At 50.4% G+C, this 138,283-nt stretch overlaps 8 protein-coding genes across 12 annotated transcripts in view; 3 read left to right on the top strand and 5 right to left on the bottom strand.

The window, feature by feature from the left end:
* R3HDML (R3H domain containing like) overlaps window positions 1-326 on the bottom strand; it is a 3,908-nt gene extending 3,582 nt beyond the window's left edge. Inside the window, exon 1 of the mRNA XM_074157482.1 lies at window positions 66-326. Coding sequence (XP_074013583.1) covers window positions 66-326 — 261 coding nt within the window. The remainder of the gene's footprint in view (window positions 1-65) is intronic.
* A 19,654-nt stretch (window positions 327-19,980) lies between these two features.
* On the top strand, window positions 19,981-24,820 carry FITM2 (fat storage inducing transmembrane protein 2). Its single transcript, XM_074157219.1, has 2 exons — window positions 19,981-20,168; window positions 22,041-24,820. The coding sequence occupies exons 1-2, from the start codon at window positions 19,996-19,998 to the stop codon at window positions 22,681-22,683; spliced, it is 816 nt and encodes a 271-aa protein (XP_074013320.1). The 5' UTR covers window positions 19,981-19,995; the 3' UTR covers window positions 22,684-24,820.
* Window positions 24,821-33,279: 8,459 nt separating this feature from the next.
* GDAP1L1 (ganglioside induced differentiation associated protein 1 like 1) lies at window positions 33,280-46,915 on the bottom strand. Of its 4 annotated transcripts, none has more exons than XM_074156897.1 (6): window positions 46,736-46,915; window positions 43,758-43,950; window positions 39,958-40,131; window positions 37,807-37,904; window positions 37,531-37,645; window positions 33,280-34,675 (listed from the first exon to the last, which is right to left on the bottom strand). In XM_074156897.1, the coding sequence occupies exons 1-6, from the start codon at window positions 46,913-46,915 to the stop codon at window positions 34,332-34,334; spliced, it is 1,104 nt and encodes a 367-aa protein (XP_074012998.1). In that variant the 3' UTR covers window positions 33,280-34,331. The 4 variants fall into 4 exon arrangements, with proteins under 4 accessions (XP_074012998.1, XP_074012997.1, XP_074012999.1 ...); XM_074156896.1 differs by having other exon boundaries at window positions 34,332-34,675; window positions 43,758-43,977; XM_074156898.1 differs by lacking the exon at window positions 39,958-40,131 and having other exon boundaries at window positions 34,332-34,675.
* A 3,421-nt stretch (window positions 46,916-50,336) lies between these two features.
* LOC141470703 (oxidative stress-responsive serine-rich protein 1-like) lies at window positions 50,337-54,996 on the bottom strand. 2 transcript variants are annotated; one of them, XM_074156895.1, is made up of 4 exons: window positions 54,910-54,996; window positions 54,471-54,591; window positions 52,675-52,782; window positions 50,343-51,979 (listed from the first exon to the last, which is right to left on the bottom strand). In XM_074156895.1, exons 2-4 carry the CDS (start codon window positions 54,545-54,547, stop codon window positions 51,295-51,297), a joined length of 870 nt encoding a protein of 289 aa, XP_074012996.1. In that variant the 5' UTR covers window positions 54,548-54,591; window positions 54,910-54,996; the 3' UTR covers window positions 50,343-51,294. The 2 variants fall into 2 exon arrangements, with proteins under 2 accessions (XP_074012995.1, XP_074012996.1); XM_074156894.1 differs by lacking the exon at window positions 54,910-54,996 and having other exon boundaries at window positions 50,337-51,979; window positions 54,471-54,795.
* A 77-nt stretch (window positions 54,997-55,073) lies between these two features.
* On the top strand, window positions 55,074-62,041 carry OSER1 (oxidative stress responsive serine rich 1). The gene is made up of 4 exons (XM_074157378.1): window positions 55,074-55,122; window positions 58,482-58,598; window positions 60,385-60,498; window positions 61,233-62,041. The coding sequence occupies exons 2-4, from the start codon at window positions 58,522-58,524 to the stop codon at window positions 61,921-61,923; spliced, it is 882 nt and encodes a 293-aa protein (XP_074013479.1). The 5' UTR covers window positions 55,074-55,122; window positions 58,482-58,521; the 3' UTR covers window positions 61,924-62,041.
* Window positions 62,042-65,803: 3,762 nt separating this feature from the next.
* Window positions 65,804-98,773, top strand: JPH2 (junctophilin 2). The gene is made up of 6 exons (XM_074157092.1): window positions 65,804-66,182; window positions 73,587-74,370; window positions 89,803-89,921; window positions 93,277-94,061; window positions 95,139-95,236; window positions 96,273-98,773. Exons 1-5 carry the CDS (start codon window positions 65,804-65,806, stop codon window positions 95,217-95,219), a joined length of 2,148 nt encoding a protein of 715 aa, XP_074013193.1. The 3' UTR covers window positions 95,220-95,236; window positions 96,273-98,773.
* A 6,936-nt stretch (window positions 98,774-105,709) lies between these two features.
* LOC141471101 (thyrotropin-releasing hormone receptor-like) lies at window positions 105,710-114,431 on the bottom strand. Its single transcript, XM_074157509.1, has 2 exons — window positions 113,646-114,431; window positions 105,710-106,090 (listed from the first exon to the last, which is right to left on the bottom strand). The coding sequence occupies exons 1-2, from the start codon at window positions 114,429-114,431 to the stop codon at window positions 105,710-105,712; spliced, it is 1,167 nt and encodes a 388-aa protein (XP_074013610.1).
* A 15,436-nt stretch (window positions 114,432-129,867) lies between these two features.
* OCSTAMP (osteoclast stimulatory transmembrane protein) lies at window positions 129,868-133,204 on the bottom strand. Its single transcript, XM_074157671.1, has 3 exons — window positions 133,182-133,204; window positions 131,229-132,273; window positions 129,868-130,209 (listed from the first exon to the last, which is right to left on the bottom strand). The coding sequence occupies exons 2-3, from the start codon at window positions 132,270-132,272 to the stop codon at window positions 129,868-129,870; spliced, it is 1,386 nt and encodes a 461-aa protein (XP_074013772.1). The 5' UTR covers window position 132,273; window positions 133,182-133,204.
* Window positions 133,205-138,283: the final 5,079 nt, after the last annotated feature.

Below are 138,283 nucleotides of genomic sequence, written 5' to 3'. Positions count from 1 at the left end.
CCTTGACCCTATGGCAGCAGCCAAGAGCTGTGGATCCCCAAACACCCTGCCAGAATCCAACTCACCATATACTCCATGTTGGCAGCCGGGGGGGAAACCTGTGACCGCACTTGGTTGTGGTAGTCCAAAATGACGCTCATGTCACGGGGGGAGAGGTATCGCTTCCGACGGCTCCGGGGGACCCCCATGCCCCACAGCAGGCCCTTGGGTCTGCCCCCGGGGGGGGACAGGAGCTCGGTGGCGTTGGGCAGCAGGAAGGAGCTGGACTGCTGTGTGGTCCAGAAGCCCAATGCGGTGAGGTACAGGGGCAAGTGGAGCACGGCCATGCTCACCCAGCCGGCGGGATCGCCTGGCCGCTTCCTGCTCCCGCACGGAGTTAAGCAAGGACAAAACAGATCACCAGTCCCCACTGCCAGAGCGTGGATCTAGGAGAGAAACAACACAGGCACCGCTCAGGTTTGCGGTTCACATGCAAACACCACTTCCCAAAATAAGATGGAAATAAATTTTCCTTTTTTTGTTTTCCTTTTCAAATAATTTTTAAAATTAATCTCTTCAATAACCTCATTTATCACAGCAAATTCCCCAGGACTGGCAGAGAGGTGGCTGGGGAATTGGTTTTCGTGTTATTTCTTTAAAGAAAAACAGACCAAAATCAGTACAAAATCTCCCCCGTTTTTCCACTTATTGCACGTACCTGCCAGGCAGGGGCTAATTAGGAGCATGCTGAGATATTCACTGCAGCCGCCTACCCTGTTACTTCCCAGGCATTTGATGTGTTGAGTAAATCCCCAGCACAAATGGAAATCTCATACACATACAGAAACGCACCACAAGTTTTAAAAGCATCGACGAGAAATCCTAACGATTCTTTATCTCAGGGAAAGAAAAAGAAACCATCGCAAAAAACAGAATAATTAAAAAAAAAAGAGAGAAAAATGCCGGAATATCTCCTCATCTGTCAGCCGATGCACCTCCTAACATCCCTGCCAGCCCTTCCCCGGAGCAGCGGGGAGGATGTTCCCCCGGCTACATACCTTGAGGACTGAGCCAAGAGCAGCCGAGCCCGGTGGCGGTGGCAGCCGGTGGGATTGACCTTTGCGAACAACCTGCTGGGGCAGATGCCGGGGGGAGGTTTAGCCTAGTCCCGCCGGGCAGCCCACCGCGGCATCTGACGCAAAAGCTGCATCTTAACTCTTCCCCCGGGGAATGTCCTGAAGTTTGGAAGGAGCCCCGCTTGGAGATTTATAGGCTGGTGGATGCATCCGCGCGCAGGGGCGCGCACGCAGCACGCTGAGCCCTGCACGGTGCCGGCGGGGGGAAGCCAGCAGAGCCCCGCTCACATCTCCAGCGGGCAGAGGGGCTACTGGTTGGATGCTGCTGGGGGGGCTTCCGGCTGCCTACGGGGAGAGATTCCCAGAATCATCTCTCCCCTGTTCATCCCCCTCCCTGTCCCCAGCTGGGGTCTCGCTGGGAGTGGGGCATAGGGAAGTGAATCCAGGTTGACAAGGGGGTTTTGCCCTGGGAAGGGGCAGCAGGGCTGGCACACACCAGGAGACCCAGCACGACCTGAGCAGATGGCAGAGATGTCCCTTGCCACGGGTGGCTGGGAGGGGACTTTGCATGTCCCTGGGCTAGCAGCTCTCCCCATTAGAAGTGAAGCCACTGGCTGGGTGGGTTCCCCAAGGACTAGGGTTTGCCACAGCCCTGGGGGGGCTCTGCCCCTGTCCCCACCACTGATCTAGGCTGGTGATACCCAGCCAGGGGCATCTCATCAGGGGAAAAGAGCCCTTCCTCTGCGGGCTGTGCTCTGTCCCCAGGGAGGGGAAATGGCTGCAGAAGTCTGAAAGCTGTAGACAATCCTGCAGCATTAAGTGTGTTTCCCTATAACATCCCAGCGGTCACAGTGCCTGGGGCCAGCTGAATTATTGCAGGTCACAAAAATGCAAGCCTGGCAGGCTGGAGGGGCTGCTTACAATGCCCATCACATCTCTTCCTCCTGTCGTGTTCGGAGCCAGAGCAAGCAGCCATGTGTGAGCCGTGGCAGAGCTCACTGCCATCATTGCCCCATGCCACGATGTCCTAGATAAGCAGGGTGCTTGTCCCACACCTTGCCAGGGCACAGGTGGGTTTTGAGCCAGGATTTGTTTTTTTGGGGAGCACAGAGGCAAAACTCCCTCTCCTGAGCTGGTGGGAGGCATGGAGATGGAGGCACAGAGCTGAGACCAGAGCGTACCCAGGAGAAAGCTGGTGCTCAGACAGGGAGACGAGGAGGAGAGGAGGAGGCAGTCCCACAGGAGCAGCCCATTACTCCTTCTCAGGTCCTGTCCTGTCTTGGGACTGATGGCACATCATAGAGCCCAGCTGGCCTCACCCACAGTCCCCAGAACCTGCAGTGTAACAGAAGCCACCCAGGAGCTCAGGGGCGAGCAGACCCAAGTGTGGAGCGGGAATAACACTCAGGTGCTGAGCTGATGTGCTATGGCAATACAGCCTCACCCTGCTCTGAGCCTCTGCTGAAATAGTCCCCCATGTATATTTTTCCTGGCATCTGCTCTCCCGTAAAGCAAGTCAAGATGCTGCGGGCCCCGGGGAGCAGCTGGAGACATGTGCAGGAGAGATATTTCCATCCACTTCCCACCCAACGGGTGGGATGATGATTGTGCCAGCGAGGAGACAGGGAAATCACTGCTGAGGCATCTCCAGCCACTTGGTGTGGAGAGCAGCATCATCCCCTGTGCTGGCAGGGCTGGGCATGCTGTGGGGGCTGTGCCATGCCACGGATGCCAGCACTGGGCACACTGGGGTGTCAGGGTGGCTCCCAGAGCCCACCAGCTTTCCAGGCTGCCTGTTGTAGTGGGTCTAACCAGCTCAGCTTCACCTTCCCAGCACCAGACCACCCCAAAAAACCGGTCACTTCTCCCCAGATGCTGCGCAAAGCGCCATCCCCAGTTTGTTGACACCCTGATTTTATGTTCATCCCTATGCCGAGGCGAGTGCCAGCTCCAGGGGCTGGTGGCAGGAACGTCCTTCGTACCACACCGGGACGGCACACACCAGGGCCGTCTCCCTCCACTCAACCTCAGCCATCAAATCTCTCATTAGTGAGGCTGGTGAAGGCGGTTTCATTCCCAGCGGATTAGAAAGGCAGATGGGGACACGCAGCAGCGATCTCAACTGGGCAGACTGGGGACGTGGTCCGGGCATACTGGGAGGAGCAGCTGCACACCAAGGCAGGAAGGGCACTGGGGCTGTGTTATGGGGAGGGTATTTTTAATGATTTATTATTTCACACAAGACAGAGCCCTGAGCAGTGAATTCTCGTCCAGCCCCATGAACTGCAAGGTTTTGCATTTAAGAATTTTTTTGCATTTTTTTGTTTCCCTGGGGCTCGGGGTGAGGAAACCCCCCGCAACTCCCACTGCCACGCAGCAGCCGAGCCGCAACGAGCCTCTGCGCGGAGACAAGGCGAGGGTTTTGTCTTGGGTGCAGGTTGAAAGCACTGCTTAATCAGCACTCCGCGAGACAATCCAAATTCCAGGAACTGGAAAGGGGTTTGTGTCCTTGCCAGGCGTAATATCCTGCAGCCCAGACTGGCCCGGCTGCCAAAGCACACGGTATCTGCAGCGAGGACCTTGCTGGGAGCCAAGAAGCACACGCATTCAGCTGGATACAGCAGCAAATTCTCATTTTAATGAGCACCGGGGGGAAGAGAAAGAGATAAATCTCTGGGTTCACAGCACTCTCTTGGCAGAGATGCCCACCGATGCTTTTAAGATTGACACACGTAGCAGCTCGCGCCAGAATAAGCTACAACGGGACTTGCAGGATTCCTCTGTCATGTTTGCTTCTCCCATCTGTTGGCTTCGGGCATCCCCCATCGCCCATGTACCAAGGTGGCAGGTGGTGACATGAGCCCACATAGGGCTGAGCAGGGCTTTGCCCTTTGCTGAGGCACGGGATCTGCTGTGGCCCCTGAGCATCCCTATGGCTGGAGGAGGTTGGTGTGTCTTCCCAGGGCAGGAGCCTTCTCTTTACTGGGGTAAAATAAAACAAAACAAAAGCCCTGTTTGAACAAAACTGTTTTCCCAGGTAATGCACAAACTCTGTCACTCTGGTAAAATACCCCCCTCTTATGAACTGGCAGAAAGGCTCGTTTTCCAGCTTTTGCTGAAAGGTGTTCATTTCCCCCAGTCCTGCCCCAAAACACCACCAGCAGCTCCAGCTACCTGGTGCCCACCCTGGCAGGGAAGGAAAGTGGGGCTTTTGATGGCTATTGCATTTCTAGGGCCCTGTAGAGGTCCAACACATCCAGAGTTTGGTTCCTGCTCATGCATTATGAAAGCAGATCTTCCTTCTGACTTAGAGGTCAGAAGATTTGATCTCTGTATATTGCGATGTGAGAAAATTCAGGCACATTTATTTGTGATCTCCCTGAAGTGAAACACCCCGCTGAGCTGTAACCCATCTGAGATCATTCCTGAGGTCTGAGGACTTCGGAGTCATCCTTCTTGCTAATTAGGACCTGCTTCTTGTAAACGTTGAATCCCTTTTTGAACCAAGCTGAGCCGTGGAGGAAGGGATGTGGAAAAGTCAGATCTCATGGTGAAGAGGTGACCTCCCAGGCTGCAGGAACCAGGGGGGTGAATTCTCACCTGCCAGCAGAACTGTACCCTTCTTGGTGCAGGGACACCGTGTTGGGATGGGCTCTTCCAAAGAATTCAGCCTTTCTTCATCAAAATTAAAGAAGTTTGGTAAGTATCGAACCCCTTCTCCCTGATATCTCAGACATTGCAGGAACAGAGCAAGTTTCTCAAAGGAAATTTCACAATTTTAATGAGAAGTAATTAAAATTGTGAATTTGCATCATATGAACCGTTCTTATTATCCACTGTTAAAACCTGGGATGGAGCAGGAAGCCAGGGTGCACTGCATGTTCACCTCACCTTCCCTCGCTGTGTCCACCAGGTCATTTCCACACCCAAGACCTTGCTTTCCTCACGCCAGTGCCGTACAGCCACACCAGGAAAGAGGCAAAACTGAGCACTGGGAGGAAACCTCAGGAGCAAACCCGAAGCAAGATAGCCCAGGTGCATTTGCCAGAGCTTGCAGGATTATTTATGAAGGCTTCGGTTATTCATTTCTACCAGATTTTTTCCTGACCCCAGGCCCATGTGAACCCTGCTGTTGGAAACTCTTTCCTAACCCACTTGGGCAGCAATCCTGTCTCCTGGGCAGCATTTCTGCGGCTCATGGCCAGCTGGAAGAAGCAGCGCAGCCCAGACTGTACACTACCAGCCCTTTGCAGAACATTTCACCTCTGCCGGGGCTGTGATTGCGGGTGGGAGGGGAGGGATGGTAGGAGGGAGGAGCACCTGAGCTGGCCATGGGGAACATCTCACGCTGGGGGTAGGGTACCACGTGTGTCACCCTGAATGTGCAGCCACGGCAGCAGGGACCACAGCGGAGACATCAGCAGGACAGGTTGGAGAGGGCCAAGTCTTCTTCAACCCTTATCTCAACTATGTAAGGTGTCATGGCCTGCCTACAGCAGCAGGCTAACACAGTGGCAGCACCTGCCTTTTAAAGCCTTGCCCATAATCTGGGGTTTGGAGCATAGCCATTAATTAACATGAGATGCTTCACTATGCTCTCCTGCTCTTTCCAATCACAAAGACATTGAACACCTCTCTGATTTGCAGGACTGTTTGCAATCCATGGATGTTGCTGTAAAATCCATCCATGGGATTGTTCCTGTGCCAGGGGCAGGCTCCTCCATCGGCAGGGGCAGTCAGTTGCAATCTCTGCGGCTGAGCCCACGGTCCTGGAGATTTTCATACAATGCCCAGCACCTGCCTCTGCATTAGGTGCGATGTCCTCTCATAACCCACTGTTTCCGCTTGCATATTCGCTAGGACATGAGAAAAACTAAAAATAAAGGCGAAAAAAAAAAAAACAAACCCCTTTCTCATTTTATACATAGTGATGCTGTGGGGAGGCAGCAGTCAGGAGCACAGGAAGGAGCCTTCACGTGTGGGTCCGACCACCCAGGCTGGGCTTGACAAGGCAGCACAGAGCAGCCTTGCCCACAGCCTGACTACCCCAACCCACTAGGCAAAGGCCACCTGGGCGTTGGCCCAGCTCTATGAGTTGTGATTTGCTCCTTTTACTGGTGCAACTGGTCAGGCCCTGATAGGAGCCCGACCCTGGGAGGCTTTAGTGCCAGCAGCAACCGTGGCTGAAAATGCAGCAGGGCTAATGCCTTCGTGGTGCAAAGTAAAAACCACTTGCTTTGGAGTATTAACTAAGGTGTCCCTCAAGGTTAATGGGATCCTACATGATCTCCTTGGTCAATAGGTGGGTACCAGCCCCCCTCCCCCTCCCTCCATCCCCATGGCACCTTCGGAGCTGTGGTCCCCACCAGCTGCCCGCGACTGCCTGTGAGGAAGCTGCAAAGGCCACTGGTTCCAGCCAGCACCAAGATATAATTGGAGCCTTTGAAAGGCGAGAAATTTTTCCGCCGGCTCTGGAAATAAATGTCTCTGAAGTTGAGTGCGGCGGACGGTAGTTTCTTGCAAAGGTATTTTTTACAGTAACTGGGCTAAGTTTAGAAATCTACTTAACAAATAGCACGAAAGCTCCCCTCAGCACAATTCAGAAGATAGTTAATTTGCTGTTTGCTAACGATTTGGTTTTTAGCCCAGTGCTGTGGGTGCGTGGTGGTCTCACTGCACTATGCCAACGAGAGAAGAATCTAACAGATCAATGGAAAGACGGGTCCATCACACCATGAGTCAGCCAAGACCGAGATAGACCCAAACCTGGGAGCCAAACATCAGCTGTGACCTCCTCACCAGCCCAGGCTGGGTACCAGGACCCCCATACCCTACAGCAGCCCTGTGCCCACCACCCCACCGCCCCCATCCCCACTGCACCCCCCAGCTCACCCACAGGGGTGCAGCCTGCACCCAGCTCTGCCCACAGACACATGCCAGAGTCAACAGCCCTGGAAATATGATGATGGTGGGTGGTTTTTTTACTGTGCTTATCACCTGCTCTCCTCATGGCTGGCTTTCAGGCTCAGTGGTGGGAAAACCATCGGTCCCACCCAGGGGTCCGGTGGGAGCTCCCCATCCCATGGGGCAAAACCAGCCTGCACAAAAAACATCATCTAGGGTGAGCTGAGATCGTTTCTTTCCTCAGCATCTGACACAGTAAGTGCTACCTGTGTAATGGCTGGGAAATGCTGCAACTCCGGCAAAGGGCTGGACCAGCTGCTGGTCGGGGGCTAGCGGATCACAGCCCTGAAAGCCCAGACCCAGCAAAGTGAAGTCAGGACACCCTGGCAGCCTTACTGTGTAATTTTCTTGCTTGGACGGGTGTGTGCCGCAGCTTGACTGCAGCCCCTGTGTGTTCAGTCCGTTCTCTTTTTTTTCCAAGACCAAAATTAAGATAGAAACTGAGCACCTGGCACCGGTTCACAGGCGGGTTTGTCATGGCTGCACAGGGAGGTCTTGTTCCCGTTGCTCCTCTTCTCGGGGGTGGCCCTGGTGCTCACGTGCCCCACTGTGGCACCGGCAAACACCCCCCAACCATCCCCACCAGTGCACGGTTCACTCTCTCCAGCTGCAAAACGTTTTTTTCTGCAGAAAAATGTTGCTGCTGTTTGTTTGTTTGGCTCAGATTAAATAACATTAGGGCTAAAAGAGCTGCTGCTTTTCCTCCCCAGCTCTGAAGGAAGAGAGTGATGCTTACAGTGGTTTATCATCCCTTGGGATGTTGGGACAGGGTCTCCTGAAGGTGTTGCTTCTCCCCAGGGTCTGCCTAGGGGATGTCCAGCAGGAGGAGGACATGCCTCAGGTGGGTGGTGATCACCCAAAGCCTGGCCAGTTTTAAAAGAAGACACTGGTGAGCACAGGAAGGTGGTGCAGGGGGAAAGACAAGCTGATCACGTCTACCAGAGGGCTTTGAGGGTTGCCGATGACCAGCACCGCCTCAGAGCTGGCCCTGTCCCTCCAGGTGAGCAGGGCAGGACTACGCAGGATTTCTTCAACATCTGCCTATTTCTGCTATTGAAGCTGAAATGAGCCTCAGATATTTTTGGTCACTTTTAAAACTCTCACTGTACCTGCCCATCTTGGGGCTTCCTGGCTTCTGCCCACAGAATGGGAGCATCTTAATGGACACTTTGCATTTTCACCCCTCCACCCTCCTGTAAAGATTTATTGTGAATCTTTGCCAAATCTCCCTTTTCTTGCAGGACTTCCAAGCTTTCCCACGTTCAGATGGCTGGATCCAAGCCACCAGATTTCTGTCTGCCTAGACATGAAATTTCTCAGGTTCAACCATGGAAGCTCAGATGTTTGCAAGAGCCATTTTGCTCAAAGCTGGACAAAGTCTGGAAAAGCAGAAAATGAGAATCTTGGGATGCTCTTTTCTGCTTTATTTCCTTCGCCTTCATCCAAGGACAACCATGCTGCCCTGTAAACACAGCTTGTGCGGCCCCTGCTGTGGCACACCAGGCAGGGCTTGCAGAGGCCATAGACATACCATCACTGCTGCCTTGTGCCAGACTTACCAAGGCGTCATCTGCTCCTCCTCTGTCTTGGTCTCCACATTTATTACAGGAAAGTGTGCATGTTGGGGGCCTGCATGCACTCAACTATCCAAAAAGCAACCTCCCGAGGCTGAGCCAAGCACGTATGTGAGGTATAAAGGAACAGAAATCAAGAGCTCTGACTCCACAAGTGTTTGCCGGGTGATTTAAAGAAAGGAGCTCCCTGGGCTCAGCCTGTGCCAGACGATGAGAGAAGCAGCTGCAGTCCCCAAACTCACTTAGACACCCTGTCTGCCACAAGTGATAAATTTTGTTGTTCCAAGAACATAAAAGCCTGTGAGGAACTGTGCAGCTGGAGGTCCTGGCGAGACATGTCATGTTGGTGGCACGTCATCTCGGTGGAGCTGTGCTGTGCTGCAGAAGCTGGGAGAGGGTCAGGTTGGGAGATGGGCCATGGTTTGGGGATGCAGAAGAGCCAAAGGTGGCAAGGAGCACAGCGATGCCTCCTTCCCATGCTGGCCCATCCTGCAGGGTTTTGAAGTGGAAAACAAGCAGCAAACAGCACACCTTCATTATAGATAATCTGTGCCCAGAGAAAAAGAGAAGCCATGCTAGCAGTGCAGAGCCCGTAACAAATCTTCCATTGTTCAATTGAAAGGGACTGTCCTCTGCCATCAGCTGCCTGCCCATGACCCACCTTGCCCATGACCTGGTACAAGCGTCGGTCCTCACTGGTGCATGTGCTTGGGGGATCGTTACCCCTCTGGGTGTGAAAGCAGAGTTTGTGTTGTTTCATGCTGAGATGTATTTCCCTGCCTCCTGACAGGCTGGGTCACTGGCCACAGTGGCCACAACAAGGGTTACTTGCAGATCCTGCCCTGTGCAAGCTTAATGTCAACAAGAAGCCTGCCTGTGATGGGTGTACACGGGGGTGACCCTCCCAGCAGGACATGACTCCCTGATGTGCATGTGCTTTGATCTGCCAGGGATAAATGAGAGTATTTAAAATATACTGGGAAAAAAACCATACATATCTAGGAAGATATAGAAAGGAATCAGATTCCAATCAAAGCCTTGGAAGGTCCAAACCCGTGATCTGCAGTTTAACTGAACGAACCCAAAACGGGAGTGATTCTCTTCACATCTCTCTCAGCGTGGAGATGCGCATCCCCCCAGGGTCTTTTGTCCTCCGACCAGGGGACGTGCTGACATGTGAGTCCCTGAATACCCTGGAACTAGGACACCTCGTCTGAAGGTAACTATCTGGTCTGAGGATGCTCTGAGTGCTGGCAGCTCCGCTGAGCCCACACTCCCCAGTGCCTGCCCTTTGACGTACAGGAGGGAGCTGGAACAGGGGATTCCTGCTGCTTATCAGCAGCTCTGTCTATCTCTCAGGGACACAGAGCTCTGACAGTGGCTTGTGCTGACATATCCCTGCTAGCCTGATGATGCCCATGTGCCAGGAGCAATGGGGAGGAAACACCAGTGGAGCTGGGCACACACCAGTGCCTGGAACATATGCCCCACAGGGACCTGGCCTTGTGGTGGCTGATAAGGACCACAGCTGATAAGGTTCATGCTGTCTCATCCTCCCCGCTGCCGCTGGAGAAATTTAACTATCCTGCACGGGCAAGCCTGGCATAATCCATCCTTCATCCTGCTAGTGGTGTGCCGGTGCCAGCTCCCACAGAGGCACCTGGCAGGTCGGCGCTCGGTGCTCGGTGAAGGGAAGGAGGGAGCCCATCTGCCCCGCGGCCGGCGTCTCGCAGGACAGCAAACACTGAGCTCACCGAGACAGCTGTTGCCTTTGGCACATCCCTCTCCCCGCTCTGCTTCCCCGGCAGACACAGAGCACGGTTTCACCCCAGCGTCCCGTCTGCTGCCCATGTGTTGCTGTCGAGCCGAGCCCCCCAGGGTGATCGGGCCCCCCCGCACCAGGCTTTCCCTGCCTTGAAACCAGGGGAGGCAAGAATTGTGTGGGAGCACTGCATCCCTGGAGCCAGGATGGGGGCACCCCCGGAGCCTCCCCGAGCATCTTCCCAGGGCGCGTCCCAGAGCCAAGGGGAGAGACACCCTCAGGGGCTGCACACAGTTCCCAGATGGAACCTGTTACAGCCCCTGCGCTTCCTTTTGGGCTTGTCAACATCCAGCTGTGGGTTCCTGGCTGAGAACAAGGGAGGGTGGCATTGCCCCCGGGGCCACGTCCAAGCAGGGGGGTGCTGGGTCAGGTTGGGGCTGAGGAACAAGCCTAGCCCCTTCCTTCTGCATCCTTCTCATCTGGTGCTCAGCTGTTTCTAGTTTTTCCTTTCCCTTTTTCTTATTTAAGCTGGTATTTTCACGCTGTGCTGATAAGAGAGGGGAAGCCTGGGAGCGCTGCTGGGTGGTTTGATGGCTGGGGCAAGCTGCTGGGTGTCCCCCTCGCCCCCTCCTCTGGCTGCTGCAGCAGACACCTGGGACAGAGTGGCCCAGCAAAGCCCTCTTTCCAAAATCAACACCTTGGACACGTGTAAATGGGTTGGGGTGATGTCGGAAACTAGAACTTGATAAATTCATGGAGGTGTTATATGATATGTCTTCTGGCATGGGTGGCTCACCGTGTCCACCATTAAACCTGCAAGAGCAGGTCAGAGATACAATGAGCTCTCAGCCCCTGTGAACAGCTGATGCCCATCTGGAGTAACTGCTGATGATGATGATCTGGAGTAACTGGGATGAATGCAGTGGTTATAAAGCTAAAGTAGCAGTGCTGGGAGTGGGATTGGTCCTCTCCCTTTCTCCTCAGGCAAGAACAGGACCTTCCTCTTCTGCCTGCTCCAGTGGTGGAAAGGATGAGACGTCTCTGTGAGTTCACAGACCATGTTTAGAGGAAAACCTCCAGGTCTCCTCGCCGCAGTGTTTTGTGTCTACCCGCCTCCCAAAGTGGTTCAGTAAATCAACAAGGCTCCCCTCTGTGCCTGTCAAAACCCCTCCAGCCGTCTCGTATAGATGACCATTGAGGTGATGAAGAAGGTTAATTGACTCTGATAAATATTTACCTATTTCTCTGGGTTTACAGAAACCTCGCTCCAGCCGCAGCTTTGAAGTGGAGTTCAAAGCCCCAGGAACACCAATGTCTCGGGGAGACGGAACTCCCCCCAGCATGCAAAAACGGTTCTCTGCAAGGAGAGGGCCCGCATCCCCCATCCTCCTTGGAGAACACCCAACACAGCGATGGCATCTTCCACCATCTCACAGGGTCCTGCTCATTGCCCCACACCAGGGTAAGATCTGCTTTTGCCAATTGTTTGAAACCTACATTAAATAAACAGCCCAAAGAAAGGTCTTTTCCCAGCAAAGTGGCAGAATATGCTTCTTATGTATTTTTTTTCCCTAACCTATGAATGGTGTCAACAGAGATTGGGCTGAGTTGCACATCTGTGGTGGGCTCATATTTAAATAAATAGCTTGTTTGAACTGTACAAATAAATACTGGTGAAAAGAATCCTGTTTCTTTAAGTGAAGCTGGTAAATGCTCTGATTTAGTTCAAGCACTAGGATTTGGCTTTAATTTTATTTTTCACCAAACTTACAGCTAGGAGAAAGGGGGGGGGAAAAAAAAAAAAAAAAGCTGTTTATTCTCAGAACAGGTAGAGTCCAGGCAGCAGGAGCACAACCTTCATCACCCACCTCCTTCTCAGGCTGTTGGTGACCCATCCCACGCACTGTTGACCACCCTCCGTACCTTCCTCCCACCATGGTAAGGAGCAGACCAGACTGCTGTATTTTGGGAGATGCTCCATTCCTGGCAGACAGGGATGTGCTTCCTCTTCGAGAGCTGAGAGCAGCCAGTCTGGCCCACTTTGTGTTGGGAAACTGGGCCAGACCATAATGGACCAGTAATAGCCCTGCTAATCTCTTGTGCTTGACAGTGAACTCTCGTTAGCTGCCTTAGAAGCTCCCTAACAAACACTTCAGTCTTAATTTGCCGTTTGGGAGCATTTAATCCTAATGTCAGATCTCCTCCTACACCTGGTGGGACCACAGGTACAGACAGCAAAGCAAGTGCTCCCAAACTCCTGCAGAAGCTGAAGGGAAGAGTCCTGGGTGGGAAAAATGGTGATGATGAACCAGAGCCCAAAGCTCTGGCACCAATACAGCTCTGGGCTTCTCCTTGAGGCAAACTCATATCTTCACTGCCCTGATCCCAGGGGTGGCTGACCTGGGCGCTGCTCAGAGCTCGTCATGCTGACACGTCCCCTCACCTCGCTGTCTCTCTGCTCTTCTTGTCTTTCAGATGCCACCGATGGCTGATGACCTCACTGACAAACTCCGTGGCCTCGGGCATCCTTGTTTCTTCTGAGGAAGGCTGAGATGTGGGGCAGCCCCGCAGTGAAAGAGCGCAGCGAGGAGAGCGGGAGGCGTTCAGCTCGCTGGACACAGCAAATACATAGGTAAAAAACTGACCAAATCAATTGCAAAAGAAAAATAATTATTCTATTAATTTAAGCTTCCAAATTAAGACTGTGACCATCTTGAGTGTACACTGGCTATTCAGCATACCCTTTGAACAGCTTCTGTAATTATTATTTTTCATCTACAGAGCATTTCAATACTCATTATGGTCAAGACAAATTCCTATCACATTTCCAGTCAATACTTATAATTAACCAAGCCAGTAAAGCACAGATTAAATATTATGTATGTTTTTTTGTTTTACATTTAATATTTGTAATTCTATATTTGACTGAAATAGCCACAGCTTATGTTATGTTGCTGGTTGTACCAGTTATACAGTCAAGAAACCAGAACTATTAACTGTGGTCCCTGTAGCTAATCAGCACAAAGTCACTTCCAAATTTTACACCTGAATATATGACTCTGATTCTTTCCTGCAAACATACAAGCTAAAAATGCACCAGTACAGTTTGAAAAGTTCATATTTCTGAATGTGAATGAGTATGCACAGACCATTTCCTTCCCATATTTAATCAGTTCCAATAAACAGCAGTTTCTTCATCTAAAAAACAGGCAATATTTTTGTACAGTAGCTCAAGGGCCACCCAGCAAAGTTTTCCATGGAAATTTTTGTGAGATTTGCATGGTGTTTAATCTGTGATTGATAATCATTATAGAAAGGGAATAAATAGCACACTTTTAGCACATGGCTAACAGAAAGGTTAATTGGACTGCTGCCCACAGACCACTGCCCACTCAGCCTGCAGCGAAAAACCTACCCAGCAGCTACCCCTGAAAAGGAACACAGCAAGAATGGAATTAATTCAGATACGCAGGTGTTGGGGGGTGAGGGTTTTCTTTGGCAAACACAGAAGGCGCACATTATATGCTGTGCACAAAAAGGGGAATATTTCAGCAAGGAGCTGCAGACACAGCCACCACAGCTGCTCGAGGAAGTCAGGCAATTATAGATAAACATGACTAATTAAGACCATTTTATGCCCAAGCGCATGTATACTTAATCACATGAATTATACTTTTTCATGTGTAATCTCATCCCCACTTCATCTGTTAATGGGCTGTTTAATTTGTATTGTAGTAAGAGTAACTATTTTACATCATTGTGAATTCTGATTATTTTTAAGCTCTTCAGACCGTTATCGTATCTCTCTGCAACCTCGCAATTATCTCTGAAAGAAATTAAGGAAGGAGAACAGAATCTCTCCCATATCCCGCTCAGAGTACGGGGGTGCAGAGGTGGAGGCACTTGCCTACGGCTGGAGAGGGTGTTTGTCGGAGCCAGACATTAAACCCAGCTCCTCAGAGCCCATGCTCATCACAAGACCATCCTCTCCTGTAAATTAAAACCTGTCATTAGTCTGCTCTGCTGCAATCTGGCCGTGTGGAACAAGAAATGTAAATATTTTGTAGCAGTAGGTATTAATTTGTAGCATTAATAAAGTTTGCACCGCTGAAAACTGAATTGGTTCTTTATTACGCTTTGCCCAGTATCCCAAAATATTTTGATCTCTGGATATAACCACCAAATATGCTGAAAATTCCCTGCAGCTCAGATCATACCCTTCCTATTCATTTGAGGGGAGTTGGAGGGGAAATGTGTGACCTGCAGAGGTTTTTCAGGCCAGGCTCTGCGATGGTGCAGTCTGTACAAATTCCTCTGGGGTTAATTTCCGCATCTTTTTCTAAAACTCTTGGGGTTTCAGGACTGGGAAAGACCTTTCCCGTTGGTTTGGGCAGCCACACAGGTGGTAGTGATTTACCATCATCTCTCGACTCAGCATCTCTGCTGTAAATAACGCAGCATCCACCCACGGAAGCAAGACTTACCCTTGGTTCTGCCCAAACCCATGACCAGGGCTCATCAGAAGAGCATCCCTCCCCATCAGAGACAGGCAGCAAATGTCTAGCCCAGTCTGAAGGGAAGGCTGCATTTCAAAGGCATCTCAGACACAAAGGAACAAAGCACAGTATTGTTTCTTTCCTTATATTTTTTTCAAGCTGACAGTGAATAGAGAAGGCTGCAGAGCTGAAAGCACCGGGGTTGATGGACAGTGCCTCAGAAAAGGGCCAAAACTATCTTGAACTCCAAGCTTAAGCTTCTATTAGGCAAAGAAAATACAGCACAAATTATGCTTATGTAGCACCTCTCATGCAAACATCCCAGGACACTCCACAATCAAACTCAAACACAATCAATCATGGAGATGTGAGCAGCGTTTCCCAAGGAAAACAGAGAGCAGGGGAGGCTCAGCAAGAATGAGCGGCATGGCCACCACCAGCACCTGGCTTCCAAAGGGAAGGGCTGGGGGCTGACGAGAGCTCCCCCGGGCAGGGAATGGTGGGTAAGCAGATGCCAGCAGGTGTGGGAATGACTGTGAGGCAGGGGGACAAGCTGGGAAGAGAGGAGGTCTCAAATGGGACTCTGATGGTAGGGTGACTCGGCCCCACAAGTGTGCGGTCACAGGCTGGTGGCTCTGCTGGTCCTGCCGGGCAGTGTGCTGGGGGGGCACCCACCATCTCCTCCTCGAGCATGTAAGAACCCACCCTAGCCCAAGCTCAGGTCAGAAAAGAACCATTGCTTGTGTTTTGTTAAAAAACATGGGTAGATTTTCTCTCCTCCTCCAGGCATCCTCCCTTGGCTGCAACAGAGAGCAGCAGACCCAGAAATCTGACCAAAAAACGAAGATTCCTATTTAGCACAGCCAAGAGACTCAGTTTGACTGAGCTGAGGATTCAGTTCAAACTTCTTGGTCCTGCTCCACAGCAAACCTCCAAAGCTTTGCCATCTTATTCTTCAGTGTCAGGAGGTTCCCTTGCTGGGGCTTTAGCAAAGGGCTGAAGAACTAAACACCAGTAGCTAATTCTTCAAATGGTTTTAAAGCATAATCAACTTTCCAGTAGCGATCTTGCCTTCTTCTAACACGCAATGTTTTTGAGTGTGTTCAGCAGGAAGAACTTGTGCATAGGGTCTCATGACACACGTGAGACTGTGACACCACTGCAGCATATTCGGATACAACATCATTTTCTCAGCATCTCAGTGACAGCAGGTCATGGTGCAGCACCATGAGCCTGAGCAAAATGCTGCCGTCTTGCAAGAAGGTCTGAATTTCTCTACAGCTATTTTTAAGCACCCAAATTAGGTGCACAGTTGCCCTAGGCTCCTGGCTAGGGTTGCTAGGGTTGTCTTTCTACTGGCTGAATACTGAGGCTGGGGTGACTCTGTTTCCAGATGAGGATCCTCAGTTCTGCAGAAGGTATCACAGACACAGAATCACAGAATGGTCGGGGTTGGAAGGAACTTTCAGAGATCATCTAGCCCAACCCCCCTGCCAAAGCAGGGTCACCCAGAGCAGGCTGGACAGAAACACATCCAGGAGGGGTTTGAATATCTCCAGAGAAGGAGACTTCACCACCTCTCTGGGCAGCCTCTTCAAGTGCTCTGGCACCCTCAAAGTAAAGAAGTTTTTCCTCATGTTCAGATGGAATTTCCTGTGTTTTACTTTGTGCCCCTTGTCCTGTCGCTGGGCACCACTGCAAAGAGTCTGGCCACATCCTCTTGACACTTTATCCTTTAGATATTGACAAGCATTTATTAGGTCCCCTCTCAGTCTTCTCCAGGGTAAACAAACTCAGGCCTCCCAGACTTTCCTCATCAGAGAGGTGCTCCAGTCCCCTGATCACCTTCGTAACCACCACTGGAGGGCTATTCATACCATAGTCTCACATCAGCAAGACAGAGTTCTTTGCAATCAAAGTGATTAACAGATGATTAACAGAATCACTGCAATAAGATAAATTAATTTTCTAAGCAACTGAAATGATTCAAAATAATTAACAACTCAGAGTGTCATTGTTCTTACTTCAATGAGTAGTCAAATACCCGACACAACATGAGCTCTATGACCAGGAAAAGTTTTCCCCAATCCTGCTGCAGCTCAGGAGTGAGGATGCTCTTCCCAGGAGTGTTGGGTCTTACTTCAGACCTCAGCTCGGGCGGCTGGGATCTCCACATCGCTTGTCCAAATAAGTGCCCTAAGCTCCAGGTGACTGGGCATGCCGGGACACGGCTCACCAGCCACCCTTCAGCTCTAAAAGGGGTTCTACAGACCCCAATCAATCTATCCCTGCATACTTCACAGGCAAAATGTGATTTCCCAATGAAAGTGAAACAATTTGTTGGGGGCCTTGGTTTATATTAAACCACCAAAAAAAAAAAATAAATAAAATCCCAAACGATTTTTAAAATCAAATAGTCTGGAAGATTTCATCTTGAATCAGGCAGTGACTTGGTGAGGTTAAGGAAAAAGATATGAAGAAAGGGAAGGACCGCCACATCTGCTATACTGGACAAATTAATGAACTTTAGTGTGGTTTAGACCTGTTGCAGCTTGACCAGGTGTCTGTGAGAGCTCTTTGGGAACCTTCTGCAACCCCCTAGAAGAAATCTTATTCCCCGTTTATGAATAAAAACTTTTTCTGCAGTTTTAAAAGACCTAAATTCTGCTTCTGTGATTCTTTATAGAAGAACAGCGATCAGCTCCTCAGAAGGACTGTTGGCCTTGGCCGGTGCACATGGCAGCAAATACATGGCCCGAAAGCAGAGATTTACTCTAGATCTGCAGGACACCTGGACCCGGCTGAGCTGTGCTCACTGCCGTTGCGAGAATCCACAATTTACAGAGATAATCCTCAGACATTTCAAGCTGGGCTGAAGATAGACACATTTCCAGCCCGTGCCATCAACTCCATTCATCCGGAGCAGGTGCCAAGCTTGTGAAATCCTCCCGCCGTGTGGTAGACACCACCGCACGCTTCATTAGCCGCCAGCCCAGCCGCTGGCCACCTCCAGCTCGCCGGCACTGCAAACAGTCTGGGGCTCCCAGCCCCACACCTGGGAAGCGGAGGAGGCGAGGTTTCAAAGGCGGAGGGGTGGAGAGGGGGGAATTTAGGGAGACAATGCTGGGCTCTGTGAAACCTTCTCCCAGCCCCTCTCATCCCTACTCGTTTGAGTGAACGCAGCTGCCCGTCTTTTTTAATTCAGGGGGACAACACCGTGGCTGGGAGTGCTAGACGTGGCCGTGGCGGTCTTATTAAAACCAACATCTAATAAAACGCCAGATGCCATTTACCCCAGATAACCTCCATCGCTGACACTCTCCGTATCTACTGCAGCCACTTTGATGTATCCTTCTGCTCTTTGAGCCCAGATGCTGTCCCAGCTTCACTGGCCATGTCTGCAAACCGGCTTTGAAACACGCTCTGGCAAGAAGCACTTTCCCATCCCATCTCAGATAGGGTCTGCTCTTTTTTTTCCCTCCTCCTCTCACATGTTTCTTATGGAGGCTGTTGGGATGAATAAAGGCTCTTTGTTCATTCAGCCATTTCTCTGCTCGCTGGGGCTTTTTTTTTTATTATTTTTTTAAAAATTAAGCTGAAATGACAGTGGCAGCAGTTCAACAGATGAAATAGGTCTGAAATACCACAGTGACGGCCAGTGCTTGGACACCACTTTCAGCTATAACAGTCACAGAATCACGGAATACCAGATTGGAAGGGACCTCAGGGGTCAAACATGGACAGTGAAAAGGGGCAGAAGCATTAAGGGCACCAGAAACACTTTCTCCCTCTCTCTTGAGCTTCAGGAAAAAAATAAAAATTTCTACTGAGTGAGGAAATTCTTACATTTTCTCTTGACTTCAATGGTAAGACCCTTTCAGGGGAGCTAGCACCTTCCTCTAGAAGTTGTGGATACTCATTTATAGGAGGAGAGAAAACAGCCTCTAAGTTGCGCCAGGGGAGGTTTATGATGGACATCAGGGAATACTTGTTCACCAAAAGGGTTGTCCACTACCGGACCAGGCTGCCCAGGGTAGTGGTGGGGTCGCCATCCCTGGAGGGATTTAACAGCCATGTGGACGTGGTGCTGAGGGACGTGGCATCATGGTGACTTGGCAGTGCTGGGTTAACGGCTGGGCTCCACCATCTCAAAGGTCTTTTCCAACCCAGATTCTGTGGTGTGAACACCAAAAACCATGAGTCCCTCAAGGGTCCCTGCCCAGGCGCCGCAGGCAGCCTGCCCACCGGGTGAGGGACGCAACACGTCCCGTCGTGACAGCGGGAAAGGCAACTTCTTGAGCACACATCTTGCCCCGCTGGCACCGACACAAGACTGGGGGGGCCTTCCCAGTGCGGGACACAGGGCTCTCCTATGGATCCTATACCGTAATGGGGCTCTCTTATGGATCCCATACCACAAATGGGCTCCCCTATGGATCCCATACCATAATGCATCTCCCCCTACAGATCCCATACCGTAACAGGGCTCCCCTATGGATCCCATACTGCAATGGGGCTCTTTTATGGATCCCAACCCGCAAATGGGCTCCGCTATGGACCCCATACCGTAACAGGGCACCCCTTTGGATCCCATGCTGTAATGGGGTTCCCGCGTGGAACCCATACTGTAATGGGGCTCCTGCATGGACCCCATACCGTAACGGGGCTCCCCTATGGATCCTATACTGCAATGGGGCTCTCTTATGGATCCCATCTGGCAAATGGGCTCCCCTATGGACCCCATACCGTAACAGGGCACCCCTTTGGATCCCATGTTGTAATGGGGCTCCCGCATGGATCCCATACTGTCATGGGGCACCCCCTTAGGTCCCATACAATAACGGGGCTCCCGTCTGGATCCCATACCGTAAGGGAGCTCCCCTATGGACCCCATACCCTAACAGGGCTCCCCTACGGATCCCATACCGCAACGGGCCCCCGCATGTATCCCACACCGTCCTGCAGGGGGCGCCCTCCCTCCCGCCACCGCCGCGCGGCAGTACGCATGCGCGCACACACACCCCCGCCGCAGTTCCCAGGCTGGCGGGCGCCGCCAGGGGGCGCGCGGGCCGTGCGTGGGAGGGCGGGGCCGGCGTGTGACGCGGTACGGCGGCCGCGCGGGCGGGGCGGCGGCGGCGGCGGCGATGGAGCGGCTGGAGCGGAGCGGCCGCTGGCTGCGGGCCGGGCTGGCTGGCGGGCGAGTGAGCCGCAGGCTGCCCTGGCTGCTGCTGGCCATCGTCCTCCTCGGGTCCGCCCTTAAGTACGGCGACCTGGTGCCCGAGACGCCCATGCAGAACAAGCGCAACCCGCTCAACGTGTGAGGAGGGCCTGGGGGGCCGGGGAGGCCTGCGCCGTGGCGGGGGGGGGAGGGCGGGAAAGGCCGGCTGGGCTGCGCTGCTTAGGGGGGCGAAATGGTGGTTTCTGTTAGATTCCTGGTTTTAAGGCCTGCAATACCCTACAGGACCGTAAGCTTTCAGAACAACTGGAATTTCTTGCTCAGTTTTTATGGGGAGAGGAAAAGAAGGGGGTTTTTTCCCCCTTTAGCTCCGAGGTTATTCCTCAGGTTTGAATAAACTGATAGTTACTGCATTCATCTAAAAGCAAGCTGAAGAAAATAAGTGTTTTAGCATCTTTTCTAAAAGCAGAGTTAGTGCTGCCCTTTTCTGGTACTTAGGCAGTGATTTAACTGGTTTAGTCATTCTTCAAAGCTAGACTTGAGCATGATTTTGAATGGCAATGAGGAAGGTGATGACCTGGGCCGGTGTACGTGTGCTTTACCTGCTACAGACCAGAAAGTAAAGCTAAGATTGCTGTTTTCCCTTGTGACTTGGGGAGTTTTGTACTTTATTGATTCACGTTTGTCATTTGGTGATATGTGGCGGAGGAGCTGCTTTTAGTGTGATTGCAAAGGATTGTCAGGAGCACTGAGAGAGTAAAATTGATCTTACAGTAAAAACATACTGCAGTTCAATTCTCCCTTTTTAGATAGAGGAAGGTTATCTGTGATGACAGTTCCTGAAGCAGTTTTTCTCCCCACAAATGACTTGCCTGCTGCTTTGCCAGCAGCAATGATGTTAGCAGCTTTTTTTTGCTTTTTACTGGCTCAATAAAATGAGGATTTAATTTTCAATTACTATTCCATGGTAGCAGCTGTAGTTGCCACACAGATGCCCCTTCTACTGTAAAATGGAGAGTAAAGGAGGTACTCCTCTAAATCCTGGGCAAAGCTGTGATAGTTTTTGTTAGGGTCTTAAGATACTGAACTCTCTTCTACTTGGTTTTGTCTTAGGTGCTGAGGAGTCTTTTTTTCAAACTGGGATGTGGGTAAAGAGGGGGCTGCACAGTTCCCCTCTTCCACCAGCGGATAGGTGGTGCAAGCTGCTTTGGAAGATACTAAGGGGAGAAAGAAGATCATAGACTACGGTCTCCTTAGCTCCTTAGTAAATTCACTTGTACCTGCTCCACATTAAGATTTGAAAAGAGGACTAGTTACGCTCCTCCTAGCCATCTCCTGCTAAACAGGATATCAGCACATCATCAGGTGGTTCTCAAGATTTTACAAGCATCAGAGCAAAAATTTTCAAGGCAGAGAGTGAATTTAGAAGTGGAAGGATTTGTCTTTGCCAAAGGAAAGCTCTTATCAACTGAAGGGACATAACAGATAAGGTGATAACGGAGGAAAAGTTCCGCAGGCTGATTAGGGGAAAGAGTCAGCCCTTCTCCTGCCTGTCTTATTCAGTATTAAGAGGTTGAGGTGGTGAAGCAAAAATAATTGAGATGGAGGAGAAGAGTCAGAGAAAGGGTTACTGTGATCAGGGTGGCAAGCTAAAAATACGTTCTTTGCAGCTGCATTCTATGTAGGGCAGAGTTGAGCGGGTTTGTAGGGTAAAAGCGATTGCAAAACTGAGCTGCAAGTCTGAACAAGGGCTCTGGGTCCGAGGGAACGCTGCCTGGGAAACAGTGGAAGTACCTGGTTGAGGGAGTATTTGGGTGTTGGGCCTGAGAGAAAAAGTGGGGAGAGGTATGTAAGATTTTAGCTATGCTTTACTTTGAAGGGAGGGCACAAGTGTCTGATTTAGGCAGCTCTAAGCACTGACCTTGAAAACCTACTTCTTCAAGCACCACCACTTACCTCAGCTCCTGCGAAGTTTCACACATGGATGTTTCTCTTTTGGCTTTTCTCTGGCAGATATTTTGTCAAGGTGGCTTGGGCATGGACATTCTGGCTTCTGCTGCCCTTCATCGCAGTCACCACCTACCAGTTTGCCAAGAGCAAGTTCCTCTATGGTGCCACGAAGAGCATTTTGATGGTGCTGCAGCGTCTCAGTGCACTTGCAGTGGGCACTGCCATCTGGTATGTCTGCACTGGACTCTTCGTGTATATTGAGAATCTCACCGGCACATGCTCTACCTCGGGTAAACTCAGCGAGCCTCGCCGGCTGTATGCCACCAAGCAGGAGTGCCACCAGAACCATGGGATCTGGAATGGTTTTGATATCTCAGGGCACTGTTTTCTGCTCTCGTACTGCGCTCTCATGATTATGGAGGAGGTGGCTGTGCTGGAAGGCTTGTCCATAGACCAGAACTCTAAGCTGCATGCTGTGATCAACGGCCTGTTTGTTTCCTTGTGTTTCCTCACCATGATCTGGGTGTTCATGTTTCTCTGCACTGCCGTCTATTTCCATGACTTCAGTCAAAAGCTTCTCGGTGTGCTGATAGGTCTGTCAGCTTGGTACGGGACATACAGATTTTGGTACTTGAAACCCTTTTCTCCGGGACTACCTCTTCCAAATATACCTTTGAGTTCAAAGAAATACAGTTATAGCAGATAAAATAAGTGTTAAAATGTTTGGATTTTGCTTTCAGTACTGGAGTAGTTGACTGTAGGAATGGTTACTGCATTTCCACTGTAAAGAACAAGGTGATGGGCTGGAGGAAACCAAATCTCTACTAGCTGATGAATGGCAGGTGGTAACGAGCTGCTTCCTTGGGAGAAAAAAAAAAATTGGTATTGGAAGAGGTCTGCTCTTGTTTAGGAGCTTCTGACTGGTGTTCTCAGCAAAGAAATCAGAAGTTGGATCTGTTTCTGTTACTAATAAATGGAAGAGCAGATCCAAGGCTGACAGAGGCCTTTGCTCTTTAAGAGCTTGACTGATCTCAAATTAATTCTCTCTCTTTTTGGTTTATTTATGTCAAAATATCATCAACGATCCAAATTTCATACTACTTTATTTTTTTTAATACTCCTGTTTGTATTGCCTTACAGGAAAGCTCTAATAATATAGTGCTGCCAAGTACTGCCAAGTACCAGTACTCATTAAAGCAGTATATAACTGTTGTGAAACTGGAACATCTCATATTATCAAGTGTTAAATACATTAACTTGCCACAAATGGTTCTTAGCTGTCTGCATCTTCTGCAACAGAGAGTAAATCTGAGATTAAATGTCTTAAGGAAACTTCAAGTGACTTTAAATTCATGCTTACCTTTAAAGAGGAAACTCTTGAAAAGCAGCCTTAACTTTCTCCTTGTGTGAAGTATCTGTAATAATATTTTGTCATTTTATTCTTGACACAAAAAAACCCAAACTCGTTCCAATTTTGCTAAAAAGTCTAATATGAGAATTGGGGGTTTAATTTTTTTTTTTAAATCTTATGAGTTGCACACTTTGCAACGACGAGTACTCTGTGATCTGTTTCTTCTAGAAGAACAATGATATTCTGGTGTTATGAACAAGTTAGCTTCACCTGCTGTTTCCCAAATAGTCTGCTTGGTAATGAACGAAACACGTTGTTTATCCTAAGAGCTGCAAAGCAGTGTGCTTGAAGCAATATTTATTGCTTATCCAGCAATATCAGTAAGCTACTTAATTTTGATTGCGCATAAAGCTGTGGCCACTTTTGATGTGGCTGGAAACCCACTACTGAATAAAACACTACTGTTGTATAATGAATAGGTATGAAGTGGGATGGGTTTACTCATCATATCAATCAACCATTTAGCGTTGTTTTTATCTTGGAAAGCTTTTATTATTTCATAAAAACATATTCATGACCCAATTGCACAAAATTTGTTTGACAGTTGTAGTGGTGAGCGAGACTGCCAACAAGGTCTGTGGGCAAGGCTGTAGGTCATGTCTGCTGATCTGACCGGGCTTGATCTGGCTGTAGTGTTTGACTCCAAGGTGATTATTTTGCTGAATATACGGTATGATGCACCACGGTCTAATCTCGGCACATTTCTGTTTGCCATCTCAACAGCTCTCTTCCAGCGAGAGCGCGGTAGCATTTGCAATAAATACAGCAGTGTTAATTCCACACTTGTGGTCTGCCTCTGAGGAGAGTTGAATTCACTTGGATTTCCACTGAATTCAGCGGCAGGTGGGAGTTTTTGTGCGTCCTTAGAAAGTACAAATCTTGCAGAAAGAAGCTGTTTCTGGAGGTTATGTATTTTCTGTCAAGCTCCTCCTTTTGTTTTTGCATTGAATTGCCTTTTAAGGCAATTTAATTGCCTGGCTCTTTGGAAAATTTGCACTGATTAACTCATATTGGGTTTAACTAAATTTGTTTAAACAATGCAAATTCATTTGCAGACGTTCTTTTGATGAAATGTAAGCCTGCTCCAAATAGAGTTAAGCTAGACCGCAAGTCACTTTCACCATGAAAAAGGATTATACACCCAGAAGGTTTTCTGATTCATTTCATTAGATTTAAGTTTCTATTTTAGGTTATCTTTATGTAACTTTGCTGTATAGAAAGGGCCTTGGAACAGGAAATGCTATTTATTAAAACCAACTGACTTGCTGAAATTATCTTCAGTTTCAGAAATGTTTTGTGCAATCACTATATCGATATTTCTGTCCACTTCTAACCAATATCATACAAACTTTTTATTATGGAAATAATACGGGATATGGTTATTCTCAAAACTTTTATTTAAACAATGAAAGAAATACATTTGAAAACTTTATCGGTGTTTGTGTCTTTGAGAATCTGTTTCTGATGTCTGTAAAGATACTGCCACTGTTCTTCATTTCCCTGAATGATCCAGCCTCACGGTGTTTTTGTGACTCATAGATGGGTGATCAAACTGACATTGATAATTCTGCAGTATTTGAATGGGTTAATATAGCACAGGCTCTCAAAAGTACGGTGTGCAAAAAGGAAAAAAAAAAACCAGACCAAAAAAAGCCATGCCTGATAAAAACAAGTTTCCTAATGTGTGCCTGTTACACCAGGCAGTTCATTACATGGACAGCTGGTTATTGTAGCAAAGTGAAAGCCTAATCCATTGAAATCTGTGGAAGAATTCTGGTGGGGTGTAATACTGCTTAGGAGTTTGGAAATCTTGGCATCTAAATCTTTCTCAGTACCCAGAGCCCTTGTTCCAACTGCCGGCTTAGAAGGTTCACTTGGGCTCTGAACCTTTTCTTTGCTCTTTTTTACTCTATTTCGGAGTAAGTCTTTGCTTCCTTGTACTTTAACTGGAAATTTAAAGGTTGCAAATTTTCTGTTCACACATTTGCCTTCACCTTTATCCGATCTCCTTCCTTCTCCCAAATACACTTTTATCATTAAAATAAAAATGCAGCCTCTCTACAACAGATTTGCAGCCAAGAGAAACAGTGCTGCAAGTAGCTGGATTTGATGTCCCCTGCCAAAGGCACGGATCAGCTGTCAACAGGTAATAATTTGTTTCAAATTTTTTTTAAGAAGTGAAACATTTTAAAGACAAATTTTCACATTTTGTAGTGAATTCCAAAAGACAGCAACTGTAATAGTGATAAACACTTGGTCTCTCTTTTTTTTTTTTTTTTTTGGCTTTTCTGCATTAAAGTATTCCTCTTGTTCCTGCAGAGCTGTCCTTCCCTGTCTGTAGAACTACTTAGGGAGTTTTTTGTCTCCAACATCTTACTGGCATGTTACTTATTTCAACATAGGTTTGCTAATTTTTCCTTGCCTGTCTTTGCCCAGCCTGTTCTGCGAGCTCGGTATCACAGTACTTTCACAGAAGCAGCATTTGGCCTGACCAATGTGGGTGAGATAGTTCTTGGTGCCTTAAACATTTTCCTCTGCTGGGGCCAGCAAGGAAGAGAGTCCCAGCTAGAACACAGTGGGAAGATCAGCAGGATTAGGATTCATTTCACTCTTCGCTTACCTGGGACCCTTTCAAATGTTTGCCTCACCGGAGGCAAGATAAGGCAAACAGGAAAGTTTAGATCTTTCGTAAGAGCCAGCTGAACGCTTCAGGCCTTAAAGATTTCTGAGACCAGGGTTGGATTCTTCCTCAAAGCCTTTGTTCAAAGCAAACTTGCTCCATGAACGCTTCACTGGTGCTAAATGGTATTCTTGGTTTGCCAATTTATTTGTGTGTACTGAAACTTGGGTCACGGAACGGCTGCAAAAAATAAAATCCTGCTTTCTTGGCAAAGTGAGAAATACCCAGTTATTGCCTTATGTTGCACTTTAATGGAAAAAACTGTAGGTGCTCCTGTGATGTATTAAATGCTTTGGAAAATCAGGCTGTTGTTGTGAACACAAGTCTATGCTCACTTGCCTTAGTGAAATAGTATCTGTTTTTTCCAGGGTAGCTTAAAGCAGATCCCTGTAGCTTCTCTGCAGTCGGCCTTTTCCAGCTCTTTCCCTTTGATCAGCCGGTGTTTATCTCCGTTCACTCAGAAACCTGTTTCAGGGATTATTTCTTTTCATAGCTTCATCTGGCTTCCTGGAGCGCAGATTAATAATAAATGCTCTTTACCACTGCTAGATGCATGCTTTCTCTGGGTTTTGTCTACCCTTATTTTAAGTGTTTTGCCAAAGCTAAAGATGAAAGTAATTAATACTAGCAAAAAAGGCTGTTGTGACTCTCAACTCTTAATTAACTGTTGTTAAAAGGAGTTGGTCTGTCACTGTAATGGTGTTCACCTGGAAAAAAAGCACAGGCTTAATTCACTGGAGCAGAACTGTGCCTGATGTGCCTGAACTCGTGGGAGGAAGGAGACGGTAACGTGACAGTGCCACTCGGTGCGTTGGGAGAGTTAACGTGATGGTGCCACTTGGTGCATCGGCAGAGGCAGCTTTGCCCTTTTCTCAGGGAGCACACACTGCATTTCCATAAAGAGTACCTTCACTCAGATGTTTAGTAGGAAATTGTTAATTCATTTGAACGTGAGAAGGGTACCTTAGTGCTTAAACTATATAATGAGAACATAGAGGTTGCGAGTTGGGAAGGCAGAAATAGAAATGACTATCAGGATCGAGTGCAGTCCCTGAAATTTCAGGCAATTACAGAATCACAGAATTTTCAGAGTTGGAAGGGACCTCTAGAGATCATCTAGTCCAACTCTCCTGCTAAAGCAGGATTGCCCAGAGCACATCACTCAGGACTGCATCAAGGCGGATCTTGAAAATCTCCAGAGAAGGGGACTCCACGACCTCCCTGGGCAGCCTGTTCCAGTGCCCTGTCACCCTCACCAGAAAGTTTTGCCTCGTATTTAAATGGAGCTTCCTATGTTCCAGATTGTGCCCATTGCCCCTCGTCCTGTCACTGGGAACCACTGAAAACAGTCCAGCTCCATCATCCTTCAACCCACCCTTTAGGTACTTGTAAACATAAATAAGGTCTCCGGTCTTATTATGTAGTAATATTTCATCTGAAAGTTTGTTTATTTTTAAACTACCCTCTGTCCATCACAAAACACAGGCAACACCATGTGCCTTGTAACAAGCTGAGTAACTTCCCTGTAAAGCATTGGAATTATAATATGGCACAGCAAATAAACAGTAGGGGAAGAGCTTCACCAGCCTTTCGGGAGAGCTGAGTATCCAGGGGAAGAAGCACTGGGGAAATCATGCTTTTCCTGCCAGCAGTAGGAGATGTACAGTTGTAGTGTGTATCTCTCCAGTGGAATAAGGCTGAGGAAAAGAAAGCGTGGAACAAAAGTAAATACAAATGATGATTGGTTTTTTTGCCTCCCATCTCCGAAGCCTTTTCCCATGTCCAGTCTGCGTTCATTTTACAGTTTGAGGTCACGTATTCCCTCAGTCACGCAACTTAATGCATTTAATCTGTGGGAAGCGTTGTTGATGTCAGAGCAATAACTAGGCATATCCTCAGTGTAAATGTCAGCTCTCTTTGGAAATCTCTTCCCCGAGTCCTGTGCTGCGGAGCCTTCCCTCTCTCCTGGGGACCGGGAGCAGAGCAGTGTTGAGGGGTTACACACGGCGTGATTGTCTCAGTGACAGCTGGAACAGCGTGACTCAGGGCCGGAGACAATTCAGCTGAATAGGTTGCGGCTCAAAATAGTTGACTCTGATGGAGAAAGCCATGCAAAATTAATTGAAAATAAAGATGATGCTAAGCCCTCAGAGCCTATTAGCCTTATATCCAAATGTGTGAGTTGTTGCACCCAAGCCCAGCAGGACTGTGCCGGTTCAGAGTGGCACTGGGGGCTGCCCTCTGTGTTTTGCAGATGATGGAAGCGAGCAGAGATTTAATATGTGCTTGATAGAGTGTCATTCTAGACCACTGCTCTTCCCAGCACTGTGCGCTGTTGCTCCAGCTCTGCTGCAGCCTGACCTGCCTGAATTGGTTTTTAGAAGAATAGGAGTGATAGAGGTTTGAGTTTTTTAAGACTTTTTGGGTTTGGGTTGATTGTCATGATTTGAAAGTTAAGAGAAAAATTATGCCAGGGTGTTGTTTTGTTTTATTTTGTTTTCTGGGGATTTGTTTTTCGCTTGTGGCCAAGAATCCTCCCTGTTGCTGTTCTGTAGTGGTTGGTTCCAAGGGCACGGAATGGAAAGATAGTGCTTTTGGTAAGCAAAAATAGAAGAGTGTTCCAGGAGGCTTGCAGCAGAGTAGCATGACCTTGTGATGTAAAGAGCATGTGCAAAACAGCGCTTAACTATGCAGAGTACTTAATTCTATGTCAAGAAGTGCCTGCAGCATTATAAAGCACCCTCAAACCTGGTTACACTCTGTTCTGATTGCAAAGTAGCTTTATTTGGATAACTCTCCCGGAGCTAAAAAGGATTTAGGTCACAGGAGAGATGAAGTTCTGGTAGGAAAGGGCTGTCGAGACATGAGGCAGTAGAAGTAGGGGGTTGAAGGGTGTTATTTTTACCAAAAAGCTTCCGAAGTTGTCATTGGTCTGTGCTGTTAGGAGCTTTTTAGCAAGGCTGTGGCTCCTTCGTTTCTTAGCAGTTCTTTCTCAGCAGGTGGAAATAGGAGGTGCAGAGCTTCACAACCCCTGGGCTCCCCACAGCAGAAACCTCTATGGAAATGGTCATGTATCCCTGGCTGTGGGGCAGGAGGGTGAACTCAGGGGGGTCCAGGAGAGAGGAAAGGGGTAGGACGGTAGAGAGGGGTAAAGAAAAAAAGAAGCTGAAAGAAAAAAAGTAGATCATTGTGCAGAGGAGAAAGACCAAAAAAAAAAAAAAAAAAAGGAAAAAAACCCCCACTATTATGAGCTCCTGAGGAGTGGGTAAGGGTTGGCACTTTGCTCATCGATGCTCTTCAGCATCAAAGTTGCGTGGAAGCAGAAATAATCCGCTTTGGCAGTGGCCTCCGCCGTCTGCAGGTAGAGCCTCGGCTGGCAGCGCGCAGGGTGCTGCAGCCCTGCTCGCCTTCGCTGCAGCCGCAGCGATAGACACCCGTGTTCTGACAAAGCAATCACTCTTCTGAATTATTTATGGCGTATGTGGTATTCTTCCTTTCACTGGGAGGCGTTTAAAGCAGACTTGTTTTCTCTCTGTTTAATCCTTCAGAGGAAAGCGTGTAAAATGGAGAGTAAAAGATGATGATAGTAAATATGTCATTTGGAAATCAGCAGGAGGGGGAAAATAAGGAATTTGTTTGTCGTGAATGTGCTTTATCTGAGAATGCAAGTTCTAGTGGTTTTTTTCACTACTGTTTAAAAATCTTAGGTTCGGTATTAGAAACAGCTCGGTCTGAAACCTCTCTGACTTCTCACTGAGGCCGTGCTTTAGGGGTATGAAATCCATCCCTGTTCTCAACAGGCTTATGTGGGGGATGTTTCCATTCCCATTCACACCTGTGGGTTTGAACTTTTCTCTGGGCGCAGCCTGCTGAACATGGCCTGGGGACTTTATTCTGCTCCACCAAGGCAGAAGCGGCTTTTCTACAGACTTGTGTAGTAACAGCAGCTTTGCTGGTGTCATGAATAGATGTGAAATTACCCTCTTCTCCTCCGCTCTGCCACAGATAACTGCAGGTGTGGAGTTGGTTCTTGGGCTGTGCATTATTTCCTGGATCTGTGGTTATTTAGTTTTTAATCCCATATTATCATATTTTATATTATCCCTGGCCATCTCAAACACAATTATTGTATTATACCATATTATTTTAATCCCACATATCTGTTAGGAGCCTGAGGGTTTAGTTACTGTCATTGCCTGCATTGTGGATCCAGTTGGGATGGTTTTGGCTTTGATCTTGGTGACATCAGTAAACACCACCAAACACAACCTGATGTTAAATATTTTCACAAGCTTCAATGTTTTTTGTTTGCAGTTCTCAGGTGGGGAAGTCCTTCATTTATTTTCACAGCAGAAAGAGAGTTTTCCCTCGCTTGAAGGAGCAGCTCTTACACCATCCCCCTTTCCTCCTTAGCCATGATACTGAAATTGCAGCTGGGTGGCAAGGATGGTTTTTTCATTCAGAAACGGAGCAAGACTCGGCAATTAATTTCTGAGAGGGCCACGGGATGGTCACTAGGTGTTCTTAGACAGCCCCTTGATCTCGATTTCTTTGGCAACTTGTGACATACTGGCTCTTGTCGTGTTCCCTGTCCTCTGGCAAGCTTGATTTTGAAATCCTTTATTCTGCATGGAGAGGTCTTCTCCATCCCTTGACAAGCAAAGGAGAAGGCTGCCAGCCAGCTGCAAGACTGACATGTACAATTTCCATTTTTATAATTGAATCTTTTGAGCAAAACCTATAGGAGAAAAAATATTTCAGAAGCTGTAATTCTACAAATCTGACCATTGGGAGCCTATTAAACAGGAAGCTGGGAGGGAGGAGGGAGTGACTGCTCCTTGTGAGCTTGCTTGGTGTCATGAAGCTCCATCTCAGAGGTGCTCAGAAGAGCTTGGACTTGACAAGTAGCCCCTGATTTTCTCCCCTCTGATAATTAAAAATTCCGCATTTCAGCACAGATACAGATTTTAAGGCCCTGAGGTGCCTAAAAGTACATTTGCCTCTAAAACACAAAGATTTTGAAGGATAAAAATCTGCTGGGGTAAATTGGTACCTATAGGGTAAAGCCTAAGAAGGACCCTGACTGGGGTGGGATCGGGTACACAGAAGGATTTGGTGCAAGACATAGCAGGAGCCATTCCCTCTGTTTGGTGCGGCCAAGTCAGTGCTTCAGTGACAGCAGCTGGTACAGAACCGCTCAGCAGCAAATCCTAAGGTGTCCCAGAGCAGATGTTTGCTCCAAATAGTATCTATCTCTGGAGGTGCCTCACCTTCCAGCCTTACCCCTTGGCTGCCGCTGTCACCCCGCACCTTGCTGACAGCAAACCTTAAAGTCCTAGAGTGAGAAAACAGATTTTTGCTATCATTTTCATATAGTTCTGTGTACAGACTGTGGCTTGGGCAGCGAGCATGGGGCCAGTGCCTGGCTGATGGCAGCGTAGTGTGGTGGTCTCCCCTTTTAAATGGAACTAGAGCAGAAAAAGTGGGATTAGGCTCAGATCAGCTAGAGCAAAAGCAACTTTTTATGACAGCCTGTAATCACCACAGGGCTGCTTCTAGTAACTCGCTAATCTGGATCGATCGGGGTGGTGACATTCATCTCCCGGTTCGTTTCAGCACGCTCTTGAACATCAATCCAGCCCCTGCCTGTCACGGTAATTGTCTTTTATCGCTCTCGCAGATTGCTTTTCCCTGGAGCAAAGTCCCGGTATTTTTTCATTACCACGGCAGGGAAACAAGGCTCAGTGACAGGGAGGGGCACTGTCTTTGCTGATTTTTTTTCTTTTTTTTTTTTTTTAATTTGGTCCAAAACAAAGACATGTTAGTCCCAGCTGAGAACCTGTTCAAAACTCATCACTGCGGCATCTGTGGCTTCCCACAAAGTGACACAACTGACAGCTCTCACATGATGGTCCAAGCTGACCCACGCTTTGTTCCAGCTGCTGCCTCTGTCTGGCTTCCTTATCACAGTTGCCTTTTAACAGCGTGCTCCGAAGCAAATCAAACACCTGTTTTCTCCAGTGTTTAGAGTTCTGATTTGCTTCATGATTTTAAATTTATTCTTTGGTTTAAAAACAAAAACAAAAACAAAAAAAAACCAAAAAAAACCAACCAAGGAGCAAAGTAACCATCAGTAGCCTTGCTAAGCAGCTTCCTTCTGCCTCATTCTCGGGCTGAAATCCCAGGAACTGAGTATTCGCTCTGCTTCTCTCCGGGTTTCCTGGCTTTGTACCCCCATTAATATTCCTTTCTACAGAAAAGGAAAGGAATCATCAGCTTTTGGAGATCACCAGGGAACGTGCGTGACGACAGACAAAGGTAAAAGGATGAAATCCTGGTAGGGATTTCATGTCAGTGTATCTTTATAAGTTCTTTGGGGGAGTTTAGTATCAGCTGATGGACCAGGTGAACCATGGGTCATTGTGTGTGTTCCTACACCTTTCAGGTTCAGCGAAAGGGAGGAGCTCAGGGGATGCTCTTGCCTCCCTCTTCAAAAAGAAGCAAAATAACTGTTTCTTCCCTAAGCCATTGATACCGCGAAGCAAATATCTAACTGTATTTGGGGGAGCATGTGTCTGTAACGTTTCACTCGGCAGCTCGGCTGCACGGGCAGGTGGTGGATTTGGGTTCTCGCACACCAGTTTGGAGCGCGGCCCTAACCACTGAGGGTAACACACCGCCTGTGCAGCTACACAGGTCATTGTATTCCAGCAGTATGTCAGACCAGCCTACACAATTGTGACAAGCACAGCATAAATTTGTGCATTGTCTAATCTCTGTGCGCTCATCCCTTGTAATTCCTGCTAAACATTGACAATTCCGTGGCTGCCCGGTTGGATCAAGAACCAAAGCTCCTGGGAAATCTTGCTGCTTTCAAATACATAAAGCTAATTTTTGAGTTGGAGGCAAATGCAATTCGTATAGCTTCAGCCACGCTTGGCATACATTCCCGAAATGCATCCGGAGCCTAGAAATGGAGCACAACTCACTAGGGAGCACCGGAGCACCTGGAAAACCAGCCAGAGGAGGTCCTAGGAGGCTGAGCACTTACAGAAATGAGTACCTTGGAAGAGGAATACATATTGTTTCCATGCAAGTTTTATACCAACACAATACATGAGAAAAACCACCTGCCCATCCCTCTGCCCATGGGCATGCTTTGCAATAAGCCTAGAAGGGTGTTGAACACATTTAGAAATGTGAAGCCGTTTCTCCTCCCATATGGTTTATTGAGGATCTCAGTTTTCAAAGCATGAGTAGCAGTGAGGCCCGTTATTCTTTCCAACATGCAAAAGGCACAAGAAAGTCATCAACGTGATTCTGTGCAAAGTGTCTCTAAGAAAACACACAGCGAGGAAATGATGGAAAAGAGCCCCCGATGGAAGAGAAAGCCAAAGTGCCTTCAGGAAGGTGCTGAAAAGTTCTGAAAATGGTCGTACTTTTTCAGAGTCCAGATATGCTCAGTCGGTGAAAGAGGCTTTGCAAATCCATGAAAGAAAACTCAGAGAGACAGAGCCAAGAGGCTTAAAACAATAATCTCCTTCATGTGCCAAAATTCAGGATGGAAGTCAAAATGATTTATCTCAGGCAAAAAGTGCGGCAGTTAAAGACAGACATTAAATTCTTAAAAAAAAAAGCCCACCAAAACTCGACGTAGAAAGTGGATACATTCTAAGAGCAGCTCAATAAAAAATATTCCTTTTAATGAAAATAATTTAAAAAATGGATACTTGAAGAACACAAATCCACCTTGACTGTGACCAGCTACTGCACCCTGCTCCCAGGAAAGCCTCCCAGCGCGACACAATGCCTTCCAGGAGAAGGAAGTCCGCGCTACCTGCATGTGTGAAATGCGGCCGGTGAACAATTTGGAAACACAAACGTACAGGACCGAGTATCCGAGTCCCATTAGTTAACCTGGGCGTCGGGAAACTTCCCGGGGTTCCTGTCTCTCCCCACTGGAGCTGACTGGTGCCGGAGGCGGCGTCACTTCCCGGTGGGCACGGCTGAGCCCATGAACCCCTGAGCCTCTCGCTGGAGTTGAATACTTAAACCTAAAAAAGGCATTTACAAGTTGACGCTTTTTTGTTGTTGTTGTTGTCTTATTTCCTTGCAGTATACGTTTCTACTTCTAGACTATGGAATGTTACATTAAACAATATAATTATTCATTACCTTGCTTCAAATTTCATTACAGTTACTGAGGCTTCATCATAATTTCACACAGCACAGAGACACCGAACTAAACACCAAGCAGCCAGCACTAGATGTATTTTTTCTTTAAGTACCAATAAGCAAAATATCCCATTCCTCCCAGAGATCCCATCAGGAAGGAGGCTCCAAGGAAGGAGGGAGGTTTCCGCTTGACCAGCCTGAAGGCATTGGGCACCACTGCGGAGAGGAGCGTGGTGTGTATATCTCCCAAAACTTTCCTGAAGGCGAAGCGTTTTTGTATCCTGTCGAAGAAGGACTGTAGGTTAGGTCTGCTGCCATCTTCCCAGTATTTCTTAGAGAGTCCCAGAAACTTGAGGCGGTGCAGGGTCGCTCCTAGCAAGACATCGGCCAAAGTAAAGACGCATCCGCAGAGCCAGAGTTCACACTTCTGCCCTGGAGAGAGAGAAGCGAGAGAAGAGGTTGGGTAAGAAGAAACCCTTGGGTGGGCACCTAAAGACTTGATCAAAAGATCCACGAAGGCTGGAGCATTTGCATTAGACCTGGGGTGATTTTTCTCAGCTCTCTGATGTCCCAAGAGATCAGACCCCATCTACCAGGCTACATGATGGGGGATATGTGGGGCCACCAAGGTGGGAGTATGAAGTGATCTTTTATAGCCCACATGAAGATACAAGTCACTGTCTGCAAAATGGCTCTCTTGCCTCTCTTCCAAGTCAAGAGCAGCAGGAGATGGCATCCACCTGTAGCCAGGAAGTCCCTGGAAAAGGGCCCTTGGCCTCCCTTGAAGGAAGATGTGGTGTGGTGACCCCTTATGCTGTGTCAGTGCTTGGCCTTGGCTGCACGGGGAGCTTTTTCAGGAGTGTCATGTTAACTTGTCCTATTTTAGGGATATGACAAATCCTCAGGAATCAAAACCATTTGCTGGCCTGGCCTGGCCGCTTTCCCTGTGGTCTATTGGGGAGGTCCTGCCTCTGTCCCCTCTCCTGGAGCTCTGGGACACCAAAACCGGCAGCACATTTGTGCCAAGAGCCAGGTTTTTGGGAGAGGCAGAGCTCAGTACGAATGCTGGGTGTGAGGACAGGCACCAAAGTGTTGATGGCCCCTGCTAAGGGGTGACCCAGGAAATGACCTCACCAGAGAGATGTGTATGAATAAACCAAGCTGCTGTTAGGCTAGAAGAAGCAGACTCAGCCCAGGATAGTGTTAAATGCTCCCCGGATGCCCTTTCAATGCTAAGGAGAAGGGCTGAGGTTGACCTAAGATAGATGAAGGGAGGTGCAGGTAAGGAAGAACAGCAGAAGGGGCACAAAACCTGGCCCCAACCAGCCTGAGCCCCTGGCTTCGTGCCAAATCCTTAATTTTGGGGCTCTTCCACTGTCCTGTGGCTGTTATATCTGGGAGGGAGAGAGCGGCATTGCTATTGCACCCCCATGCAGGCACTGGTGCTCCCTGCAGGGCAGGCCAGGGGAATCACTGGTAATTAGCAGCCCTCATTTGTAGCCGCTTGGCAGCCTGCCTGATCCTGCTAGAGGCACAGCCCAAGTGGACAGATTGCCTGTGCCTAATTAGTCAATAAATGTTTTCGGTGGCTAATGAATTGTGGGGGTGCTGCAGCTAGAGCCTCCTGGGTGCTGTGGCGACCCTGAGGATGCTCAAGCTCAGATGTAAGGGAAGCGGGGCCAAAGTCACTGCCTCGCTCCAGGGCACTGCTGTAGGTGAAGGAGAAAGTACAGGTGAGGATGGCGACTTCGGGAGAGAGCTGTGATCCAGCCCTACTCCTCCTGGCTCTGGGCTTGTGCCTGCTGCTGAGGTCTGGACCCGGCTGTGGGCTACCCCAGGGCAGAAGCATGAGCGAGGGCAACTCATCCCCTTTGCATCCACAGCGGCCCCAGCTCGGATCAGCCTTTCCCTAGCCCTGTGTGCCTGTGTCCAGGGGGTCTCCCTGTGCTCCTGCAGCATCTCCCACCCTCCTCCTGCCCGCCCTGCCCTGCCTGCATTGCTGCGCTTCGGGCCGGCAGCCGGGGCTGCGTGGGAGGAGAGCTGCTGCACTGCGGCTCCTGGGAGGCTGCCAAAGGGCTGGTGCTTGTGCCCACTGCTGAGATCCTGGCCTGGCCACGGCCACGGCAGGGTGACTTCAGGGTCCCAGAGTAGAGGGCAGGAGCAGCACGCAAGGACCGAAAGCAGCGGAGCGCCTGGGTGCCCGCAGCAGCCACCCCTCTGCTCCAGGCACCTGGGATGTCCTCTGAGGGCACCTCATTAGGCTGAGTTCTGCTGAGCTACCCCAGCTCCCAGATCAGTTAATGAAGGTGTTCGTTGGAAGCAATTAGGGTCATGCAGGATGCCGCTGTGAATCCATCAGGGCTCTCAGAAAATCCCCAACCCTACTGACCTTGGCACCTCCAAGGGTGGCCCTAAGCGTGACGCACGGCTCCCCGCGGCCGAGGCCGGCCCCGAAGGCAGGGGCAGCTGTGGGGCCATCCCCTAATTAACTGTGTCTGAGCTCTGCTCTGGACCTGGCACCGTGGCTCTGGCGGCTACCAGCCGTCTTGGGGCTGGGGTTATGAACCCTGCCGGCAGCGGGGATGGGAGGATGACGGCGTCATCCTAGGGTGATGGCAGGACAAGCAATGCCCAGCTGTGCCCATGCATCCCTGTCTGCCAGGGAGCCGGGGTGGCTCTGGGCAGGCACCCAGCAGCGTGTATTTGATGTCAGGGATGGCTGGTGTTGCACCCTCCCACCCGCTGGTGTTTGACGCAGGTCCTGCAAAGGCTCCCACCCCTCCAGGGCCCCTGAAGTTCCCATCAGATTTCCCTGTCCACGCTCCGCAGGGATGTGCCGCAGCCCCGGGAATGGGAGGGTTGGCTGTGGGACACGTCCCCAGCCCTGCGCTTTTGTCAATTGGTGCTTCTCATGGTGCATGACCCTGGGGCCAGTCTGCTCCTTTCTGACCCAACTACTGGTAGCCCCTCACTGGGGCAGAGGGGACCGGCCACTACCCTGTGATGGCTTTGGAGCTCTCACAGAGCAGCCGTGAAGACAGGAGTCCTGCTGTCCCCTGTGACAAGGGCTGCGGGGGCTCCCTCGAGCCGGGGTGGCTTGCCAGAGGTTAGTAAGACCATGGCTGCAACAACATTGGTGCCCCCAAAAACAGGAGGCCGGCAGCCCCAACCCCCTCAGTGGTTGCCCAACGGGGGATGTTCATCAGGTGCAAAGCCATCGGCTGTTTCTGGTGTTGCACCTCAGTCTCATGTGGAAAAATACCCCATAAACCCAGCCCAGTGCCTACCTTGGTACTCCAGTTTCCTCTTCTCCAGCTCGGCCTCGATCTGGTCTAGCACCATCGCTAGTTCACCGAGGATCTTCTTCAGGTAGTTCACGTTGTCGTGCTCCAGGATCTTGGCCTGGTGGAGAGCAGGGTTAGGAGCGGGGATGGATGGGCACATGGATGGACAGACACGTGCCCCTGCAACCATGCAGGGACATGAGACACCAGGTGCCCATGGCAGATCCATGGCTCATGACTACCCGCCGCGAAAGATGTGTGTGGCTTTGACCCACTTACCATGAGCTTCTTCTGCTTGGAGAGGTAGGGCTCTGATAGCTGTGGCTCCTCTTCATGGTCCAGCTTCATCAGGTCCATGCTGGCATTAGCTAAATGTCCTGGGGGGAGACAGACGGAGAGGATGGGGGGGCTGTGTTTGGCAAGGATAGGGATGACCTTGTGTCTGGTAGCAAAGCACCTTGTCCTGCATGCAAAATAGTGTTGTGGCACCAAGAAAAACGACCCAGAGAACTAAAATGGGCCAAATCCATGGATTGCTGCCACCGTGCCGCCATAGGGGCTGGTGACCGGGGCATCACACACCCTCCTTTTCAGCCCTCCCATCCGCTCATGGCAGGGCAGCGCTGGCTGCGGGGTACAGCAGATCCCCCTCCCTGGCCTTGGTGAGTCCCAGCTCTGTGGGTTTCAAGGGGGGTCTGAGCTCTTCATTTCTTCTGCTGGATTAGTATTAGACCTGCCAGCAGGTCTCTGTCTCTACCTGTCTCTTACTCTTTTAAGAACATCCCTGTTCCCTAAGAACATCCAGCCCCAGCAGGTCAATCCCGTGGGATGTCTGAGCCGGTTGTGGGTGTGTGTACGGAGCAGCCTGGCAGGGAGCAGCACAGGACAGGATGCTCCCTCCACAATGAAGATATCCCACCCCAGCTCGGTGTCTAGGGATGCAATCCATCAGTGTGGAGCCCACTGCAAGCACAGGAGAGATGCCCAGCTTCCTCCCTCCCAGGGCACAGGGAGCATGCAAAGGGCTTTGTGCAAGGGAGCTGATGGAGGGAAAGGCGCAGAATAAACGGAAGAAGAGAATATGAGATGCAGAGTAACACCTTAGGGACGACATAAATCACCCGAAGCTGGGCTAATCTCTGCCTGCCGGGGACCATCTGTCTCTCTCTCCTTGTTCCCTCCAACAAGGGCTTGGCTCTGCCGATGTGCGGGAGGTGCCAGGGCTGGCCGGGGCTATATGCTGCTACAAAATGGTGAAACTCCCTCTTTTCTACCGTGAACCTCAAAGCTTGTGCTCACTAAGGCTCCCAGCTAAGGCTCTCCTGGGGCTGCAACTTGGAGGGAAGCCTGGATTTCACCCCGGTTTCATTCTCCTATTCCCCTTGGGAAAGCCTGGCCCTTGGTTCACCCTCTCCTTGGGACACAACTAGGTGGATTTGTCTTGGCACCCACTGCAACAGGGCAGCCTTTTTAGGTGTAGGTCATGTGCTGGGCAGGAAGGGCATGGCTGGCACTGGGGCACCCCACGGACCTGACCACTGCCCCTCCTTTGCTGCCATTGGGGAAAAATGCCACCAGTGAGGAGGTTTGGACTGTGAGATATTTTTAAGGACCTCGGCAGAACGCTGGGGCAATGATGCGAGGCAGGCAGCTCTGAAGGCATCACAGCAGCACCCTTTGGGGAGGGCACGGGCTCTGGGGGTAGAGGTGATGCTTGGTGACATGGGGAAAGCCGCCTGTGCAGTGTGCCAGCACAGGTAGGGCAGACCATGAGGTATAGCTCAACAACAACCTATTTCTCTTTGTGCGTGAGAGTACCCTGTTTTGGAGAGACCATCTGTGACACAGAGAGCTGAAGGGACGGGGGGAATCGTGTTTGCTACAGGTGCTGCTTGGGGTCAGAGCCTAAGGGAGGGGAGAGATGTGGGGCATGCTTGTGCCCTCCTAACAAGGTCACGTTTCTGGTGAGGGACTCTCTCCAGGAGCGATCCTTGCCATTGAGTTATATTAAGCATCGTCAATGTTTCATGAGCACTTGAAGGTCAGGTACAGAGTCTTATGCCGATTCATCCACTGCCTGCAACTCCATCTGGCTGTAGTCACCCACCTTTGCCCTTAAAGCTATGGGAGAGAGAGGGGATGTGTGAGACAGGGAGCAAATTCATGTGCCCTAGAAAAAGCTGGATGAGAAGCCCATGGGAGCTCAGACACCTCCAGGGCTAGGAAGCCTCTATAGGGTGCCTGCAGCCCCCAAATTAGCTGTGCTTTGCTGTTTCCCAGCTCTGTCTCTGCATGTGTTGGTGGAAAGGGGAGACGAGCAAGTGCAGCATGGCCGGCCGGGCTGAGGAGCCCAACTGAGTCTAAAGGAAGGTCGGGGGAGCCATCCCACCGGCACCGGCCCTGGCCAGCGCTGCTGGAGAGGCAACTTACTGCGGATCTCAGCGGTCGCGTACTTTGGGATCATGGAGTCGGTGGTGAGCTCGGGGTGCAGGATGCAGCCGTGGGTGTAGGCGTCCATGGGGAGTGAGTCCAGCAGCTCCCGGTACTGCAGCACCCGGGCGTGCAGCAGGCTGCCTGGCTCGGGGATCAGCTGCGTGACGTTTTCTGCCAGGGCAAAGGGGATGGCTGTTAGTGGGACACTCATTAGTGGCTCGTCAGCCAGTGTGCAGTCCTGGATTGAGCTACCTCTGAGCAGGGACTCAAAATCGTACTCCCCGCTCGGCTCTGGCCCCTCCCCACTGCCCAACCCATCCCAGAACGTGGCCAACCCATGTCCGGAGATGGGCAAACCTGCAGGAACACTGGGACGTGTACGTGTGTCATTACCCAGCCCTGCAGCCCCCATGTCCCCAGGAGCTCGGGAGAGCAAGCCCTTTGCCTCTGCAGCCTCTGGATTTGTATGCTGTGGTTTCACAGGGCAATAAAATCTTCCCATTCTACAGAAAAAAGCTAAAACACAGGGATTTGAGTTTGGGATGTCCCCAGTTATGCACTCATTACACCAGTGGCAACAAGGTACCAAATTTTCTTGGGCTTCCTTGAAAATCCCATTCAAAATGGGTAATCAGGGAGCTGGTGACCAAAGGAGCCCAGCACATGTTCCCTCTGCCCTCAGCCGGTGCCTCAGCTGCAGGAGCATCCCGTGCCCTGGCCAGCTCAGCACCTCCCGCACCTTGTTGGGTTTTATTCCCCTTTTGCGGGTGGCAGTTTGTACCCTGCTCTTTTTATTACGCTTTCAGCTCGAAATACACAACAGATGACACCACAAGGAGTGAAATGTTGCTCTTGTCTCCCCCAAGAATATTAGGTCCGCTTTTTTTTATGGGATCATAAATGTTTATGGCGTTTGCAGATAGCAGTTAATCGGCAGTGAGTAAATTTACCACCAGGACTCAGTACACTCGCTTGCCCACACTGTCCTCAGTGCAGGGCTCACTGTGTGCTGGTGTCTCGGGCTGAGTTAAGGCACATCGGCAGAAGGACTTTGGCAGACATGGCCCTTAATGGCCCGAAATGACAGTTCTGCCCAGCCCTGATGCCAGTGGCAGGAGCAAGGCTGTGGGCACAGCCCAGCGATGCCCACCCAGCAGAGGCACAGCTTGCCCTGCCCTGGACCAAGCAGCATCGCTCCTGCTGGCACTTGCGGCTGGACAGGAGCCAGGGAGATTTTGGCAGCTCTGGTGTTGCAAACCATCCAGCAGCTCCGATTCAGGGCTGTCTCTGCTCGTAGGCTCCATAAAGTTGTTCTGACCGACGGGCATCAGTGTTGCTGTCCCCTGAGCGAGGGGAGGTGTTGGTAGCTCCTCCCTTCCCATGGGCTGTTAGCTGCCTGCCCTGCCTGGGTTCCAGCTCTCCAAGCGGGGATTTTCCATCCGAGAAAAGCAACTGGCTGAATGAAATTAGAATAACCGACCTATAGCCTGCATCCTCCTTCCACAGGGCTCCCAGCCAGGAGCTGACAGGCTGGTGCCGAGGTGGGAAACCAGCACATCCAGAGCGACTGCCCCATCCAGCAGCGAGATGGAGCGACCACAATGAAATAGTGGTGTGCTGGCTGCCAGCCTGCGTCCTTCAGAGCATCCCAGGGAGGTTTTCTGGTGGGACAGCACTCACTTTGCCTTTGCACACCACAGTAGACCTGTATGTATGGGCTGCTGTTGCATATCATAGAATCATAGAATGGTTTGGGTTGGAAGGGACCTTAAAGATCATCTAGTTCCAGCCCCCCTGCCATAGGTAGGGACATCTCCCACTAGACCAGGTTGCTCAAAGCCCTGTCTAACCTGGCCTTGAACACCTGCAGGGATGGGATATCCACAACTTCTCTGGGCAACCTGTTCCAGTGTCTCAGACTAATGAATTTCTTCCTACTATCTAATCTATATCTACCCTCTTTCAGTTTAAAACCTTTACCCCTTATCCTATCACTACACTCCCTGATCAAGAGTCCCCCCCATATAGTCAGCCACTGATGGGCTGTGCAAAAGTGGCCCAAGGGGAGGCTCAGAAGGATGGGGCTGGGGGTGCAGCCCTTGGAGGATCCTCTTGCCCAGGCTCTGAGATGCATTGCCACCAGCCAACCCATCATGGTTTCTTGCCATTGCTGGGCCATGCCCCAGTGAGACGCACCCCCAAAGGTGGCTTATGGGCACTGTTCACTGCTTTTTTGGGGGAGGAAAGGAAAACATTGCTCATCACACCACCTTTTACTGATAGCAGTCCCTCAGGGCGTGTGTAGGCAACTGAGGAAAACATAATTCAGTGAAAACACCTTCTTATAAATGCATTTTCAAGCTCTGCACATTTCTGCAAGGTGGGCGATTCCCCTTCGGACCAACACCACAGCATCCTGGTAAGGCTTTTGTCAGCTGGCGTTGGTGGGTGATGGTTCGGGGCAGAGCACGCAGCAGAGAGTGATGCTCCGGGCCCTCTCCATTTCTCAGTGACAAGGTAAGAAATTGTACCTGGCTGGAAAATCTCAATGACAGGAGTTTCCCAGCGCACAGGCAGCACTGTGTCCCCCTCCCGCCAGGACAGCCTGTTGTCACATATGCCGGACCACCTGCCCTTCGCAGAGACCGGGTGAAGCTGCTGCACGGTGTGAGGACCACGGAGCGATGCTCCCCATTGCCTCTTGGTCCTGGGGCTGCCACCGGGCGGGAGAATGGCTGCTGTTCCCTGGGACCTGCTGCCGGCATGGGCTCCTCCTGCCTGGTCCCATCCCTGCTGCCCCACCAGCGAGCGAGCTTCGTCCCTCTGCTAAATAGCACCACCGCGGCGGGGCCGGGAGAGGACAGCAGCTGAGCTGGCAAGATGCCCTTGCTTCGGGAGCTATTTTGAGATGTTTTTGATGTCTCTGTTGCAAGGGGAATGGATGCTGGGGCGAGCGTCGTGACGGCACAGCCTGAGCTCCCTGCCTCAGCTTTGAAGCCTCCCCGGCGGAGCGTCCCAGCCTGACAGCCCGCAGGGCTGGGGAAATGAGGGCAAAGGGACGCGAGATGCTTGGGAGAGGCTGCTTGCCGCAGTGGCCCTGCAAATAGCCACTTTTGACCACCATCTCAGCAATCAGGTGTGCCGGGCTCAGCCAGCCGCTGACCCCAGCCCTGCTCCAAGGGGAATGTGAGCTTCCACCTCCTGGCTGTCCCTTCCTCTAGGCTTGTGTCACATCATCCTCCCAAGGTCCCCAGCACTGCTGGCTTTGTTTGACTTTAAAGAGGCAGTTTTCTCAGAGGCACAATGGCACCGGGCATGGCAGGGTCCCCTGCCCATGGCTGGTGACACAGGGCTCATGCAGCAGCACCCGGCTCAAACCCACCTTCTCTCAGTGGGATCACTGGTGAGGAGTTACTGTGGTTTTTATACTGTTACCTGAGGCTAAAGTACAAAGGTGGCCAAACCCAGAAGCATTCCCATGGGCTGTGCCCCAGCCACAGCTCTGGTGAGATGCCACCACACACTACGGGGACAGGGGGAAACAGTCCGGTTTGGGAGTGTGGTCTCCAAGGCAGAAAAATGGGGAACTCGGCTACACCCCCGTCCTCCTGAGTGCTCCAGCAGCACTTCCAAGGGACATATGGAGATTTCTGCTGTGAAAGTTTGGGGAGGGCTGGTGGCTCGCAGCTCTTCCGGGGTAAAGATTAAACTTTCTAGGCAAAAGGGGATGCATTTGGCAAACGGCATCCGGATTAGACCCCAGTTCCCCCCCGAGATGCAGCCCACCCTCTCCTTACCTCCCGTGAAGTTCTTCTCCATGTAGTCAATGATCTGGTTGTAATCACTGATGATGTTATCTCTGTGGATGATGACAGGGACCTCTTCCCCCAGGTTAAGCCGCATGAACCAGGGCTCCTTGTGCTCCATCAGGGGCATGCTGACATCCCGCTCCTCACAGGGCAGCCCCTTCTCCGCGATGACCAGCCGTACCTGGGGCAAGAGGACAGGGAGAAAGGGCTCAGCCCCATGCACCGAGCTAGTCCTGAGACCCCTTGAAGCACCCTGAGAGCCCCATCACACTTCCCCAGCCACATAAGCACAGTGATGTGCCAGGAGACACCTTGTCCTGCAAGAAGCCAAGCAGCCCTTAGCATGGGGCAGCTGCAGAAGCCAGGCAGCCAAGCGAGGATTTCCCTTCCCAGCAAACGGGAGAGACCCAAACCCATCCAAACTTTGTGGGATCATGGACCATCCTCCCTCTGGTCGCTGGTGGCCCATGTGACAGGCAGAGGGGGTGGTGGGCTGAGAGCCCACCCCTCAGCAGCAGGTGGAGGGAGGTAGCGGCTCCTCAGCTGGGGGGGATCAGTGATGCTGCTGTGGGTCCCAGCATAGCCCAGCACGCACCTGAGGAGGAAGAGAAGGAGGAAGAGGCTGAAGACATACCAGTGGCACCCAGTGGGTGCTACTGCCCAGCTGAAGGAGGCCTGGATGCTAACTCAGGTATGTCCTGTGCTCAGGAGTGGGCTCTGGCTTTACCAGGCATGTTTTGAGCAGAAGGCTCTGTTTCATGGAGACAGCCCCTGCAGCCTGCAGGGCATCCCTCCTGCCCCATGCTGCAGCTGGCTCAGGGGCATCGCCTGCCACCGTCACACCTCTTGTGCCTGCCCTGCCACTGCCCTCCTCGGCCCTGGGCCAGTGAGTGGCATTGCTGGGGTGGCCGAGTCCAGCCAAGGGGCAGGAGGAGGCAGGAGAAGGGCTGGATGTGGGGCACTGTCCCCATCCACATCACCCACAGCCAGCCCTCGGGGCTGATCCTGCCGCTTTGCTCAGTGCTTGAGATGGTGCTGAATATGCACTCAGGGATGGCATTTTAGGCTTCTGGGTTATAAAAAACTGACCATTATGAACTAAGTATGTCAATCAGGAAAAAAAAAACAACCTCAGGGGACATGAGACAGCCACCATTTACAGAACCACTGAATGAGGGAAAATCACTTGTTTTCTCCCAACTAGCAGCAGCTAAAAATACAGCTTAACAAATATAAGCATTTCTATGAGTACTTCAGAGTTCCTGGGGAATTAGTCATTAATTATTTATAGGGCTGGCAAATTAATTTTTTCTTTTGAAGTCAAACAAGGAAAAGCCCGAGTCCTTCAATTGCAACTTGCTCTCAGCCTTTTCCTCCCAGCTGATGGATAAACCCCGGGCAGGACCACCTGGCGCATCTGTCCCCAAACTCCCTGTGCTTCCCCATTCTGCCATCAAGAGCTGAGCCCAAAGGCCTGGCAGGAGGCAGCACGGGCAGGAGGGCTCAGCTCCTGGGGTGACCCTGGTGCCTGCGGGCAAGAGGACCCCCTGCCAGTGCCCTGAGGATGGGTCCCAGCTTGGGGGGGATGAAACGTTCCCAGACCGCCCAGCCAGTCCCTGCAGCACCGACACAGCTGCGATGAGGCATCTTGAGTAAAAACCCAACACTGGCTGTAAAACTCCAAAAATCCCTTTGCAGGGAGGACCAGATGCTGGTGGGGGGCTCAGGATCCCCCTCAGATGCAGCCCCAGCACTGTGAGGGTGGTTCCAAGCAGCTCCCGGGGCAGAGCAGGAAAAGCTTCACCCGCAGCCAGCTCTGAGCAAAACTCCTCTGCAGGGGGGTCCCGTCCAGCCCCCGCCGCTCCTGACCCTGTGACATCCATCACATCAGCTCAGACTCGGCCACCTTCCAGCAAATGCTCCTTCCTTCCAAGTGACCTCAAAAGCGAAGGTGGAGGCAGTGCCAGCGGGTGCTGTGGCTCGCGGTGTGTGCCCAGCCCTGTCCCCAGCGTCCCCAGCCCCGCAGAGGGGAGGCCGGTTGTAGGAAACCCCGTATAAGAAGTGCCTTCTCCGCTGCCTCCCTGCTGCTGGTGGCCAAACAAGCAAGACAAAAAAATAAGTGTAAGCCCAGCGTGAGGCAGGGGAGCTGGGGATGAGCATCCCTCGCTGGTGTGGATCAGAAGCCCATTAGTCACCCGCTGCCACCGGCGGCGAATCCGACCATGTGCAGCCGCCCTGCTGCATTGGGCATCCTCCCCTTTCTTTGTGCCCGCCAGCAGGAGCATGCGGCTCTGCCCCCAGCCTCCTCGTGCGGCTCGAGGGGGCCTTGCCACTGGGGTTCCCCCCACCTCTCTGAGTAGCCCGTTTCCCATATGACATTAATGGCATGGGAATGACGGGAGGGTTGGGGCCGGGAGGAGAAGGTCAGGTGTGCTACACAGCTGCTCTGCTGCAAAATGAGCATTTACTCTTGCCTGGAAAATGTGATTTCTCACTGGGACACCCCGGGAACAGGATTTCCAGGGCGCTGCTGCAATGTCAGGTGTAAATCGTTGCTGCGTGTGGGGATCTTCTCCCTGGAAGGAGCCCAGCATGGGAGCTGCCTCCCCCTCTCCCAGTGGCAGGGTGGTCCAGGGGCCAGGCTCAGCCTTTGTCTGTGCTCCTGGCCACGCCGGAGCAGGACTGTGAGCTAGCACAAAGCCAAGGCGGTTCCTGGTGCAAGCCACGATCCCAAAGCAAAAGCAGGATTTGGCTGAGCCCCCCCCCCATCCCCGTCCCCTCCCCAGGCAGATGCTATTAAAATGCAGAACCGCAGGTGCCGGCCACACGCTGCTGCCCTCGCCAGCCCTGGGGACCAGCCCCTTGTTCTCCCCATGAGTGCATCCGTCCTCCCCAGGCAAAGGGATACCCTGGGGACCGGAGGTGATTCTTCCCCAGGAACCCGGCCGAGCGATTATATTTTTTACCTTTTGTGAGCTGAAGGACTGGGTCCAGTGGTACAAAACCAGTCTGTCCTGGGATTTGAGAGCGGGGTCTGTCGGGTCCTGGTTTTCCTCCCCCTCCGTGGATTTCCCTGCGTCGTTCTCCAGCGCCGAGATGGGCCACCAGCTGCAGTTGGTGGGAGTAACATTATTGGGAGTCGCCATGACAGCCTGTGAGCGAGCGGGGAGAGGGACGAGGGAGCGAGCAGCGCTAGCCCAGCATCACATGGGCTCCTGCCAGCAGCATCACTCCCGGGGCAGCTCCATCTCCCCGGCTGGGGTGGGCAGAGCGGGGCAGTGGGTGCCGGGGGGGGGGTCACGGGAGAGGATGGTGGCGGCGGTGGCGGGGGTGAAATCGCAGCCCGTCCCTGTGCGTGGTGGGGCTCCCACGGAAACGTGCAGGCATCACTTCAATAGGCGAGTCAGCAGTGGAGGCTCCTGCTGCCTGCCAGCTCGGCAATCCGGGGCAGCTCCACTCCAACCCCTGCCGCTCCTTAGCAATATTTTGCAGCAGAGATTAAGATTTCTTTTTTTTTTTTGACTGGTTTAGATGTGGCAGATATGTAATAAATAGCTACATTGGCGGATACTGGCTATAAATGCCTAGTGGATGTCTTGCCTGCCTTGCAGCCTTCATGGAAAGAAGCAGCAATGGCTCTTTAAAGGTATTTGGTGATTTTTGGAAAGCACAGATTATTTACTGCCTAATGGGTGTTATGTAGCCTGTTCCGGGGTAGAGCCCAGGAGCCCTTGCTGTGTACTGGAGCCCCAGAGTGCCCAGCCAAATGGGACAGCCATCCTGCACCAAACTAGGCACAGTTGGGGGTCATTTCCAGAACTGCAATTGCAAACCGGCCAGGTTTCCTCTGCTTGGAGAGTGCTGGTACTTCTGGAGCTGCTGCTCTCCGGGCACTACGAGCATCACCCAGAGGTTTGCAGGCAAACATGTGTGGGCAGCTGACACCTTTCTGGGCATTGACAACCTGAACATCTGGGCCTGTGCTTTATGACACTTGGCTTTGTCATGCTCCATCTCCTGCAATCTGGCAGCCTGGAGATAATTTCCCACACATGGGACTAGCTGACAATGCCGGGGGGGTAAAACCATCCCAGTTATGTGGGTTGTAGGGCAGGTTCTGGAGAGGATGGAGGAGAGGGCTCTGGAGGTGCAGGGAGCAAGCCTGTGTCCCAGGGCTGTGCGAGGGCTCTGGGTGCGAGTGTGGCTCCTCCATGTGTTGCTCCCATCTCCACCCACGCTGGAGCTGGTGAGGTTGCCCCAGGTGTGGAGGGAAACAGGGGAGGGTTTGGGAGTGCTGGTTCAAGTGGGGAAACTGAGGCACAATTCCCTGAAGAGCACTGGGAGGGAGCGGAGCCAGACTGGCAGCCAGCACCATAAGCAGAGTGAAGCAAGCAATTTTCTGGGGACTGGGAGGTAAAAATGAACCCGTTGATGTCGTGATGCCCTGGGGGTGTGTGGGAGGGTGATGCGGAGGGGTGAGGCTGGGAAGCACTACGCCCTGCCCTGCCTCCTCCCTACCTTCTTCCCCATAAGCAACAGCTCCCAAAACTATCCTCACTACCCAGCCCAGGGCTTCCCAAGTGCTGCAAGAGACCTCGTGCTGGCTGTGGGGACACCTGCAGGGAAAGGCTTTTGCTTGGCCTCTGCTTTGGGGCTGCAAAGTCAGGGCAGTGACCTGCGCTGCTGAAAACTCACGAGAAAACTGAGCTTTAACGAGCTGTCCCCATGGTGCAGCACCACCCTGCCCTGTGCTCTGCAGCCTCCCCTCCTGCCGGCCGGGAGGAGGGAGAGGGAGCTGCCCAAGGAGCACCTTTGGGGGCTCCTTTGGCTGGAAGGGGGCACCTTTTGGATTTAGAGAAGGAAAGGATCAGCTTGGCCAAGCAGAAGCAGTTCTCTCCTGTGGATCGCCGTCCAGAAAGCCCCATCTAGTGGCATATTTTGTGAGGAATTAATGCTGTGCCATTGGGTATAAAAAAAATGACAAGTCGCTTCATCCCTCTGGGTCCTGCAGGTACGCGGTGCCTCTGGAGGCTCTCATTTATTTACCTGGGGTTTGGCTTCCTGAAGTGAGCAAGGCTTGAGAGGCAGGATTGGTGCCAGCCCCCTTTAGGGGTGCCCTGACCTTGTGTGACCTTGAGATCGTCCCTAGCCTCCCTGCCTGCGGAAGGGGACGATGCTGTGCCCCACGGGATGCTGTGTGGTCGGACCCGCTGGCATCAGCAGAGCCCTGTCAGAAGGTGCCATCGGGGCAGGATTGTGGGGACTGGCGGTTTGGGAATATACAATCCGGGGTGTCTTCTCTCAAGAGCTGACGCAAACATTCCAGAGGGGAGAGAGCAGGTGGATGGAGTCGGTCACGGGACTTTGCAGGCACAGAAGCACCTTCCTCGTTTTAGAAGGAGGGGGTGGAAATCGGGCTGTAGAATCCGCTTCATTGATTTTTACTTTTTTTTTTTTTTTCTCCCGGTGGCCTGATTCAGCATCTGCCAATGTAAAGCTTAGCTGGGACTGGGTTTGGCTTCTGTAAGGCGAGAAATAAATTTCATTGATCCAGGGTGCCCTTCTGCATCCCGCTTTGGTCGAACTCGTCCTGAAACTAGACAGGCAAGTAACTTGTGCAACGCTGGGGCGGGGGGAAGTCAGTGAAGAAGAAAAACCCAGCCTGGGTTTTTTTGCTGAGGTAGGAGGCAGAGAGGTGGGATCCGATCTGAGGAAAGTCCTGGGAGCGCTGCAAGCCCACCAGTGCTTTCTCAGAGCACGTCCTTTTGTAGATGGATTTGGGACACATCCTAGCGCATTCCTGGACAGAGAATAACTCCCGGGGGCTCGTTGGGGCAGGCAGAGCAGCAGCCTGGGAGCAGTATGGCTGGCAGGGCCATGCTCAGCCATGCTTGTACCGGGGCACACCAGAGGCCAAGAGCTGATGCTCGTCAATTAAGCTAATTGTGCTGTGCAGGTATTCCCAGAGAAGATGCCATTTTTTGGTAACGCTTGAGGTTTCAGTCAGGCAGCAAGCAGGAGTCACCGAGTTATCGGAGTGAAGTGGGTAAGCTGAACTGGGAAGGCGTTGAAGGAAATGGTAAATTTGGGATTGGGTCCTCTCTTAGAGCTCATGATTTCACTAAAATTAGATGGTTTGAGCAGTGCAAATGCCAGCAGCAATGTTTCAGTACATTTGCTACAAGCCTGATTGTTGCAACGAAGAACCCAAACCAGCTGCCATTCCTCTCCTGCAGGAGCACTGGACATGCTTAAACACCCGCACAAACAGTTATTCCAGGCAGAATACCAAACTGCTGAGCTTTTGTCTCTTTCCCCTTTCCTTCCCTCCTCACTACCAGTTACCTCTAGCGCAGAATACAAGGCCAACTGTCTACATCTGCTACAATCTATTTTTATACAACTGCTTGTGACTCCTTGGCTTGCTGACCACTCATTTGTAAGCATGTTAGTAAAAATCGCAGTATTCTACTCAAAGGCGGTTGTTCAGCACGTGTGTGCAGCTGACACTGAAAGCAGACTTTTGGGTTTGGGTTTTTTTAGAAATGGTCTCAAGAGGAGACGAGTGTAAGTCAAATTATTCAGTCTTTAATTTGCTGGGTTTTGACAAACATTTATTAATGCGAGTCTCAGCAACAAAATTTTTTATTTCAGTATTTTCGACCAGAAGGAATGTTATAGCTCTACACCACATAGCCTGTACGATACACAATGCTCGTTTACCCTATTTCCACGCTGCTTTGTGTATCAAACACACTCTCAAACAACCCGTATAGATGGCTCCACAACCTCCGCTTCTGAGACAGCATGGCCCAAAACAACCTGCTGGCCTGCTTCACTCCCCCCTAAATTATTCCATCTGTAAAGCACAAATAACAAAATATATTTTTGCTTCTAAGAGCTTCACTTATCTGCAGAAAAATAGAACTGCTTAAGAGTGAGCTAGTTAGATTATGAAAGGGTCCAAGCACACACCCGCACGTTCAGCACCTCCCAACAAATCCATGAGGAGGAAGCATTCAAAATTAGATCCAACTAAAAAGGAGCCAGATAGTGTTCAAGGAAAAGGGATCCATCCTACCCATACTGAATACCTTCTCATTCTCCTCTCTGGAGCAGGATGAGGAGGATAGAGCTGTAGCTATGAAACACTTCTCTAAGTACTGGGACACATTAAGAATGAACCTTCCAAACACTGCAAAATTTCAGAACAAAACCTAAAAGGCTTTTTTTTTTTTTTCCCAAAACAGCACACAGAGCTTGAATATCCACAGCACAAACCGAAAAACTATGGGAGTTCATTTGATCTACAGTGCTTTTGTTAAGGTATTCAGAGACTTTAGTGCATTCTTTTCAGAACTAAGCTCGGAAAACTATATTCCGTTTTTTATTTTATTAGAAAACTAAACTGTATGAGGCAAGGAAACATTTGATCAAACACGCAACAGTGAAAACATGGCACTGACAAGGCATTTAACCCAACCATTATCAGAAACCCTGACTCGGGATTCTCTATTGCTTTCAGTCAGGTGTACATCATTTCTGCCATGTGAGACATTTTCTTGGGAATATATAAGTAGTATTCCATGTATCCCGAAAGATCTTCAATAGTCACGTCGTCCACAAAGGCTCGAGCTTGCTCAGAGCAGGATCTGGGAGAACCTGAGGAGGCTGTTCCGCAAGGGGATCTATTCTGAAGCGACTGGGCGTGGACTCCCAGCACTGCCTTTTCGCACTCTGACAGGACGCTCCGCAGGCCCGAGAAAGAGTACACTTCCATGGTTCGCCACTGTTTGCACCGGCATTTCTTGTCCGTACAAGAGCACTGCTTGCCGTTGCCAAGCATGGATAAAGACTGGAAATCTGAGGTTTGGCTAGAATGCAAGCTAGTTTCAAAGGATGAAGAGACAGCAGGGTAACTCTCTCTTGGCTTCTCCAAAGGCTCTTCAGCGGTGAAAGCTTCCAAAGGTTCAGTTCTGTCATCACTGGCCTCAAAGTGAGAATCGTGCCTGTCCTTCGTACCGTGTTCTGCTGTAACAAAAATGTCTGAACTGATATTGCCCTTTGATGTTTCTGCCTGGGTTTTGTGTTTCAGCTGGTTGTTGGCTTTCATATTGCAATACGTAAACTTGGGAGGATGCAGGACGGGAGACTTGGAGCGTCTGCGACGTGGGACTCTTGTAGATCCCCTGGAAGGCTTTCTCACACACCTGCAGGGTTTTAACAGGTGAGCAAGTAGGTAACACCAGAATCTACCTCACAGCTCAACAAGCTCTAAAATCTGGCTAAAAACATTTTAGGTGGTTTTCTTTTGTTTGGGTTTTTTTTTTTCCTGCTTAGAAAAATCAGGTGACTGGTCACTTGAAATTTCTGACAGGAGCAGTGAGGGAGTCTGAAGAAAGTGGGGCTCCCCCAAAGAAAAGACACATACAAACATCCCTTAGTTATAGGTACTTCCCCCCCTAAATCTTCTGTGCTAAGCAAAGGATACTTTGTCATCCCAAACTGAACTGTAGTGCAGAATCTGGGTATCAACTGGAGTTGCTGGCAGAATCGCACTAAATATCCAGGTATTTCAATACAGAAATAAAATAGCCCAAGGAAAAAGGTGAGAGAGGGTTGCAAAGGTGTAAGACTTGAAGAAAAGGACTTCTGAGGAAATCAGTGGAAAACAAAGTTTTAGGTACCCTCTCTAAGAGAAGAGGCAATATGTTCTTTTAAAGTCTTTGATAGAAGCCCCTTAAAAAACATCATATCAAACAGTTGTGGTCAAGTGTTGTAATAGTAAAGAGAGAAAAGATATGTTGAAGCAACTAATTAACAACAACTTTCACTGGAAACAGTATGCACTGGAAATGTCTCAAATCAGAAACACATGCACGGTGCAGTGAAGAGTGTGCTTTACCCATGCCACGCTTCCTTCGGGCAGCCGGGCTGTTGCTTCGCTCCGTCCATGGCTGCCCTTGGTGTTCTGAGAATCGTCCCGTCACCCACGGACAGAGCTGCAATACATCTGAGTAAAAGGGAAAATGCCACGTTAGAGTAGCGCCAGCACGTACCACTTCAGAGATCGAGATTCAGCCTAGTTAGATGCTTAACTAAGACTTTCAGTTAGACGCTTAACTAAGACATTTAAGTTTGCAGCCTTGACTTCCTCTACAGTCAGTGGGTAGAAACAGGATATTACAGAGATTTAGCTAACCACTCTTACTATATTGACCTCAGTCAAGTGTCTAAAGATAGGTAAGATGAAATGAAAGGAGGCCAAAATGCCCAGAGGCTGATGTCATGCCCTATTTGCACCAAAATGACACGTTAAAGGAATGTAAGTTCAGGTTCCAAATGTTCCTGTCAGACAATAGCTGTTAAAGATAGACTGCTACTCATCTAAAATGCCAAGTCAGGGACCCATAGCAGCAGGCTGAGTCGTCGTCAGTGGAGAAGTGGCTGAAGTACAATAGACAAGGAGAGATCACTGATTTATTTTTCACTAAATTTCCCAGATAAACATGGAATGAAAAAACATCTGGCCCTGGAGGTCCAGACAACAAGCATAAATGCCTCAGCATGCAAATCCGTACTTAGGATGGCTGTATGTGTGATCTGGAACACAGGACAGGAAATCATAAGAGATGAGGCTGAAATTCTAACAGAAGAGCCCAAGTACTCTGCCCAAAGTCAGTCTTAAGGGATCAGTCACAAGACTTGGACTGTTCAAAACACACGCCTGCAAAACATGATCTTTTCACGCCTAAGATATCATCAGGAATCAACCAGAATTCCACACAGACTGTCAGTGGTAATACATCAAAAGGGGTATGCTTAATAAGCGTAGTTCCTTGTTAGAGAACAGCTGTTTCTTTCCACATTTAACAGAAGACCTCCCAAAGTAGAGGAAATGAGTAGCAAAGCAAAATATATTTTAACATGCAGGGGAAGTAATGAGTTCACAGTATTGATAGCTACAGAGATGAACTCACAGGTAACATTAATTATCAGTACAAAGTTTTCTCATGTGTCTGTGAATTCCCAAAGGGCTTCAAGTGAACTACCTCACAAAGTGTCAGACTGCATAATTTTATTAACTCCTAATTTAAGGAAGATGCTTATACTACATATTACCAGTATACCCAGTGTGTTATGGAATAAGTTTTTATATAAGAATATCCGCAGACATTTTACTCTACAAAATCCCCTGGAATCAAAAATAGTCAGCACTCATTTTTAACCTGAGATTTCCTGTGAGACCGGGCTCTCCAGCACACTATGAAGTGATGGTGCTGTCCTTCAGACATTTCCCAAGTAAATCTTCATGCACTACAGTACAGGCTGATAACCTGGCTGAAGGTACCAGCATTTACATGAACAGACAGACAAGTTCTGTATCGCACAAGGTGACTACGGCTACCACAACAGTTAAGAGTGGGTTCACGCTTTGGGCCAGTCGTTTCATGTTTTCATACAGTCACTGTGTAATTTCAGTTGGATATTGTGGCAAAATTAGTCAGTAATAAAGTCCTGCTTTGCTTATTAGACAGTTATAATGGCTACATTTCACATGAAGCGATGCAGTTTTCTCCTCTTGGAGAGTAAAGAACCTTTCACCAACTTGTGACGTTTGTTTTGAGACTCAAAACAGCAGAAAACAAATATGTAATAAGCAACCGACAGATTACACGGTCCTTTTTGTTGCTCGCTTACCCTGCCGCGTCCACTCTCAGCTTTTTGAAGGCCGTCTGCAGACTCTCCTCCTCTTCATCTTTAGCCTCCAAGTCCATCGGTGGGCCCTCAGCGCGCAACCCGCTGTGCCATGCAGAAGAAACTGAAACAGAAATGGGGGTCTGACGCCGCACTCTCAACACACGTACTCTCCGGCAGGCCCCGGAGCCCCCGCCAGGCGGTTTCCCTCACACCAGTGTGTATGTGTGTGTATCCCCCGCGGCCTCCCCGCACCGCCTGGGCGGGAAAGGCCCCGGACCGCCCCTCCGCCGCCCGCCCGGCCGTTGAGCGGCTCCCCCAGCGGGGCAGGGGGGCCCGGGCTCTCCCGGTAAGGAAGGGAGGGGAGGATCTGGGCTCTCCCGGTGTCGGGGAGGGCGGGGAGGGGCGTCCGGTCTCCCTGGGGAGGGGGGGTGTCACTCACCGCCGCCTCACGCTCGGGGGGGGTGAGGGGTGGCGCGCGGAGCACAACAGGAAGTGAGGTCACCGCCCTGCGGCGCCGCTCATGCCCGCCGAGCGCCTGCGCGAGGCGCTGGTCCCGCCCCTTCCGGTGGAGGCGGGGGTCATATCCGGTCGGCCGTGCCCGGCGGGAGGCGGCGGGAGGCGGCGGGGGCCGGGCGGGCCCGCAGGGTGTGCGGTGAGTGCGGGGTGTCGGGGCGGCCTTCCCATTCCCCAGTCCCTTCTACGGGGCTGGTGAGGTCGCCGCGTCCCCGTGGTGGAGCCCTCCCTGGCGGGTATCTGGGTCGCTGCCGGTCCCGTGGCGGGCCCTGGGGAAGGCCCCGGCGGGGCGCGGGGGGTTGTGCTGAGTCACCCCGCGCTGGCTGGGCCTCCCCCCCACCTCTCCCGGGCTCGGGACTGAGCGGCGGTGCCATGGCTCGCCCGGGGCTGCGGGACCAAGGTGTCTGTTGGGCACCCCTCAGGGCTAAGGGGTACCGCTGGTGCTCCCCGGGGCCGAGGGCGGACGAGTTGGGGAGGAGAGGGGAAAGCCGGTAAAGCGTCCGGGAGGGCAGTTTGGTTCGGGCAACGGGAGGGTGGTTTGGTTCGTCTACGGGCGGGCGGAGAAGCGCTGCGGGCTGTGTCCCGGCGCCGGGGCTGCTCCTGGGCAGAGGGCCTGGGCCGGGAGCGGCTTGGAGCGTTTGGAGCCCGTATGTGCCCCTCCGTAACACCAGCTGCACGAGTTTGTGCGTGGCATCGTCGTGAGTAGTGGTGCACCGAGCTGGGATCGTAGCCCTGTACTGCTGGGAAACAGCTGGAAATAAAATGGGAAAGGATGTATGTATGGTTTCCTAGGAGATAAAGAACACAGATTTCCCTGTGATTTTTTGACACAACGTTAAATTTTGGTTGGTTTTCACAGTAATTATTTTTTTTCTTGATGTCAGTGCTAGTTGACTGGTGCATCTAAAATGCTTAAGCTTGTGCTTAGTTACCACAGAGTGAGTGGGTCTTTTATCTGAATAAATTCTGCATCTTTTTGAGGGCTTACTGTGTCAGCGATGAAGGCCAGCATGATAAAATATTTAGTCTAAGACTCGTATGTTTTGGATATTGTACAGTGATTTAAAAATGTTTTGCTGCCATTGTCTCAGTAAGGTTATATAGTACAGAGGTTTGGTATTTAAAAAAAAAAGGCTGTAGACTGAATTTTTAATTTTAAAGGACTTTCCATTTGGGTCAAGGAAAAAAACTTTCTGAAGTAGGGACCGTATGTTTCACCAGATCAATAGTATTTAACTAAGAGAGTATCTAAAATAACAACTTGCTCAGATGAGCATCGCGTTGTCAGTCTGTGTGTTAGCTTCCTCCTCTCGTGTTTACTTGCTGACTCACCGGACAACGTGTGCCTTGAAGTTGTTGGGATACATTATCCTTCTCCGTGTGTCATAATAGCTGTCTGCAACACAGGGTGTCCGGATGAAATCATAGCCAAGCGAGCAGCCGGAACAACAGCAGGGAGAGCTGCCACCTCCAGCTGGAATGAGGTTGTGAGGGAACAGAAATTACCGCTCTGTATCTGCATAAGTAACTGAGCTGCAGAGGTTCTGATTACTCCTCTCTCTTCACCAAGATCTTTTCTTTTCCATGCTACAAAAAAGCTGGTGCTTAGTTGGTAAAAGTAGTGCTAACGTAGGCATTATTGCTGTATTATTAGGTGGAGTTAGTGCTCTGTCTAAGTGAGTTCTTGTTACAGGAGCTGTTACCATTTGCTGTGTTGGGATGGTCACCTTCTTAGTGGTTTTTTAAAGCTTGAGGAAGATACAGAATCACAGAACAATTGAGGTTGGCAGGGATCCCTGGAGGTTCAACCTCCCTGCTCAAGGAGGACCACCCCAAACCAGTCCAGTTGCTCAAGACCATGTCCAGACAGCTTTTGAATACCTTGGTGTCTACCAGGACCCCCAGGGCCTTTTTTCTGCAAAGCTGCTTTCCAGCTGGTTGTCCCCGGTGTGTCCTGGCACATGGGCAGGACATTTCCCCTTGTTGAAGTCCATGAGGTTCCTGTTGGCCCCTTTCAAGGGGGTTCCTGTTGAGGTCCCTCTGGATGGCAGCATGATGCTCTGGCCTATCAGTCACTCCCAGTTTGGTGTCATCAGCAAATTTGTTGAAGGTATACTCTGCCCCATCATCCGGATCATTAATGAAGACGTTAAACAGGGCTGGACCCAGTATTGGATACACCACTAGTTACTGACCTCCAGCTTGAGTTTCTGGCACTGATCACAACCTTCTGGATGCAGCGGTTCAGCGAGTTTTCAGTCCACCTCGCCGTCTGCTCATCCTGTCCATGCTTCATCAGCTTCTCTATGAGCATCTTAGGGGAGACAGTGTCAAAATATCCAGTGCTCTCCCCTTGTCTACCAAAGCAGTCATTTCATTGTAGAAGGTTCTCAAATATGAAAACCTTCTAATTTAAAAATAAAGACTGAGAAGATAGTCTTGTCACAACCCACACAGTGTAATGGAAGGCTCTCTCAGTAATAGCACCCACACCAAATATCCCTGTTTTTTCCAAAGGAGAAAAGTCAAAAGCACTAAATGGGGCAGGGTAATCAGCCAGGTCAACTTCAACAAATACTGAGCTTGAAGTACTCTGGTGTAGAACTGAGACTTGGTACTGTTGGTGGCTGCTGCTCAGCAAAAGCAAAGCCCATGCTAGGGAAAAAAACCTTTATGAAGTACTTTTTAGCGGAAGCCTGGCTGGTGTAGGATGTGCAAGTGATTGCAGAAGGTACAGTACTGAAGAGCATCAAATTTAGAAAGATTTGAGATTCCTTCATAGCTAGATTAAACAATGGCCAGGGTAGATTCTAAAGAATTAGATCAGCCAGTTTTTATCAATCCCTTTTTTATTTAAAACAAGGCTTATTGTTTGCTGTTCATACTGATATTTGCATTTGTACTTGTGCAGAGCTTCTTGTGGTGTCACAAAATTTTAATAGCTATTTGCAATCAAAATATGTTCTGATAGGAGTGTATTACTCTTACTGGGATCTAGACGTAAGATCAAAAAGTGTTGTTTAACTTAAAACTTTATCTTGTTCTCAGAAAAATCTGTTGTTTTGTTTGGGTTTGGTTTTGTTTTTTTTTTAATATATATGTAACATCAAGTGCCAAGGTCAGAAATAGTAGTAGAAAGTTGACTGCTTCTGATGGTGGTGCTCCTTCTTGCTTTTCAACTCTTCTGAAGTTATTCTGGTAATACTCTTAAAACAAACAGGAGAGTCTGTCTAAGCTCTAATGGATGTGCAAGACACTGTTAACCCCAAATTTCACTTTAAATTGCTAATTCACCTATGCAGTTGTACAAGAGACTGTTCCATTCTTGGGTATCATAAAGCTTCTTCTGAATCAACTTTCAAAAATGTTCTACTGGAGTGACCTCAGCTTTGTGTGCTCAGTGTGCTATTTTGAGTTTATTTTCGTGTATTATGATGCTGCTGGGCAACTAATGTTTTTAACAAGGTTCTTACAGTCATGTCTCTTTCCTGCTTGTAGCGGTACATGGTAACTCTGGCGGCTTCTGGCCATCCCAATAATGAAAACAGAAGCTAAGGATGCAGAAGAGGAAAGCCTGCAGACAGCATTCAAAAAGCTAAGAGTTGACACAGCTGGGTAAGTATCACCACAGGGAGGTACGGAGTTAACACATTACAAACAGACTCAAAGGGAACACCCTTGTGGCTAAATTTGAAGGAATGAAGTAATTCCAAAAGGTTAGGCACTGAAAGCCTTCATTCTAGTTGAACAAACTGAAATAAATTCTGCACTTGTGAAGGAATTGTAATTTGTTTGATCCTTGTTAGCTCCCAACAGGCTTGAAACAAACCTAAGCTTAGTCAGCAGTTGATAACATGCTTGAAATGAATTTTGGTGTGAATCTGGCTGCCAGAGGTTATGTCTGTAGCACTACAACTCTGCTATTGAAATTAGCATATTGTTGGGGCTCTGAAGGCCTGTCATGAGAATAAACTCCTATCTTTTCCCAGGAGGGGAACGTTCTTTCCATGTCAGTAAAGGAGAGTGTTAGATTCACTGCATGGTTCCCACACAAACTATTTTTATTGATGTCACTTACAAATTTCCTATTTATAACCAAAATCACTAAATGGGAAAGAATCCTTTTTTGTTGTTGTTGTCTTGTTTTGTGGGAGATCTGACATGTGGCACTTATCCTCCCTGTCCCAAGTAGCAGAACACAAGCAGCGTGTCTTCTGTCGGTGACAATCATTTTTGTCTGAAATGGAGGGGAAAAAAAAAAAAGGCTTCTATATAATGTTTTTTCTGCTGACAAATGTGCACCATTACATATCACTTACGACATATTACATATGACTGAACTGAAAGTGTAGGTAAGGCAGTATGTAAATATCAAAATAGTAACTAGAATTAAGTTAATAATAAAAGTTAGGTAAAATGGGCTTCTAAAGTTATCTTTCCTTTAAGTAATTAAACTTGTTAGAAATGTATCACCACCCAAGTGCCTCTCACTTCGTCAATATCACTAGTCCCACCCCCAAGTCAGGCATACTTAATTACTTTGGAGTTTTTACTGTTGACCTTCAATTTTACTGCTCTGTGTTCATTGTTCTTTAAATGGAAAACAGCAGGTGTTTGACTAATAGTTTAACCTTTATTAATTACCAGTTAAAGCTATCCTAGAACAGTGTGTGGAGACTTATTTTCACTTCTCAGGGAATCAGCCTGGCTTACAAACCAATTTCGTATAGGATTTGGAAAATAATTTCCTTGTGAATTTCAGTGTAATATGTGAAGTCACAGCTTGGAAAAAAAATGTTCTTGGGGTTATCACAGATCCTCAAAAATGGGAGTTTGGGATGCATTTATAGCAGCAGAAAAATTAGTAAATCTTCTAAGGTCCTGGCTTGAATAGAAGTTGAAGAACTGACACAACTCTGTTTCTCAAGTAATTGAGCTTGCAATAGTATGAGGACTTTTAGCTTATGTTGTCCCAGACAGAGACTTATGTGTTCTTCAGTTAAACAAAGTCTGTTTGTCTCCAAAGAACATTTATTTTTAGGAAAGAATGGCTTATTTGTCTCTGGAAAAAGAGACGTGTTTCTTCAGTGATGGTGTTTTTCCCCTCCCCTCTCCCGGGAAACTGCAGTTTAGCCATCGTGCGTGCTTCGTCATTGGCGTGTGGGGTTTGGATTGGCAGTCAAGTTGCTGAATGGCATCACATTGGTGAAAGAGTCTGTTACACAAACTTTTGAGATAGGAACGTGTAAACACTATCTGATTTGAGTCATCTTTGCGGACATGTTTTTAAGATATATTGTAAGTGATTTGTGGCAATCTCTTCTGGGAAAGAAGATTAATAAACTTTTTCATATTCATAATGCTAATCAGTATAGGCTGATAAACTTTTTCTCTTTCACAGATCTACTGCTTCTCTCTCTGTGGGTGAAGGGACAAGTCCAAGAACACTAGTTAGAACAGCAGCAGATGAAACCAAATCTAAGAGCGGGTGTACTTCAAAGGAAACCTGGCATGGGTAAGAGAAGCTTGGGATTATCAGGCTATTTAAATGATACTGTATTGACAGGGAATTTTAAATAGACAAGTTTTCTAGTAACTACACCCCTACACAAGGGAAAAAAGTTTTCTGTATTAGAGACTGTTTAAAATACTCTACACCCCATTTTTCTGTTCATAGGTGACTACTATTCTTATTTACAATAATAGGAAGTGAAAATGCTGTTCAACTATAGGTTTCGAAACACTATAGATATTTCTTAATATAAATGTGAACTGCTGTTTTTGAATCGGACAATCACGAATACATCTCTTTCAATAACTGTTTAATGTTGCAGAAGCTGTCAGTATGCCTTGGGAACTAGATTAAAATAAAGAATTGTTTCTGAAGTGTCTATGCAGAAATTCACGCTCATCTCCTACTGAAACAAAACTACCCTTTGGACTTGATTCATTAGTTTTGTGCTGTCATCTTGTGCTTTGTCCTTCTCTTGGAGCTTATTTTGTCATGTCTCACATGCTTTACTCACTTTCTAACCTTAAAAGCACACACTTTTGGTTTCATTTCTCAGGTGTTCCTTTTATACAGCTGCTTGACTAGAACAAGGTAGCAGAATACCCTGAGCAAATACTCTGAGCTTAAAGCTCTTGCATGCAATATAAATGCAGTAGAGATTTTGCCCAATGTTATCTGTAATCCAGCAATAAGTCTTTTAGGGAATCTTCACTCCCTTTTGTATCTTTCCCTGGTAGGTCTATGAAGAAGCCTTCAAGAGGAGTTGTGAGAACCCAGCGTCGCAGGCGTTCCAAGTCTCCAATTCTTCATCCTCCAAAATTTATCCACTGCAGCACAAAACCACATTCCACATGCAACCAGCTAGTGCACAAGAGCCAGATCGATGCCCCAGATGACAGCAGTGGGTTTGGGATGCCAGTCCCAAAGGAAACCTGTGCACATGAACGATGCAGTATTGCTCCCAACGGTGCCCAGAAGGGAGCTGATGTTGAGTCTTTGGGAGCTTCTGTTACACAGTCAGCGCTGGAGAACAAACAGGAGAACTCTGCAGCTGCTCTTTCTCTAGTATCCAAAGCAAGCCTAGAAACTACGGAGCTTTCTGACTTCCAATCCATGTGCAAGCTGAACACGAACAAGCCCTGTGCGTGTCCAGATAAAGCCTGTCAGTGTAAACGATGGCACGATATGGAAGTGTACAAATTCTCTGGCTTGCAGAACACCCTCCAGCTGGCACCCGATAGAACAGTTTCTGAGGATCACTCCCAGTCTTTGCCATCAAGAACTCCCTCAAGTTCTCCACGCTCCTGCTCTGAGCAAGCCAGGGCCTTTGTGGATGATGTGACTATTGAAGATCTTTCGGGATACATGGAATATTACTTGTATATTCCAAAGAAGATGTCTCACATGGCAGAAATGATGTACACCTGAGAGCAATGAGCACTAAACAGAAGGGTGATGGCTTAAATCTGCCCTCAGTCACGTTCATGTGAGATACAACCCGCTCCCTGCTCACTGTGCTTGCAATAAAAACACTTCTTTGCATCTTAGCTAATGTTCATTATTTAAGCTGGCCAAACAGTTTAGCCATCTCCTGTTATCTCCTTGGTACTATTACTTCTCTAGGCAGATTCAGGAGACAGAGTTGTCTTCTCTCGGGTTGGAGGCATTATTCGTTCTTTCTGCCTAAAGAGGTTTCATTTCTGATGGGCTGAACAGGCGTCCTCCTGCCCCATCTTTGACATTAAAGTAGTCAGATGCTGGTAGGTTAACATAATATTTGCTTGCTAGGCTGCCTCGTCAGACAAGAAACTTGGACAATCAAAGCAAGATTGTTTCAAGAAGTTATTATAATCTCTGTTGTGGTGTTTAGTGGAAAATGTAAAGCAAGCGTAAATTCTTGGTGAGCGTCCAACAGGCCTTAGAGACTTTTCTGCAGCAGCAGAAATACCCTGCTTTCTTCAGGGGGGCTGCTTCCAGTTAACAAAAGGAGGAATGAGGTGATGGACCCTGTTCAGTTTATATTTTATGAAGGCCAAAATAGCCTTCAGTGGTCCTAATTCCTGTGCTGTGTTTTCAGCTTTGTTCAGCCCGCTCTATAACACCAAGTATAACCCTTCAAGTGTTAAGATCCATAGACTTGAGCAAACAGTTGTCAGCTGTGCAGCAGGGAAATCTTGAGCACTGTATTTTCTTTCCCCTTCAGTCTTTTTACTAAACCATTGTCACTGTAGGTTCTTCGTCCAGGTCCAAAATACAGGTGGAACTTTACATTCTTCCTGATATTTACTTCTCCAGAACCAGCCAGTTTGCCACACTTAGTGTGCATCAGCACAATCTGTCTTTTATACATATGTGTATAGCAAAGCAGCATCCCAGAAAATCATATGATTTGTTGGGGGGGAGATGAGTTGTGTTAAATTTGTCTTTACTATTTGCAGTACCTGAACTTTTCTCGGCTGTAAAGTCCAGAGTAGAAATTGAGACAAACATTTTCCTGTTGAAATCCTGGGTTTACTCTCAGGGCTTTTTTTCCCCTCACCTCTGTGGCAGTACCTAGTACCTTAGAACTGAGTGGCCACGCAAATTTACCTGTTTTGTCAGTACTGAAGTATCATCTACCCCTTGCAGAGTGTACTTGGGTCCCACATCTCCCTCCCATTTCCCTGCTCTTAAATAGCTGTATTTCTGCAGTCTGAAGTCAAGGCAATTGCTTGGTGACTGTTGTCTGCAGTACTGGGCTGCGAAGTGCAAAATGGCCTTCTCAAGTATTTCTTTAATTTAATTATTCTTTACCATTTCCAAACGCTTGCAGGCAGCAGCCACCACACGGTTGTGGGGCTCAGAACACCTTTTGATACGGTGCTGCTTTTTACCATTGATTTCATTAGCCACCACAGAGCCGTACCTGCAGGGTTGTGCACTGCAACGTCGAGTGCTCAGTACCACGTTACAGAATGCAGATGGAAATCCAGGAGGTAATGTAAAAATACAAAATAGAGTAGAAAGATATGAACTGGTGCCGACTGGGGAGGGAGGCAAGCAGTGCTGGGCCACTAGAGGTCCCCCCCAGGCAGGCTGCAGGCTGGCTGGGTGCAGCGGGCTCCTCTGCACCTCCTCAGCCTTTGGGGGAGAATGGGGCTTTTTCTGCCAAAATGTAGAATTAAGAGGAGCTCCGGGTAGTGCCTGGGTGCACCAGTGTTAGTGCTTTCTGAAGGCTCACTGTGTGGGTATGTTAGTGGTCAACAAAGGCTCTTTAAAAATCCAACATCTGCAGAAGTTATTAACATTTAAACAAAGTGCGCTATCGGTTCACAACTGTGCTATGGGATGAGGAAGAGTTGCTAAGTAAATAATTACGTGGTCCTGAACTTGGCACCCTCTTAGGGCAGTTATAACATTTTTGGGCTGGTAAATACTGGAACACCATGAAATAGAAGACCATGGGCAGCTGCCACTGCTGCTTTAACACTTTCCCTTCTGCTACTGTGGGGCATTTTAGGATGTTTTGGTCTACCCAGAAACCACAAAACAAAAACCTCTGGTTCTGCTTTGAGAAAATGTGAATTTCCAACCCTTAATCGTGCAGAGAGAACCTTGAAAGCGTGACTGAGTAGTCTAAGAGCTTAGCTTTTTAAAAAAATATATGTAACTTCAGCCAATTTAAAAATCTGACCTTTTTTTTTTAAAAAAAAAAAAAAAACCCAAAGCTTTAGAGGGCTAGTTCTGCCAAGCAGCGCTTGTCTGTCATGTCGGAGCCCCTGACTGAATAAAAGTGAAACCTTTTGTAATTAGCTTTATAGTGGGCAGTTGGTCCTTCTCACCTGTGCCTGCGGGTGTTTTGGAGTTTGTGCTGTATATACATACTTAGCTATTCTTGCAGGTATATATTGTTGGGTTTTTTTTCTATACCTCTTTCTTGTAGTGACACCGGTGGGGGGGTTGTCCAAGGTGTAAGGGTGTGCTACCTGAGTCTGGAACTCGCTGTTGCCTGTGGCAGCTTTGCCTCAGAGCTCAGCATGGGCTTTGGGAGCTCCTCTCGAAGGGCCGACACAACCCGCTGATGGCACCGTCTCGCCCCACAGCTCTTGCAGCTTCTCAGCAGCGTGTGGTCGGCGAGGGGAAGGTCATCTCTTCACGGTCCTGCTGTGACAGTGTCTTTAGGAGATGGGGCAGGGGCGGCTGGAAGATGGGGGGGCTTGGGTTAGCCTGTTACCCTGGTGTGTCATTCCTTGTCATGAAATGCAGATGGTGGAGAGGACACGGAGTCTTTCAAGCAAGGTGGCTGTCACTGCTCTGTATGTCTGCAGCTGCCCCAAGGGTAGGGTCTCACCTTTCTTTTCCAACCAGACCGAATTACGCTGTCAGCTGTTAAACAGAAGGAGATTTCGGTAAGCTGCTTGTTGTTTGGGAGAGGGAGGAATGACTATTTGTGGATCCTTTTCACTACCTTAAAGCAGCTCTGGAAATTCACGTTAAAAGTGACTTAGGAGCCAGGGTGAGATGTTCACTGTAACCTGGGGGAGGGCTGTGCTTTTACACCTTGCTATAATTCTGCCCCTTTCCCCCCCGGTGGGAGCAGCCCTGCCTCAAGATGTTCCCTGAAGAGTTCCCTGCCCCGGGCATCCCTCGGGGGTCTGGCGGAGCAGAGTGGGGCTCGGCTCCCTCCTCTCCCGGTGTGGTGCCGGTGCGCTCGGGCGGGCAGCGTGGAGGGAGCGACGCGGCCCCTTCCCAGGCTCTATTTTAAGCAGACATTTACTTTCCCAGCCTCTTCTCCGCCTGGATCCCTGCCCGGGGCGGGCGATGGGGGGGGTGGGGGGGATGTGCCTCTTCCCTCCTTCATAAAAGGGCCCCGAGGCGGAGGCCGGGCTCCGGGGGGTTATTTTTGGGAGCAGCTCCTGGGATCCGATGGCCTTGTTAGGGCAGCGCTGACCTTTCTCCCGGCGGGGGAGGAGAGCGGAGCGGGACGGGACGGGGCGGACGGCGGTGGACGGGGCGGGGGACCGCTGGGGACCCCCTTCCTCCGCCCGGGGCTGGGCTCGGCTCCCCGGCCGCGGGGCTCGGTTGCCCGGGGGCGGCCACATGCCCGCGGCGGGGACGCGGCGGCGGGGCAGGTAGCGGGGCGGCTCGGCTGCCCCTCTCTCCTCCTTCCAATTTCTCCTTCATCCCGTTCCCCGGCCCCTCGGCCGGGCGAGGCGAGGAGGGGGCGGCCGCTCCCGGTGCCCAGCCCGGCTCCTTCGGGGATGCTGCAGCCGCCCCGGAGCTCTGCCCCTGGGAAAGCTGCCCGGCTGAGGGGGCACCGGAGGGTACCATGAGCGGCGGCAGGTTTGATTTTGATGATGGAGGCGCCTACTGCGGGGGGTGGGAAGGGGGCAAAGCTCACGGGCATGGCATCTGCACCGGCCCCAAGGGGCAGGGCGAGTACTCGGGCTCCTGGAACTACGGCTTCGAAGTGGTGGGCATATACACGTGGCCCAGTGGCAACACCTACGAAGGCTACTGGTCCCAAGGCAAGAGGCATGGCCTAGGAATCGAGACCAAAGGACGGTGGGTTTACAGAGGCGAGTGGACCCATGGCTTTAAGGGACGGTACGGCGCGAGGCAGAGCATGAGCAGCGGAGCCAAGTATGAAGGCACCTGGAATAATGGCCTGCAGGATGGCTATGGCACTGAGACATACGCTGACGGAGGTAAGGGGGATGCTGGGAGGGTGATGAACAGCATTATACCCAGGCTGCAGTGGCAGAGGCTGCGTGTTGTCCCTGCTGAAGGGTTGACCTGCCTCCACCAGTGAGATCCAAACAGGCACAGTGGTCTGCAACGAGCCATTGGAGTGCTTCACTCAAGAGGCAGAGCTTGGGATGCAGCCGCTTCATAAGTGTCTGTGTTTTCCCCCTGATCCCCACCGCCGGGTGCAGCGTGTGCTGCTCGCCATCTGCAGACACAGGGGAGGAGCAGCCGGAGCATTGCCCCTGCCATCCCTCCCTCGGGAGCCGCTCTCGAGTGTCCGTATCAATAGTTAACACCAACCAACTTGATTTGTGTAGTCTGTGACTCCCGGTTGCCCGGGGGCTGGTTATTGCGGTCCATCACAGAACCAAACCAGAAACTCCTCACTGGTGTGCGGTGAGCCGGTCACTCGCTTGCAGGGCACCCAGTTGTGAATGTTTTCTCATCGGCACGTGGGGCCCACGGCATCGTAGGGCGCTATGCCTATGCATTAAACACTGCTTGCGTGCCTCTGCCGGGCTGCCTGGACATCTGCTTTGCCGAACCGTTTTGGTTGAGTTCATCTAAGCTGTTTTGAATACGTAGTCACATGCCTTTCCCTAAAATAAATCCCTTCAGTTACTTGGAAGTTCTCAACCCCTGCTAGTACACAAATGCACCGTGTAGTCAGATATTTGTTGTGCTCTGTAAATGCTCAGTCTAATTGTGTTCTTGCATTAGTGGCAATTTTGGGGTTAGAAACATTGCAAGAATCTTTGTGCAAGTAATTTTGTAGCTCTTCAGTACTGTAATGTTCCAGGCTGCCGTATTTAGGATAGCTAAATAGAGAGGGTGATTTGAAAGAAATACCCTTCAAAATATGGATCAGAATTGCATCTATATTTATCTAGGACAGGCAATGGGGTTAGTTTGTAGAGAAAAATAACAGTAATGGTATAAATCTTCAGAATGAAAAAACATTGGATTTACAGAGATTAGAAAAATGAATTAATTCAAGACTGGCTGTCAAGGTTAGGCCTTACATAGATATTTCTTGATGAGCTGCCTAGGTACGTGCTAACTTTAAGCCTGGGAATATAGTCTTGAAGTTGACTGATTTTGTTTGTGCCCTTTGAGGTTGTAGGTGTAGACATGAACTGATGCGTCCTTCCAGCTCCTTAAATTTTCTCCCCCCTCCTCCTGTGGCTGTGGAATGGTTAAACACTGGGCTGTGCAGGTTGCACGGCAGTAGTGAGAGTTCAGGCTAAGGCACCCGTGTGCACTCGTGCATTGCAGAACCTTCATGCGTGCTGTAAGACGTGTAGGTTACGTGTAAGGTGTGCTCTGATGAGCAACGAGCAGCGATCAGATAACTGTCAGCAATGGCTGCCGTAGGGACTTTCATTCTGGAGATGTCAAGGTCTCCTGTGAATTTCCATGGCTGCTTCCTCGCTGCTTCCTAAAATGCATCGTCTTCTAAGGGTGCAGGGCTACTGAAGTTCAAGTTGCGGAGGAGGATTTTGAGAGGCGAAATTTGATGTAGAAGTTTGAATTTGATTAGATCTTGGACTGAAAGGTTGGGACAGAAGAGGGAGTAAGATGAATCAAGATTTTCTCCTGTAAGAATATATAATATATTGCTTCTGTCAGCATAGTACTCCCCGGGGCGTTGTGCTGCACCCAAGAATGTGCTGTCTGTGTGATCCCTGGTGCTGCCCGAGGTTGGCAGTTTAGCCCTGATCTGTGAAGATGTCCCCTGCCAAAGCCACCCTGGGCAGCGCTGAGCTGAGCCCCCCGAGACCCAGCCAGACCCGGCTCATGGGGCTGGTGCCCAGCAGCCCTCCTTGTGTTGGGCCATCGCGTCCTGCCTGCTCCGAGCCATTCATTCAACACATGAGTTTCTCTGGTGGTATGGGGACGCTTGGAAAGCTGCATCTGAAGCCAAAGTGGGGATCACCAGCCAATGTCACATCTGTAGGACTTGCAGGACCCACTCCTGTTTTGTCTCCTCACCTGGACTCAGTAACCATCTCCAAGATCCAGGTATGACCAGGCTGCTAATTAGGCCTGTTAATATTTGAATTTGAGGTTGCCAAGATAAACATCTGGAAAGGCTTTGGAAATCTGCCATCCCTCAAGTAGGGGACGTGATTCCCAAGCCCCCTGGAAGCCAGCCACACAAGGAAGAGAGCTCTGGGAACGTGCAGCTCTTGCCAGGTTGTTAGAAGCTTTAGGTCATGGTTAGGCTGCCTGCAGGTTTCAGGGGGATGTAGCTGATTCTGATGTTTTAAAATAAACTTTAAATTAACTTTATATATATATATATGCACACATGCATAAAAACTTTAAAATACACTTACAAATGATAGACAACCCTGTAAGTATATTTTATCTTGTGGCTGGTTGAGGTTGGTGGTTAAATAAAGCCCAAATCTGCAGTGAAGCTTTTGGAAATCATGTATAGATTTTTGGTGTCTGATAAGAAGCGGACTCATGGTATGGTTTAGCCCAGGCACTATGTGGGTGGTTTGCTCTTTCTCTCAGCTACCAAGTGCCCGTTTTTGTGAAATCTCTGGGAGACTGACGGCTTAAATACCTTGGCTTCTGTAACATTGATTGAAATCAGCCAAGGGGTTCAGAACTGCTGGTGTGGCCAGGCAGAGACAATAATGCTATGATATATTTCCTGTGGTGTCCAAGCTGAATATACCCGTATGTCTGCTGCTGTCACCAGCAAAGAGCTCAGAGCCCTTTATGGGGGAAGGATGCGCTAAAGCAGACGGTGATTGGGGTTGTGGAAGGCACAGCATGAAGGAACTCATCATTTTGCAACCTAAGCTATGAGTAAGCACCTAGTTTTTTGGCTTCTACCTGTAAGCTTCGCCTCCACTGCAAGGAAGGCCTCGGGTTTTTTTGGATACTTTTGTGCTTTTGACTCCGAGTGCTTGACCCGGTCAAGTCTCACTGCAAAAAAAATAATGTCACTGCTAATGCAGAATCATACTGCATATCCAGGATCTGGCCCAAAGTAAGGCTTTGCTATGCAAATAACTGTTCAAATATCTATATGAGGGGAAAAACCCTCACTTGCAATAGAAGCAGCCTAAAACCAACTTGTTTTTGACACGGTGATTTGGTCTCTAGGGCGCTAAGAGAAAACGGTGTCATTAACTGCGTGCGGAAACAATTAGACCACTCAGTGATCACCAGACCACGAGAAAGGGGAAAAGAAACGCAGAAGCATGCTTTACTGGGAGAGATGAAATGGGGTGATGTGGAGCAGTGCCGGCTTCTCGGGCACCCAGGGCAGGGAAAGCCCAGTGGGAAGGGGCCTGGGCTGGGGAAGAAGGAGCAGCATCTGTGGGACTGTGGCCGGGGAAGCAGGAACGGGCTCTGGGCAAGCCGAGATGGTGCTGGCTTGTGTCTGCTGCCTCTGTAGCAAAGCCCCTGCGTGACTGAATTTGACTGATGAATTAACGCTGTTAATTTTTTTCCCCCTCTCTTTGGCTCTGTCCCCGCCCCCACCCCCTCCCCCTTTCTTTTCCAACAGAAACCACCAGATAATATTGTTGGCACCAAAAAGAAACGCTAGGTTTTCACTAGCTTGTCTCGCACGTGGTGCTGTGCATTGATTTAACATCCCTGGCGCCTTTTACACCGAGTTCTTCTGACACGTCTGTCATCACAGTATCTGGGTAACAGCAGAGGATTGTAGGGCAGTGATATGAGTTGTTTGCTTTATTTACCTGGTTGTTTGTATTATTTACATTCATCACTAATTATCACTTCCAGGCGGGCTGGGAAGGGGAGATGTGACGCTGCTGGCAGCGGGCTCTTGCTGCGGGGCTGGATGCGCACCAGGAGCCGAAGCTTTCGCCTTTGATGCAGCTGGGCACTGACCTGTCCTGCTGCTGGGCGAAATGGAGGGTGCTGCCACCCTGGCACTGTGTTTGGAGGTGAAGCCTCCAGGATTACCATTTTTATCAATCTCACAATTTAATTCTTCCCATCCTATGCAGATACCTAGGCAGGGCTAGCCCCCTGCTTTGGTCAGGGATGGGCAGAGGTGATGAACTGCATACTTGAGGGTCGCAGAGAAACCAGTGGTTTTTGTCATCATGACAAGAAAAAAATGCAGGCAATAAAAATTATAGGGGTTCTGTCCCCCACTAATCACACCTTGATGGGGTTAGGTGGCTCTGTCCCACCACCCTGGTGAATCAGGCAGGGCTGGGGAGGCAGGAAAGTGGAGCTCTGTCTCATTTTCCTCCTAAGTAGAGATAATTTTTTTTTTTCCACATCTACTGCCTTTGTAGTTATTTTTTCCAGAACCACAGACATGTGTGAGCGCATGGCTGTCCTGCCTGTCCCTTTTGGCCAGGCTGCTTTGATATTCAGGGGGCAGCAGTGGCTCAGGGACATGCAGCCCTGCTGAGCAGCGCAGGGGGCGGTTGCACAGCCCCTTTTCTCTCTTGCACTGGCCGCACTGGGACCTGCTGGTGAGACAGGGCTTGGCTCGGCTCAAACCTCGCGTGCCCCGACGCACGACCACCGGCACCTCCAGCCGCTCTCAGCAGCCTCTGGCTCCTCTCCAGGGGTAGTTTATGGCTCTGCCCTGGCACGGAGCCTCAGCCGGGCACTGAATGGCAGTGTGGCAGGGACATGGCAGTGCCTGCTCACCTACGCCACGGTCCTTGGGCAACATGGGGTGTGGGTGCCCTCTGTTAAGACAGATGTGGTTGGCAGGTTTGGTGACACCATGCGCCAGAGGGATGACGTTGCTTGTGCCTTACAGGCTGAAATCAAGCAGCCGAGACCAGCCTGAAGAGCTGGTGTGAAATCTCACCTTGAAGGTAGGCACCTGAGAAGCAGCACTCCAATATCTGCTCCCTGAAGACCCACTGTGCCACGTGGCTTTTCCCACCCAGGTGGCCCTGGTGCTGCCCATGGTGGGCAGAGGGGGCCAGGGACTTGCTGGAGGGCAATGGCTGCTCTGACCTGGCCCCCAAGGAGCAGCTGAGCCCCCCTAAACCTGTGAGATTTTTCCAGAGTTCCTCTCCCAAGGGGTTAACACGGTGGCACTATCAGCTGCACCCTGCTATGTGCAAGGTTGTCCCGTTGGAGGAGGAGGTCTCCAATGTCACCCCGATCGTGTGTCAGCCCTTCTCGCTGGCTGGGCAGGCGGGGATGGAGCACCAACTTCACTGGCTCTTAGTGGTGAGGGACGTGGGGGCACTACAGGGGTCTCCATAACTTCAGTTTGTGCTAGGAAGACTCATCACTATTTTTTGGGAGTGCAGCAGGGTGAGGAGCTCACCCAGATGCCTGGACATCTCCAACAATGGTCCTTGGCCCCCAGCTCATGCCCTAACCCATGCTGCCCCCCTTATTTTTCCTAATGGAGCTTCAGGCTCTGCCAAGAAGCTGGGCAATGTCCCCATGCCCTGGCAGACTGCTCCTCATGCCTGGCCACAGCCCACAGATGCTCTGCACTACCTGGACCCTAATTTTTTTTCAGTAAGGGAGGCCAACTGCTGCAGGGAGCCCCAAATCCCATGTGCTGTGGGGTGGGCAGGGGCTGGTGGGGGGCAGCTCACCCTGGGGCAGCAGCTGCTGCCCGCTCGGGCACTTCTTGTCTTTCCTGGCCCCCGGCACTGTAAGTTAACACCCCACAGGCGGGTCCAAAGAGGATTTCAATGAAACCTGAAGCTTGGGAGGAGAGATTATGCTGCAGAAGTGGCCTGGGAGACTGTAAAATATGCACTCCCACAATCACCAAAGAAGGAACTGGATTTGCTCCCTGGGGAGCAGGGTCATCCCTGGTCTCAGTGACAGTGTCTGAGGGGGTAGATGAATGCCTCAAAGACAGGTCACCCTCTTCTGTCTCAACCTGACCCTGCTGAGTCTGCCCGGGACCCTGGGAGTGCTTGTTCTCCCAAAGTTTGGTGTCTCATGGTAGGTGATTGTTTAATGAAAACTAGGTTTAGGACAGATGCCCATGAAAATGCCCCCAGCACAGCTGGCCCTTTGCCTGCATGAAGCACCACCCATGAGAGTAGAGGAGTGGGGTGGCCTTTCCCAGGGCGTTCGCGCTCCCCCAGAATCCTCTGCCTATGCCCCGGGATGGGGGTGCTGCCGGCAGCCTCTACTCCACAGGATGCTGGTTTGGGATGAGGTGGCCTCTTCCAGGTCCTGTGATGCCAGGAGCAGAGCTGAACGCTGCTTTCATTTTGGGTGGTTTGCTGGTTTCTGAGGCAATTGTATCTACAGGGAGGGGAGAGCCGGGCTGGGGAGATGGCTCATCCCATCCCATCCACTCCTCAGGGCTCAGCAGGGATGCGCTGACCCTCGCAGCTCTCCGTGCTGGCATGTAAGTGCAGGTGCTGTAGGCAAAGGCTGCCCAACCATCCATCCCACCCTTCCTAGGACCTCCTCTTGCAGGGGGCTTTGATCCTATTACTTTAAGTCTCTTGATGTCTTGGTGAGAAAAATCAGAGCAGTGGTCTCCAGTTCACTCTTTGGGAGCCTGCAAAGTTGCAGACCTTGAAGGAGCCTGGAGAGGAGCAATGTGCTTTTCCCAGTTCTTCAAGGTGTCACTGCCATGGTCCTGCTGGCTCTTAGCAGGGTCTTGTACCCAAGGTGCAGCCCTGCCGTGATAAGCACAGTCCTCTCTGCCTCCCCATCATGTGGCACCCTGTGCCCTCTTGAGCTGGGTCTGGAGGAGCATGGTAGGGTGGTGGGTTTTGGGGCAGAGTTGGAGGAACTCCACACAGAGCTGCTCTTCTCTCCTCCCTTTTTCACCCATGTCTTGCTTGATGCAGTGTGGTCTTGGGACCATGGAGAAGCTGTATGTCAGGGCCAAGCAGATGCAGCTGCAGGGACAGGGCAGCCTGTGCTATGACCAGGTGCCTGTCTCGGGGATCTAGAGCTGGTCCTGGCAGCCTGTGAGTGACAAACTGCAGAATGGGCTGAAAGGGATTGTCACTGTGCCAAGGAGAGCTGTGCCACCGCAGCTTGCATGTCGCTGAGGCTGCTGCCCTTGGCACAGCTCAAACTCCAACACTGGGGGGCTGCCTCCTGCTCCCTGCTCCAGATGCAAATCCAGACCCAGTCCGTTAAGTGGCTTTGGGTTTGCACCAGTGTCCCCTGGTGCCCCAGCCCCTTTCCAGTGAGCTATCACCTGCCAGAGGTGGCTCTTGGGCTTGTCCCCTCTGCCCTCCGCTCCCTGGGGGCAGATGCTTTTGCATGCGAGTGAGCAGTAACAGGGTTGGGGTTCCTCTCTTCGAGGGAAGGTGGGTATGGCTGCTCTAGGGCAGCGCTACCCCACAGCCCACCTTGCCCAGGGGCAAGCTGCCATTTCACCCCCTCCCTCTTCTCTCCCGCAGGCACGTACCAGGGCCAGTTCACCAACGGCATGCGGCACGGCTATGGGGTGCGGCAGAGCGTGCCCTACGGCATGGCCTCGGTGGTCCGCTCCCCGCTGCGCACCTCCCTCTCCTCCCTGCGGAGCGAGCACAGCAACGGCACCCTGCCCCAGCAGGACTCCCCCGCTGCCAACCCCGAGACCCTGCCCCTCTCACCCACTATCACTCGGGGGGGCTTCGCCCTCAGCCTCTACGCGGAGGCAGAGGCCGGCAAGCCCAAGAAGGGGGGGCTCTTCCGCAGGGGCTCCTTGCTGGGCAAGCTGAAGAAGTCCGAGTCCAAGTCGTCCCTGGCCAGCCAGAAGAGCCGCGTCAGCTTCCTCAAGAGCGAGAGCGGGATCAGCTCAGCCGCCAGTGATGCCACCTCCACCGTCAGCCTGGGCGAGGGCGCCGAGGGTGAGGAGTACCCCCCCTTCGAGTCTGACATCGACGCCACCACCACAGAGACCTACATGGGCGAGTGGAAGAATGACAAGCGTGCCGGCTTTGGGGTCAGCGAGCGCTCCAGTGGGCTGAAGTATGAGGGCGAGTGGCTGGACAACCTGCGGCACGGCTACGGCTGCACCACGCTGCCCGACGGCAAGAAGGAGGAGGGCAAGTACCGCCACAACGTCCTCGTCAAGGGCATGAAGAAGCGCGTGATACCCCTCAAGAGCGCCAAGATCCGGCAGAAGGTGGACAGGAGCGTGGAGGGGGCTCAGAGGGCTGCGGCCATAGCCCGGCAGAAGTCAGAGATCGCGGCATCCAGGTAGGCACTCAGGAGTCCAACGCACAGGACCCCATGGTACTGGTGGTCCCCATCCCACATGTCCCTCTGAAGCCGTTCTGCATGCCTCCTTGCCGTGCACCAGCAGTGGGGTCAAACATGGCTGCTCACAATTTCTATTTATTTCTTTGTAGTAAACGCTGGCAGAGCGGGGCTGAGGGCTCTCGTGGTAGCTTGGGGTTGTTCAGGACCTCTTCTCTTTCTTGCCTGCTCTCCTGTCCCCCTGCAGCCCTGATCCAGGGGGGAGCAGGGACTGGCTCTGGCCCTGATGCTCAGTAGGATGGGGTGCGTGAGCCAGTGGGATGGGGAGCACCCTGGTGCTGTGCCAGGCCTGGACCCGGTGGGTGTCCTGAACAGGACGGGATGAGAAATGGTGGGATTTGGCTATGGTAAATCCAACAAACTTGTGAGCAGCCAGCGGGACATGTCCCAGATGAATTGGGACATTGAGCAGAGTATGGCTTGCCCCTGGAGATCCCAGTGTGGCTCCATGGGGAGTTTATGGGATGCATTAGGGTTGTCAGTTTTAACAGCTCAGTGTAATGGGCTCTCTGGGACAGACGCTGCTGTGCGGGGATGCTGCAGACTCAGAGGCAGTGGGTTCCAAACTGAGGAAGGGGCTGCCTTGGGGAGCCCCATCTCCCCACCCCAGAACCCAGCTGCCCTTGGCCGGGTTTTGAGTGAGCGTTTCTGCCACGAGGGAGGTGGCAGCTGAAGCCAGGGTGGGTGGCTCAGTCCGATTGCTGAGCCCAATTCCATGGCACACAGCCACATCCTGCAGCCTGCAATGCTTTAGGAGGCTGGGAAAGGAGGAACTGGGGAGGGCTCAGCTGGGTTTGCCCCTTTTGGTCCTCCCAGTTCTGTCCTGGGCAGGTCCCAGAGTGGGTCCAGGAAGGGCAAGGGAAAACCTCCTTCTGCTTGTGTCCCTGCCTGCTCCTGAGCTGTCCCGGCAGCATGCTCCTCCTTCCACAGCATCCCTGCCAGCTTTGCAACTGGCCTGGCAGAGACCAGAGATCCTCAGGCAGGGGTGGAGCCTTCGTTCCTCTCCTCTTCCTTGGGGAAAATGTGGTTATGACAGACCTCGAGGTTTCACCTTGCCTCTCCATTGAACCCTTGCCCTGCATGAGGTTGGGGCAGCCTCAGCTGCTTGCCAGTGGCTGGGGCTCCAGGGCTGTCCTGCCTTGCTCCTTTTTAGTGTGATTTAATTATCAAAGTTACTTCATTACCAAGCAGAGATGGGAAATCATGGCAGCAGGGAGGGCACCTCTTTCCATACCCCATCCCTCCCCTCTGAGAAACTCCAGCTTTACTCTCCCAGCGGCCGTTTCTGCTCCAAAGTTTTGCGGGGAATGCAATTGTTTTTTAGCAAAACCCAGTTGCCTGGGAGACTGATGGAGAAAACCGGTGGGATTGCAAGAGAAATGCCGTGCAGGGCCAGCTGGGATAAAAATAACAGGCTGGGGTGGCATGGGGCCCGCTGGAGCCTCCTGGCAGGGCAGGCTCAGCCTGACACCGGCTTCGCCATGCCTGGGGAAAGCGTGTGGCCGCTGCGCTGGGCGGCCGTAAATAAGGAGACTGGAGCTGCAAAAGCTGCTCCCTGAGAGCTTGGCCGGTTTACACAAGCCTCTTTTTATTATACACTATTTACACGTTGGATCAAAAAGTGGCTCTGCAGTGTTTTCCATCAGGGGCTGGAATGCGCCCGCTGCCCTGACGGGGGACTGCATCCCTCCCCAGCGCGGCCGGGGAATCATTTCCTATTAAGGAAACCTCAGAGCTGGAGGAAATAAGACATTAAAGCCAGTTTCCTCCAGGGAGTCCTCCCCTCGCAGACCCCGGCGTGGTGCAGGGGGTTGAGGCAGGGGAGGAGAATGCTGTGGTGCCCTGGCCCCATCCCTGCGGTGCTGCCGGCGGCTGAGCTGGACCCGCTGCAAGGAGGAGAATTCAGGCTCCTCCGTCCTGTAAACTATAACTCACCGTTTCCATCAGCCATTTATTCCTGTCATACATTGCTCTGGGCGGAGCCACTCTCTACCTGCTGCCGCCTTAAAATCTGACTCACGCTCTTCTTCCTCCTCCTCTCAGCTCAGCTTTGGGCTCAAGGGTAAATATAGGGGTTTTTTTTGCCTTGAGAGGGTCCTTAAGTTAAATCCCAGCTCTGCCACTGACTTTCTCTTTGGCCTTGAACCTTGCCTCGGTTTCCACACCCAGGACAGAGAGTAATTCCAGACAGATTGTGAAAATCGATTCTTTTAGTTTATAAAAGGGCTGCACTATTGTTAGCATTGTCGTAACTGCAAGGTGGAGTTTTCTAGATGGAGCATTTATATTTCTCCTCGGATGGCAGTGTGTACCTTACCCAAAGAAATGTCTTTGAAGCTACACAAATCCTTTTTTGGGGGGAAGATGTGATATATCTGTATGTAAGATTATCGCTAGGAACTAATTAGCAGGACACAGCAGCCGGACTGTGCAGATGCCCGACCACTGCCGAATACCTGCGCTGTTGTATATGGATGTTTGAGTTTCATTTGCTTCTGGTGCTCGGGGCAGCCCCTCGCAGAGCCAAACCACTGTCACATCCAGCCTTCCGCTGCCTGGGGGGCAAAATGTCAGGAGAAGACCAGATTTCCCTCTTTTGCACCATAAAAGGCTATTTAGGGATAGAAATCCTGACAAAAACAAACCCAGACACTGGAAGCTGCCTCGAACAGTTGCACTGCAGGAATCCCAGGCACGTGCTGGAGCTCTGCGGGTGCGTGGGCAGGAGGCTGCCTGCGGCGTGGCGGTGCCGGTGGGTGCGGGCAGGAGGCTGCCGGCGGCGTGGCGGTGCGGGCAGGAGGCTGCCGGTGGTGTGGCGGTGCCGGTGGGTGCCCTTCCTGTTATCTGCCCTGCCAAGATGGGAGGGAGAGCGGTGACAGTTGGGGATGATGGTCAGCAAACCTTCCTTGTCCCGCACACTGCTCCGAGGGCATCTGAGGCACCGGGCTGCTTTGCAGCTCCTGCCCTGCCTGCCTGCTCGGTTTGGGTGTTCCAGCCAGCGCTGCGGGCAATGCCAGCTATGGCCTGCCCTGCTGCCTGTCCTGCCCATCACCGCTGCCCTGGCCTCCTCAGCTCCCTCTCGAATCCTCCCAGGTCAGGAATCCAGCTGCTTTCCCGATTGTGCAAGAGGCTGAGGACAGAGCTGGCATTGCCTTGCTGCCGGCTAGAGAACAGCGGGTTTTTTTCATTCTGTTTTTCCATTATTTTAGTGAAAATCATTTGGCGTGGGGTCACACTGTCCTGAACAGTCCATCCCAGCTCAGCCAGCTGTCCCCTTGCCCCAGGCAAAGCCCCATGGTGCTGCTCAGAGGTCAGGCAGAAACCCAGGGCACGTCTCTTAGCAGTGCTGGGGGTCAGCTGATAGGATGGAGCTAATGGAAGTTCAAGGTTGATGAATCCTCATCCAGACTGCTGTCACTCGGGAGAAAAGTCATCCTGAAGCACAGCCTCTGTGGCAGCCAGTGGAGATGGCTTTACTCCTGCTGGGGGTAACCACAGATGGACATGAGGGTTAACACGGACTGTATGACATTCACTAGCCATGTCCCCTACTGCTGGTAGCCTGGGACTTGCCTTGCTGTGATCCCAAGGGATTCCCATCAGAGCTAGAACGTGACTGTTGCCACATGAAGGCACCCACCACATCCCTCCAGCCTTCCCCTTTCTCACCCTCTGGCCCCTCTGGGGGGTCCTTCAAAAAATATTGGGGTGGGTAGCAAACGTCCTGGGATCGCAGCCAGGATGTCATCTCCCTGGTGTTTAAGTAGAGAAGCGAGCTGTCCCTACTGTAGGTCTGTCCCCTGCCAGCCCTGGCCAAGCCACGAGCGAGTGAGTTAAAAGCCATCCCAAGGTGTGTAATGGCTGCTTTGGAATTTTCTGGGCGTGTGGGTTGGTTCTCTGCACCCCTGGGTGCTCGGGGAGCAGCAGCACCCAGAGGTGCTGCCTGTGCATATGAGCTTGCCTGTCATGTAAGTAGAGTGATCCTACTGAACACAGGGAGGAGGAGCATGGAAGTGGTCAGCTTTCATCTCTTCAGAATAGATCAAAATAAAATAAAAAGCAAGAGGAAGGGCAGGACTGGCTGCAGGGGGAACTGATTGTTTTGAAAGCTGTGTACTCAGTAGCTGGGCAGCTTGTACAGGGGATTTCCTTCTCACTGGTGTTTTCGGGGGACAAAATGAGTGTAAATACTGTAAATCCCATCTCTGTCCCAGTGCAACGGTGTCTGCAGTGGAGTGTCTCTGCACGTGGTTGTGCTTCCCAGTGACTTGGACAAAAATCAATGGAGGGACTTGGCCACACATCCTGCAAGGCACGGGTCTGGCCATGCTCGGAGATTGTTTGACCTCAGACATATCTGCCAGATGTTCTGGGATCAATAGGAACCCAAGGCACATGGGGCAATAATGGCTACTGTGCTTCACCCTTTTATCGCTGGCCTTGAAGCCTCTGAGCAGCTGGGTGTTTTATGCCTGGAGAGTACAACTAAAAAGGAATACATTTTGGATTTAATTTTATTTTTAATGTTATAGCTGTAGGGGTCCTGCAATACTGCTGCTTGGATAGATATCTGTAAGAGTTTCTAAACTGCATTCTGAAATGTTAGGCATTAATACCTGTTAAAGTAGCGTTTATCATCACGGTGAGCCCGGGCTGTGCTAAAGCCCCACAGAGCTGCGGTGAGTGCTTGAAGTCACAAATCACATCGGTGCGGCTTCCCCGGCAGCGACACGTGGGCATCGTTCACAGTGTGCGCTGTTGCCTGGTTTTGCAGCCTAAGTTGTTCTTCTGTCCGTACCCGTGTCTTGGGGGGCACGTCTTAGCTCTGCCTTCAAATAACAAGAGTGCGTGACGGCTCCCGTATCGCTTTCCGAGCCTCCCCTGCTCGGCCGCCTTCCCGGCAGCGCTGTCTCCTTGCACTCAGCGTTTCCAGCTTGCCTGGCCGGGCGGCAGCCAGCATCTCCTTGGGGAACGCGGGTGTGTGGTGCAAATGACGTCCCGAAATCGCTGGAGTCAGCAGAGCCTCCTGACTAAATAAGGGCAGGCAGAGCAGGGCTTTATCACCGCTGCCCGAGCGCGACAGCTGAGCTCCGAGGCTGCCCACGCCGATGGAGCTCGGCCGCACGCTGACACTGATAACGCGCTTTATTTGGCACGGCGCTGCCCCGGAGAGCTGCCCTGCCCTCCCTCCTCTCGGGGGTTTATGCTGCTGGAGGGGAAGGTGGGCAACCAAAGGAATGTCTTCCTCTTTGGTGAGGCACAGCACATGTCCAGGGCAGAGCTGGGCTGGCCCGATGGCCACGGTGGACTCCCCGGGGCTGGTGGTGCAGCTCAGCTTCCCTGAAGCCAGAGAGTTTGGACCTGGGATTTTCAGGTCTGTCAAATCATACTCAGGGTTGGCTCTGAAAGAGCTTTAGGATTTTTTTTCTTTTTTACATATCCTTTGCTTTCTGCTCTCCTCAGGCTTTTAGCCAAAAGCACAGGCGTTAGACACATCAGGAGACCAGAGCATTCCCAGACCCTTAGGTCTGAGGCCGGAGGACAGGATGCTCGTGGCCACCCCATGAGAGCAGGCAGCAGCGGTGGGTGGTTCAAGTCCCCCAGGCAGGCTCCCCTCTTGGGAGAGCAGCAGATTCTCCTTTGCTGTCCCAGCTTCACAATCTCTTTGCTGCAGGTCTGTACACACCGTGTGATGGATGGGTGTGTAACGAGGAGGCAGCAATGGGTGGAAGATGGGCAGAGCTTGTCCTGGCCCTGGATGGGATATTGGCTGTGATTTGCCTCTGAGCGGGAGCTGCCAGGGAGAAAAATGGGAGTTGGGAGCAGCGTTTCTGTAGCTGTACGATCAGGCACTGAAGATGTTGCAGCCTGACCTCTCAGGAGGCTTAAAAGATAGGTGGGTGCAGATGAAAGAGGGGACAGGACTGTCCTGGCTTCATTAAAATCCCCCCCCAGACTCCCCATGGAGTGCAGGGGGAGGCTCATGCCGAGCAAGGTGCAGCCACACCTGGAGGTGATCAAGCAGGGGGAACTGAGGACAGGTCCTTGATGGCCGGGTATTCTGGCTGCCCTGCATCCCCCATACTGGGAATGAGCATCTCCCTGCTTCCGCAGGCGGGGCTCGGAGAGAGCCAGCACCCACGTGGGTGGGAGGAATGAGGGCAGCCCTGTGGATCCTGCCACAGCTGGATACCAGGACACGGGTGCCAGGACACAGCGGTGAGGGGATGCTCCTTGGTCCTGCTCTCCCAGCAAAGATGTTTCTCACAGAGCTTGGTGTGTTTATAAGATGGATAATCTTGTTTAATTCACTCTTGGTTAATAGAAACCCAGTCACTGGCATCTGTTTCCACACCAGACGAATCCCGGGGCTGGGACTCTCTGTGCAGCACTAGTGCCAGCAGCGCTTGCTCCTTCCCGTGACACCAGTCCAATAAAGACCTTTTACCCTTGCAGCTCCTGAGCAGGCGTGATCTCCTCCATGTGGCTTATCAGCACAAATTGAGGTCAGTGTCCAGAATAACCATCTGTGGGGACTGCGAAGGGAAACCCGCCACCATGGCCAGGACCACTTCAGCTTGGGTTTCCCTCAAAGCTCTTGGAGCCAGAAAGCCCCCAGCTGCCTTGTGCCATGGCATTGTGTTGTCACCACGCATGGTTTGGTTTGGAGGAATACTTCCACCCGAGCCTCCCCACACCCTGGATCAGGAACTTGGGGACTTTGTGTTACTTGTGTCTTGGAGATGGGGACACCAGCTCCTGTCCCAGAGCCAGGGCTTGGTCTTTACAGCCTTGTGACTGGGACTGAGCAGGGCTGGTTTGGGCTTGGTTGGACTGGATGTTTGTGGTTTTGCGGCCCCACAGCAGCGATCTCCAGCTCTGTAGAAGTATTGCCTGTTTCAAACCTCCTTCCACCCCAAAAGGCCCTTGGGCTCACCTCTCCTTCTAGCTCACCCTTGCTGTCCGGGCAGGGAGCAGGCTGTGGGGTTTGGGTGAGCCCCTCTCCGTTCCTGGCCTCGTGCAGCCGTGGGGACAGCGAGCCCGGATCAGACACCTGCCCCAGCTGCGGGACCCTCACGATGTGTCCCCCCATGTGTGGGGCTCTGCGGGCTGGAGGGGTTGTGTGCCATGGAACGAGTGATGGTGTGATGCCATCACCCCTTTCCCGGAACAGCCTCATCCCCAGCCCGCGCTGGCTGCGGCTCCAGCACTGACACATTTTTGGCCCCCCGTGCTGGTTACGCTGAGACGCGTTTTTGACTCCAGAGGAGGGTGCGCACGGCTTTATCTGTTTTCCACCCGCCTTGCATGATTTTCCTTAGGCACTTTCATGCCCTATTAGGGTAAGAAGGGAGCGTGCACTTTCAGGAGCTCCAAGGAGAAAACATCTCTTGGGCAGCTGACTGCTTTCTCCAGGGCTTCCCAGGTCTTCGGGGTTGAAGCCAGCGGGGCTGTGGTTTGCAGGGATCCCCTTGAGAGGAGGAGAGTTGGGACGGCAGGACGTCAGTCCCAGAGATGGGTACGACTCAGATAGCTGGCCAGGCAGGGAAAGTGGAATTAGTGGGCTATTCAGTCTGACCTTGAGGGAAGTCCTTATTCAACAGCGTACAAACACAGAAAGAGAAAAATGAAGTGTGACTTTAATCTGCAAAACAACTGTGGAAAATAGTGGCTTCTCGTTCAATTGATCTGCTGCCGCATGGAGCAGGAAGGCTTTGACTCCCATCCAAATGCCTGAAATCAGCCGGCAGGGAGCTGGGCTTTAAAATCATCTGATTCCATCAGGCTTTGCTCAGAAGTTATCGTCATTTCAGTGGAATGTGAAATAGGCTTATCTTGAAAACTCAAAAATATTTAAGTAAAAAGTCCAATTTAAATATAAAGCCTGAGATACAGAAACCCTCGCTTCTTGCATTTTTTTCAGCTTACCCTGGTGCCGAGCCAGAGCCTGTTGGCTTTGTGAGTCCAAGGCTTTGTTGTTTTGCTCCTATGAGGCCGGCTGAGCCTTCAGCGAGCGCTGGGAGGGACCTGGTGTCCCATCCACCCGGGTGCCCTCAGCAGCCTTGGTTGCAGGCAGGGGACACGGGTGCTGCACCCGGCAGCAGGCTGGCAGCTCCCTGCTCCCTCCCTTCTTTATCCTGCACCTCAGAATGTCAACTCAAGAGACCTAGAGGGCTGGGAGAAAAAGGCTTCTGCCTTAATTTTTGATGAATAATTGGGCCTCTGACCAAATGCAATATTTTAAGAAATCTGCCTGCTTTCATTTCCTTAAAAAAACCATAAATCCTGCTTCTCTTTTTTGACTAGGGGAAAAAAATGTCACGAAACAGACACTGCAGTTCCTCACTCTTTCAGTTTGGATTGCTGAAATCTGAAAAACATTCAAGTCAGGGTTGCTAAAATTTTTAGTTGAAAAAAACAACAATCTTAGAGAGAAAACACGTACTTTCTGACCAATTTTAATGCTGGTGGGGCTGGCAATTGAGTAAAATGCACCGGATTGTGAACGCTGTCCATTTGGCAGAGCTTGGTGCTGGAGCTCCTGGGTCAGGCTTGGCTCCCTCAAAACAAATGGCTGCTGGAGCCCTGGGGTTTTCTTGGAAGTGGGAATTCATTCCCCTAGGGAGGCCAGGGAGCAGCCCCTGCCACTCAGTGCAGGTACAGGCAGGGAGGCAGGAGCACAAGGGGGGCAAAAGGCTGGAAGACCCTGATTGCGTGTGTGCTCTAAAGAAATTTTGATGCACTTATCAGTGGGATAACCCGGCTGCTTTGATCTTGCAGCAGTAGCTAATTAAATAAAGATCCCCAGAGTATTAGCTGAGCCCCTTTGGTCATGGTGTGGTGGAAGCAGGAATAAATTGGTGGCATTTGTGCACAGTCCCAAGGTGGTGCTGCTCTGGGGGTCTCAGTCCTCCGGGCTCTGCTTGATCCATGCCCAGGACACCATGGAGCAGAGGGGACCTGAAAACCAGGGGAGGAGGAGGGACTCCAGTGGCCAGCAGCAAATCCCTCCTTTTTTTCCCCAAAGATATCTCAGTGGATGCTCTCATGAACTGCTCCCAGACTGGCTGTGCTGGCAGGACGGGCTCTGGCAGGATGAGGAGCTGCCTGTCCTACCCACCTGGGGCCAGAGCAGTGGCCACAGGGCCATGCTGCTGGACTGGTGGCCAGCAGCCCTTTGAGCCGGCAGGCTCTGGCTTGCACTGCTCCATTTAGAGCCGGCTCTGGGCAGCTGCCGGCTGGCATCCGAGGGCTGCGGGGGAAACGGAGAGCAGCTGTGGTCTGTGCCAGCCCCAACGGCTCATCGCAGCCCACAGGCTTCCGTGCAGGCTGGCATGGCCACGCCATGCCAGCTAGCTGCCCACCCAGTCCTGCTCAGCTCGCAGGGCAATCAGGGCAGCGGAGATTAATTGAGCAAATCTCCCGTACGCAGGGCCGGGGCACGTAGGTTGTCGTCTCATTGAAGACAGCTGCAGATCTGTCTGCTGTAAGATTAATATCACTTTAACTGTTCTGAGGGGAAGTATCCCTTGGTAAAAGATGCAAGTGGCTCTGAGCTATTTAGAGCTGTGGATAACATTTCGGTATTTTAAAAATTCACCAAGTAATCATAAAGGCTAATGCTTGCTGAGCTCGTTAGGTGGCAGGGAGCTCTGCCAGGCCTGTGCTCCTGAGGCACTGCACAGAAAAAGATGCTTTTCTCCTGGCTGAATGGCCTGCTCCTTCCCTTTCTGTGGAAGGAAGGAGGAAAGGTCTGATTTATCCAGCTAAGTAGCCTGGGCTTGTACAGAGTGCCACCACTTCTGTCTAAGTGCTGGTACCATGAGTGAAAAGCCTGGGGCATCTCATCGGCTGTCTGCAAGGCAAGGGAGGCTGGAGGGCAGAGCTGCCCTGCAAGGTCAGGATGGCTTCTCCTTTTGGATTTCTTTTACAGTGGCATGGAGGTGTTTCCTTTAGGAGGCAGTTCGTGTTGATTTATGCTTATTTCATGATGTAGATCACACCTTGCAAGTGCAGAGTCCATAATATAAACCAGCAAAGACTCAGTCAGCCCCAGGGATGTCAGAGTCTGAACTGAGTGGGTGCATGCACACGAGTGATGGAGCAAAAAGAGCAAAAGGAGGGTGAGAGGTACAGCTGGCTCTCAGGGCAGGACCGTGGGGTGGGACACAGATGGGTTTGACTGTAGGCAGGGAAAGTGGCATAAGAGATGGACTGAAAAGGGATATTCAGTCCCATGGGCTGGATACAGGCAAATGAGGATGGCAGAGCTTCGCTGATATCTGCATGGACATGGAGGCAGAGGGAAAGGCATGAAGGAGTTAGATTAAAACTGAGCGGGAAGAAAGGGATGCTCCAGCTGTAGACGTGATAGAAGTCCACAATAGCATGGAAAACGGAGAAGCCAGAAAGAGTCTGTCCTGGTCAGGTCATAGAATCATAGAATGGTTTGGGTTGGAAGGGACCTTTAAAGGTCATCTAGTCCAACCCCCAACACAGATCTGTGCTGGTCAGGTCTGTGTGTCCTTGTCCTTCGTGATGTGAATGCAGAAGGGACTTGTGTTGCCATCAGCAAAAGCACTTCTGCAGCTTTCCCTGTATGCCTTCTGAGTGCTGCAAACATTCCTGCCGAGACGAACCATTATCTTAAGTTACTCCAGAAGGACAAAATGATTCCTGCTGGATGCTGGAGCAGGAATTTGTCTGGGGGTGGAAAAGCCAGTTTCCAGGAGAGCGGAGTTTAGCAGAAGTCTCCCTTTGTAGAGCTAACTGATGAATTACATTTGCTTAACGGCCTTTTTGGCAGCTCGTGATATCAAGGATGGCAAGAAAAGGGTATTCAGTTGGTCCTCTCTCAGGGTTTGCTGAATCAATGGGAGGAGGGAGACCCTGGAAAAGGACAGATGGTACTGAATGGGTCTGCCTTTCCCTTAACAGCAAACGTGCAATAGCTTGGGCAGGGAGCTGAGCTCTTCCCCTATTTCGAGCCGCAAGGTCATGGCTGCACCTGCAGGCGCCCCAGCCCTGTCTGGTATTTGCAGTATTCTCTGCTAATTCCAATCTCATTTACAGTCTAATCCAATGTGGATGTGCAAAACCACATAAACTGTCCAAGGAGACGGGCGTGCTGGCTTGGCTTTGGGTCTCACCTGTTAGCATGGTGCTCAGCTGCAGCTCGTGTGTCCACAGGGGATTTTAGTGGCTGTCGGAGGAATGATTCGAGCAGTGTTTCTGGGAGACGGCCAGGAAGGACAGGAGCGGTGCTCTGTCCTGCACTAGTACAAAAACAATTAGAGCATTAGAGCCCTGCCAGAGGAACAAATAACACAGCAGATGCATTTAACCCTCCCTCTCCCACCCATCCAGTGGGGTGTGAAGTGGCCCTGGAGCAGCCGCTGTGTCCCAGCCGGTGCTGTGGGGAGGCAGCGGCCGTGGGGCTGGGATGGGGGCTGCAGGCATTGCCCACATATCTCCCTTTGGCTCGGTGTGGGGCTGCTGCTCCTCCTTGCAAAGAATTCACCAGAGCTATTTTTAACAGCACTGCCTTGGGAGATGGCTCAGGCTGAAGCCGGGAAGCGCTCATCCCAGGCGGTACTGCCTCATGTGGGACGGGGAGTGCCGGACTTGGGTTGTAAAGGCCCCTCTTTGTGTTTCTTGCCCCTGGTTGGAAGCATTTAATGTTCACGGTTTGTTTTCCAGCACTGCCTTTAAAAGGGTCTTTGAATTCTGTTGCTGGGTGCTGTAAAATCTTCAGCCTCTGTTTCAGTTTCACCACAACCTCCTCCATCTCCAGGCTTTTTCCTCTGCTGGTTTTTGCACGATGCGCTGGGAGCAGACAGCACACCCAGGAGTAAATAAAAAAGTGTGGCCCTGATTCAAGTGCTGCCTGAAATTATCGAATTTATATGCACATAGTAAAAGATCATAATTTTCCTCTTTGCAAAAGCTGATTCTGCTTTTGGAGCAGATCTTAACCTTGGAAGAAATTTTTCCTCTTATATGTTTCATGTCTAAAGTTTGAAGATCACCTTCCTGCCTTGCTCAAACCTGCCTGAGCTTTTTTTTTTTTTTTAACTACTGCCCCTGTGGGCTGGGAGAGGGTTTTGTGCTGCGGGTTGTGTGCGCTGGGCTCTCCCAGGGCGGCTGGTATTTGTCTCCCGCTTTGCAGCCAGGGCCAAGTTTTGTTCTGTGTTGAGCTCCCAGGCACCGCCAGCCATGCAGATAAATAATAGATTCAGAAATACTCTAGGCAAGTTAGATATTATTGTTATGGCTGGGCCCTTTCCTCCAGGCTGGGCTTTGTCACCATGTTACTAAACCCTCAGCGCAGCTCTTTGGAGGGCTGCGAGCAGCAATGTCTTCCCTCCGTGCCTCAGGGATGCGCAGCACAGCCAGGGAGGACAGGGACGGTGGGATCAGTGCAGGGTGTCAGCCTCCCTGCCGGGGCCAGGCTGCTGGCCTGGGCAGAGCATCGTTCTGCCTTGTGCCGTGGTGTCCCTGGGACACCAGCAGGACCAGCATGTGGTGTGCGGAAGCTGCCAGATTTGATGCTGCAGCTGCATTGATCTCAGTCCCCCCAAATCAGGTGCTTCTGGATGACTTTGCGAGCAGGGGGACAGGAGCAGAGGTCGGGTGTATCCCACAGAGCGAGGGAGCTGGGCAAAGCTGCCGTGAGGCTCGCATCCCCAGGGCAGCAGGGGATCCCGAAGTCATGCTGTTCAGCTTCCTGTCACAGCTCCGTGTGTGGAGCTTGGGAGCTGCCCCATGGTCTCCCTGGCCTCATGCCCTTCTGTGCCCAGGACAGCTCGTTGTAGAGCCCCAGTAGCCTTGGGGCTGCGGTGGCTCGCAGCGATGGCTCAGCCTGGCCAGCTCCTCAGCACCCACAGCATCCTCACTGCAACCTCTGCAACCCAGGTTGGGGTCTTCCCACCATCGCTACCTCTTTGCCCCTGAGAATTGCAGTACTCAAGCCCCACACAGCCGCCAGGGAGCATCCAGCAGCTTCATCAGAAGATGAGCGTAACTGGGAGCTGACTGTCACCTCTGACACCCCCAGGCTGTTCCCTTGCATTGTCCCCACTTGCTGGAGGAGAGCTGAGCATGTGGGAGCCGCCTGCACCCATTTGCTAACATATTGGCATGAGCCTGGCCATGTCCCTACTAGCAGGGGGAGCAGACTCCACATCCAGTTCACTTCCAGACTACTTTTTTGGAAGTCACTTTCAGGAAAGCATCCACCTGCTTGCCAGGAGCTGCCTGCTGCTCCACCAGCAGGGCCAGCTGTGGGTCGTCTGTCTGGGAAGTGGCCGGGATAGGCTCTGCCTGCCCAGTGAGTGGCTGAAAGGGAGAATTTTATCTTTGTATGGTGAATCCCATCCTCCGAGAGCAGAAGGACACAGCCAGGGGTCGGAGCACGTCCTGTGAAGAGCTGGACGCTGATTTTGCAAGCTTCTTCTCTGGGCCGGCGCCGGGCAGGCTGTGTGCCCCACGCACAGCCAGCTCTGATCCCCCAGGCATGGAGAGCACAGAAACATCCCCTTGGCCCCTGCCAGATTATAGTGGAATTAATCACACTGATTATATGCTACCAAAAAAGGAGGTGCTTTCTCTGTTCAGAGCTGCCTCAGACCTCCTACTTGCGAGCAGCAGCTTAAAATTGCTGTTTTCTACCTCATCATGTCTTCTCTCTGGGTTTTTCAGGAGCTGTAATAGTTTTGGATAAAAAGGCCAAGAATGACAGCAATCCCAGGCAGCTCAGGCTGCAGAGAAAGGGAGATAACATGTGAATGTGGGCAGGGAGGTGAATCATGGCCCCGGCGGAGCAGGATGTCATCCCAGGGAGAGACAGGCTGAGCCACAGCAGCTCTGCACCCTTTTCCCTATCGCAGGGACCTGAACCGTGTTTTCAGCTCCCTGTCAAGTCACACTGTTGCCTGTATCAGTTGGGATTAATGCCCTGCGTTTAGTTCTTTCCCCGCAGCTACCCAAAATGGTTTGTGTGTGTGTGTATGTACATGTATACATATATCTTCTACCTTCTAAGGGTCTCAGAACAGCATTTTGATCACATTTTCATTGCACTTATTGGGTACTCAGACTAGAGCTGGTCTTGTCTGTGTAATGCATCTCAGTCTAATGGGAAAGAATTGATCCTGATTTCATGACTGACAGTCCAAAAATTCCTCTGGAGTATTTTCACTGCAGGAGTGAGAACTGCATTTTTCCTCTTTTTTTTTTTTGTCCTAAAACATGACCCAGATACCAACCTGAGTCTGAAAAGGGCTCCTCAGACACCACAAGACCACATTAAAGGTTGTAATTCATAGCGAATTGATGTTTGAGGGCTGCAAATGCCTTATCTAACTGTCCACACAAAAGTATGTGGTTTTGAATGTGCAGCCAGTGTGTGCTCCATTATGTGCAGCAAGGGAGATATGGGGAGCTTGGCAAACTTGATACTGAGAGCATGGGGAAAGCAGCTCTCCGTAAGCCCCGTGTGGAACAAAGCAGCTGAATACATGGTGCTTCACCCTCCCTTATTTTTGAGGTGTGATTTTGCTGTTTGAAGTCAGCTCCTTCCCGGACGGCGGGCAGCTGGGCTGTAAAGCCAGTCCTGCTTTTAGTGTAAAGATCACAGGGCACCGAGCACGAGGCATGTGGGGAATACGACAGCTGGCCAGCGAAATATCTCTGATAGCCCTACAGCCCTAAGGATCGAGGAGGAGTTGTGCTGGGAAGGAGTGGAGAGGACTGGGGGAGCTGAGCGGAGAAGGAGGCAATAGCTCTGCCTTTCCTGGCACCAGGAAGAGTAGCCCCCCGGGCTGCAGTGAGTAAAGGAGGCCCTTGGAAAAGATATATTGTTTGCTGGAGAGCTACAGGAGAGACATTTGGGGTAAAAAGTGTCTGGTGTGCTGGGAAGGGACGTGTTGCCTCTGGTGAGGAACAGCAGCTCAGGGCTGGTGACAGCACAGCAGCGTTCAGCCATCATGTTGTTGTCCCCTTATGCTCCAAAGATGCCTGCAGCGATGCGTTAGCCGTTCCTTTGAGCTGGGTTTTCAGTGCTTCCCAACACGGCGACAAGGCCTCGCTGCAGCACATGAACATGCTCGTGTTTCCAATACACCCGCCATGCTCCCTTTTGTGGCCACGTGCAACCTTCACACCTTAGCCTTTGGCATCTGTGCCCCTTTCTGGTTGAAAACCTGGTTTTTCTCCTTGAGTGTGGGGGTTTTGGGTCAAGTGGGCAGGCTCTGAGTGCTGTGTTACACCAGACGGACTGATTTGACCTTGTTGCTGGACAGGATCCACTGCTCGAGACGGACTGATCTCAGCTGGGATGGTGCTCACTGTTGTCCCCTCTTCTCTCTGCAGGACGGCTCATGCCAAAGCCAAGGCTGAAGGATCTGAGCAGGCAGCTCAGGCAGCTAACAACGAATCGGGCATAGCCAGGATGATGGCCAGGGAGCTCTCCCCGGACTTCTACCAGCCAGGTAAGACCACAGGCATCTTCTAAGAGGGATTTTCCAATTTCCTTGGGGAAACCGTTCAAATGCTTCACCCGCTTTATAACTCCACAAGTTGCCCCCCAGTCTATCCTAAATCCTCTTTCATGCAAGTTCAGCCAGCCCCCTGCCCTGGATGATTTGCATGGCTGTTTTACCTTTTGGAATATGTTACCATAGCCTGGAAGAAAAACCCACAGTCTTTCACCTTCCCCTCGTGTTTCTCCACACACTGAAGCCCTCCCAGCGCCAGGCAGGGCAGGCAGAGAGCTTGGGTCTATTTGCAGTGCTCCTGTAGATACAATCCTCGTGGCTTTTTCTTGGAACAGCTTTGCACATTGACTCACAACACATACCCTGTGGGGCCCCACAGCGCACCAGGGTATGAACAGAAATTTGCTAATGCAGAATACTACTTCCCTGATTCCCTATTTATTTATTAGAATCACTGCTGATTATCTGGCTGGGAAAACACTTGGGAGGTTCCTTCTATGAGACCGAGTGCTGAGGATTAGTAGCTAGGAAGTGTAATATTAGAAGCAGCATTGTGAATGCCATTACCTTTCCCTAGACCAAGCTAGCTAGAGATATGCTCTTCCTGGAAAGCTCTCCTTTCCAGAGGGGGAAGGTAATAACAGAGCAGAAAATGAGGATCCAAGTGCCTACATTTCTATCCTGTTTTTCTTATCGTTTGGCTTTGTTACCTGGAACAAGTGCCCCCATGGATGCTGAGGCAGGATCACAAGGGACCGTCACAGCAGCAAACCTGGAGGTAGGAGCAGTGACTCCTGCTCAGCAAAATCTGATCCCTGCTCCTCTGATTTCAGTGCCTCCAGGTCTTTGGTACTGCACCCCGGCACAGGGCACTCAGTGGGAAAAGGGACTGGTCCACACCCGGTGCTTGGCCGGGGAGAGTCATGCTGACAGATTTGCCTAAATTCCCTGTACTCCCACCTTGCCCTGCACCTACTAGCTGGGGAGATGCCATGCTGGAGGGTTGCCCATTCCTTTCCACCACCCAGCGAGGCCCATCGGAGCTGGCTTAGAGCGAGGAAACACCACGGGGCCTGGGCATGGGCATGAGCCAGCGTGTGGCACTTCATTTAACAATAGCTAAATGTCGCTTGATCCTGACATAAGCCCCCCAGCTGCCACTCACTGCTCCACATTCACCCTTTGCACATTCGGGTATTTATAGCTCAGAGGCAAAGGAAACTGGAATTCCTGATGGGAGTTTTTTTGACATAGAACCATAGAATAACGACATCTATCTAGATTATTTTTTCCACCCGTGGAAATTGAATAAGACAATTGAAACATTCTCTGCAAAATGCCTGAAGCAGCCTGGCCTCTGCTCCTGGCTCCTCCGGAGCTGAATCCTCTTGTGACTTTTATGTAGGGCTTTGCTTGGGTCTTGGCCTCTCTCAGTGGCCTTGTAAGCTGCTGATGCATGTTTTTCTTCTATGGCTCTTTTAAATCTCTAAATTCCCTAAGTACACAACAAGGGGAAGTATCACTTCTTGCACAGCTGCACTGTCAAGGAACAAACAGACAAAAGTCCACCCTTGGATTTTGCTAGGACTCAAAGCTGCTGGTTTTGGCATAGGGCAATCCTGCTCAGCAAGCCTCACCTCTCTAATGAGTATTTCACCCTAGGTTTCATTTAGGATATCAACCTTAATAGCTTAGAGGAGAGCAATGTAAGTCAAAGCCCTTGGTCAAGTGTTGTGCTGGGAAGTGAAGGTGTGGTGGGGAGGTGAGGAGGAGCAGAGCTCTGCAGTGCCCTCCAGGCAGCTGGGGGGTTTTTTTGGTGTGAATTATTGAGGAGAAGAAAGCAGCAGGGGAGAGCAAGGAGCCTGGAGCTGCAGGCAGCCTATTTTGAGGAGTCTGAACAACTGTTGAAACGGCTTCCAAATAATCCACTTGCAGCCAGAAATAAATGGCCCTGAATGGATCGCCTGCTGATTGACAGGAGCGTGTAGGCAGAGCACAGCAGCTAAAATCAGTGTCCTCTCTCTCCCCACTGTCCCCTCCGAGCACAGGCATTGCCTGCGTGGGCTGGAGGTAGCAGTGTGCAAATCACGCTGCTGATTTATTAGAGGGAAAGGAGCACCAGTCCCAATTTCCCAGCCAGGCTCAAGTCTGCATCAGCCTTTAGGGTGGAGAAGACGAGGGGAGGAACTGTGTGGCAGCCAGAGATGGTGTGGCTCCAGAGTCTGTGCCATTCAGGAGCACAGAGCAAGCTCTGTACATCTGCGTCCCTCAGCATCACTGGGACTTGGCAGAATGAGGCCAAAGCCACTTCCAAAAGCAGCTGCTTTGCTTTCAAACAAGCTGGTTTGGGACCTCGCGCTGCCCATAAGGAATGTGCTCTTCTTGGTCTCACTTGCTATGAGCATCGTGGTGACATCCAGGGACCCCTGTCCCAGCACGGGTCCCAGTATGCAGAGCGCTGTGCAGGTTTGCTATCCCAAAAGATATTCCCAATTGTTCAGTGGTGGATTTTGCCCAGCCAGCCAGCCAGCACGATGGGTGTCTGAGGTGCCAGGCTCTGGCTGACTTCCCCAGACCCTAGCTGGGCTGCAATTTGCTTTGCAGACACGGCCTAGGGTTAACAAGAAGTAAAGATTCAATGATGCATGAATAATTGAAGCAAGGGAAATGTTGCTAAGAGCTGACAAATGAGCGTGGGAGATCAGGCCAGAATGAAAGCTGAAGACCTGAGTCACCTTGTGTGATGGTGTCAGATGATTTTGCTGGTGTTGCAGGGCTCGGTGCAGAGAGGAGGGCTAAGAAACTGCTCCATGCATGAGAAACGTGTTTTTTCCATCATGAGGAATGACAGGTAGATCATTTGGGGACACCTGCCTTTACCGAGGAGACTGGGCACCCCCTGTGTCACTTGTGAAGTTCCCACATTATTAGACACCGAAGAAGCCACATGGAGGAGTTTGCCAGCCATTAAAAAAAAACCCAAAAACTTGGATGGGAGCTGGATAACCCACCTGTGTGACCACAAAAAGCTGGGCTGCAGATTTTCACTCTTTCTTTACCCCCATCTGGAGCTCCCTGCCTGTTCCTTTGGCTCTTCTCAGCCAGACAATATGTGGTGGTGCTCAGAGCAGCCAGCCGCTCCTGGAGGAAATCCCTCCTGGAAGCAGGCTGTGATTTGCGAGCACCTCCTCTCCCAGCCTCCAGCCTGGACCCTCTCGCAGTCAGCCCCAAACCCATCAGGGCTGAGGGCACAGCTGTCATGGGTGCATGATGGTGGCATGGAGCTGGAGTGGGCTGCCATCCCTCCAGCCCTGGGGGCAGCTCCTCACACCAACCCCTCTCTCCGCAGGCCCCGAGTACCAGAAGCGGAAGCTGATGCAGGAGATCATGGAGAACGCTGAGCACGCCGTCAACATGGAGGAGGAGGTGCCGCGGCCTGAGGGTGCCCCGCCGGCCCCCACGCCCCCCGAGAGCCCCCAGCTCCACGAGCAGGATGAGGCCCACCGCCGGCCCAGCCCAGCCCCCAGCCCCGCCGCAACCCCTCCCGAGGCCAAGCGGGCCAAGGCGGCCCCTCGCCAGGACGGCACCCTCCGGCCAGGCAGCTGGGCCGAGGCAGGCGGCCGGTCGGGCGGCGGGAGCCCCGTGCCCCCTGAGGGTGAGGGCCGGCCGGCCTCACGGGGCCGGGGCCGTCCTGCCGAGCAGATGGAGATCGGGCCGCTGCAGAGGATGGCGCGTGAGCCCGACGTCGAGCTCTTCAAGGGCTACCACAGCTACGCCGTCCGGACCTCCCCGGTCTCCCCTGCTGAGGACTATGAGGAGGAGCCGCTCCCCGAGCCCGAGCCACCCTCCCCGGAGCCCCGGGGGGATCCCCAGCGCCGGGTGGGCACCTCCACCCCACCGGAGGAGCGGGAGGAGAAGCCGGCGGCCAGGGTGGAGGCCAAGCCGGAGCCACCCCGGCCCAAGGAGCCAAAGCAGCGCCCCAGCCCCGAGCGCAGGGCCACCGGTCGGGCCGAGCCCGCTGCCAACAAGAAGACTGAGGCCAGGGCACCAGGGCGGACGGAGGCCAAGGCGGGGGCCAAGCGGGGCCCGGTCACAACGGCGGTGGCAGCACAGGAGGTGGAGGAGTGTGAAGAGGTGATGTGGGGCAGCCCAGGAGGCACCTCTGGGAGCCATCTTTCCTTTTCTTTTTTTTTTTTTTTTGGTTTATTTTTCCCCGTGGAGGTCAGAAAGGGCTCAGAGGGATGCAGAGCCCATGGCCTCTGGGCTGCAGCGGGCTCCAAGGGGCTCTTTTTGAGATCCCAAAACCTGCTGAAGGAGAGTCTTGGTTCCCCAACTCCTGCTGCCTTCCCAGCCCGCCCTGCCCCGGCCGCCTGGGCTGACGTTCCTAACCCTGTTATTTTAACTTCCTCTCTGCATCAGGGCAGATACACTTTCAGACACTTCCCTATTTCAAAATTTGAGGAAAACAGGCATTTTGTGACACATTTTTTACACTTTTCTCCCCTTCTTTTCCCACTCCTTCACCAGCCAACATGGATCTGGAAAGGTGGGGGGAAAATGTAGGACAGGGAAGAAAAAGCTGAGTGTGGTTTCTTTTTTACCTGTTACTTTTACTCTTTTGCAGTAGGGGCATCATATGAGCTAAACTGGTATTGAATCACCAGCTGATTTCCCAGGTTTAAAATACAGAAATTCAATTTTACTGTTAGCAAATACAGCTGTAAAGCCAGACATTTTATTAGCCCGCTGCTTCTCATCTTGCAGCCCTTTGGATGTGAACAGTTCCACTGCGACTTTAGAAGAGCACAGCTTGGAAGTATTTTGGTCTGAAGTTAGAGCAATCTTATACGGATGTGTTTGTTCATCTTAAAAATGGCAACCTGACAAATGTGGGCGATGTGGGTGGAGAAAGGAGTTGGGAGGAGCAGCTTGACATGGTCTTGGTAGTTTGTGTGCCTGTGGTCAGGGTCTCCTTTAATCTGCCTTAGCCTCAGAAGAAGCCTGCTTTGGCCTCAGCAGGAGTTTGCAGGGGAGAAATAGGTACAGGGATTGATAGATACTTGTTTGAAATTCCAGCTGGTTGTTAAGTGCCAGATTTATGTGTGTTGGAAGGGGATGATTGTGGTATTTTTGAATAGCAGAATCAAGCTGTATCTGTTTCCTTGCCTGGAGCTGTGGTGTATAATACTCTGGTTTGGGTTTTTCCTTCAGGGACCTAACACAATCGTGATCTGCATGGTCATCTTACTGAACATTGGTCTGGCCATCCTATTTGTACATTTTTTGACATGATGTGCCCCTCAGACAAGGTAAGAAGAGCAATAAGATTTTATCCTCAATTTGTATACGTTGCTGTGCATGTTTTAGGGTTGACTAGCTGTATTGCCAATGGAAATCCCTCACTGATGGATGCCCTGGTGATGAAAATGTGTGGGCATTTATTCAATAGATGCAATTACCTTGCGTTAAGTGTTGAGATTCTTAGTTACTATTTGTCTGTTCTATATTTGTGGGGTAATTTCAGTGAATAGTTCTTAAGTCTATTCATAAAATGATTTCCTCAAAGTTAAAAGAATTGAACTGTGTTGATCAGATGCAATCCCATAGTATAGTTTTGCGTTTCCAGTTGGATGGACATGATTCGTGGAGTGAGACTTTCAGTGCAAGAATGTGTGATAGTAAATTTGAAATTTGTTTTCTGCAAGAAACACTTTCAATTTGCTGTTCCATGGTCGCTGCTGCCAGGTGACTTGTGCATTGCAATAGTTCTTGTCACTCAGCCCAGCGAGAGGCTGGAACACAAAGAGAATGTGAAACTGTGAAACTTGCATCTCTAATTGCACTATTGCTAGTTCTGTTGCTGTTGTTACGTAGTTGTGTTACTAAAGGTAACTATGAGCTGAGGTATGTATCTGGCTAAGGTTAAACTGAAGCTCTCTCAGGTCTTCCACTTGAATTGAGATGACGGTTTGCATTTGGATTTGGTGTTAATAAAATCTTGTGAGGTTTCTTGTGCCTGTGGGATACCTACACACAGGAATATGTCATGGGTTTGCATAAGTTTTCTGTTGCCTTGGGCTCAAGTATTGCAAAAAAACTCATCAAGGCTGAATCTGACCCTTGGGCCTCACATGAATGTAACGTGAGAGGCACCTCCCAAGCCCCCATGAGGGTATTAGGATGTCTTCCTGGGGGATAAAACTCCTCTACTGGGCGCTGCTTTCTGTCGTGTTCTTAGTCCTCACTCAGCCTGCACAGTTGAAAGCCTTGCAGGCAGACGCGATTACATGTTGGTCATGTGTTTTGCTCCCCGTTGACTCTCCCATTCATCTGTGTCTGGGACAGGCATTGCTGCTGATGGAGACCACAGACCCTGGTGGGGATTAAATCTCAGCCACCTGGAAACACCTAAGAGGAGGACTTGAGATGCCAAGGTTGCACTGCAAACATCAACCTTAAACGAAAGTGCCTGAAGCCTCTGCAATCTACCAAGGAAAAGCCAGGGTTTCTGCAATTCAGCCTCCTTCTCTTCTTTGTATAAAATAGCAGTTGCCTTAAATTATTCTCACCAAAGCCATCAACTGTCCTGTCATGCCAGGGATGAGGGATTTATCTGTAGCTGTAGGAAAACGAGTGAGAAGGTCTCCTCCGTGCACACTGATGTGTTTTCTAACTCCCTTGGTTGACTCATTGTCAGAGATTTCCCAAAGAATGTCATCCATGGCATGGAGATGAAGCAATACACAGCAACCAAAATGACTCACGGGAGCCGTGCCATGGCTAGGGGTGGACAGCATCGCCCTCCATGCTCTGAAGTCATCCAAAGGGATGAATGATAAGTCTTTCCCCGTCGCCTGGAGTTGTTTTCCGTGTATGGAGGACTGAGAGGGGGAGCAAGTTGAAATTGGGCTTGTTGAAGTGTAACCAGAGTCCTGCCCATGCCTGCTGATGCACCACGGACGGGGACTGCGGGGTGGGGTGTGAGGGGCTGCCTGATCCAAGGCTGTGCGTGCATGAGGGGGGTGCTGCGGGGGGAGATGGTGCCCATTTCAGGACCATATGCCGTCTGAGCGCTCTCCTGCCACCAGCAATCAGAAGCATCTTGCAGTGAGAGACTTCCCACTGTAACAGGAAAGGGAGTAGGTGTGCTGAACCTGTCCCCTTACCCCTTTTTTCTATGAAAATGGTGTGAGTTACAACAAAAAGAGGTACTTACTAAAAAATACCTCTGTATGCCCGCAGGTTCCTCCCCTTGGTGCACTGGGCTGCAGGGGGGCTCCTGTGCGCTTTCATTGCATCAGTGAACAGTTTTTCCAGCCAGAGGATGCAGGGCGGCTGTCGTGGGAGAGGTTACGTTATTCCCAAAAGGAAAAAGGTGCAGAGACGTGAGTGACTCCAGTGTATTTGGGTGTTAGGCTCAAAAATACACAGCAGCCAGACTTTCAGCAGTGGTAGAGTACAGAGGGGCAATTCTAGCTGTTGTTCTTGTGTGCAAGGCTTAGAGACCTGGGCAATTTGCACCGATTCTTCCCAAAGCTGCAACAGAGAGTGACCTTTGGAAGATGTTTCCACCATGATCTGCTCTGATCCTTAGCCATGCGAGCTTAGAAAGTCGGCACAGATGAAGTTACAGTTTAGTGTGAGGCTGAGTGCTTGGACATGTTTCTTCCTTCTCTTAAGAGCAATATGTATTTTCTATCCCTTTTTAAGATAATCGGAAATGTTATTTATAGTTGGTTGTGCACTCTGTGTATCCTGAAGTCCCACAGCACAGGACTGGGTGGGAAAACCTGAGGGACTGGAAAGAATGGGGATTTAAATGATGGTCAAGGAAAAAAACAGATGCCCAGTCTGCTCCAAAGGTCAGTCTGAAAGGATTTCAGAGACAGGTTAGCAGACAGGCAGGAGTTTACACTGACTGGAGACACAGGGCAAAACCTGCCTAATTTATCTGCTCTAATTATGGCATAAAAGAGTGAGAATAATTCAGTACTTTTCTTTGTGAACCAAGTTTATTTTTTAATCTTATTCAGCTCAGGAAAGTTGCCACAGTAGCAAATACATGGTGTTAACTGTGGGAGAAGTGAATGTGATCCCTTCCTAAAAGCCATGTGGCTGTACCAGTCCTGAGAAAGCTGTGCAGCATCATCTACACTTCCACAGAGCATAGTTTAGTAGCAGTTTGCTTCTTTTCTTTTTTTTTTTTTTTTCCCTTTTCTTAAGTATAAATGTATTGCAAACCCCAGGCTCTGCTGCCTTTGACGTTTTATCTCCGTTTGCTGACACTCACTTGCCAGCTCTGCAGTTTCAACTGCTTTTATTAACCACCAAGAAAATTTCCGTTGAGAGACCTGAGGGGCTTATATTTATCACTAAGCACAAAAATGGATCTTTTACAACAGTGCTAAGGTAATTCCCCCCCGCCTCATTTTTTTTAATGCATGTGATGTGCACCCAGTAATGTGCTTTCCTCCTAGTAATCTTCTGAGAAAAGTAGGTAGATTTGCTTTTATGTGACGTATAAATATATCCATATTGCACTGAGATATGGATATATATACATATATATAGCCCCTTAGGGATTTCGTTTTCTTAGATGCAAAAATAACAGATTTACCTCAAACTGCATGCTTTCAAAACTGACTAGGATATTGTGTTATACTTTTCAGGTCTTACAAAGATGCAGATACATTTCACTCTTCACACAAAAATACCTTCATCACAGATTTTGCAAGCTGTTTACTACAATCTGTGTACTACTGTCCCAAGTTTTCTGTCGGTTGTTCTGCTGGATTATGTGCAATAATAAACAGTTATCTGCTCACTGTATCCATGCGGATCTTTGCAAGGGAGTCTCCAGATTTCTTTCCAGGTTGACACATTCACTCCAGTCTTAAAGGAGAGTTCATCGACATGTGGGCAGAATTTCATAGGTGGCATCTGGATGGTTTTTAGGTTTTTCCCCAATAGCTATTTCAAAATCTTGCATTTTTTGTTGATAGGGGGTACTTTACAAAGATAATTGTTTTCACTTAATGCTTTTTAAAAGTTTGGTGCCGGATGTTTGAGGACACCTCCAGTTCTCTGAGCAAGCTCTGTGTGCTACTATCACTCTGGCATCCTCCAGAGGGCTAGCAGGAAAGGCAGCTCGCTGGCCCGAAGCCTACCCAGGCAATGCAGACGGCCGCTGACAGGTCCCTTCGCTGCCTCCAGGCCCCAGGGCTCCTGCCAAGTTTCTTCCAAGCTGTGCGTTGCTGCCAGCTCCTCCGCCACCATGGTCCTCCTGGGTTTGAAGAGGACTGATTCTCCCTTGCCTGTGGCCTGTCCTCTCACTCGGCCCCTTGAAACGGAAAAAGTGGGAGGAAAGCCAGGCATGAGGGACAGGGAAATGGCAGTCGGGGGAAGAGCGATTTGCAGGGGAGGAGAGGAGAGCAGAGCCCAGCACCAGCCAGGGGCAGCAGGGCCCGGGGGCCTGAGGAATCCAGAGTAGCTGAAACCTTCAATCCCTTTTCTATTTCTGGAGTGTCTCACATGAGCAAAGCCGGGCCGTGCAGAGGGGCTGGCGAGATGCAGGCTCAGCCTCCGCGGGCAGCAGGGGCTCCCCCAGCTTCTGCAGGACACAAGGGGTCTGGTGGGGGAAGATTTCATGTTCTGGTACAGAGTTAAGGAGCTGAGTTCAGTGAAAATGATGGTTTTACTCTCCTCTGTGCTTGTTTTGCTTCTGGTATGGGAGGAACCAGCAGTGTCTCATTCATCCAGTCCCTGGGAGGAGGCTGGGGGCAGCGGTGTAACCAGAGCCCTTTGCACCTCATAAATCTTAGGCTGATGAATGGAGCAGATCTTTGGCCCATGTGTGGCAGAGGCAGCAGGGAGGGAGGTGGGTTTGCTGCTAAAGCAATGACATATTGCTTCAAAAATATTAATAAAGGCAAAACAAAAAGCCTGCCCCTTCCCCAGGGTAGGGGGAACGGTCCTGGGTCTCTGCCTCCGGAGCTGCTGGTTTCAGGGGTAATGTCCCCCCCACTGCTCCCAGCCGAGTGTCCCCGGGTGCTGGCAGGGAGGTGTCTGATATGTGAGAAGCAGGATAAAGGCACTGGCCTGATCCTGTGACCGACAGGCAGCAGCCTTAGCCTCCACCGGTGGGAGGGAAGGTGCAATCTGAGCCCCGGTGTCCTTTCAGCGTGACCTGCCCAGGCATCCCAGGGATGACCGCGCTGCCATCCACTGTCCTTGTGGGACATCGAGGCTCCGGGGAGCAACCCCCTCTCTTGGCCTTCATCTTTGCACGAGGGGAAGGGCCAGAGCTGGGGCAGAGGCGGCCCCAGCAGCAACTAGGTGCTGGGAAGGACAGAGGGGTTACTGTACTCCTTTCTGGCCCAGGAGCTGGGAACCGGGCTGGCTCCGTGGCACTGCCTTCTTGGAGGAAGCCAAAGTGAGTCCTGGGAGCATTAATGTAACAGGGAATAGTCACCATTAGCAACTCCAGCAAAACGTTTTCTCACACCTGGCCACAGCTTAGCCCTCGGCCCCAGCTTCAAAAGCTCTGGCTTTCCCCTCCTGCCTGGCCAAGCCTGGCTCAGGACTGGCAGCAAGGGGCTTTGTGGTGGCCACCCGCTCCTGTCCTCTTCTGCCAGAGAGACTGGGACCGCATGGCTGGAAAAGGTTGCTTTTATTTTATTTCCTCTGAGCAGCCACCCACACTGTGCCTACGAGGATAAACAGGATCAGCCACCACAGGAGGACAACAGGCCCTTGCTGATCATCTCAGAATCACATTAGCACCAGGACCACCCCAGGACCTTCTCCTTGAGAGGGGAAAGCTTTTAAAGGCTTCTCAGCTTATGGCTTCAGGTGTTCCCTTTCAGAGGAGCAGTGAGCGGTCGCTGGTGCACTCACAGCATCCCCTGTTTCTATAGAAACAGTACACTCAGAGCACAATTCACAAGGTGGGTATTAAAGAAAATTCAGCAATTATAAAACACAGATTGTCCTTAATACTTCTGCCCATCGCCCACGACACAGGGGACCTGTGGCATTGCAGTCACATTCCCTCCCTCAGGCGATAGCTGGGGAAGTGCCCCTGATCTGGGGCACAGGCGATGCCATCAGCGCCCTCTCATCAGGGTCTGCATTCAAATCCCAGCAGGGCAGAAATAGGCAGGGCTGGTTAATTGCTAAACTGGGAGTATTTTAGTAAATTAGAATCATGGCAAGCTTCGATCCACTCTGCATCACAATGCGCATCGCCCAGTGGATGCCTTGGTTTGAAGAGCGCTGAGCAGCAACCTCTGAGCGAGCAGAGAGGAGGCAGGTCCTGGGGCAGCACTGCCCAAAGAGCCCTCCAGGGGCTTTGGGAAACATGGAGTGAAAAATAAATAAATAACTGCTGAGTGATGACATTACTCTTGCTGTAGGACTATCCCCCAGGCTCTATTAGCAGCTCCTTAATTGGGGTCTGCTTGACCTAACTCGTTCAAAGAAGCAGCCAGGGACCAGACCGGATTGAAAAGGGGCTGTGTTGAAGTCATTCCCCAACGGGTGGTCCACCCTCTCTTGTGTCTCTGAAAAATTTAAGCAGTAGCTCAGCTCTTCATTGACCCGAGTGTTACTAATTTAAAGATACTACTATTTTAATTTTAATAACGTGCACTTTGCAGGATGGTACCAGAGAGCAGGAGCCAACCTCTAATAGCCTGCTGTGGTTGCAGGGAGGTTCTGGGTGTCCTCATGGCCTTTTTGTCCCTTTTTTAGGGAACTGCTGGTGTTTCGTGGGTCACTCTCTAATGTGGTCCTGGGGTGGGCTGGCTCCAGGGGCACTGGCCAGCATAGCAGGGGAGAGGCTCTCCCAAAGAGCCATCAGCATGACTATGCTCTCCTCCAGCACAAGCTGGTGTGGATGCTAAATTTCCCTCCTGAAAGCAGCTTTTCCACCTTCCAAATCTAGAGATGAGGTAAGAAGACAACCTGACTGGGGCTTAAACTGAAGATTTTGATAAGTTATTTAGATGTCTGTGTTTTTCAGGAGTATATAGCCCTTGCTGAGGACCCATCTGTGCACTCTATAGAGGTGATTACTCCATTACTATCACCAATACTGCACTGGGACCAGCCAGATTCAGGTAAGCACACTGGATATGGTATCTCCTACACTGGAGGTCTCTGATGAATGCCCAGAGCTTCAGTCAACCCGTGGTTCTCCCAGCCCATAAACCTCACTCATCCTTCTCCCACCAGCTCTTCCCCAAGCTACTACCTCCTCCGTCCCCCTCCCTGCCCTGCTCTCAAATTCCTCCCTCTCCCCAGGGCTCTGCGGCAGTACCAGGTCTCCCCTCCCCTGCCAGGGGACTTATTTGCTGTGTAATCAAAGAAAGCAGATGACATTTTACCACGTCAACAAGCACTGGGAGGGCTTTAATTAAAAAACGAACAGGTTAGATAAAATTGAGGAGTGTCTTCAATGTGGTAAGTTATTTAGGAGTAATAGGTTCTCTATTTGTTGGTGTATTTACAAACTTGCAGCCCATGCTTACGCTGTTGAGAGTAAATAGATGCTGAGGGTAAAATGCAGCTTCAGAGTTTACAAGCAGGGTGGGGTGTTGCAGGGTACAAGATAATCCAGGCTCAAGCTTGAAGGGGGCTCTTTGATTGCTTATAAGGAATTAAGGTTTTTATTCAGACCCTGAATATCCAGAGGATGTTACAGTGGCGACTTATTCTTTTATTTCCTTTCTGCTGGTGATTTATTTCCCAAAGGCATGCAGCTGCCTGTCCTCTCAACCAGCATTTCCTTAACAAGCTGAGTGCTGACCTTCTGCCTCCACTTCCACCTAAAACTCTCTCAAATCCTCCCAATGTGTCAGAGTGTATGCGGGGAGAAGAAGCAGGAACTCATTCCTCATCTACAAAGTTTAATGCTCTGGTGCATTTGCTGGAGATCTCGTGGTGCCGGGGGAATTTATTGGCCAATTATTTCTCAAAAAATAACAAAAGATCATGCAGCGCATGGCAGATAAGGGCAGAAAGGGGAGAAGAGAACTGGGTTTTAATTGAATTCCAAGTATGTTGAGCAAAAATTTCAGAACTATCAATTAGGTGTTGGCCTGGGGCTGAAATTTAATTAATAGTGCTTTTAGGATGTCCCTGTCTGAGGGGGGAGGGGGAAGCATAAATGGGAATAGTGAACACTGGAAATGTGATGGGGAGGTGGAAAAGATCCTGCTGGAGGTGCTTCAGAGTTGAGCTGCTACTTCTGGGTTTGCAGAGATCTATCTGGGCTGTCTGTCGAACTGCACACCCCATGCCTGAGAAATGCCATAGGTCAGGGTGCAGGTGGGTTTCTGAGCTCGGACAGTAAATCCTCCAGAGGTAGTTGGCTGGAGAGCAGGCAGGGAAAGGGGAGAGGAGAGGTGGGATGCTGTTCGCTGTATGTCTCTGGCTGTCAGGGCTGGCTATGGCATGTATGCACCCAAAGGTGCTCAGGGCCCTGCACCCCAAGGAGCTGCAAGCCACAGTTGGCTGTGAAGATGAAGAAAATTAATTCCTATGCTTGCTAGACAGCATGTGGAGTGGCTTAAGGGGAAGAAGCTGTTAGGTTTTGAGGAGATAACTCTGATGCATTGGAAGGAGGACTCGTTAGCACAAGAGCCCAGCTTGGCTCTGGGCTATGCAGTAAATTGTTCCTGTTAGCCTCAACCCAGCCCACCTAAGAGCTGACATATCCGAAGGTAAGAGCTGACACAACCAAACCTCAGCCCTGGATTTTGCCCTGTCCAGGGGACCAGCAGCCGCCCCAGGGCTCCCCTTCCTCCTCCTGTGCCTTACCTGTGTGTTACTTGAAGGCACCCTGGTCCTTACTGCCCTGGTTTGTCTGCAGATGCTTTTATCACTGGCTCGTTCTGAGCTGCTGAGGAAAAATCCAAGGGAAAAAAAAGATCTGTATTCAAGAAAAGATTGTTACAAGCAAATTGTTTCATTTCCTAGTTTCTTTTGCTAAGTGGAACAATTTTCTCACATTATAGCAAAACCGCTTTCATTTTCTTCAAGAAGCAAATCCTAAATCTCTGTGCAGAACTACTGTAACAACAATAAAGAGGAACTTTGTTCCTAAATTCCCAATATACACAAAAGAGCGCAAAAATGACATGAATCCTTAAATTCCAAACACACACCATTTCAAATAATTGCAAAAAACAATGTTCTCTTCCCTCATCCTACAGTTATTTTGGGGGCAAAGTAGATGTTTCAATAACTCACACTACAATAATCGTACATGGAAAGCCACCATACACCAAAATGAAATGGGTCCCCGGCAGTTCCCGACACATCGGTGGGAGGTGAGGTCTTGTTCTGACTTGCCCAGGGAAGTGATTTCCCATAGATGCAGGATGGTTACTTAACGTCTTGTGCTCTTAAAAATATCACACAGATATTTTCCAAAGTGGATGCAAAATTCTAAGATCTTTTAACACTGTAGGTTGGTGAAAACCGGTGTTAACTGGTGAAGCTGAATTGGCTGTTCAAAGAATTTTTTACAGTCACTTGAGGGTTACTGGTACTTGACACTTGTTTTATTTGGCAAGAGCCTGAGCGTTTGGCTCGTGTAATCTTTTTCCTTTTACTCCTAGTCCAGATAGTTTCTTGTAAGTCTGGGGCAAGTGTCCTTGGGCTGGTTTCTTGGACGAGACAGGTTATGAATATCCACTTTGCTCACAAGATGACAGCAGCAACGAGTATTGTTAATGTCTTATAGTCAGTGTGTCAGTTATCACAAAACACTTGATGGACTTTCACAAATTATTTTCAGGAAAGAAGATAATTGCTTCACCTGCAATTGAAATGCAACTGTAGCTGGGATGGAGAGCAGCACTGCTGGATGGGACGCAGCTACACCACATCGGGGCTTACAGGACAAGGCTACGATAACCAGCTGAAGGAACTAGAAGAATTTGGACAGAAAAGGTAAAATTATCCCAAAGAAGCTTAGACCACAATGTTGGAAGTATTACTATTACCCTAGGGAACACTTATTATTAGTTTGTTCATTTTTCTGTAACAAATCCAACTGGTCTGGACCTTGGGTGTAAGTGCTACCAGCACAGCAATATGTCCAGAAGTGCTGGGGGACGTTCGTGACATCCAACTTCAGTCATTCCTACCATATGGGTCTCCACCTGAGAGAGTCCCTTTACAGTCAATGGACAGAAATAGTCACATCTCAGGAGGCATTCATCTTCTTCTGAGGTATGTGTCTTCCTCAGAGGACTATGCTGAGATGAGAGGAGCCGCTTTCTCGTAGTGCCTAATTGTCCCCATTAACCCTAAAAGGACTCTAGAGGAGCAGCTCACATTGGGTGTCTGTGGTATAGGCGTGTAGATTCAGGCAGGTGAATCTCAGCCGATAAGAAAATTGGCCCAGCAGAAAGAAGGTTGTGGGTTTTTTTCCTTGAATACCTTTCTCTTCCTGGATTTCCTTTCAATGTTCTGGCCCAACTCAACAAACACTTACATATAACACAGAATAGCGTTGCACTACTATATTTAACAACAGATTCTTTAAAGATGCTAAACATTAACCTGTACCTAACACTTCACCAAACAAGAATAAATTAGCATTAAGGAAAAGCAAATTAATTTGCCTCTAAGAATCTCTTTTGTTAAATGCCCTGGAGAGGTATTAAATTAAGCTTGCTGCAATGCCAAAGCAATTTCTGTTGGCACTTTCCCAGCACAGTGCATACAGCCATGTAGCTCCCACTGCCTGCACTGTTTCAGGGTCCCAGGATTTATTTGGCAGGCTTGTTCTTCTTTGTAGGCACAGGGAGACTGTTAAGATCTTCCTGTTCGGTGACGTTGTGATCGAAGCTGTCGTGAGAACAGTCCTTCATAGCGCTGTAGTACACTGGGGCCGTGTACGGCGCAGGGTTCTCAGCACCCTTCTCTTCGCACTTGCATAACTTCCTAAAAGCAGCCCTGAATTTCTGTGACATGAGGTTGTAGATGATGGGGTTGATGGCACTGTTCAGGTAGATGCACATGCGGCAGAAGAGAAGGAACCAGATGTTCAGGTACGGAGGGTCCATGAAGGAGTTCACCACCACCAGCGTGCGATAAGGCATCCACAGAAGGGCGAAGAGGACTACCACAACAGCCAACATTTTGGTCACCTTTCCAGTGGGGATATGCGAAAAGAGAAACAGTTAGATGATGCTAAATCTCCAGCTGAGCTTTCCCACCTGGAGAAATGGTGCAGACAACTAATTCAGTCTACATATTGCTTAGATGTCTCTTTAAGTGTTTAAAATAGGCACCCAAAACATGGGGCTATTCCTCTCTGAATCCATTTTGTTCATGAAAAAATCTTGCATGAATAAACCCCTTAAATGACAGGTTTTCACGTACCATGCAAAAGCCTTTAAAGCTCTGTAGGGCAAGCATCCACCAGCCTGGAAATGAGTTGGGATAATCATGGGGATTTCTGTACCACAAAGCAGATTTGAACATTTCACATAACTTATTGTTATCAGTGGGGAAACTAATTCATGCAAAAGTGGGGTCCTAACTTTTGGGGGTGCCATGGAATATATCTCAACTCCCTGCCTAAGAGTTTCTGGTTTCCTACACCAGCTATGTTTTTCCCAGGGATAGGCTCCCAGTACGGAGCAGCGCTGAGAGCAGCGGAGACTGCCTGGAGTCTTATACAAATTCCTACTTGTGCTGATATGGGAGTTACTTAGCTAATTGGTATGGGTTATTTTAATTTGCAGCACACTAGGGAAGTACTAAATTAACATAATAGGAACAAGAAGATATTGAGAATTCAGAAGTGAGCAGTAATTGCCCTCAGCTCAACTCAAGCTTGTTTTAGAAAATGGGGTTTTGTACTGAAATTCCAGTGATCCTAATAATTTCAATAGCTATTTCTGGTAGGTGACAATCATGCTCCAGCAAATACTTACAGAATACACACGTCCCCAAGGAGGAAAGTATGAGTAAACACTGATGCCACACGCATACTAAGGCAGTGGCGTTTCAAACGTCAGAAAGGGAGTTGTGCAATGACTCCAGTTCTTGGTATGGAAATAAGCACTTAGATCACATTCACAGCCTCTCAAAATTTCTTGGAGTGGTTTTTTTTTTTTTTCACTTAGTCATGAGCAACTATGCCTTCCTGTAATGATCTGAGTAGAAACTGGAGCTGGTTGGTAGTGGCAACAAAACTTTCCCTACAAGAACAGGGCTATTGTCAAGCTGAGGCCAAAATAGAAGCGTTTTGTTGTGTGTGGTTTAATGGGAATGTGAGGACATTTCCCAGAATAACATTTTGCAGTGATACAGTGAGCGCTGAGGCTGTTGCTAAGACTTCAGCATGTTTGCTGCCACAGCTTGCTGCCTTTTGGGAAAGACATGAGAGGCTGTACAAGATGTGTCAGTAAAAGGTAGCTTCAGAGCTTTTCAGTGCCTTTTACAAGGGCTGGTTGGATGCAGAAGAGCAAGAGCCATCTCAGAAGCTTTTGGTTTCAAGCCTCTCTACCTAGCATGCAACTGCTCAGGTGATAATCTGTCAAGACCTGGAAACAGAGAGCTCCTGGTACCAGATCAGCCCAGAAGGGCACAGATTTTTCTTCAACACTGTATGCCACGTGAGCAGTGCATATGCATGGGACCTGCATTTTCTACTTCTCTATATATCTTTACAGCAAAAAGACATGGCAGCGATGGAGCATTCAGCCACGCTGCTGCCTTCCGCAGGCCCGCTTCTCAGGCTTGCAGAGATAATTGCTTTTGCCATATTTTTGATGCATCTGAGGTTTATTTCCCGAGAACCTGAATCAGAAGCTGTGCTAATAGATGAACCCTACAGCAAAATGCAACCAACTCCTTCCTCAGCATAAGTGATCCTAAGTACAATTTCTGTCAGAATTCAATTCCCCTCTGCTAAGCAGTTTATTCCTCCTGGGAGATGAGGGCAGGCTCTGTGCTTTTCCATCACATACAGAGACTGAGCGTATCCCGGTCCTACCTGGAAAGGTCCGTGTTTAAGAGCAGACTTTAAGTGGGTAAGGTTGGTGGGAGTCTTTTCATCAACTTCAGTCCTAGGCAGCAGGATTGCTGCAAAATATGTCCCTGGAAAGTGAAATACCACATTTCTGCAGGTCCTCACTGAGACACAGGCACTCCTCACTCCGTGGCTCTCAGTTCCCAAGGTGCAGTTACCCACCACAGGGCTGGGGAGAATAAATCCCCAACCTTTTATACACTTAGCCCTGATCTCTGGCAGGGGTCCCTTTTGGCCAGGAGGTTTCTGTGTGGCTGAAATGTCTCCTTTAAAGATAGCAGATTAATACTGAGATTGAAACATCTTTGGCTTTTTGACTGTTGTAGTTCTCTGCCTTGTTTTATGGTTTAGCAGCCCACGATGGTTGTGAACAGTGATCTGAACTCTGCACCCCAGTGACAGCACCAGGGGGAGCATATCCTAATAAGGCTGAAAAGTAACTTCATTCCGGTCCTTTCTGAGACCAAAAGAAATGTAGTCTGGAAAAGAACCAGTGATTCATCTGCTTTTTAGCCATAACTGCCCCTGCTTTTTGGCTGTTTGTTATGGAAATGCTGGCGGTGCCAGTCCACCCGAGCAATGTCCCAACACCTCCCTCCTGACCGCAGAAGACCACATAGGGCTGTCATCCACGGAGCGCTTGCTGCTACGCATCCAACAGCCCTGCAAAAGAGCAGTCTTTGTCCTGGGAGGGGAAACCAGCTGGAAGAAGCACCACAAGGATTTATTACCTCTGTCTCAGTAATGCTCCCCGAGGACGCTGCATCCAGACCACAAGCTGGGACAGGCAGCCCTGCCCTGAGCTCGCTGTAAGATTGAAATTTGCCTTTTAAAGCCAACTGTCTGTACAGACTGTGTTCTCCTGAGTGTGACTTTTGCGAAGTTGTGTCGACACAGGATGTCTCCTCTGGATAAAACCTAACAGTCTATCCCAAACTCACTCTCATAGCTCCATCACGGGGAAAGAAATTTCCAGTGTTGCCTGCATGCCTGGCTGAAACCTGTATCCATGCCTTTCCTCACTCTACCTTTCTGAGGTGAGTAACTATAGTACACTTGAGGTGATCTGAACATACTTCTGGTGCTCATGGGGAAAATAAACCTAATCAGCACTGAGAAGAGTTTGGGACATTTATCCCTAACTGCAGTAGTCCTGAATTATGCCCCCAGAAAACCAGCGGCACCCAAAAAAGCCAGAGCTTTGCTGTAGCCTCAAAGCATCCCTCAGGGAAGCACCAGCTCAAGGACAGCAATTTTTCCAACAAGTGTTTTGCAACAGCTCTGTTGTACATAGTGTGTGCACACAACAGCTGTAAAGGAGCTATGGATAGAAGCAAGACAAGGGGTTGTAGGCAGGAGGGAATGTTTTACTAGAACTGTTGATATTTAGCTGAAAACCACTTTGGAGGACGTAAGCCAGTGTTGTTGCTGGACGGCCAAGAAAATCTGCTCTAGAGACCTATGACTACATCCTGGGTCCCTATGCCAAAGCTAAGGGGCTGCTCACCTTCCACCTCCATGGCCAAGCCTGCTGTAACTCCCACTCTGAGCATCCTTCTTGCTCCATACAAGATGGTCAGCCTCTTGCATTTCTGCACAGCCTTTCCAACCCATCCCCTCTCGCAGTGCTGTGTCCAGCTTCTGCCTCTGTCCTGGAGGCAACAGACACTTCTCCCCAGCCAGTGCCACCCCTCCTTGTCCAGGCACCACCAGCCTGAGCTGCAGCATCCTTTCTTAGGAATCCCACTCCCTCTAGTGGTCCCTCTCTGGCAGGTGAAATACGTGCTTGGAGGTGGCTGGTGTTTGTATCTGTGGCCCTTTCTTCTATAGGTGGTAAATACAGCAAAACTTACACCTTGCATTGTCCTGCTCTGGACTTACATGGTTTAGAGGCACCAGTGAGGGAACAGGAACACCTTCATGCACTGAAAAGCAAGCAGTACAGTGCTGGGGCTGCACAGGAGCACACCCATAGCAAAACACCCCCAGCCATCCAGGCTCTTTAGAGTCCAGGGAGAAAAATGGGCATTTGTGGGGTAGCCCCTTTTGGACATCTCCCAGGGGACTCTGGGTACGGGGCCTAGAAGAACCAGTTCCTCTATAAAGACAGGACAGAAGAGGAGAGCTGACATGGGTCCTTGGTCAGAGGGACCTCCTGAGATACACACGTCCATCACCCATCCTCCCACCCTGCTCTGCTCTCCTGGTCAACAGATCCTCTGGGAGACAAACCACCCTCTCATACCACTAGTCTGTGATGGGAATCTGGCAGACTGTGCACCATCACCCCAACAAATTCAAAGGTGCTTGCAGGGTTGGGGTCCCGCTTCACCACATCACTGAGATACAACCTGCTGTCTGCAGGGTCCTGTGAAGCTCTTGCTGCACAGGTGGAGCCTGTCACACAGCAGCACTATTGCTGTTTTGGACCAAACTTGCAAGCGTGATTTCTAGTGGGTTTAGTCTACGCAGCAATTGCATTTTAAAGAAGCTGTACCCTAACTTCAGTCTTCCCTGCTGGTAGCACATGCATCACTTTCACAGCCTCCTCATCACCCTGCTGGATTGGAGACCACCAGCATTCGTTATTAGAGCAGTTTCCGGTGCTGTGCCCTCACTTGTGACACTCAGGACAAGACCCTTTACCCAGGCCCACCATGGAAATTCCTGGTGACATTTTCAAGGGCTGTCAGCACTTCTCAGAAGAGTATGAGAGACCAGTGGCATTACCTGTCAGGCTGCCCTCTCCTTTCCACCCTGGCCACGGGTGATTAATGAGCAAAGAAATTCATGAGCTCCTCAACCAGCATCAGCTATTGCCAAGGATTGTCCAGTGGTCTGAGTTGAGATCCATCTGTATTTCTTCTTTCCACACGTTTCCTCTGGTTTTAGGGCAGTGATGCCATGGCTATCAGAAAATCAGAGAGGAAGCCTTTCTTTTGGTGACAATGACACAGGACACTCATGTCCAGGCTGCTCCCTTTTAGGGCTCGTACCCATTGCATGGAGGTTTTTGCTGTTGATCTCCTTGGAGGTGAACCTTGCCTAGAGAAGACCTCTTGGGTCCCTTCTGTGCCTCTCCCCTGCCTTTGCTAAAGCCAAGTTGGCTAGGTGTCCCATAGTCCCAGGTGCTGGGGCGGGGTGGAAATAGGCCCCCTGGAATCTGTCTTTCCCCTTTGCATGAGCACATGCACCTCTGTCACCCACGTAACCCGCTGTGGGTCCCACTGGCCGTGGGGAATACTCTCCTCTGTGCTTGCATTTAAGCCATTTCTCCTATCCAGCATCTCCATCTCCCAGCTCTGCTGGCGTGAATGGCTTTAACTACTTTCTTTCTCACACTAAACCCCCCTTCTTAATGATCTGCCCATTTCCCAGCTCGCATCCCCAGCTTCCCCTCTGCTCTACCCCCACTGCCCCTCTGTCCTCCTGCACGCTGCAGCATCTCCCCAAAAATATCATTCCTGTGGCCCTGGCTGCTCCTGCTCAGGGAAACAAACTGAGGGCAGAATCCAGTTCTGTCCCCTTGGTGTCTCTGGAGGCCTCTTTCCTCTCCAGGAGGTTGGGTTGTTGGTTTTTCCCTCATAACTATACACAGAATCACGACTCACTGCAGCTTCTGCTCCTCAATTCATCGCACGGCCGGTAAAAGCTCTGGCTGGATTTCGGTGCTAAGGTGGATGCTCTGACAGGCCCTGGGTTTGTTATGCTCGAAGCACTCCTGTACACACTGTACACACTGTACACACTGCCCAGAACTCTCACCAAAACAGCTGTGTGGTTTTACTTGGCTTTGGTGCACCGATAACTTATTTCTGCACCAAGCATCCAGCAGATCCCCTCAGCAATGAATCAAACGGATAAAGCAGAACACCCGGATCCTGGTTTTGTCCCCTCTGATTTTTATGGATAGTGTCATCAATTTCCCTCTGATTATACGTCAAATGAAGCAATCTTGTCCTATGCCATATCTGACTTGTGAAAGATGTTTATGGAGAAACCTGGACTGCAGCCACCTCTGGGGCACAGCACTGCATCCATTTGACAGCCACCAACCCGTGTGGCAACCACCCAGCCCACATGCCAGCTGGGGCACGGCTGGAGTTTCTTCCTCCATCACTCTCAAGAGCTTGCTTTGAAGAGCTGCTGGTGTGAAATCAGAAGGAAGCATTCAACAAATCATAGCTGGAAGCCCTGGGAAACTGCTTTACAGTTTAAAAACTCAGTGCCATCTTTATTCCTAATGATGCCAGCTCTGCGATGTCAGGCCAATCTTTGCATGCCAAGATATTTCAGGAGGTAATGACGATCTCGACAAAACTCCTGGTGTAACAGAAAAGAGAGCACAAGATGTTTCCACAAGCTGGAGTGCATGTCATTCAGTCCCATCAGGACTAACAGCCACAGCCACTCGTCCCCGTGAGGCTGGAGCTACAGCCACTCAGTAGCACAGCCCCTGCAGCGGTGGCTCTGGAAGGAGAGGTCCATCAACCCGCACCTTTAGCTACTGCCTTGTAGTATCTAGAAGCCTCGCAGCCGGACACCCTTCCCGAGGCTCCCGCAGCAGCCAGCAACCCTGGGAGAGCAGGCAAGTACTTTTGCAGAAGTCAGGACTTGCGTTAAACCTTTCTGTGATGGAGAAAAAGGGAGGAAAAAAGCTGAACTGGAAAAATTTAGAAGTTCGTGAAGAAATACACGTTCTCGGGGCTGCTTTCTTCCCCTCTGCGACTGAATCGTCTCTCCTGGGGAATGGAGGTTCCTGTGCAAGTCAGGCAATGAGATACTGAGTTGGAAAAACAAGGAATTTAAGACAGGCTGAAACCTATTTCAGGCTGTCTGGAAATCAGGCCCTGCTCACTCCAAATCACAACAGAGCTGATGATTTCAGGGATTCAAGACAGATTCCCAGATTTCCTTTCCTTTAAAATAGCCCATGTCTCTGCCTACGCAAAGTTTGAAACTGGAATGGGATGGTGTTCTGCAAACGGCCAACGAGCAGGCAAAAGTGTCCCATGTCCAGATGCTGACCTGTCCAAGAAGATGGGGCAAAAGACTGATTGTCCATGTGGGCAGAGAACGAGGAGGACCAAGGGCAGGAGGTGTGAGGAGGAGATGGGTAGCGAGCAGGCAGCTGAATGACCAAGGAGTCACCGAGGCAAACACACCACTATGACATTGAGGTGCCTTGCGCACCTGCAGGGACCAAGGGGCTGCAGCCAGGGCTCTGGGCTTACAAGACAGGGGTTCACGCCAACTCTCCCCTCTCTTTGCTCCTCTAAATGTGAGGTCACCTGCCCAGGTCCCTGCCTGGGAGGTGAGTCCCACCAGCACAATGTGACCCAGTACTCCCCTCCCTGGGGAGGCAATCAGTAATTAATTATCCAGCAAACACCCCTGCACTCCTGCCTCTCCCAAGTGATGCTGGAGCCCTGTCCTGCTCTGCTGAGTTCAGCCAAAGCAGGGGGAGCCCATCTGTGCTGCCAGACCCTAGCTGGGCTTGGGGGGGAGCTTCTGTGCAGCAAACCAACCCTCTCCACTACCTCCACAAAAGGAAGCAAAATATTGGGGCACCACATCCACTGCCAGAATGTCCCTCAAAGCACTGAGACCCTGACAGTGCTGCCTGCAGCCCAGCATGCCCCAGCCCGGCAGGGACCCCCTACCTGCTTGCGGGAGCTCAGGGCCCCCTTGTTGCTCCGGCAGGAGAGCTTGAGAGAGCCGCCCTGGTGTGTAGAGCCCAGGCAGGAATGCTGTGGGGTGGCGGGCAGGGGGCTCATGAAGAGGATGCGGGCAATGAGGCCGTAGAGGACAGTTGCCAGCCCCAATGGGATGACGTAGAAGACAGCAAAATCCAAGAAGTAAATGGGCATGTAAAGGCTTCTGGAGACGCGGTAGCCACAGATGACCTGTGCCCCATCCGAGAAGGTGACCTGGGTCGTGTCCACCAGGAAGAACCACATGAGGCAATAGAGGGAGGTGAAGAGCCACAGCGAGGAGATGATGCGCTTGGCACGGGACACGGTGCAGAGGAGCTGCGCTTTGATGGCGTGGCAGATTGCGATGTAACGCTCTACCGTGAAGGCGGTGATGGACCAGGCGGAGATGTTGATGCCCAAGTACTGCAAGTAGGTGATGCAGAGGCAGCCAACATAGCCGTAGACCCAGGAAGCCACCACTTCCGAGATGTTGGGCAGCCCCGCCGCCAGCAGCACAATGAGGTCGGCCACCGCAAGGCTCACCAGGTAGCAGTTGGTGGGGGTTACCATGTGCTTGGTGCGCAGCACCACCAGCACCACCATCACGTTGCCAGCTATGCCCACCCCGCAGATGAGCAGCACCAGCAGGATGGTGACCACCTGCAGCTCCAGGGGCTGCCGGGGCATCCTGCCCAGGGTCTGGTTGCCGCTGCCGCCCAGCGCGGTTCCCGGGCTGACCGAGCCGTTCTCCATGGGCCCCCAAAGCCTTCCCCGGCGGAGCTCCGCGCACCCTGCGGCGGGGAGAAGTGGGGGAGCCGGCAGCCGCGCAGCGGAGCCCCGCTGCCCCCTGCGCCCCCTCCCCGCCCTCCTGCCCGCCCTGGCTCCTCCCTCTCTGTTATCTCCACGATTCACCCCAAGTCTTGCAGCCGCCCGGCTCCTTGCACACACACACACACACACACACACACACCCTACTGCAAATCCCCCGCTGAGACTCCGCCGGGAGGGGCGGGGAGCGGCCAAGACCCCTCCAGGTCCCCGGACCCCCCGGGATGCTCCGGGACCCCCCAGCCCCGGGAACCACCCGAGGCCGCCTACGAGCCCCAGATCCCAGGACTCTCCAGGACCTCCCCCAGCCGCCGGTACCCCCCTGGAACCACCAGGACCGCCCCAGAATCGCCCGCGACCCCCAGAGCTATCCCAGCCCCGGGACCCCCCGTCTGCCTCCCGCCCGCATCCCCCGCTTGCACCCGCCGGGTCCTAGCGCACCGCTGAGCCCAAGAGGAGGAGGAGGATGAAAGACCCCAGGCAGGCGGTGGGGGTGGCAGGTTGGAGACCCGGGGACAGAGAGGCGCAGGGGCTCAGAGCACCCCAGAAGCAAGCTGGTCCGCTCCGGGACCCACGACTGTGGGTGCCTTGTGTCCCCTGCCGAGTCACAGGCTGCACTGTCCCCCCTGGGCAAGGAGACCTGAGGATGAGGGCTCCTTCCTTCCTCTTCCTCAGGAGGATGGGACCAGGGCAATGCCATGGAGACCCATGGCCTTTCCCTTTTCCTTTGGGTTGGGGAAAAGGAGCCCCTTCCCTGAGCTCCCCTTCATGTCATCTTTCCTGCAGCCACCCTTGTCCCAAACAAGCACATCGGTGTCACTCTTTTGGGGAAAGGCTCACCCAGTCCTGGACTGGGAGACCCCATATCTCCTCAACAACGAGGCTAGAATATCTGCTATCTCCCCAGTGGTCAGGCTGGAGATCCAGTATCTCCCTGATGGTCATCAGTAACCACAATTTGCTGGCAGTTCTGTGCTTGCTCCTGACATCTCCACAATCTGTCAGAAAATGCATTTTCAAATTGAAAGAGCAATTGTGTTTGTAGAGATAAAGTGCTAAGGGTCCCCTCACCTGTGGAGCAGAGGAAAGTACAAGGGGAAAGCTCACGGTTTATTAGATTAGATTTCAATTACAGGCAGAGTTGCCCCATTAATCCCAGACACTGAGGCACATACCCAAAATGTGAAGGATCATCCTGATGCTGGATGAGTCAAGTCTAGGGTTTCACAGGCAAATTTCAAAGCCTGGGCTGTCCCGGTGGGTAAAATGCTTTTTGCCTCCCCTCCGTGCCCCTCTCCCAGGAAGAACCAGTCTGCCCAAACTCTGGCTTGCTGTGGCAAATAATATTTTCCCCTATTGTCTGGGAAACCTTATGCCTCCATTTAGCTCCACAGAGGACAATCCTTGCAGTTTTTCATTCCCTCCCATGACATTTCATTCACCTTTGGGTCAGTTATAAAGGACAAATATTCTCTTCTCTTTCCATTTGCTTTCCTTAGGGCTTTGCTGACAGCCTGCACCAGGGCCAGCCTGTGCCCCAGACAGTCTCACACCTCTGGCCTATGGCCCTGGGCTGGGTATATATGGCAAGTCCTGTCACCGCCCTTGGACACCTCCTGAGGCTGCACTTTGCTCTAACTTTCCCCTTTTTTTTAAATAGATGCACTTTAAAATCCCCCTAGATATTACATCTGTTTAATGATACTATTCAGTCTGTGCTCACCTACTGAGCTGTCAGTCACCTCTTCAGGGGCCAGGCAATACCCCCTTTAGCTATCCCAACAGACCAAATTCCCCCCCTTCTCCCTCTGTGTCATCCTGCAGCCTCTCCCCAGGATCCTGCCACCCAAGGGCTTGCACTCGCAGCCGTTCCAGCGCGTGTTACAGAGAAATACCCATCACCTACCTCCGCATAAGGACCAGTCTGATGACATCCATCACACACTATACTGCGAGGCTCGGGGAGCTCTCAGGCAAAAGGCACTGCTACAATTATCCATAATAATCAGCATCGCTGTCCTCTGGCAAGACCACAGTGTGGTCATTAGAGGTGCAGCATCCTGGTTGCTTTATCCTGTGTCACTAGCAGAACTGTAATACGTTATCCATCTCTGAATTTGCTCCTCAGTCCCACTCTCGCTCCCTTGGTCTTTCTCCAAGCTGAAATAGTACCCTATTCCTGCATATTCCTCACTGTGGTTGACATATGGTTATTTCAACAGATGGGAATCTGTCAGCACCAGCAGCTCCCTGTGCTGCGCTGACCATGATGGACACTGCTGGGAAACACACAGATCTGAGGATCATGGTGGTCAGAAACCGACCTCTGCTACTGCATGGCACTTGGAGTTAGTTGCAAAGCAGCACATACCAGGAGGTAAATGAGTAATGATAACATTTAATCTTATTGCACATGTTTGTGGGAAGGAGGGGAAGTCTGGGCATGTGTGTTTGCTCACAAATACAGATGTATTTGTGTTCAAGGGTTTGCGTACTCTGCGGCTCTGGAGTGACTCTATCACAGACAGGCTTCCAGCGGGTCATAAGCCTGCTGCTGTATCGTAGCGATGCTGGGGGTCTTCGGGATGCAAACTGTGGCAGAGACAGCTGAGGCCTCAGAAACACAGTCGTTAGTGCCTGCTTTTCATGAGCTCATGGAAAACAATATTTATTTCAAATGGGGGGAAAACACAGGCGGGAGAGCTGCCAGCCTGGTGGGAGGGGAGAAGGTACAAACTCTGTGCAAAAGTCCTGAGGGGGGAAGTCGGGATTCATCTGCTTCCCCAAACACATGCCAGGAATTGGCTTTGTGGGATCAGGAAGCAAGAATAAAACAAACTCCCACAGAGCCCAGAGAAGTTTTTTGGTTTGGTTTGAACCTGGAACACTGGGTAGGATCGTTACAGATAATTATTTCCCTCGACGCTTTTCTTTGTGGCACTGACAATTCGGTAGTTATTAGCACAGCGATGACAACAGCATTACATCACCCGGCTGAAGCAGCTCCTCCCTCCTGAGCCCCTGAGCTCATCTCCGTGCCCATCGCAAGGCTGGGGCTGAGGGTGCCAGTCTATGCCCCGTGCACACACCTGGGTGAGATTTCCTACATGCTGACAAAACAGTAAAGTTTGCTCTGAGGACCAGTTATCATTTCCCGTTATAGACTCCTTCAGTAGCTATAACATTCAGGACATGACTGAGGAGTGTGAGATGAGGCCAACCAGCTGAGAGTAAAGATTTCTCAAGCTAACTTTTTTGACGCTTATATGAAATATTTTCTTCCATCTTTACTTAAATCTAAATATTTTGGTGGCCAAAGATATTGATTCTTTTAACTAACATTTAATGTTATGTTCTTTTAACATACTTCTGTATTTGCTTCTCCGCTGGCATTGCCTCGAGCTGCCACCCCCTGTGAATATTTGCCATCACCCGCTGCCTGAAACGCCAGGAAGGAGAGGTCTTCATTTCCCTGGGGTTTCCATTTCCTGGGAGGGGGTGGCTGTGCAGCCCTGTGGCTGGGTCAGCAGCACTGTGCCCAGGCTGGGTGCATGGGATGTTCAGTGCCAGCTTCAGCATCTCCCCGTACTCCTCATGCAGCTCATCCCTCTCACTTAGTCTTGCCGGGCAGCTCATTTAATCCCACGGACAGAAAAGACCTCTGAGGCTTTGCATGTTTAATAAACAATGCCAGGAGAAAGCGATCCTCTTACCCAAATCTGTGATAAATACCTTGCCATTCTCTGGTGCTTCATAACGTACAAATATTAAACCCATAAAACTTCTGCTGTTAGAGCTGGGACACAGAGGCTGCATCCGCATGGTGCCGGTGAACGTGGAGAAGCTGAATCACAAGAGGCCACAAGTGGCTTCGTTTGGAGCTGGGTTACAGGATTTTGGGCCCTGGGGAACTGCTGAATTGTGAGCGATCGTGGGGAAGTGATTGCCCCCCCCGCACCTGTGTAGCTCAGCTTGGAGCAGGCAGGAAGGTGCTCGGTGGCTCTGCAGGGCAGCCTGAGGGCTGACAACTGCTATTAGAGACAGGGATGAGTCAGTCTGCTTGCAACAGTCATTGCTTGCTCAGAAAGGCAAAGGAGGGAGATGTTCTGTCAAAATTGCCTTCACCTGTTCCAGGGTCACAGCCAAGAAGCAAATCACTTTGGGGCTTTATGGGTTAATGCCCTCAGAGCTCAAACGCAAGCAAAGAGGCAGCTGTCAAGGAATTAAAAAGATGTAAAATCAACCTGGACACATGCTACATACACGTAAAGATGAACTATCTGGTGGCTTTCTAATGATTCTTGTGTGCAGGGAACCATCCCTGGAGGGATGCATCTCCTGGAGAGCCCCACGGGGACTAGCTCATGGACCTGGGCTTCGTCACACCTGTGCCAGTGATGTGGAAGGGAACAGCATATAGTCACTATGGAAAACGTCATGGATGAAAAGGCAGCTGAGGGAATGGAAAAAGATGAAGAGGAAGGCAGCATTTCTGTGGATGAAAAACCAATTCAGGCTTGAAAACAATGAAGAACATCTTTAGATTCTTAGATCCAGGAATGGGGCAGGCAGCATCTCCCGAGGGTCAGTGGGTGCCTGGTGGATGGATGAGAAAACTTGCCTGGTGGTGCCAGGCTTAAGGAGCTCCTTCCATTGTACCACCAAGCTCAGGGCAACGCTGTCATGGAGAAATGATGTTTCCCCAGCCCCAAACAAGGGCAGGGATGGTTTGTTATTTCCAGACCCAGTGACACAGGAAGCTCTGAGGGTTGTCTTAGGCTCTTCTCTCCCCTGCCTGGCTGGCACAGAGTTGCCTCCTGGCTTTTGAGTAGTTTTGTTTCTGGTTTGTATAATCTCTTCTAAAGATACGTTGTTAAATCCATGGTGTACCACATCTTGGCAAAGCCCTCAGGGCATAGAGCAACTTGGTGATTTTTATTCAGCTAATAAGTATAATTTGAGATTTTAAAGACAGCAAAGTGAGGCCACTTTCACAAACTGGGGGAAAAAAAAAATCCCTCCTCCCTTCCCCTGCATCCCTGCTGCATTCAGAGCCTGAGTCCTCAAGCAAAAAGCTGCTCACTGTGCAGAGATTAGCAAACAGATGAAAACAGATATCGCAAGCTCTGGTGTAAAAATCTGAATTTCTGAAGCAGGGAGCTGCTGTCAGGGTCCATTGTCCCATGGGTGGCACAGGCAATGGGGCTCAGCCTTCAGGAGCCGTCCTGCCAACAGCGCTAAGGTTTTGTCCCACTGAACAATAAAAAGGCAAGAATTTTTAATACACTAATAGGTGATATTTGCTGATCTTTCCCCAGAAATATGTCTCCACATAGCCATTGCAAAACCAGATTCATCCTCTGGAGGCCGAAGGAAGGAGGTAGCCTGCTACCTCTTGGAGCAGCGACTGCATCGCCTTCTCCCAGCCAGCATTATGCGGTTGGCTTTTAATCAAAATATTGCACAGATGGAGCAATGCAGCAGTTGTTTGCTGATGCAGGGGAGCATGAGGAGGTCAGTTTGGGGATAGATTTTTAGTTACAAAGGAGGAATGAGGCTGCTCTTCTTGGAGCCATAAGTGTGTGTGATGGATGTTGCCTCCCTGTGCCGCAGGCTCAGTCCCCCGCATCCAGCAGCTGCCTCGTACAGCCAGGAGCATCCCAAATTAAGTCATCATTTCTGAGTACAGCTCATTTGTGAACTGTCCCTATTAACATTTTAATAGGTACATCCTTCAGACTCTCTTCCAAGTAGCTCCTGGAAGGGCTGAGCTCTTAGATATGCAGCCTGAATAGTAAAAAACCTCACTCTGCAGTAATATGCATTGGACTGATTTGAGAAGTGCAATGAATGAAACTGCTGGGGATTTATGCAGCTCTGCAGAGCATAACAGGGTGGAAAAGGATGCTTTGTGCAGCTCATGGGATGCCACTTTCCCATCACTTAAACACCCATTACTGTAGGGGTTTGGCTTGAGCAAAGCCAAGCGAGTGGGGGGCACAGTATGTCTTTATGAAGCCAGTGAAAACAGCGTTGTCACCCTGTGTGCCAAGGGATTCCCTGCCCTGCCCCATATCACCAGCTCCGGACTGACTGCAGGCATCTGGAGGGGATTCAGCCATGGGAGGAGCCCAAAGGTCCCCTTCTACTCCGGACGAGCCAGCACCCCTGGCATCACCTGCACACCCCATGGCCCCTCCAGGGCTCAATGAATCACCCACAGCACCGAGTCAGGGTTCACAACTCTTGCTGCCATCAGTAAGCTCTACTGCTTGCGCCAGTGTGCCCAGTGCACCAGGAACTCTGCCTGTGTGAGCAAAAAGCCAGAGGAGCAGGTGGAGGCTTTCAGGGCAGCACAACGAAGGGGAAGCCCCGAGAGTCCCCATCTTTCCCAGTTCTCCCACTCAGCATGGAAACCGATAGCTGTAAGAGGAAACTGTGGTTTGGGTAACTAAAGCTGAGCCTTTGCTAAAACCAGGAAGGCTTGAAGCTGTGCTCAGCATGAAAATTGACACATCTTCCCATGTGCCTTTTGGGCACCGCGGCGTCACATCCGACTGTATCACTCATCCCAGTGCTCATCCTGAGGGCAAGACGCAGGGTGGGAAACGCCTGGGGTAGGGACAGAAATAGACAGTTCCCAAAACCAGTAATTAGGGTGGATGAGGTGCTGGAGGGGCATCCTGTGGGGATAATAACAGCGATAACACTGAGGGGAGACAAAAGCACTGCATGCAATATTATGAAAGAACAAAAGCCTGGCAGAATAATTAGGCTGTAATTACAGGTTATTTCTGATTCTGTGACATATAAATGTCAACCCCGTAAGGCTGTAACAACAAGCACTCGGTACAGCACTGTGCTGCACACCTGATGAATGCAGCCCAGGAGAGGCACAGCAGCCTTTAGCTCTGCTCCTGTTCCCCTTCCAGCCGGTGTGCAGAGCCACAACGTGCATCAGGGGACATGAGGCCATCCTCGCTTGGTGTCCAGCTCCAGGGGTCACGCTGAGACTGGGGGTCATACTGAGAAGTGTGTCCTTCGCCTTCCCCAGCACAGTATGTCCACCATGGGGATGGCAAAATGCTCAAAGTCCTTAGTCCTGATGCAATTATCAAGAAACCCACTTGAACCGGTGTCCATAAAGTTCTCCATCACTGAACTCCATCACTGCGCCCTGCCTAACTGTCTAGGGCATGAAAGTGCAGGACAATGTCTGGATGAAGCTCACCTCTCTGATCCTGCTGCCACAGATGCTCCCCCCTTCCTGACCCACTAATTCTGCCAGTATGGTTCATCCCAAAGCACAGCAGGTGAAACTGCAGCAACTCTTGCTGCTAGGCAGCCTCCTCCACCCAATAAGGGGTTTCAAAGAGTTTCAGCTGATTGCAGGGTTTGATCATTTTTCAATTTTTCCTGCAGACACTGTTCATGGCAGTGTCCAGCCAGAGAAAAAAGCTCTCCCTGCTCTAAGATGAATTTGTTTCAACACCAGAGAAAGCTCCCACGGAGCCCAGGACCTCCCATGCAGCATCTGCTGCTCCTGAGAAAGCAAAACCCACACTGGTTTTAGCCACCTTTTTATTAGGAAAGGGCTAGATGGGACCAAAGTTCCCCCCACCCCACACACCCACCTGCCTGGAGTTGTGAACCTGGCATTGCCAATACCCTGGGAGCACAGAGCATGAGGCATCGGGCACAGGGAGTAATTTTTTCTGTCCTCTGGTAAAAGGAAAAAGTGACTCAGCCCAACCCTCGGCTACGACCTCCTCCTTCCTGTAATTCAGAGTTCCTGCTTTATTGTCTGAACAGCCACGGCGTATTTCCAGCTAATGCAAGAGGAAGATTTCAGCCTTTGAACTTGGTCATTTCAGTTTCTGTGGGGGTTTTTTTATTAAATCTCTTGGGAAATAAATTTACAGAATTGGCTTCTCTCCCTTCTCAGATATGAAAGCGTCTCCCCAGCTATTTCCAGGTAGGATGAGGAATTACAGAAGGTTCGACTGGAACAGCATATAAATAGGAAATATATGGAAACATAACACTTTTTTCTATCTTGTTTTTGCATGTTGAAAGCATCTCTTCTGGTGACTTCATTTCCTCAGTTGCTTCTGCAAAGAAACCCAGAACTGCTCTGCCCTGGTCCTTGGGAAGGGTTGCAAAGTCACGTAGACAAATCTCTGACTAACTCGATTCCATCAGCATCTCCTGAAGGTGCCACGATGTCTCACATCGCTCATGGACCACTGGAGTTGCTGGCTGAAATCACACATCTTGGAGCTTCTCTGAGTGCCTGAAGAGTGAGCTGGTGCTAAAATCTCCCGTTGCCTTCAGAAATCAGTGATCCATTCTAGGATTCTATGTGCACAGAGTGCTGGAAATCAGGGCTCTGAGAAAGGTCCCTGGAGGATTGGCTTCTGTAACAACATCTTGGCTTTTAGCAGTCTTCTGGGATAGCCAGATAGCCAGCTTCTTCCTCATTTTTACTCCTTTTCTTGTAGGCTGAAGGCCTGTTGCAACTAGTTTGGAAATTTTCCGTTGCAACATATGAGGCATTGAGTTCAGAGTGAAACCCTGACAATCTGCATTCAAAAGAGCCGGGACTAGGGAAGCTCTCCCTATGAATTGCAAATCATTCCCCTTCTCTCTGCAGCTGTATCCCATCTCCAACTCATTTTGACTCATTTTGGTTTCTCCTTGGAAAAAATGTTGGTCTCTAAAAGAATTTGCTCAAAGGAGCAAGAACCAGCTGTGGTGGCAGATCCCGATTCACATCACCTCTCCCGGCAGTTGCTTCAAGGTAGTTATCAGGTATCATGTTAGGAGTGATGGGATGTCTGGTCATCAGCTACTGGTCCTGATAGTCCTGGATCACATCTGCCAGCCGAGGCAGGTGCCAGACACTGCAGGAGCGCTGTGGTCCTGGGGGTTTATGAATTTTTGCTTTCAGTCCCAAGTCAGGAAACAGTCATTTTTTAACAGCACTGGGCATCGGTTCGGGATAACGTGGTGCTGACATCTCTTTGCTGCTTCAAATCAGCTTCTGGCAAGCTTTGCACTTAGCGGTTTGTTTATCACCTTTTACCTCTAAAAATCTTACCTCTTTTTCCTACCTCTTCTTTTGGCACCAGTGTCTCACAGCCCAGCCAAGGCCCTGGAGTAGTCTGTTCTTGTGGAGAAGGCAGGGAAAACCCTGTCCAAAAGAGATTTTTCTCCTCACCGTCTTTAAGGCTTTGAGGAACTTCCTCATCTCTTCTATCCTTGTCTTAAAGGTAAATGCCTTGGGCCAGAGCTGCCCTTGTTGGTGGCTGTGCAATGCTCGGCAAGGTGGAGTTGCCTTCAGATGGGGCTTCTCATGCACAAAGAGCTCCCTTAAATAAAAGCTAACTCAGCCGGTCCTTGCCTGTGCCAGGCACTGCTTGATGAAGTCTTGAGCTTCCCATCTCAGTGGTAATTGGGGATGCAGATGCATGGAGAGCATCATTACTGAATCACTGCTTGGAGGTTTTTCATATTTCTATGGAAGCTGCAGATGGAATTAACCATTCGGGACCGTCTCCCACTGGGCACCAATGCTGCTGGCAGCACCCTGTGGGTATGTGTTGCCAGCTGGCCCTGTGCCACCAGCTTTATTGCAATGAGCGGTCTGGTGATGCAGAAAGCACTTCTTTGTGGCCAGTCACAGCGTCAGCTTCTGCAAAGCAAGAGGTTTCAGTGGTCAAATCAAAGAACGAGCAGATTTCCCCTACTAGAAGGCTTCACATTGGCATTTTTTTTGCTTTCCTTCATTGAAGTTATGCTTCATTTGACACTTTTGACCATAGTACAAATCTGGTTCTGGACACTTGCAACAGGAGAGTTTTCCTCAGCACTAGGTAGAGCAATAGACAACAGCAAGCCTGGGAAACTGAGAACTAGTCAGTTCATGTTCTGCTGGGGCTTTCTGGAGGCTCTGCTCTGCAAATGAAGCTTGCAGCATGCTCCAGTGCCATGCTTGTTGCCAGAGGACACTGTACAGGCAAATCCTCTCCCTGAGCATAGGAAACAGCCATATCAGACCACAGGGGCATGTAGCCGTGGTCACACAGGACAGGCAGGTGGTGCCCAGCCATTTGCCCCTTGCTTGCCGGTGAGCGTGCAACAAGCTCACAGACGTGGGCATCTCAAGGGGAGCCACATCACCTCACCCAACCCATAACTCCATCCCCAGCAGTACCTCACACCCTGGCAATGAGGCTTCCTGCAAAGAGAGGTGCTCCATGTCCTCACTGATGCCTCCCTGGGTACGCTGCATGGCACTGTGAGCAAGGTCATGCATCCATGAGAGAGCATGCACAATGCTATGAAATAGCTTGTATATGCTTTTATTTAGGTTTATTTACTTTTCTAAAGTTTGATGCGCGTAATTGTTGCTTCTTCATTGTAATTACAGTGCAAATACTACAGATAGGATAAGTGCAATAAAAATGGAATTTGCTTAAAAATCAGAAAATACTTCTGGAGAGAGATTTTCAGTGGGTTGGTTGCTCTGGTAGATGCAGATTTGTGGCTATGGATGAGATCTTTCACAGAGCACTGTCTTAGCTGAATAATTTACATTTGCTCCTCAGTATATTAAGGCCATTCATTCTTGCCTGCCAGACAGCCATAAGCGGGAACTTAGCATATATTTTATCTATGAAAAATCCACAAAAATACACCACAAAACCAGCGAGAGCTGCTGGAGCCATTGTATTTGTGAGCCCTCTTTCTTGCCCAGCCCTCCAGAAAACCCCTCTGGTTCCCATATGCCCTTGATGGGTTATTGCGGCATCCAGCTCTGGAACAGCAACAGCAGGGAAGGGCGACTGCGGATATAGTGGGCTGCTCCAGCTCCCCCAGAATCAATGGCAACATTTCCTCTGGTGGCAGCTGAAGCAGGTTTGAGTTACAATGACAATCCATGACAGCAGGGTCAAGGCTGGCATCTGCAAGAACATGGGCTGGCATTGGCACCAATGAGCAACAGCAAGGAAGTTTGGTACCCACCACCAAATGCTCCCCAGCCCTGTCTCTGCCTCATTGCACACAGACATCTGACCCTGAACTTTCAGCTTCATGAATTTCCAAAACTAGAAGCCAGATGTGATGAAATCCTGCCCTACAGAAAGCTGTTGGGGACAGTAAATGAGGCGCTGTGCTAGCGTAGGAGCAGCATTGCCCAGCAGGGAGGAGTTGGACATGCCGGCGGAGGAGGTGAACATGCACGACCTGCCCCGTGGGCTCCAGACACAGTACCGGAGCTCCCACGTGGAAGCAACACAGGACAAAAACCTCGGTCCCTGCTTCCTCCTACCTATGAGACGGGAGGGTGGTGCTGAGCGAAAACGAAGGCAATGAGAGCTGCGATGAGCAGAAGTGAAGTGACTTTGAGGGATGAAAATCCCTTCGCAAATAATGAGGCTTGTAAATTAGTCCTACTTAATAAAAATATGTGAATAAATTAACTTTGCCTGCTGGTTAAATCTGTTCAGTATTTCTCTGTGGCACCATTAAGCAAACTCTGCCAAGGCAGCCTCCTCTCAAGCACATAGTCTGACTCTGTAATGGATAACATTTTCTATTTTGTTATGCCTTTGTCTTTCTGAGGAACAACACCTCACAGGAGAGCAAAGCAATTTCCAGCAGCTCCGGTTCCACTAGCCCCCCCCCCGCCCAAGGAAAGCATCGCAGCCCAATTCGGCACCAGGGACGACGTGGCTGACGTGCTGCACAAGCTGTTCCTGCCAAAGTAGGAACCATCAGAGCATCCTCTGCTCCTCAGGGCCTCCCTTTCCATTTTTGTTCCTGGGGTCCTGCTGAGAACCCCAGGAGGTGACAAAGCAAGTTACGGCAGGGACTAAGCTCCTTCCAGCCATGCTGGCAGGTCCCCTCTGCTCGCCCCGTGCAGGCTGTCCCAGGTCTCACCTCTGTCACACGCTTCTTTAGGTTTAACTCCATACCTGTGGTTTCCCATGACTCTCCTTGCTGGTCCCTCAGGCTGGAAACCACTCAGAGCTCTTCTTCCCTGAATCTCCCACTCAAGTGTCACATTTACCACAGTTCCCTGGGAGTAGTTTCTTACATGAAAATCTGGGCCTCTGGGTTAAGTGGCGTAATGACAAAGAGCCAGCTTTCAACATCCCTTTCCTCCTCAAAAGAGATTCATCACTCAGGTACGTATGATACATATCTATATTTGATGACATCAACTTAAGCAACAGTACTCCTGTGTTAACACCTTTTCACGTGCATTGGTTCAGTGACATTTAGGTATATCAGCCTTCAGCAGCATACACACATTTTAACATCAGTACAGCTTCACCTCTGAAATAACCATAATGGGTATCAAAGTGACTTCTTCCCTCCTACAATTAAAAAAAAAAAAACCCACAACCTTCTGACTCCAGTGAGATGACACTTCTCAGCACGGGCACAGTGTAACACTTCACGACGTTTGTCGCCATCCTTTCCAAGTAAAAAACCTCAGAACAGCCATGACAAAAGCCAGGTTTCGGGCTACCACCCAACCCTCACTTCCTCGCCAGCGCTTTGCAGGGTGTTCACATTCCAAACCCAAATTCTAAAGCAAAAATCCATGTGAGGGGGTCACGAGGCTGAGGAGATGGATGGCACACGGGGCACAATCCATTGGTTCCTAGGGCAGGAGAGGGCAAACAAGGGCAGGAGAATCAGACCCTAGATGTAGGCAGGCAACAGGGGCTCTGCTGCCCATGGCTCCCTGTCACTGAACCCACTCGAAGTGGTGTGATACCCACGAAAGAACTTACCCATCTCATCCTTAGTCTCTTCTGAAAAATGGAAATGGGAGCATGTCTCTGCTTCATGAAGGGCTTATGAGGGCTGTGACTCTGGAGGCAGAGGCAGAGTGGCAGTACCTCACACTGATTATTATCCTTTCAAGCAGATATAATTATGCTAATCAAGGCTTGTCTGATGCTGAATTTTATAATCTAGAAGTGCAAAGTTCCCAGGATTAGTCTTTAGTGGTTAAAATTTACTGGGAACTGAAGGAGACTCTTGAGAAGATGGGAAGAACAGCATTGGACTGGGGTCAGTTTTCCTAATAAATATGATTTTTGAGGCTGAAAAGTCATGTTTCAGGAGCTGCTTCACACACTGCTCAGCTGTCCTGGCTGGGAGCTGGGCAGCACCTGTCTGAAGGATGCAATGGGACACTCAGGGTGGTACTTAGTCCTCTTAGTCCATGTCTGTGATCTCATCTGCTCCAAACCCCCATCTGAACCTGGAGGGCCCATCTCTAAAGCAAAGCCAGTCCCATGATGGTCCCCAGAACTTCACCATTTCAGCCTCCTCTCCCTCTGACCAAATCTCCTCTGAAGATCTCCTTTGGAAGGCAAGGAGAGGAATTGGACGTTGCTCAGGAGGATTCCACAAATAGTGCTGGCCATAAAAAAAATTATTTCTTAAAGATTAATGCAGGTCTCTTGCCAAAACAAGTCTTTCCAAGGAAAACCTTTTTTTAAATATGCGCTTGTTGGAGGGAAACATGCTGCTGAGATGGTTTGCTGGCTGAAGGGTTCCTCTGTTCTCCTCCCAGCTATTTTAACCCTTGGATCCTGATAATTGTGGCTACTCAATGGGCTTGTGGAAATCTATTTGCTTTCCCCAAACAACACACAGAGCATTTTCCACAGAAACCTCATGAAAAAGCCCCCTAGTTGCTGTAGAGGCAGAAAAGTGTTTGGATTAATCATCATAACAGCAGGGAATTAAGAAACCTTGGGAGATGAATGCACTGGGGTTTTGTTAGATAGATGCTTTTAAAAAAATAATCCAGACCTACTTTGTTTCAAGCACCTCAGAAGCTGCGAGAATTCAGTGCATCCGCCTGCAGCTGCCACTTCACTTCTGTAATTTAATCTCATTGAGGTGCATTATGCCAAATAATTACCTTAATGAAGACTCTAATGGGAGAAGGGAGGAACATAATAGAGATGCTTTGAAGAAACAAAGCTGCGAAGTTGCTTTGTTTTTAACCTGGCACTGATTTAGCTCCCCCTCCTCTGACTCTTGCCCTGACAGAGGTGGCCCATCTGCCTCCCTTTCAAAAGTAACATGTTTCAGATGCTACCCCAGTGACGGATTTTTGGCATTTTGGATACAACACCATCGTTTCTCAGTTTGAAACAACCCAAAATGTAAACCCAGCTCCTGGATCAGGTAAGTCCAGCTCTCCAGGTCCTGCTACCTCCCTGTTCCCTGCAAAGTCAAGTTTCTGTCTACCACTTTTGAAGTCTTCCAGGATGTTGGCCTAAATTAGAATCAAAGAAGCACAAAATCATTTAGGTTGGAAAACACCTTTAAGATCATCAAGTCCAACCTTAAACCTAACACTGTCAAGTTACCACTGAACCATGTCCCTAAATGCCACATCTACATGTCTTTTAAATACCTGCAGGGATGGCGACTCCACCACTTCCCTGGGCAGCCTGTTCGAGTGCTGGACAACCCTTTCAGTGAAGAAATGTTTCCTAATATCCAATCTAAACCTCCCTTGGCACAATTTGAGGCCGTGTCCTCTTGTTTTGTTACTTGGTAAAAGAGACTGAGACCCAGATTGACCTTTATTGACCTCTTCTGAGGTCCTTCAGCTATTTTATTTGCATCTTATTTTGAAGAGCCCTTGTGACGTGATTTCATGAAGTCCTCATGTGCTGATTTCTACCACCACTCATGCCCCGGATGTGCATCTCATGGTCATATTGGTCTTGAATTCATATCAGCTGGCTGAAATGACACTTTCTTCCGTGAATAAACTGTCTCCTAAAGGCTAATATTTATCCAGTCTGCACCGGCTTCTGTGCCTGAAACCTGAAAGAAAAACTCCCTGAAAACTAGATTGATCGGCTCAAATGAGTTTCCTTTCTTACTGCCTGAAGGGATAACTTGAGAAAGAAAGGATGTGTGTACTTCTTCCAACATGGATGTGGTGGGGGAGGCAAATGAGCTCTTCCCCCAACCTGACTTGCACATATTTCCCAGTTTGCCTTGCCTGATGCCTGGATATCCTCCAAGTCATATGAGCTATCTCCCACCATTCCTGGAACAGCTGACTCCAGACCTTCTGGGTTTAAAAAAAAAAAAAAAAAAAGGAAGTAAATTTAGCCCATTTTTCTCAAATTCTTGAAAAATGTGACATTTCCCCCCCTTTTTCTTCCTATATATTTGGTAAATATTTTTCCTCAGACTCCAAGTACTTCTCTAACTCTGGAAAATTAAATGCATGATCCCATTGCAGAAGCCTGTGCGCAGCCACTGCCACAGGTCTCAGGGATCCCCTGTGTTTCCAAAAGTACCCTTAATTTCTCACGCAGTTTTTTCCTTCCTTGTGCTTCCTGGACAGTTTCTTGTAGAGGTAAAGTGCTCGCTTCTCCTCCCAGCTCTCGAAGAAGGAGCCTGCGATTTTTCTGCACAGGCGGCGTGCGTAGGTTCCCAGGAATACGGTGGCGTAGAGGATGCAGAAGAGCAGCCCCACGACAAGCAACACAGAGGGGTCAGGAGGTGTCGGGGGGCTGATCCTGCAGTGGGCAGAGCTGAAGGTCAGATAATGGTGGTAGCTTTTTTTAAAGTCCTTAAGTGGTAATTCTTCATAAGGAAGCCGAAAAAGTTTCAAAAAAGAGCTCAAGATGCCTATTTTTGCCTGAAATAAAGAGAGTTCAAAGTTAAATGGGGTATAAATAAAACAAAATCAATTGGTTACTACAAAAACATCAGCCTGGGGGTGTGTAATCACCGTTAGAGCTTGTTTGGGTGCATTAGGAGAAGGATGTTGAAGTGCATATACACCTCAGGCTGAGCAAGAATAACAGCATGATGTGTAGGCACTGAGTCCTTGGCACAGTGAGACCCAGTCCTGTCTGTCATCTTTACCTGCTGTTACAGAGATCATAACAGGTATTCGCTGTGTGAGATTTACAATGATACACATAATACAGACAGTGGCTGCATATTTAAATATTTGAGGTTTTTTCTAAGCCCTGATTATTTTACTCTAAATTCATCATAAGCAGGTTTCTGAACTAAGGAACCCTGGGACTGGGGAGGGAAGCAGGCTGCATGGTAGAAGAGGAAAGCTAAAAAAATAAACAAAAACTAGTCCAGATAAAGGATATTAAAATAGATAGAAACCGGGGGGACTTGTGATAAGGATTACACAGGGTAACAACAAAGCCGATGGGCAGGGCTTTCTCCTTAAAGACCAGCCAGTACAATAAGACGAGGAGAGATCCTCACAGCCGAGATGTATATTCATCTGCCCGCCCCCCCCCCCTTCCTTTTGTGCTTGCACCCGCGCTGCGTTGGGGGGGACGGTTCCTTCTCCCTGCCTAGGGAAGGGACCTGGAGACACGGGGACGTCTGGCTGCCATGTGCTAGTAGCGCCTTTGCAGCGTGAGGCACTATTTGCTCCCCTCCTCGCTCCCAAGAAGTTGTAATCTGTAGCGGGCAGATGCTGCTATTTGATGTGTTGCACGGAGCAACTGAGGTTGTGCCTCTATTTCCTCCTCCCCAAACATGTTACTTGTCCAGCTGGCTGCTGGGGAGGGAAGTCAGGGTCATGTAAATAAGGCTACACAGACTGCAATCCCCACCGCCGCCTCCTACGATGTGACACACAGCGGGGTCCCTGTGCAGGGAAGGAGAGGGGACCCCAGCACCTACCCTGTATTTGATGCTGAGAGTGACGGGCACCACGGAGAACTGAGCTGCCTTTCTCTCTGCTGTGTCAGCCACACTGAACGCAAAGTGGTCCATGGCCATGACCACCAGCATCAGCATCAGGGCCACGGTGAGGAGCATGGCTTGCACGAGACACAACATCACTTCTTCCCGGGACAACTTCATGCCTGTTGGTCGAATTAGGTTTTTGGGTGGGCCCACCAGCAGATGAGCTGCTTTTCTGTCCACAGCTAAACGCTCCAGCTTCTTGGTGATGTAAAAATTGTCAAAGCGGAGGTTGGTGAGATAATTTTTCAAATACCAGGTGGACTCAAAACAGAGATAAAGCATGGAGAACCCAGCAACCAGTTTGTTGCCTATTCGTACAGAGTCTTTGACCAGTACCTCAACAGCCAAAAAGTCCCTCCCAATCTTCTCACCAGCAAGGTGCATTTGCTGGTAAATCAAGGAGCTGTTCTTAAGTGATGAAAACTGAAAATGTCCATTCATAGGCTGATAAATATTAATGGTATGACCGGTTTCTTGGATTGCATCCCCAAACTCCCAGGAAGCTGTCCCTAGCAGAGCAGTTGAGTTCAAAAGACTGTCAGAGGAATTCTTGCAGATGCACTTAATAACCTGCAGTATGGTCTTAATGTTGCTTATGATGTTGGGTATTACGTTAACCACCACAATCATGATGCAGGTCGACAAGAGAAGTTTCCGGCCTTGTTTGGTACCTAGCGTGGGCATGATCATACTGAAGACACAACGGGCAGGATGCACCAAGAAAAGGGTCAGGAGGAGGAGCAGACTGAAGGAGATGGCCATTGAAACGGAGAGGTGCCAGGGGTACTCCAGGGAAGCAAACATCCAGTTGTAAAAGAGGCCTCCTATCACCGCCGTGATGCAGGAACACTGCAGAAACAAGGTCCACAGCTCTCCGCCATTTGCTGGGACAGGCTTGGAGTAAACCAACCACAGGTCTGCCACAGTCCTGCGCACCTTTGGGAACAGAAATTCTTCACAGTAGGCACGGGCTCTCATCCTGCACAAAGTAAAAGTATGTGGGTATTAGCAGAAGAAGTACAGAAACATGCTAATTGGGGGGCTTTCTCAAGATGATCACTCACGGGGCTTTCTAAGGTCCTTCTCTGAGTGCCTCCAGTCTCACTCTTCTCTGCCTTTCTGCTAACCCAGATAGCTGGGACTAAGATCTTCCCGGGAAGCCTGCAGGACAGGGAAGTTCAAGGCATTTCTTGAAAGATCAAATACCAAGTACAATGGGACTGCTCCACTGGAAAGCATTGTATTATTCTGTAAAAATCATAATAAAGTTATCCAGAGGGGTCAGCTCCTTAGCAGTGGCTAAGAGTGGCTTCAGTGGTTATTTAGAGGATGCTGGAGGGAGAAAGAGGAGGCTCCCGGCTGCTGTGGAAATCATTAGACCAACTCTCTAATTACAAGGTGTTCAACAGGTAAGAGGCAGTTGAGTGGGAGTTTCTGGTCTCCCTGCCTCTTCAGAGGAGACCAAACAAAGACCTGCAGGTTTAAGGGTGACAAATACAGGACTGATCAGAGAAAACCATTTCACACTGAAGCTCCACAGCAGAGGAAATCTCCAAGGATAAGAATTTGGCCACTGCAGACAGAATGAAATGTCCCATGAAGCTACTTAAATGTCTAATGAAAACAAATGTTCAGGAAGGAATATAATTTCTCACGCCTCACATCTGGAGTGACTCTCCAGAGACCAGAAAACCTGGTGGGGGGAAGGAGCCTCTCCCCAGGACTAAACCCAGCCAGGCAATCCCTGTCTGCCCCTGCCCAACAGCAGCCTCAGTTATCCTTTGCGGGAGAATCTTGACTAGAAAAGGAGGTTTTCCAGTGGCACAAGGCCATTCAACAGCTATCAAGACAAAGGGAAGGAGAGGGATTAAAGCAGACACTACATACCCAGCAGCAGAGAGGTGCCCCAGTCTTGCTCAAAAACTCACCTTGCTCCAGTGCCTTATTGCTCTGAGAAAGGATCCTGGATGCAGCTGCTGGGAGAAGCAGGATAGAAAACCAAGGCAGCTGAGAGCCAGGACTTAAAAAAAAAAAAAACCCAAACAAAAAACGCTGTTTATTTAGAACAGCAATGCTGGCAATTCCTAAAGTGAGTGGGCAAACCTGGCGTGTGAAGCCTGGGGAATAACCCCACTACAGGACACAGCCAGGATGCACAGCACTGCTTGGGCTTTACACTTCTCCTGGTCTTACTGTTGTTGCAGAGAAGGCTTATTTTCATGACACACAGCTGAAAAAAAATGAGTCAATGACATACAGACTGATGAAGACTGAACAAGCATCACATGGAACACAGGGTGTCACCATCCCTTGTGGGGAAATCAGCTGTCTCATCCCAGCTGACTTCTCATCCCACTGCCCACCAGCAAGCAGCAAGGTTGGGATCTCTCTCAGAGAGAAGGGGAGCTTTTACTTTTTCAGCCATCAGCCATAGCGTAAAGGGCATGGTAGGATCCAGCAAACCATACGCTGATAATATTTCTTCCATTCTGGGAGGCTGCTGCTCCTTGATGAAACTGTGAGCTCATGGGCAGGGTACACAACCTGCTCAAAGGCTCATCTCATAGTCCTGGCAGAGGAAGATGAAGCTTCAAACTTGAACCTTTCCCAATCCCTTAAAGCCAGCAAGTCCACTGCAAAGAAAGCCCTGCCACAGGCAGGAATCCCAAAGTGCTGAGAAGCTCCCAGACACGCAAGCCAGGATGTGTGGTCCCCATGGGACTGACTCTCCTGACCCCTGGGATATGCAGGGCACAGAGCTCCAGCTACCAAACCTACTCACTGGGAAACAAGGACCAGCCCGTGGTGTTTGCTCCTCAGTTATGTTTCCAAAGAAGAGGATTCCCCCTCCTCCGATCAGCTGGGAACCTGGACCACCGCTGCCTACCCCCTCGCACTGAGCTTGGGGGTTACGGGAGCCTTCCCTGGCCCCCACCAAACCTGACCCTTTGCCAGGTGCTTTCACACTAAGCCATTGCTTGGGGGCAAAGGTGACACAGGTCACCTTGTCACTGCTGAGCCCACTCCTTACAGGGACCCACTCTCCCAGGTTGAGCCCTCCTGGTGGGTGGGAACCACCAGGCCACAGGGGTGTTCTCATGCTCCCCTGGGCAGGAGAGGGTAAAGTGCTGGAGGTCAGCCCTGTCCCTTCCGCCCCCAGGGATGGAGCACATGGGGCTCTGCTCTCCAGCAAGTGGTGGGAGAGCAGCACCTTCCCCAGGGGATGTGACCAGGCCCACAGCAGCCACAGTCATGGGAGGACGAGTGATGATGAGCACAAGTGAGCAGAGCAAACCTCCACCGGCTTCCTCAGCCCTTCCAGCAGGTACCAGACAAGGTTCTTTCTGCTCCACTCAACAACTCCGCTTTATTACTGGAGTTTTTCTTTTTCCCACATGGCTGGCAGAGCAAAGTTTTCCTCCTGGTGCCCTGGAGCACAGACACCGAATGAGAAAGTCTGACTGGCTCCAGCTGGGAAGAGGCACCAGCCGGGCGGGCGGGAAAGAAAGTGCCATTTGTTTGGAGCATCCATAGCAATTGCTTGCACAGGCCATGAATTAGGTCTTGAATTCAATTTGCAGACTATAAAGGACGACCCCAAAAGGCCCATAGCTATATCCTGCAAAACTCATCAGGTTCTCCTTAGTCACTATTCTGAGATTAAACTTCTTTTTCACTGTATTTCTAAGCTAACTGATTTCATCAGCCCCTGGGACCCCATCCAGGTAAGCAGGTAGCTTTCTGAGCCAGAAAAAAAAACACACTAGCAATAGAGAACAAAAAAATCACAAGTCCATAACATAGCAATGAGTGTTTTCTGATCCTGCTGCATCATCTGGCAAAGGCGAGCTGAAGTCTGTGTGGGAGCTGTGCTTGGCCGGTAACTCCAGGCAGCACAAAGAGTTTGTATGTGAAGTCAAACCTTGATTTTCTCTGACTCAACTCAAAGTTGATCCCTGCAGGCTGGACTATCCTAAATGTAGGATATCTTCTATTTTATACCCCAAACAGATAACCTTTACCTGAGCATTTAGAACCATCAATGCCTAACTTTCCCCAGGACACAATGAAAAAAGCTTGCTTTGCCAAAAAAAAAAAAAAAAAATCAATTAACAGTGTGTGTGCATTCATACAGCTGCACAAAGAACCGTGGGCGAAGGCTGGGGAGCAGGAGACGGCAGGACTGTGCATCTCAGCGAAGCAACTGTGACATCTTGCGGCCACATTCTGCTAAAGTACCTCAAGGTCCGTGCTCATTTCAGCTCAGAAACTAAAGAAGTCTGTGGGTGGGAGAGTTTTAAGGAAAACTGAGGAAGTGAAGAAGAAACGGGAGTCTGGCGAGCCACTGATGAGGATGTCCCCTCGGGATGCTCCAAGGTGCCTTTTCTCACCCTGCGTCACTGGGGATCTTGTGGCCCAGCTCCCAAGTGGTATAAAGGGGCTTTGCTTTCTTGACATATAGAGCTCAAGGTCTAAAATTTTCTGACACCCCTGATTAAGACTTTTTAGCATTACAGTAGGAGACAAAGAAGAGACCCATCAAACTTGCTGTAACTATAAGAAGACGACAGAGGGTTTCATTTGTATTGCAGCTAGGAAGCACAGCCTGGCTTTGCCCTGATTAGGGATGGTGACTGAGCTTGCACCTACCAGGACAGAGATTTCACATCCATGTCTGCTTTGCAGACTGCCGTGCTCACAGATTGGGTCTCCGGACAGTCCGAACAAGAGTCCCTTGCCAAAACACCTGCAAGTTCAACCTGTAGTGACAGGGTGGTGGCGATGATGACAGGGGGTGCCATGTAAAGGAGCAGCTGTAGCACAGGTAGAGCGTGGGGTACATGAACTATACGGCTTAAGAAAATGGCTGGGTAAAGAAGATGGAGGGCTAAAAACAGCACAATTTAGGGCCAAAGGTATTTCTCCACGGTAGCATCAGCAGCACCTGTTGATCATGTTATTCAGCCAGTTCAAGAAATTGAGGGTGTGGGAAAGATTTGCCCATTAGTGGTGATTCTTTGCTTGTTAAAATCACATGCAAATGAAAAATTTATGGTGACACAGAGCCAGGTCATGTCTTCTTATGTTTCCACTATAGAAATATAGAAAAATCCCAGCAATATCCTTTCAGTGACTGATGAGGGATAAATGTGATAAGGGAGCCAAGTCTATCTAACCTGCAATAGCTGAATTTCCCCAATCAGGCTGGCCTTTCACTTGTTTCAGGAATCCTTCCCTTTTTCTCCTGAACTTCCAGCTTTGCTGCTGGGTGCAAACCGGCTGAGCACAGCCCCAGAATCACTCACCACTGTGAAGATCTGTACGGCAGCTCTTCTCTGTGAACAGTTTGCAAAGCAACTCGAACGTGTCTGGGATAAAAGATACTACAAAATGCTTTCCTACTGTAAATAAACCAGGATGATTTTCCTCCAAGTGCCTCAGGAGAACATGTGGATGTTGGTCAGGGATTGGGTGGGGAACATCAAAGGAGTAAAGCAGAGATATTCTGGATGTTGAATTTCAATGCGTGAGTGGCATTTCCTGTTAATTAAAATTCACAAGCAGGCTGCTAATGTGAATGGCTATTGTGATGGTTGTTGGATTTTTACATTCCTAGAGAAATGGTGCATAGGCGTGCAAAGTTCCTTTAAAATAACATAGTCAAAGTCACAGAAGGTTAGTACAGCACTTGAAGTTCTCTTTCCTGGGAATTTTCATATCTCCACTCACATCACAGACCCTTCAAGAATAACAGGATTGACTTACCATAAAAAGCTGCTTTTGGCAAATTTTAGTCCTACCAGCAGCAAATGGAATTAGAAATTATGCATGCAGGCTAGTTCACTCTTGAACCCCAGAAATACTAAATCTTAAAAAAAAAAATTAAAAATCAAGCATACCAGACTAGTCCTGCTCTCACAGATGCCTGGATATGAAAAAAGCAGAATTAGGTAATGCTGTCATCCACATGCCTTAAACCAGATCCTCTGGGGAGCCCTGGGAAACACAGGGGCTGCTGATAAATCTGGCAGAAGCCAGGTCTTTGACTAAAGTGGAGATTTAAGATGCAGGTGCTCCTCACACCTTTCCCAGGTCTGCCAAGGTCCCATTGTGTGACCTTGGATAAGTCACTGGTCCCCTCTCTGCCTCAGTTTCCCATGTCCGACACGGAGATAATAGATCTTCCCTGGTTGCATTTGTGGAATACCTTCTCATCTCTGACAGACAGTGCCACAGACGGGCCAGGATGATGGGAGCGATTTTTGGAGACTTCTACACAAACTGTGTGGTCTCAGTTGTGCTTTCATGCCCAAGTAAAACCACCCTCTTGGCTTCAACTGGGCTGCACCAAGCCAGAACTGAGCCCAAAAGTAGTACCCCTACATCTGCAACGGAGCCGGACTGGATGTTACCTTTCGAGCCTTGAAACTGGATGATCCAAGCCTGCCAAAGGCCCTCGCTGCCTGTCCTCCAGGCTGCAGGGACAGAGGCAGCTCTGTTCCAGCGACCGACTCTGATCCCCCACAGCAGCAGCTCTAGTCACAGCAGGGCAGGGGGACAGCAGGGCTCCTTCCTGCAGCTCCCGGCCACGCAGGGTACAGCCCGTTCCCTGGCCCCGGGACAGCAATGCCGTGCTGTTCATGGGACAGCCGGCTGGGAAAGGCAGCTGCGGGGAGCAATTCTCCCTTCCCCATTCAGTCCATCTTCACTAAGGCATGACGAGGAGCATCCATGCAGGATGACGGTGCCCAAACCCAGCTGCCCTGGGGATGCAAGGCAGTGGTACGGCGTATCCCCAGGAAAGGCGGCTGCTGGGGCTGCATCTCTAGCACAGCAGCCTGAGACGCTGGGCTAGGAGCCTCCCAGTCTCGTTGCCCCTCTGCTTAACAGGACTCCGTTTTGGCTCAGACCAGGAAGGAGACCTCACTGCCCTCCTGAGGAACCACTGCCCAAATCAGGGGGCAAAGCTACGGGAGGGGGAGACTCGG

This window comes from Numenius arquata, chromosome 12 (genome assembly GCF_964106895.1).
Source record: "Numenius arquata chromosome 12, bNumArq3.hap1.1, whole genome shotgun sequence".
Classification (NCBI taxonomy): Eukaryota; Metazoa; Chordata; class Aves; order Charadriiformes; family Scolopacidae; genus Numenius; species Numenius arquata.
This window is presented reverse-complemented; position numbering and strand designations above follow the sequence as displayed.

Bases quoted from the DNA above. Each gene is read 5' to 3' on its own strand.
- FITM2 (XM_074157219.1), top strand. From the start codon at position 19,996: ATGGAGCGGCTGGAGCGGAGCGGCCGCTGGCTGCGGGCCGGGCTGGCT. The intron at 20,169-22,040 runs GTGAGGAGGGCC...TTTCTCTGGCAG, and splicing joins AAGCGCAACCCGCTCAACGT to ATATTTTGTCAAGGTGGCTT.
- GDAP1L1 (XM_074156896.1), bottom strand. From the start codon at position 46,915: ATGGCGACTCCCAATAATGTTACTCCCACCAACTGCAGCTGGTGGCCC. The intron at 40,132-43,757 runs GTAAGGAGAGGG...TTGCCCTGGCAG, and splicing joins GGAGAAGAACTTCACGGGAG to AAAACGTCACGCAGCTGATC. The intron at 37,646-37,806 runs GTAAGTGGGTCA...GCTCTCCACCAG, and splicing joins CCAAGCAGAAGAAGCTCATG to GCCAAGATCCTGGAGCACGA.
- LOC141470703 (XM_074156895.1), bottom strand. From the start codon at position 54,547: ATGGACTTGGAGGCTAAAGATGAAGAGGAGGAGAGTCTGCAGACGGCC. The intron at 52,783-54,470 runs GTAAGCGAGCAA...CCTTTTACTCAG, and splicing joins CTGAGAGTGGACGCGGCAGG to ATGTATTGCAGCTCTGTCCG. The intron at 51,980-52,674 runs GTAAAGCACACT...AAAACCCTGCAG, and splicing joins CCGAAGGAAGCGTGGCATGG to GTGTGTGAGAAAGCCTTCCA.
- OSER1 (XM_074157378.1), top strand. From the start codon at position 58,522: ATGAAAACAGAAGCTAAGGATGCAGAAGAGGAAAGCCTGCAGACAGCA. The intron at 58,599-60,384 runs GTAAGTATCACC...TCTCTTTCACAG, and splicing joins CTAAGAGTTGACACAGCTGG to ATCTACTGCTTCTCTCTCTG. The intron at 60,499-61,232 runs GTAAGAGAAGCT...TTTCCCTGGTAG, and splicing joins TCAAAGGAAACCTGGCATGG to GTCTATGAAGAAGCCTTCAA.
- JPH2 (XM_074157092.1), top strand. From the start codon at position 65,804: ATGAGCGGCGGCAGGTTTGATTTTGATGATGGAGGCGCCTACTGCGGG. The intron at 66,183-73,586 runs GTAAGGGGGATG...TCTCTCCCGCAG, and splicing joins TGAGACATACGCTGACGGAG to GCACGTACCAGGGCCAGTTC. The intron at 89,922-93,276 runs GTAAGACCACAG...CTCTCTCCGCAG, and splicing joins CCCGGACTTCTACCAGCCAG to GCCCCGAGTACCAGAAGCGG.
- LOC141471101 (XM_074157509.1), bottom strand. From the start codon at position 114,431: ATGGAGAACGGCTCGGTCAGCCCGGGAACCGCGCTGGGCGGCAGCGGC. The intron at 106,091-113,645 runs GTAGGGGGTCCC...CCCACTGGAAAG, and splicing joins CCCTGAGCTCCCGCAAGCAG to GTGACCAAAATGTTGGCTGT.
- OCSTAMP (XM_074157671.1), bottom strand. From the start codon at position 132,272: ATGAGAGCCCGTGCCTACTGTGAAGAATTTCTGTTCCCAAAGGTGCGC. The intron at 130,210-131,228 runs GTAGGTGCTGGG...TCTTTATTTCAG, and splicing joins CTCTCAGCATCAAATACAGG to GCAAAAATAGGCATCTTGAG.